General features: G+C 43.5%; 6 protein-coding genes across 7 annotated transcripts; all 6 read left to right on the top strand.

The window, feature by feature from the left end:
• The first annotated feature begins 10139 nt into the window (after positions 1 to 10139).
• On the top strand, positions 10140 to 12906 carry LOC116575722 (T-cell surface glycoprotein CD1a-like). Its single transcript, XM_032317142.1, has 5 exons — positions 10140 to 10200; positions 10799 to 11065; positions 11737 to 12015; positions 12215 to 12493; positions 12812 to 12906. The coding sequence occupies exons 1-5, from the start codon at positions 10140 to 10142 to the stop codon at positions 12904 to 12906; spliced, it is 981 nt and encodes a 326-aa protein (XP_032173033.1).
• Positions 12907 to 35002: 22096 nt separating this feature from the next.
• On the top strand, positions 35003 to 40236 carry LOC116575970 (T-cell surface glycoprotein CD1a-like). The gene is made up of 6 exons (XM_032317584.1): positions 35003 to 35101; positions 37149 to 37233; positions 37817 to 38083; positions 39248 to 39526; positions 39858 to 39948; positions 40227 to 40236. The coding sequence occupies exons 1-6, from the start codon at positions 35003 to 35005 to the stop codon at positions 40234 to 40236; spliced, it is 831 nt and encodes a 276-aa protein (XP_032173475.1).
• A 17078-nt stretch (positions 40237 to 57314) lies between these two features.
• On the top strand, positions 57315 to 60249 carry LOC116575721 (T-cell surface glycoprotein CD1a-like). Of its 2 annotated transcripts, none has more exons than XM_032317140.1 (6): positions 57315 to 57375; positions 57928 to 58194; positions 58880 to 59158; positions 59357 to 59635; positions 59966 to 60056; positions 60204 to 60249. In XM_032317140.1, exons 1-6 carry the CDS (start codon positions 57315 to 57317, stop codon positions 60247 to 60249), a joined length of 1023 nt encoding a protein of 340 aa, XP_032173031.1. The 2 variants fall into 2 exon arrangements, with proteins under 2 accessions (XP_032173031.1, XP_032173032.1); XM_032317141.1 differs by having other exon boundaries at positions 57358 to 57397.
• Positions 60250 to 76836: 16587 nt separating this feature from the next.
• On the top strand, positions 76837 to 80665 carry LOC116575713 (T-cell surface glycoprotein CD1a-like). Its single transcript, XM_032317126.1, has 6 exons — positions 76837 to 77301; positions 77887 to 78153; positions 78818 to 79096; positions 79294 to 79572; positions 79900 to 79990; positions 80137 to 80665. The coding sequence occupies exons 1-6, from the start codon at positions 77241 to 77243 to the stop codon at positions 80231 to 80233; spliced, it is 1074 nt and encodes a 357-aa protein (XP_032173017.1). The 5' UTR covers positions 76837 to 77240; the 3' UTR covers positions 80234 to 80665.
• A 14824-nt stretch (positions 80666 to 95489) lies between these two features.
• On the top strand, positions 95490 to 101168 carry LOC116575720 (T-cell surface glycoprotein CD1c-like). The gene is made up of 6 exons (XM_032317138.1): positions 95490 to 97374; positions 97844 to 98110; positions 98760 to 99038; positions 99243 to 99521; positions 99860 to 99950; positions 100094 to 101168. Exons 1-6 carry the CDS (start codon positions 97314 to 97316, stop codon positions 100113 to 100115), a joined length of 999 nt encoding a protein of 332 aa, XP_032173029.1. The 5' UTR covers positions 95490 to 97313; the 3' UTR covers positions 100116 to 101168.
• A 7039-nt stretch (positions 101169 to 108207) lies between these two features.
• Positions 108208 to 112121, top strand: LOC116575715 (T-cell surface glycoprotein CD1b-like). The gene is made up of 6 exons (XM_032317130.1): positions 108208 to 108874; positions 109068 to 109334; positions 109985 to 110263; positions 110476 to 110754; positions 111079 to 111172; positions 111831 to 112121. Exons 1-6 carry the CDS (start codon positions 108760 to 108762, stop codon positions 111850 to 111852), a joined length of 1056 nt encoding a protein of 351 aa, XP_032173021.1. The 5' UTR covers positions 108208 to 108759; the 3' UTR covers positions 111853 to 112121.
• Positions 112122 to 114758: the final 2637 nt, after the last annotated feature.

The raw sequence follows: 114758 nt of genomic DNA, 5'->3' as shown, positions 1-114758 counted from the left end.
TTGTATAGGAGCTTATGTGGGTTGATCTAGGGGAAAGGAACTTAGTTCTATTTTGTTTAGGGGCTGAGGGAGGAGACCAGGGCAGGAGAATGTTCAAAGAGACCACATGCATGGTCTCAGTCCTGTGCATGTAAGTATTTCTGGAAAAAACTTTGAAATGGGAGACTTGGCAAAAGTGAAAATAAGGGAAAGGGAAGAGCAAATCATGGGGCTTTTGTGATCTTCCTGACTGGGTCAGGCTGCTTGGCTGGTTCTATAACTTCTAGTCTTCTTGTCACACTCACAGGGCCACCATGTGGATTTTGACTGGTTGACTCCACTCTTGTGTGGCTCTTCACTCTGATCAGTCTGAGGCCATCAGGAGAGAGCATCCTTGACAATGAGATAGGCTGAAGGATAGACAGGCAAGCTGCTGTTCAGGCCAATCAGATTCCACTAATCCTCACCCAGAGTGATGGTTCAGGGCCAGGTACTTGCTCCAGGTGACACAGGTTCCACAAAGTCTGATTCTGTGGTCAGTGGAGGAGAAAGAGATGTTCTCTCTTTTCCTGGATGATAAAGTACAGGGTATAAAGATGGAAACAACTACCATCCATTTTTCAGTAACAGAGAGGCAAGCCTGAAGATGAAATCGGCATGCAAGGAGGTAGAGAAATTTTATATGTGCAATTCGCTAAGAGCATAGATCCAAAGTGTTCTTGCCACAAGAAAGATAGAGCAAAGCAAAACAAAACAAAGAAAAGAAAATGTAGAGGGTCAGGGAGGAGGAACTAATTTGGCAGAGTAGTAGGAAGACCCCAAGCTTGCCTCAACACTAGAACACAGTTAGGTAAATATCAAATCATTCCGAATACCCAAGATATTAATAGAAAAAAACTGCACAACTACAGAGAGACAAGAGGCCACATGATGGAAAGTAGGAGGTGGGGAGTCATGCTTTTGGGGAGATACAATTATGGGTTCTGTGGAGGGGACAGAGGCCTTGTCTCATACAGAGGAGGCAGAGAGACTGAGAGAGAGTGGGGAGAACCCAGGGTATCACACAAAGAAAACACTTCCCCATAGCCATTGACTGGGAAAAGAAGAGGGGTTGATTTCTTTGTGAAATTTACAATCAGTGGGACTTAAAGACTAGAGTTCTGGAGGTCCAAACAATGGCCAATGTGGAATCCAGTGGGCACTGCTGTGCTTTTGTGGAGAGGGAGGGCAGAAATCTGGGGACAGACATGACCTGAGGATCCCCTGGGACACATGGGATAAAGTGGGTCTCCTCCTATTTGGGTTCATCTGGAAGAGGTGGCAGCACCTCTCTGGGGACAAAAAAGCTGGCAGGCACCATTACCCTGCCACACACCAGAGCACTAACACTGGGACACTTGCTGCATGTGGCTAACCTAGACACTGGTTATTTGCTGCACTTTACTACAAACTCCATGCCCCTGTGCTTCAGTGTGATTGCCCTTCTGGGACAAACCTGCACCAGTCCCAGTGTGGTGAGACCCTCCCCACACAACCAGCATGGGCATCTGACATGCCAGGTTCCTAATGTTTGGAGGTTTAAAACTCAGCAAGTCCACCTGGGATAGAGAAGAGGGGCACTATGTTATTTGGTGGCCAGAAGGTCAGGGCACAGACAGGGTGAAGGCAGGGATCTGAGGGACACCTGGAGCACACAATGGGAGATTGTTTGCTCTTCTGGGAGGGCTTCCCTGAGAGCAGAAGCAAGGAATCCCTTCTCTATGCACAAGAGAGGGAGCTGATGACATTTCCCTCCCCTACCAATCAGTATTTTTAAAAAAGCCTGGAATAAACAAACCTAAAATCTGTATGGAACTAGAAAAGACTCAGCATAGCCAAAGTAATTTTGAAAAAGAAAAGCAAAGCTTGAGACATCATGATTCTGGAATTCAAGCTATATTACAAAGCTCTAGTCATCAAGACAGCATGGTACTGGGTAAAGAAACAGACACATAAAACAGTGAAACAGAATAGAGAGCCCAGAAATGGACCTATAAGCCTACGGTCAACTAATCTTTGAGAAAGCAGGAAAGAATATCCAATGGAAAAAAGAATATCTCTTCAACAGATGGTGTTGGGAAAACTGGACAGCAACATGCAAAAGAGTGAAATTGTACCAGTTTTTTACACGATATTCAAAATTAAATTCAAAACGGATGAAAGACCTAAATTTGAGACAGGAAACCATGAAAAGCCTAGAGGAAGACACAGGTGCAACCTCTTTAATATGGGTTGTCGAAATTTCTTACTAGATAGGTCTCCTGAGGAAAGGGAAAGAATAGAAAAATAAACTATTGGGACTTCATCAAGGTAAACACCTTCTGCACAGCAAAATCAACAACCAACAAAACTAAAAGGCAACCTACAGAATGGAAGAAGATATTTGAAAAATGACATATCTGATAAAGGTTTATTATCCAAAATCTATAAAAAAACTTATCAAAATCAACACTTATAAAACTAATAATCTAGTTAGGAAATGAACAGAAGCTTCTGAACAATAAAGGAAACAGTCAACAAAACAAAGAGGCAAGCCACGGAATGGGAGAAGATATTTGAAAATGACAGTACAGACAAAGGGCTGATATCCTAGATCTGTAAAGAACTCAAGCTCAACACACAGAAAACAGATCATCATGTGATATCTGGGTGGCTCAGTTGGTTAAGCGGCTGCCTTCAGCTCAGGTCATGATCCCAGCGTCCTGGGATCGAGTCCCACATTGGGCTCCTTGCTCGGCACAGAGCCTGCTTCTCCCTCTGCCTCTGCCTGCCACTCTGTCTGCCCATGCTCACTCCCTCTCTCTCCCTCTCTCTCTGACAAATAAATAAATAAAATCTTAAAAAAAAAAAACAGATAATCATGTCAAAAAAATGGGCAGAAGACATGACAAGACAATTCTCCAGAGAAGACATACAAATGGCTAACATGCACATGGCAAATGTTCATCATCACTAGCCATCAGGGAGATTCAAGTCAAAACCACATTGAGATACCACCTTACACCAGTTAGAATGGTCAAAATTAACAAGACAGGAAATGACATGTGTTGGAGAAGGGGGAACCCTCTTACACTGTTGGTGGTAATGCAAATTGATGCAGCCACATTGTTTTCATTGGAAAACAATGTGGAGATTTCTCAAGAAATTAAAAATAGAGCTTCCCTATTACCCTGCAATGGCACTATTAGGTATTTACCCCAAAGATACAGATGTAGTGAAAAGAAGGGTCATCTGTACCCCAATGTTCATAGCAGCAATGGCCACAGTCACCAAACTGTGGAAAGAACCAAGATGATCTTCAACGGACGAATGGATAAGGAAGATGTGGTCCATATACACTATGGAGTGTGATGCCTTCATCAGAAAGGATGAATACCCAACTTTTGTATCAACATGGATGAGACTGGAAGAGATTATGCTGAGTGAAATAAGTCTGGCAGAGAAAGTTAATTATCATATGGTTTCATTTATTTGTGGAACATAAAGGAATAACATGGAGGACATGGGGAGATGAATGCGAGAAGAGAGATGGGGGAAATTGGAGAGGCAGATGAACCATTGGAGACTGTAGACTCTGAGAAACAAACTGAGGGTTTTGGAGGGGAGCGGGGCAGAAGGTTGGGTGAGCCTGGTGGTGGGTTTCATGGAGGGCATGGATTGCATGGAGCACTGGGTGTGGTGCATAAACAATGAATTTTGGAACACTGAAAAGAAATAAAAAAAAAAAAAAAGAAAAAAGAAATGAGCAGAAAGCTTTTTTAAAAATTTAACTTAATTTAATTTAATTTTTTTTATTAAATGGAGTGGCCTTTCCTCTTGATCTGGGCGTTTGTACTGAAGACAGGAAACATTACATAATAACATGAGATGATGTTTCCACAGGACTTGGGGCTCAAATTTGATTTAGTTTTTAAGAATGCAGCCCAAGGTTGCATCTGCAGGAATAGAGGGTGTTTATGACATAGTTGAAAAGACCAGCTGCCAATTCCCAAAGGGCCTTCATGCCAAAGGGAAAGGAGCCCCAGTTCCTGACTCCTGGTTGTGATTTCAGTCAGGACATCCCACTGACCTCAGAAAAAACCTGACTGTATAAGAAGTGACTGACTCAACTGCAGAGTTCCCTCAAGAATAGCGTCATGGCAAATAGCAATGGCTATTCCTGGTGGGACGTCCCCTGCCACAGGGAGAGCCCGACATCAGTTGGCCGAATAGGATCAGAAAACCATGGGAGAGGACTCACCACTCAGATATGTAAGAATGTATTTTGCTACAGAAAGGAGAGTTATTTTCTTCTCTCAGGGCATGCCTCAAAGGGACAGAGATAGTTGGGGGACTCCTCCAGGAATAAAGGTGCTGTCAGGTGTCATTTCCCTCCTTCTCCCCTGAGTGTAAGCACACAGACATCTGTGGAAACCCATGTAGAGCCAACACTCACTAACTCCTTTGCTATCAGCATGCTACACAGCCATGTTTCCCTGCAGGCATACTCCCTCAGGCCAGACTTTATGCTGCAGTTCCCTTCCCACAGTATACCTGTGTAAACCTTGTTGACACTGTACATGCTGCCTCAGTACACTTCTGTGGATTTGGCTCCTCCCACCCAGATAGTACGCATCTCAGTGGGTGCAGACCACTATGACAACAAACCTGTGGAAACTTTGCTAACGCCATACCACCCCCCCCCCCCACGCTCTTCTGAGGTTCTTCCCACTCCAGTAGGATCTCAGCAGGAGCCCATCAAAGTGGCATCACAAGCCTGGTATGTTCAAGCATTCCTGATAGGGAACACTCTTCTGCAAGATGAATCTTGTCCTGGGGAAAGATAAAGGTAACTACACAGTACATTCTTACTGAGGCTAGAAGTGGGCTGGGGTGGGGGTCTGATGCAGGGCCCTTTCACCAGGGAAACTTCCCAGGGGACAACACAGAGAATGGGCCTTGCAGATCAGCGCAACTTCATCTCTGAGAAACATTTAATATGACATAACTTAAAGACAAGGAGGCTGCTGAATGGCCCACTAAGGACAGAGGCACCATACCCTAACTGCACATGCAAGGACAGCCATTACAGATTACTGGACTAAAGGAAAGAGTGGATCAGCCCCCACAGCAGATATGCAACATACATAGGGGATAACCCTGAAGTGTCAGGCTCTGGCGAACTGGGGACACTGCACTGCAGAATATTACAGAACTTCTTCATAAGGACACGACTTTCAAGAGCAGGAGATATAGCTAACTTCCCTAACATTCAGAAAGAGAACACAGACTTAAACAAAATGAAGACACAGAGGAATATGTCCCAAAGGAAAGAATAGGAAAAAATTACAGCCTGAGAGATAATGAAAAGGAGGTATAATATGGCTGATAGAGAATTTAAAGTAAATGTCATAAGTTACTCTCTAGACTTGAGAAAAGAGTAGAGGACTCCAGTGAGATCCTCAACAATGAGATAGAAATGATAAAGAACCAATCAGTGTTGAAGAACTAAATAACTGAAATTAAAAATACACTAGGTGGAATGAGTAGGAAAACAGAGGAAAAAGAGGAACAGATGAGTGGCCTGTAAGACAGGGTATGGGAAGCAATCCAGTTTAAGAGGAGAGGAGGGAAAAATATACAAAAGAAAATTAGACTTAGGGAATTCAGCAACATCTTCAAGCATAAAAATATCTGTAGCATACGTCTCAGAATGAGAGGAGAGAAAAAGGTGCAAACAATTGATTTGAAGAAATAATAGCTGAAAACTACCCCCAACAGTTGAAGGAAACAGAAATCAAGATTCAGGACACACAGATTTTGCCCCCAGCAAAATCAATGCAAGGAGGTCCACAGCACAATACATATCAGTTAAAATGGCAAAAAGTAGAGATGAGTATCTGTTTTTTGGGTGTTGAATTTGAGGAGTTCTTGGATATCAGCCCTTTGTCTGTAGTGTCATTTGGGAATATCTTCTCTCATTCAGTGGGTTGCCTCTTTGTTTTGTTGACTGTTCCCTTTGCTGTGCAGAAGGAATGAATACCCAATCTTTGTATCAACATGGACAGGACTAGAGGAGATTATGCTGAGTAAAATAAGTCAAGCAGAGGAAGTCAATTATCATGTGGTTTCGCTTACTTGTGGAGCATAAGGAATAACATGGAGGACATTAGGAGAAGGAAAGGGAAAGTGAATTGGGATAAATCGGAGGGGGAGAGGGACCATGAAAGACTGTGGACTCTGAGAAACAAACTGAGGGCTTTAGAAGGGAGGAGGGAGGAGGCATGTATGAGCCTGGTGGTGGGTATTAAGGAGGGCACGTATAGAATGGAGCACTGGGTGTGGTGCATCAACAATGGATCTTGGAACACTGAAAAAATTTTAAAAAATTTAAAAAAATAGTGATGAAGGAAATTTTTAAAACCAGTAAAAAAAAAAAAAAAAAAAGAATAAAATTACATGCAAAGGAAGCCCATAAAACTATCAGCTGATTTTTCAGCAGAAAGTTCGCAAACCAGAAGAATGATGGCATGATAAATTCAAGTACTAAAAGGAAAAACCCTAGCAAAGAATATTCTATCCAGCAAGGCTATCATTTAGAATAGCAGGAGAGATAAAGAGTCTCCCAGATAAACTAATGTGAAAGGAATTCTTGAACAATAACCCAGCACTATGAGATATGTTAAATGGAACTCTTAGTGGAAAGGAAAAGAAAGGAAAGACCAAAGAAAAGGAAGCAGAATAGCAGTAAAAATAAGAATATCTATAAAAATCAGTCAAGGAATCACAAAATAAAAGGATGCAAAATATGACATGATGTTTCAGAAACTTGGGGGTGGGGAGGAATGAGAATGATTTCAAACTCCATGACTTAACTTAATTTTGACTGCTATAGACAGAAAGAACAAATGTGGGAGAGGATGTGGAGAAAGGTAAAATCTCTTACACCGTTGGTGGGAATGCAAATTTGGAAAACAGTGAGGAGGTTACTCAAAAAATAAAAAAAAAAAAAAGAGATATCTTATGACCTGGCAATTGTATTACTGGGTATTGACCCCAAAGATACAGATGTAGTGAAGAGAAGGGCCATATCCACCCTAATGTTCATAGCAACAATGTCCACAATAGCCAAACTGTGGAAAGAGCTAAGATGCCCTTCAACAGATGAGTGGATAAAGAAGACGGGGTCCGTATATACAATGGAATATTACTCAGCCATCAGAAAGGATGAACAGGGATGGAATGAAAGAAGATTATGCTGAGTGAAGTAAGTCAAGCAGAGAAAGTCAATTATCATATGGTTTCACTTACTTGTGGAGCATAAGGAATAACATGGAGGGCATTAGGAGAAGGAAAGGAAAAGTGAAAGGGGAAGAAAATCAGAAGGGGAGAGGAAGCATGAGAAATTGTGGACTCTGGGAAACAAACTGAGGGTTTTAGAAGGGAGGGAAGTGGGGGGAATAGGTAAGCCTGATGGTGAGTATTAAGGAGGGCACATACTGCATTTAGCACCGGATGTTATACATAGACAATGAATCTTGGAACACCACGTCAAAAACTAATGAAGTCCTGTATGGTGACTAACAAAACATAATGAAAATAATAAAAAGGCAAAAACAAAAACAAAAAATCATGTTGGGAAAATTAGACAGCTACATGCAAAAGAAAAAAAAAACTGGACTACTTTCTCACATTATAAAAAAAAAAAAACAACTCAAAGTGGATTAAGGACTTAAATTTGAGTCCTGAAATCATAAAATTCCTAGGAGGGAGTAGAGGCAGTAAGGTGTTGACATCAGCCATAGCAACATCTTTCCTGATATGTCTCCTCAGCAAGGGAAACAAAAGAAAAGAAAGAAAAAGAAAACAAAAGAAAAACAAACAAACAAACAAACAGAAAAAAACTGTTGGGATTACATCAAAATAAAAACCTTCTGCAAAGCAAAGGAAATAATCAACAAAACTAAAAGACAATCAACTGAATGTAAGTAGATATTTGTTAATGGTATATGTGGTGAATGGTTAGCATGCAAAATATATAAGGAACACGTACAACTCAACAACTAAGAAAGGACATAATCCAATTAAAAAATGGGCAGAAGACATGAATAGACATTTCTCTAAAAAAGACGTTCAGAGGTCCAACACACAGTTGAAAAGATTCTCAACATAGCTCATCAATAGGAAAATTAAATCAAAACCACAATGAGATATCACCTCACAACTATCACATTGGTTAATTTACAAAAAAGAAAAAAAAAACCCACAAGAAATGAATATTATGGAAGAGGTCAAGAAAAAAGAACACATGCACACTGTTGGTAGGAATGTAAATTGGCCAGCCACTGTGGAAAAAACTATATGGAGGTTCTTCAAAGAACTAAAAACAGAATTACTATATGATCCAATAATTTACTACTGGATTTTTTTGGGGGGGGTATTATTAGGTATTTACCCAAGGAATGTGAAAACACTAAAATGAAGAGAAAAGTTGTGGTATGTACACACAATGGAATATTACGAAGACATAAAAATAACTCCCCATTTGCGACAACCTGAACAGAGCCCGAGAGCATGATGGTCAGTGATATAAGTCAGTGAGACAGAGACAAATACCATATGGTCTCATTCATATGTGGAATTTATGAAGCAAAACAAAAGAACAAAGGAAAAAGCGACAGAGGAAAAAATACACTCTTAGTCACAGGGAACACCACACTGCTGGTTCCCAGAGCGGAGGTGGGTGGAGGACGGAGGAAATAGGTGAAGGGGATTAGTATTATACTACATTCACGAGCACTGATGATGTAGAGAATTGCTCAATCACTGTACGGTACACCAAAACTAATATAACATGTTAACTACAGTGGAATTAAAAAAAAATACAAAGAAAGACTAACTCAGCATACCAAAATATGTATTTCTGGTTGATGTGTTTTTCTTCCCAAGTAAACTAAAAGCTCCTTGCATAAGGTGACTGCACTGTGAACACTGTATTTTCATGAGTGCAGCACCGTGCTTGGATCCAGGTAGGGGCTAAGTGACTGTTTGGTGAGCGAATATATGTTAATTCAAGTCAGACTGAGGGGGTTATTCTCAGATGTTTCAGTGTCTTGTGGTCTCTGTGATGGCTCCTGGTTCGTTCCTTAAGAATAATGGTAAACTGGTGGTTGCTGGTACCGTTATGCAGACAGTCATGGGGGAATCTGGACAGGAGACTAGAGCAACTGCTAAAAAAGAAACCCATGGGCCCAAAATGGTGTCTAGGACTAGGCTAAGTCCTAAACATTGCTTTATCTCTAACCTAGCTGCAGTTTTCACTCCCTCTCCCCCTCGAAATGTTCACAGTCAGTTAGGAATTCTCTGGTCTGCAGCAGTGAGGTGCTCCTCGACACGGGCCCGCTCCATCCCCCAAGGAGGGGACATCATCTGCAAGGTAAGACTCCCTGCTCTCCCAATTAAGGAAGATGACCTTCCATGAAATATGACTTTTTTTTTTCTTTTGCTAACAGTATCCTTCCTATAAAAATCCCCCATTTTTACCACTTCTTGGAGCATCCCTCTTCTTATTAGGACACTGTCCCATTCTTGAATCACTTAATAAAACCAGGTAGATATTCAAATATATCAGTTGACTTTGTTTTTTTAACACAAACAGTGAGAAGTCAGAGATGTGAATGAGCTGGGGTGGCAGTGAGATAGAGAAGAAAATAAATTGGGGGGGTGGGTCACAAGGCCAGTAGGGATAGAGGGACAGCAGGGAACAGGGCTGAGTGTTGGGAGCCATGTGTTTTCATGGGCTACTGTCTGGATGAGAAGAAAGGGCACGAGAGTGGGGGGTGACTTCTCCATGCTGCACAGGGCTGGTTCTGAAGCCACTGAATTAGGGGAGGGGCAGCAGGATGGAAGCTGGTGACAGGGAGAAGCTGGAAGCCAGAGAGGCGGGTCAGACCAGGAGGGGAACTGAGCGTCTGTGTAGCTGTCCAGGGTTGAGGGAGGAGCACATTAGCATGTCGCAGAGACGCAGGGAAGGCTGGTGTGTAGAGAAGGAAGTCAGAAGAGCAGGGCTGTGTGGGGGGGAAGATTTGTTAGAAGGACCATCAAAGACTGACTTTGTAAGAGACAGAACATCTGCAAGTACAATGCTGTTCCTGCAACTTGTGCTGCTGGTGGTTCTCCTCCCAGGTGGTGACAGTGAAGATGGTGAGAAACCTGGCCCTGCCCCGTGGGTGCACATGTGTGTGTGTGTGTGTATAGGTGCCTGTGTGCATCTCTGTGTGTGCAAGTCTGTGTATATCATGTGTGTACATGTGCTTGTCTATATGTATGTGTCTGTTTTAATATGTGTATGAGTTTGTACATGTGTATGTGTGTGTCTGTTTTTGTGTACTTGTGTACATATGTATGTGTATATTTGCTTGTTAGAGTGTAAGTTTCTGTTAGTTTGTAGGATTGTGTGTGCACGTTTGTGCTCATGTGAACTGGTGCTCTTGTGATGTGTGTGTACAAGTGTGTATTTATGTCTCTCTGTATGTGCATTAGTGATGTGTGGGTTCCCCTTCACACACCTGGGGAGGGACAGTGCCAGCCTGGTTCCTACCTGAGCTTCCCCGACTGCAAGGCTCTGTGCTCCTTCCGAAGGATCCTTATGAAGCTCAGGGTTCTGGGGCAGCACATGTCTCCTGAGACAGCTATGGCTTCTCTGTCCTCCAGATTTTGGTTCCCAACCCTGACACTTTCTTCTCCATTCTATCTCCTTCCCAATGCCCTCCTCTTTCAGTCTATCTGTTCTCATCCACAGACTTGCGGTTGCCAATCTCTATCCGAATGATCCTGACTTCATCCTTTTACAACCACTCCTGGACACAAAATCAAGGCTCAGCTTGGCTGGATGAACTGCAGACCCATGGTTGCAACAGCAAAACCGGGGCTTTCATTTTCCTGTATCCTTGGTCCAAGGGCAACTTCAGCAACAAGGAGCTCAAGGAACAGGAAAGGTCCTTGCGGATATTCTTCACTGGATTTCCTCCAATATTTCATAACCATGTCAGCCAATGGCAGCTTGAATGTGAGTTCAAGTTCCTATGGGCAGGTGGGATGAAAGTGGCAAGGGTAGGTAACCTTGAGTTCCTTCCTCCTCTAGGAAAGAAATTCCACTGGTTTCCAAAACTCACATCTCCCCATCATAAAACTGAACTGCACTAACTTGTGCCGAGGTAGAAGTTAGACCCTGATTCTTGAAATGCTTCACATCCTCTGCTACTTCCCACTCCTCTCAGTGGCCACAGGCTGTGCTCTCCTGTTTCCCGCTAGGGTCTCACATGATCACCCCTTTCCTGGCCTCCAGCCAGGTACCTCTGCTCCCTTACTCTGTGACTGACTCCTTGAACTGTACTTTTCTCCCCATTCAATTCCAGCAGCGACATCTTTCCATGGGTTCCCTGTACCCAATGCTCTCCCTTCACCCGAGAGTGATTTTACACCAGCTCTTCCACTGAGCCCTTCCTTATTCTCTGCCCACAACCTTCATGTCTTTCCTCCAACATTTATTCCCCCCTCAATCATTCACCTCTTCCTCTGTCTGCAGTGACCACTACTTCCCCTTTGTCTAAGCCTCCCCTCCAGCCAAAGTCTACTCATTCCCTCCAATCTCCCTCTGCTTCTACCAGCCTTGGCTTCCACTAATCTCATTTCATCTTTCACTCCCCCTGTCCTGTAACTCGCAATTTCTCTTCCCAGATCCCTTTCAGGTACAGGTAGTCAAAGGCTGTGAGCTGAACTTTGGGAAAGCATTAGAGTGCTACCTGAGGATTGCTTATCAAGGATTGGATCTTGTGAACTTCCAGAACATGACATGGCAGCCATCTCCAGAGGGAGGAAGTAGGGCTCAAGAGATCTGCAAACTATTCAATCAGCACCATGTGCTTAATAAAATAGCACACATTCACATCAACGACATCCTCCCTCGTTTCTTCTTGGGACTTCTTGATGCAGGGAAAGCATATCTCCAGCGACAAGGTCAGTCCTTTCCCTCCCCCCATAAGTCTTTATTCTGCAATCATGTATTTGCAATGTTTCCTTTAAATTCAGGATAAGATGGAGATGTGGAGGAGAGGGGATGGTGGTGACAGATTTCTAGAGGTAGGAAGATGTGTCAGTCTAAACTGATATGAAGCTTTACACTCTCAGTCTGTGATTATCTGTCCTGTGTCTGCAGTGAGACCAGAGGCCTGGCTGTCCACTGGCCCCAGTCCCGGTCCTGGCCGTCTCCTGCTGGTGTGCTGCGTCTCTGGGTTCTACCCAAAGCCTGTGTGGGTGATGTGGATGCGTGGTGAGCAGGAGCAGCAGGGCACCCAGCGAGGCGACGTTCTGCCCCATGCTGATGGGACGTGGTATCTTCAGGTGTCCTTGGATGTGAAATCCAGGGAGGTGGCTGGTCTGTACTGCCGGGTGAGACACAGCAGTCTAGGAGGCCAGGACACGGTCCTGTACTGGGGTGAGAAAGAGCTGGACCTGGCTGCAAAAGGGTGTGGGGATATTAGGGGAGAGCAGGCGAGTCAGATGAAAAATGGGATTCTAGGGACTCCAGACCACAAGGACTAAAATATCCACTAACCCAAGAAATGGAATAGTTGAGGGTGAGTGTCCTTAGATGTAGGAGAATGTAGCAGGTTGGCAAAGGTCCATCTCTCAGGAGGAAAAGGAGAAGAGAGGAGGGAGGGACAGTGGGTGAGGCTGAGGGTGGCTGGAGCAGAGGACCAGGGAGGTGCAGTTCAACCAGGGAAGTGACACCTTCTGTGCACCAAACCCACAGAGCAGCCCCACTCCATGGGCTGGGTCTTCCTGGCAGTGACAGCATCCCTGGTACTTCTGGCGGGTCTGGCCTTGTGGCTCTGGAAGCGCTGGTAAGTCTCTGGAGCCACCTTCCTGCTCTTTCCCATGTGTGTCCCCACCTTTCAGTTTGTCCTCAGCCCTCCTGCTCCCAGTGACCTTCCTCCCTGTAGTCCTCATGTCCACTGGCTACAGAGTGATTTCTCCTCTGTTTCTCCCAGGAAAACAGTGCAGTGTCACCCCTTGGAGTGAGATCCCCACAGCCAAGGCTCCAGTACTTACCTAAACCCAGCTCAGCGGTGATGTCCTTGTAACTGTCTGTGTGCAACTTTGTCTTTCATTTTTGCTTAATGATCAATTGACAATATAAACTAAGTATAGTTTAGCATTTTTTGTTGTCCTTTTTAAAAATTTTATTTTATTTTTTCAGTGTTCCAAGATTCCTTGTTCATGCACCACACCCAGTGCTCCATGCAATACGTGCCCTCCTTAATACCCACCGCCAGGTTCACTCAACTCCCTACCCCTTTCCCCTCCAAAACCCTCAGTTTGTGATCTGGAACCTAAATTTCAAATTTATCTCTAAATGGAATGAAGTTCCAACACCTGCATGGGTGAACAAGCATGAGATGTCACTTCCTCGAGACAGCCCTCCCTGATTCACAAGTAGAAGTCGTCTCTGCCTGTTGAGAACTTCCACTACCTTTCCCTCAACTTTCATAAAACTTATGTCTCATTTCCCACCTCTTGTCACCCCCAGTTAAGTCCCTTTTCTCTTCTAATTCTTGGGATTCTTGAGAACAAAGTTCATGTCTTTTTAATATTTGTATCCTTGGATAGGTGTCTCACCTGCAGGAAATGTGTCTTCAATAAAAATCTGTGTTACATTTATGCAACATCTATAGGTTTTTCATCTTTTACTTCCTGACATGTTTGTAGTAGTTAAGATGTTTGGTGTTTTTCTGTTAAAAGTCTTGTTACCTGGCCAAGGGAACTGACAATCCTCTGGATCTTTTCTGATGTCCCTGAGCTCCTGAGGAGAAACACAGTTTTGCCTGTGACCATTCCAGTTATTTACCTGCAGAAACCCACTGGAGTGGACCTGTAGCCTGATATTTGGGGCAGATGGTAGAGGAATGAATGCTCTCTCCGGTCCTGGGTTATAGGGTATGGGGTATAAAGCCTGAAAACAAAAACAACCCATTTTTTAGCACCAGAGAAGCAAGCCTGAGAATGAACCCTGCATGCAAGAAGGCCAAGAAATTGTGTACATGAAATTTGCCAGGAGGATACATCTGAAGCGTTCTCACCACCAGAAAGATAAAGAAAAGGACAGAAAAAGAAACAAGATGGTCCAGATGGGGGATTTAACATGGTGTAGTAGTGGGTGGACCCCAAGCTTGCTTAGACCTTCAAACACAGCCAGATAAATATCAAATTAGTCTGAATACCCAAGAAATAGATCTGAAGACTGAAAGAACAAACTACACAGCTAAAGACAGAGAAGAGGCCACATCATGGGGGGAGGAGATGCGAAGACGTGACTTGAGGGAGAAATGGTCAGGAGTTCTGTGGAGGGGTGGGAGGCATCACTGAAGACAGGGGAGAGAGAGAGAGAGAAAGAGAGAGAGAGAGAGAGAGCGAAAGTAAGTAAGTGTGGAAGGGATTATACAAGGAAAACACTTCCCCAAAGCCAGTTACCCCATTCCCTCTATGCACTTCCCTTCCAGCAACCCTCAGTTTGTTTCCTATATTTAAGAGTCTCTTATGGTTTGTCTTCATCTGTAAGATTTCTTATTTTATTTTTCCTTCCCTTATGTTCCTCTGTTTTGTTTCTTAAATTCCAACCTGAGTGAAATCATATGGTATTTGATTTTCTCTTATTTCACTTAGCGTAATACCCTCTAGTCCCATTCACATCATTGCCAAAAGCATGATTTCATTATTTTTGATGGCTGAGTAATATTCCATTGTGTATATATACCATTGTATATTGGATACACACACACAAACACACACACACACAATCTCGCTTCTTCCTTATCCATTCTTCTGTCTCTGTTGATGGACATCTGGCTTGTTCCATATTTTGGCTATTGTGGACATTGCTGCTATAAACATTGTGGTGCATGTATCCCTTTGAATCACTATGTTTGTATCCTTTGGATAAATACCTAGTAGTGCAATTGTTGGGTCATAGGTTAACTATATTTTTAACTTTTTTGAGGAACCTCCATATTGTTTCTCAGGGTGGCTATACCAATTTGCATTCACACCAACAGTGTAAAAGTGTTCCCCTTTCTCCAAATCCTCACCAACGTTTGTTGTTTCCTGACTTATTAAATTACTGGTGTGAGGTGGCATCTCATTGTGGTTTTGATTTATTTTTCACTGATGCTGAGTGGTGTTGAGCATGTTTTCATGTTTCTGTTGGGCCTTCATATGTCTTCTTTGGAGAAATGTCTGTTCATGTTTTCCACCCATTTCTTGTGAATTGTTTTTTTGAGGGTATTGAGTTTGATAAATTCTTTATGGATTTTGGATACTAGCCCTTTATCTGATAAGATATCTGCAAAGATCTCTCCCAATCTGTAGGTTGCCTTTCAGTTTTGTTGACTGTTTCCATTGCTGTACAAAAGCTTTTTATCTTGATGAAGTCCCAATAGTTCATTTTTGCTTTTGTTTTCCTTGCTTTTTGGAGATGTGTCTAGAAAGAAGTTGCTGTGGCCAAAGTCAAAGAGGTTTCTGCCTGTGTTTTTCTCCAGGATTTTGATGGATTCCTGTCTCACATTTAGGTTTTTCATGTATTTTGGGTTTTATTTGTGTATGGCGTAAGTAAGTGGTCTCGTTTCATTCTACTGCATGTGGCCATCCAATTTTCCCAACACCATTTGTTGAAGGGACAAATTTTCAGCAAAGCAGGACAGAATCTTTTAGATCCAACACAATGTCTGAGGTGATCTGTCCTAGGAGGGTATAATGGTTAGTAACTGGATGAATAGGAATGATAGCCTCGTTGATAGCTCCCAGGTCCTGTACTATTCTCTGTGAGCCATTGGACTTTTTATTGACAAGATGGGGGTATTTCAAAGCAGATTGCAGGACTTCAAAAGTTCTGTCACTAGGAATTTTTGTTTGAATGGCTATAGTCCCTGTCTGGCTTCCACATGTAAAGGTATTGACATTTTCTGGGGAAGAAATGAAGATGTATCTTTAAGTTGTATCCTTACAGTAATTGTTGATAGGAAATACCCCAGAATGAGGGTATCCCATACCTGAAGGGCATCTTTTGAAAAATAGAGACTTTGTCAATTTTTGCCATTCTAACAAATGTTGAAAAAGTTGTGGAGAAAGGGGAACCCTCTTATACTGTTGGTGGGAATGCAAATTGGTGGAGCTACTTTGGAAAACAGTGTGGAGGTTTCTCAAAAAATTAAAAATAGAGTTAACCCTATGACCCAGCAATAGTTCTACATTTATATTTGCTACAAAGATACAGATGTACTGAAAAGAAGGACCATATGCACCCCAATGTTTGTAGCAGCAATGTCCACAATAGCCAAATGTGGAAAGAGTCAAGAGGCCTTTCAGTAAAAAAATGGATAAAGAAAACCATGAGAGACTATGGACTCTGAAAAACAATCTGAGGGTTTTGAAGGGGTGGGGGGTGGGAGGTTGGGGGAACCAGGTAGTAGGTATTAGAGAGGGCACGGATTGCATGGAGCACTGGGTGTGGTGCAGAAACAATGAATACTGTTATACTGAAAAAAAAATAACAAATTTAAAAAACGGATAAAGAAGATGGAGTCCATATGCATAATGGAATATTACTCAGCCATCAGAAAGAATGAATACCCAACTTTTGCATCAACTTGGATGGGAGTGGAGGGGATTATGCTAAGTGAAATAAGTCAAATAGAGAAAGTCAATTATCATATGACTTAACTTATCTGTGGAATATAAGGAATAGCATGGAGGACATTAGGAGAAGGGAAAAATGAAGGAGGAGATATTGAAGTGGAGATAAACCATGAGAGACTATGGACCCTGGTAAAAACATAGAGAGTTTTATAAAGGAGGGGATTGGGGGGATGTGTGAGCCTGGTTATGGGTATCATAGAGGGCACAGATTGCATAGAGCACTGGGTATTATACACAAACAATGAATCATAGAACACTACATCAAAAACTAATGATGTACTGTATGGTGACTAACATAACACAATAAAAATAAATAAATAAGGTTAAAGTAAAAAAAAAAAAAGAAAAGAAAAGAAAAGTAGAGACCTTGCTGTTTGAAGGGGCAGAGGGCAGTCAGTCTCAGAAAGGCAAAGATTAGTTGTAATTTTGTTGTTATGTCCTTCCCAGAAATGGAATGGAGCAACTGGGTAAAACAGGGAAGGAATGAGTAAAGGTATTGTTACCCTCCCATACCCCCTCCAAAAAAAAAAAAAAATAATAATAAAAATGAAGTGAAAGTTCCAGTCTTTGGGTGCCTGTCTATGCCAATGAATAGGGTCTAGATTGAAAGAGGATTTCTGAGTATTTTATCAGGGTGGAAAAATGACTCCTATAACTATTAGGTATTCAGTTTGTCTCCTGCCATATCCAGGGTTACCCGAGGCTCTGCCATGAGACATGAACAGCCTCTGGGCCCCCTCAGTTAAAGGAGAGGAAATCATCTTTCCCTGCTCTGTTGGGCTCCTCATAATTGAAGTGCAGATCTAAAGGCAGCTGCAGGTTGCCTGGAGGGTCCTTGGCCTGAGGCTGTCAATTAACTGGGACAGCACCTGCTTGGGCTTTGAGGTCAGGGATGCCACTCCTGCATGTGGGAAGGAGAGGCAGTCCAATTTACAGTGCTCTGATTTTTTTCATGCCAGACAAGGCCCTGATGGGGGACACATTTGACACTCCTAGGCCAGATGCCCTGATTGGCAACAATAGAAGCAGGCTTGAGATGTTCCTAGGTTATAGAGAAGCTTAGTGGCTTATAACTTTAAGGGCTTTTGCCCCTGGGTGGACCCAGAGGAGGGCAGGGAGCCATATATTGGGCCTGCCTATTGTCTCTCTGCTCTCTTTTATTACTCGGGGCTATCTCTCAGTTACTGAGGATCTTGAAGGCCATATCCAGAAGTGCGACTACATGGGTTGTGGTCCCTGATACAGCTCCTAAAGCTTTTGTGTGATATCAAGGGAGGTCTGGCTGATAAAAATATATTGCTTTTATTGCCATGCTATCTGGGTTCTCAGGATCTAGGTTTGTGTGCTTTCTCATGGCCTTTGCTAAGAATGAAATTACATGGGATTTTCATTTTGGCTGTGGGTTACTTCTTCAAGTATTACATAATTTAAAGGTTTTATGACTGCTTTTTGTATACCTCATATAGGCAGGCTATCCTGTAGTCCTGATTAATTCTACCAGGGTCTCCTTGATAATTCAATCTAGGGTTGGCACTTGGAATTTCCTGTACCTCCACCAGAGCATAGTCATGGGTATGGGTATGGATATCATCAGTCTAGTTCTGAGACAAAGATCAGATACAGGTTTTTTCCTCATGGATGCAGCACGTGGTAAACATGCTTTGAATGTCGTGCCTGGTGATATCAAAAATAATTGTGAGACTTTTGAATTCTTTAGTGAAGTGGAAAGGGTCTTGGCTAAAGGAGCCAAGTTTTCTTTCTATCTGAGACATATCTGACATTGTAAAGAGAACAGGGACCCTAATTATCCTGGCATCCTCATTTGCTACCTCATAGGGTCATGGCGTTTTGTGGAGAAATAGAAGTCAGGTCCTTAGGATTGTAGTGAGTGCCAGATTGAATACTGAATGGGAAGAAGGGACTTTGGTAAGGAGGTGGCATTGTGGTGGCTGTGGGCACCTAGGGCATCCATAGGGTCCAGGGGAGTCTCTGGGTTGTCAGAGGGAGGGGTAAGCCAATGGGATGCCTAAAGGAAGGGTCATCTAACATGTCCAAAAAGTCATATGAACCATGAAGCTGAGGAAGACACATTCTATAGTTTTTGCAGAAGCCAGGGTTTTGGGACACTGCCATGAAAGTTTGCACATATGAGACCTCCAATCATTTGGGGGAGTTCTGGCAAAAGTGTCAAGCTGGAAAATAATATTATAAGAGTTCCAAAAAGGGGCCCTTTCTCTTGATTTTTGAGGTTGTACTGAGGTCTGGAATCATTACATAAAAAGATGAGAATTTATATTCACAGAACTTAGGGATCAAACTTACTCCAGTTTTTAAGAATGCACAAGTGTTGGAGAGGATGTGGAGAAAGGGGGACCCTCTTACACTGTTGGTGGGAATGCAAGCTGGTGCAACCACTTTGGAAAACAGTGTGGAGATTCCTTAAGAAATTAAAAATTGAACTTCCCTATGACTCTGCAATTGCACTATTGGGTATTTATCCCAAGGATACAGATGTAGTGAAAAGAAGGACCATCTGTACCCCAATGTTCATAGCTGCAATGTCCATGGTTGCCAAACTGTGGAAAGGCCAATCCATGCTCTTCAATGGGTGAATGGATAAAAAATATATGATCTATATATACTATGGAGTATGATCCCTCCATCAGAAAGGAGGAATACCCAACTTTTGTATCAACATGGATGAGACTGGAAGAGATTATGCTGAGTGAAATAAGTCAAGCAGAGATAGTCAATTATCATATGGTTTTGCTTACTTGTGGAGCATAAGGAATAACACAGAGGACATGAGGAGATGGAGAGGAGAAGTGAGATGGGGAAAATTGGAGGGGGAGATGAGCCATGAGAGACTGTGGACTCTGAGAAACAAACTGAGGGTTTCCGAGGGGAGCGGGGTGGAGAGTTGGCTGAGCCTGGTGGTGGGTATTATGGAGAGCATATATTGCATGGAGCACTGGGTGTGGTGCATAAACAGTAAATTCTGGAACACTGAAAATAAATAAAAAGACCAAAAAAAGACACATCTCCAAAGGCGAGGGAAACAAAAGCAAAAGTGAACTTTTGGGACTTCATCAAGATTAAAAAGCTTCTTCAGAGCAAAGGAAACAGTCAAGAAAACAAACACAAAATGGGAGAAGACATTTGCAAATGACATTACAGACAAAGGGCTGGTATAGAAGATCTATAAAAAACTCAAACTCAACACCCAAAAAACAAATAATCAAGTCAAAAAAATGGGCAGAAGATATGAACAGATGCTTCTCCAAAAGAGACACGTGAGTGGCTAACAGACACATAAAAAAATGTTCAACATCATTAGTGATCAGGGAAATTCAAATCAAAGCCACAATGAGATATCACCTTACCCTAGTTAGAATGGTAAAAAAATTAACAAGGCAGGAAACAACAAATATTGGAGAGGTTGCGGATAAAGGGAAACCCTCTTACACTGTTGGTGGGAATGCAAGTTGGTACAGTCACTTTGGAAAACAGTATGCAGATTCCTTAAAAAGTTAAAAATAGAGCTACCCTATGATCCAGCAATTGAACTACTGAATATTTACCACAAAAATATAGATGTAGTTAAAAAAGGGGGCACATGCACCCTAATGTTCATAGCAGCAATGTCCACAATAGCCAAACTGTGGAAGGAGCTGAGATTTCCTTCAACAGATGAATGGATAAAGAATATGGGGCCCATATATACAATGGAATATTACTCAGCCATCAGAAAGGATGAATACCCAATTTTTGCATCAACATAGATGGAATGGGAGGAGATTATGCTAAGTGAAATATGTCAAGCAGAGAAAGTCAGTTATCATATGGTTTCACTCATATGTGAAGCATAAGGAATAGCATGGAAGATATTAGGAGAAGAAAGGAAAAACTGAAGGGGGGAAATCAGAGGGGGAAAAGAACCATTAGAGACTATGAATTCTGGGAAACAAATAGAGGCTTTCAGAGGGGAGGTGTGTGGAGAGATAAGGTAGCCCAATCATGGGTATTAAGGAGGGCATGTATTGCAATGGGCACTGGGTGTTATATGCAAATAATTAATCATGGAACACTACATAAAAAACTAATGAAATATGGACAGAAGACATGAACAGACACTTCTCCAATGAAGACATACAAATCACTAACAGACACATGGAAAAATATTCATCATCACTAGCCATCAGGGAGATTCAAATCAAAACCACATTGAGACACCACTTTACAGCAGTTAGAATGGCCAAAATGAACAAGACAGTAAACAACGTGTGTTGGAGGGGATGTGGAGAAAGGGGAACCCTCTTACACTGTTGGTGGGAATGCGAGCTGGTGCAACCACTTTGGAGAACAGTGTGGAGATTCCTCAAGAAATTAAAAATAGAGCTTCCCTATGACCCTGCAATGGCACTACTGGGTATTTACCCCAAAGATACAGATGTAGTGAAAAGAAGGGCCATCTGTACCCCAATGCTCATAGCAGCAATAGCCATGGTTGCCAAACTGTGGAAAGAACTAAGATGCCCTTCAACAGGTGAATGGATAAGGAAGATGTGGTCCATAAATACTAAGGAGTATGATGCCTTCATCAGAAAGGAGGAATACCCAACTTTTGTATCAACATGGATGAGACTGGAAGAGATGATGCTGAGTGAAATAAGTCAAGCAGAGATAGTCAATTATCATATGGTTTTGCTTACTTGTGGAGCATAAGGAATAACACAGAGGACATGAGGAGATGGAGAGGAGAAGTGAGATGGGGAAAATTGGAGGGGGAGATGAGCCATGGAGACTATGGACTCTGAAAAACAATCTGAAGGTTTTGAAGGGGCGGGGGTGGGAGGTTGGGGGAACCAGGTGGTGGGTATCATGGAGGGCATGGATTGCATGGGGCACAATGAATACTGTTATGCTGAAAAGAAATAAAAAATTAAAAAAAATTAAAAATAGAGCTTCCCTATAACCCTACAATGGCACTATTGGGTATTTACCCCAAAGATACAGATGTAGTTAAAAGAAGGGCCATCTGTACCCCAATGTTCATAGCAGCAATGGCCACAGTTGCCAAACTGTGGAAAGAACCAAGACGCCCTTCAACAGATGAATGGATAAGGAAGATGTGGTCCATAAATACTATGGAGTATGATGTCTCCATCAGAAAGGATGAATACCCAACTATTGTATCAACATGGATGGGACTGGAAGAGATTATGCTGAGTGAAATAAATCAAGTAGAGAGAGTCAATCATCATATGGTTTTGCTTACTTGTGGAACATAAGAAATAACACAGAGGACATGGGGAGATGGAGAGGAGACGTGAGTTTGGGGAAATTGGAGAGGGATATGAGCCATGAGAGACTATGGACTCTGAAAAATAATCTGAGAGTTTTGCAAGGGTGGGGTGTGGGAGGTTGTGTGAGCCTGGTGGTGGGTATTATGGAGGGCACGTATTGCATGGAGCACTGGGTGTGGTGCATAAACAATGAATTCTGGAACACTGAAAAAAAATTAAAAAAATAAATAAAAATTAAAAGAAAACTAATGAAATATTGTATGATGACTAACATAACATAATGAAAAAAATAAAAGACTGAGCATGGTAGAAATACCAATTCAAAATAAATTAAATATTTATCTACATATGCCCATGCATTGGTGATATATATATTATTCATTCTATACAATAAAATTTTATTTTATTTTACTTTATTTTTTAAAAAATATTTTATTTATTTATTTGACAGACAGATCTCAGGTAGGCAGAGAGGCAGGCAGGCAGAGGGGAAGGGAAGCAGCCCCCCAGCTGAGCAGAGAGTCTGATGCCGGGCTGGATCCCAGGACCTGGGATCATGACCTGAGCCAAAGGCGGAGACTTTAACCCACTGAGCTACCCAGGAGCCCCTACAATAAAATTTTAATTGATACTTTAAAAAGAAAAAAGAATAGCATCATGGCGAACAGCAATGTCAATTCCTGGTGGGGTGCCTCTGCAACTGGGAGAGCTGGACATCAGTTCTCCAGAATGGGTTGGAAAACAAGGGGGAGGACTTAGTACTAAAACTCTAGGAATGAATTTTGCCTGTATATCAAGGTGGTGACTGGACCCATGGGAACAAAGAAATAAAGGGGTTGGAGCTGAAGAAGGCAAGGTGGCTGAGTCAGTCTAGGTCAGGAAAGGGTCCCAACTGAGTCTATAATGGGTATAGATTTGCCCTGGTTGAGCTGCAGCTGACAAGTATGCCTCACATTGGAAATGGAAACCCCAGGATAACAGAGTAGGAGAGCAGAGAAAAAGGGGTCTTTCAACCTCACAGGTGTGGGCAATCTGACCTGCTTGCTCTCAGACCCTCAGACTAACTGAAAAGCTGCACTGGCCAGAGATCTTCAGTTATCTGGGTAGTACAAAGAGTAGTCTGTTGAAAGACCAAACCAAACCAAACAAAAAACAAACAAGAAAAACAAAATGAGAGAGATGGAAGGATCCCTCTGAAGGGCAAGTGGTAAAATCCCTCATCTTTTGGAGAAAGTATGTCTGTCTGGTTCCCTCTGTAGCTTTGGATATTCACCAAGGAGTAACCTTGGGTACAGGTTGTCAGTTCTCTAAGAAGTACTAGAGTTGGTCCACTTAAGGAAAGTCTCAAGAAATACCCAGAAAATCCAGGAAGAGCCCAGAGCCAGTCAAGTCTCCACATTAGGACTGCCACATCTGTGCCAATCCAACTGGGTCAAGTCCAGAGGCTCAAGGTGTGGAAGAATGCACCAAAGCCTGAACAAATAAGATAGAATTTTATTAAATACACTGTCCAGGAGCTGTGGGCAGGACAGCAAAGGAGAGACTCTTTGGAAGAAGACAATAATGGGTGACTGTAGTTAAGGGGGGAGGTGAGCAGATACAGGAACATAGGGAATTTTCCTTTTTTGGTACCTGTGTCTGGGTGTAAGTAACCGGTTGGTCAGCTAGGGCTTATGATATTTGGGGTAGATCACCTACCCAAATACCTGTTTGTGTTTAGTTGGGGGTAGGGGTCATTATGGTTCCTTCTACCTTTTCAGGTTTCTGTTGCTCAGGTTCATGGCCTAAAATTGGCCTGTGTACATACCCTATTTGTTGGGAGGAGTATGTCCTTATCTAGATTTTGGGTTAACAAGTTACCTAGAGATTCCAGGTTTCTGATGGGTTCAGGAAAAGTGATTTTGATTATCCATCTTCCTGGTCTTAAGTATGGGAGTGGACTCTTTCTAGTTTTCTATATTCTAATTTTTACTTTCTTAAAAATTATTTCCTTTCTTTCATTGACTGTGATTATTTCTGTTTACTTATTAACCAAGAAATAACAAGACAAATAGCCCAAACATGTTTTTGCAGATGATATAAAGTACAAACAAATATTGAAGAGCCTTTAAAAACTTAAAAATACCATGAAAAAGGAAGGTCAGTTGTCCAACATAGGCCAGCTAGTGATTAGACAAGAAAGGAACATTCCAGCAGGAGCAATAAGAAAGGAATCTGGATATGTGATTCCAGAATGCTACTTAATCCACTTGGTACAAATTCTCAGTGGTTTCTTACTACAAGTAATGGGAGATTTGCAGTAGGATTCTCTGTGTGAACTTCATGTTTATCAACATATGCTTGTATCCTAAAAGAGATAGTGCCAGATTCTCATTTCCTCAAATAGAGTTACAACTAGTGTTTTCTGATCCTTAAGAAGTTTTTATGTTGAAGATCTCCATAATTTTAAGTATAATTGAATATCTAAACCAACTTATTCAATCATTCAAGAATTTTGGGCAACTTTGTGGCCTAGTTGATTGGGCATCTGACTCCTGATTTTGGCTCAGGTCATGATCTCAGGGTAATGAGATCAAGCACTGTTTTGGGCTCTGCACAGAACATAGAGCCTGTTTAAGATTCTCTCTCTCTCTCCCTTTGTCCCACTTTCCCTTTTCACAGGGGCACTTTTTCTCTCTTGCTTTTAAAAAAGAAAGATGAAAGAAAGAAAGGAAAAAAGAAAGAAAGAACAAAAGAAACAAAAAAACATACAAGAATAATCATTGAACACCTACCACTTTTCAGGCCCTCTTTTAAATGTTGGGGATCCAGTATAAGAGGGGTATATATCTAACACCCAAAGGCAACCAATGAAGTCATGATTCTGAGTGGGCAAACATTAGTTAAGTGACACCACTTCAGAAAATATTTCATACAGTGATGTTGTTGGGTAGAGTTTGTATATTATAATAAAACTTAGTACACAGAGTTCTGGGGAAGATGGTGTTGCAGAAAATCTCTAAGGTCACCTTTTGCCAACTAGATAACACCCATATCAGTGTAAATAACCCTGAAAAAATGACCCAAAGACTGGGAGAATAAACTGTCTACAGCTAAATTTAGAGAAGAGGTCACATTGAACAGGTTAAGATGAGTGAAGACCCAGTAGGGAGCTAAGGGAACCTGCACAATGGCCACAGGAAGAAGGGGTGTCATGTGGACAGGTAAGGCAAAGAAAAAGGCTCACACCAGGGAGCCTACATGAGGAAGACAAATTCCCATAACATTTGATTTTGAAAACCAGAGGGGCTTAATTTCTGGGGTTCTTACAATTCATGGGGATTATGGAACATAAAAAATCAGCAGGCTCAGCTCTGGGATAGCTAGGAGGCCAAGAGAAAGTTGAAACCTCCTGCCCTTAAAGAGCACAAAACCAAGAGCCAAGAGAGTAACAGCATAGATGCTGTGGTTTAAAATAGGCCTGGGGTTTAACAGGAGACAGAGTTATTTACTAATGTCAGAGCATGCTCCAGAGGGACAGAGATTGTTGGGGACCCCTCCAGGAAAAAAGGAGCTGGAAGGTGACATTTCCATCTTCCTTTTCTGAGTGTGAGCACACAGACAACTGTGAAAACCTGTGTTGAGCCAACACTCATTAACTCGCTTGCTATCAGCACACCACAAACTCATGTTCCCCTGCAGGCACACACCCTCCAGTCAGGTTAATGCTCAGGTGCCCTACTGCAGCAGACCTGTATAAACCTTGTCAACACCACGCATCCTCGCCCGATCCAGCCCCTCCAAACCAGCCCACCTGCATCTCACTGGCTACAGACCCTTCCAAAACCACACTTGTGCAATTCTTGCTAAGACTGTGCCTCCAGTACTAGTTCTCTTTGTCAAATGTCTCCTCTCCAATACGCTCTTGGTAAGAGTATATTCAAAACAGTACCACAATCCTGGCAATGCACATGCAGTCCTGACATGGGCCACACAACTCCAACATGAGTCTTGTGCTGGGGAGCAAGAAAGGTAGCTACACAGAACATGGTGACTGAGGCCTCAGAACCTCTTGTTCATAAGGCACCTTCTCTCAAGAACAGGAGACATATCTAACATTCCTAACACAGGGAAACAGACACAGAGACTTAGACAAAATGAGGAGACAGAGGAATACATCTCAAATGAAAGAGAACAGGACAAAAATCACAGCAAGAGTACCAAGTGAAAAGAAGAATAGTAATATGCCAGATAGAGAATTAAAAGGAATGGTCATAAAGATACTCACTAGACTTGAGAAAGGAGTAGAGGACCTCAGTAAGACCCTCAACAAAGAGATAGAAAAAATAAAGAAGAACCAACCAGTGATGAATAACTCAATAAATGAAATTAAAAATACACTGATGAAATGAATAGTAGAATAGCAGAAGCTGAAGAACAGAACAGTGACCTGGAAGACAGGGAAAGAGAAAGTGGTCAAACGGAATAGGAGAGAGAGAGGAAAAATGAATACAAAATGAATAGACTTAGGAAAGCCGTGACACCATAAAGCATAAAAATATTTCCTTTATAGATCTCAGGGGAAGAAGAGATAGAAAAGGAGCACACAATTATTGAAGAAATAATAGCTGAAAGCTTCCCAAATCTGGTAAAGTTAAGAGAAGTCAAGAATCAGGAGGCACAGAGAAGCCCCAATAAAAAATCAACTCAGGGAGGTCCACATCATATTATATTTTTAGTTAAATGGCAAAAAGTAATGATAAAGGAGAATTTTAACACCAGCAAGAGAAAAGAAGACAGTTATATATGAGGGAAACTCATAAAGCCACCAGTTGATTTTTCAGTAGAACCTTGGCAGGCCAGAAGAAAATGGCACGATATAGTCAAAAGTACTGAAGGGAAAAAACCAGCAGCCAAGAATACTCTATTCAGCAAGGCTATCATTCAAAATAGAAGGAAAAAAAAGAGTTTCCCAGAAAATAACCTGGCACTACAAGAAATTTTAAAGGGGACTCTGGATGAAAAGCAAAGACCAAAAGGAAAGGAAGCACAGAAGTAGTAAAAGTGAGGATAACATAAAGATCAGTCAAGGGACTCATAAAATAAGAGGATGTAAAATATTACACCATATACTGAAAACATAGATGGGGTGGGACAGAAGAGTAGTAAGGTTTGTGTTCAAACTTAAGTGACCTTAACTTAATATTGGCTGTTATATATAAAATATGTTCTATATAAACTGAATGATAACCAGAAATTAAAAATTAGTAATAGATATGCAAAATAAAGAGAAAGAATCTAAGTATTGCCAAAGAATGCCAATTGTCCATTGGAAAAAAGAACATGAGGAGAAAGGAACAAAACTACAAATATAAGGATAAAACAAATAACAAAATGGCAATAAGTACAGACCTATTATATTGAGTGTAAATGGATTACATGATCTAGCCAAAAGACATAGGTGATGGGATGGATAAAAAACATCAAGATGCATTTATATCCTGCATACAAGAGACTCATCTCAGAGCTAAAGGGAAACACATGCAGATTCAAAGTGAAGGGGTTGAGAAGCATTTATCAAGCAAATGGATGTGAACTGAAAGCTAAGACAGCAATATTTGTATTGGACAGGAAAGACATTAACAGAAAGACTATGATAGGAGGCCAAGAAGGACACTATATAATACTAAGGGGAGCAATCCAACAAGAAGATATAACAATTGTAAATACTTATGCACCCCCAATGGGAGCACCCAAATACATAAAGCAGCTAGTAACAAACATGAAGGAGGTAATCAGTAGTAATGCAGTAATAGTAGGGGACTTTAACACCCTACTTACACCAATGGACAGATCTTTCAAGCAGAAAATTAACAAGGAAACAGTGACATTGAAAGAACCAGATGTATCTAAGTGATATATTCAGAACATTCCATCCTAAAATAGCAGAGTACACATAATGACATTTCTATACATTAATAGTGAAGGAACATAAAGAGAAATTAAGAAAACCAAACCCTTTAAAATCACACCAAGAGTAATGCAATACATAGGAATGCACTTAACCAAAGAGGTAAAAGATCTATCCTCTGAAAACTCTAAAACATTGATGGAAAAAAAGAAGAAGGTGACACAAGGAAATAGAATAACATTCTATTTTCATGGGTTGGAAGAACAAATATTGTTAGCATCTCCATACTACATTACAAAACAATCTACAGTCTTAAAGGAATGCTTATCACAATACCAACAACATTTTTCACACAACTAGAGCAGACAATCCTAAAATTCGTAAGGAACCACAAAAGAGACTCTGAATGGCCAAAGCAATCTTAAAATATATCTTTATCTATATCTATATCTGGGGAGGTAGATCAGAAGATAAACCAGGGAGGGGAGGCAGCTTACTTAAGGAGGATTCTGGAAATTGTTATATGCAGAAGAAAGCAAAATCAGAACTTTTAGAAGTCTGCTACACTTTGGACATCCCTGGCTTAAAGATATTCAAGTGGTGGGGAGGGGCAAAATCTCAGGTGGGACAATATGGTCTCAGGATCTCTGGGGTCACAAAAAGAATGGAGGTGACTGAGGGTGGAAGGGTTTCAAGCATCAGAGCAGGAAGCTACTGAAAACAGTGAGTTAAGTGCTGCCTTTCTTCTAGGTGTTGCCATAAACCACAAACTGCTGTTTGGTTGCTTGGTAGCTCTCTGGGGAGGGGTCTAGCAAAAGGCGGAAGCTTGGTGAAAACCCCCTTTCTTCCCAAGGGGAACAGTATGGATGTGCACCGCAGGAGTCTGTAAAGTTTAGAGAACAGAAACTGAGTTGTGTGCCCAAGATAAAATCACTGATCACGGGCTGGATGAACAGAGATTGGACAGAAATCAGGGAGATGAGAGTGATTGGCTACTTTTTGTGAGGCCTCACGGAAAAGTGGGGGACAGAAACTTTCAGCTCCAGGGTTAGAGATCAGGATGCCACTATTTTCATTCCCCCCAGCAGTGCTGAAAACCTTCAGGGAGAAAAGTAGTATCATATAGTATAATCCAGAGCCACTTACACTGAGCCTGGCTCCCTGGCAAAGGGGGAACAATTCCACCAGGGCAAGGACACCTAAGAATCAGTGCAACAGGCCCCTCTGCCAGAAGACCATCAGGAACAGCTCACTAGCACCAAGCTTACTGATGATAGAGAACTGCAAAACTTCAGCTCTTGGGGAAAGCAGTGTACAGCATTCAAATTTTTATTAGTTTGTTTTATTATTCTTTAGTCTTTCAGTTTTAATTTTTTTCAGTTGTTTTCTTATTTTATCAATTCTTTTTTAAAATTCTTCTTTGATTTTTACATATATATATATTTTTTTAATTTTTTATTTTTTATAAACATATATTTTTATCCCCAGGGGTACAGGTCTGTGAATCACCAGGTTTACACACTTCACAGCACTCACCAAAGCACATACCCTCCCCAATGTCCATAATCCCACCCCCTTCTCCCAACCTCCCTCCCCCCAGCAACCCTCAGTTTGTTTTGTGAGATTAAGAGTCACTTATGGTTTGTCTCCCTCCCAATTTCATCTTGTTTCATTGATTCTTTTTCTACCCACTTAAGCCCCCATGTTGCATCACCACTTCCTCATATCAGGGAGATCATATGATAGTTGTCTTTCTCCACTTGACTTATTTCGCTAAGCATGATATGCTCTAGTTCCATCCATGTTGTTGCAAATGGCAAGATTTCATTTATTTTGATGGCTGCATAGTATTCCATTGTGTATATATACCACATTACATATATATATTTTATAATATTGCATTACTTTTGGTTTCCTTTCCTTTCATTGTATTTTATTTTATTTTTGAATGGATAAGTTTTTATTTCTTTCCTATTTTGGGATCTAGTTTCTTTTAACAACAGACCAAAATACACCCAAGATCTAGTTTATTCTTTTGTTCCATTTTACTTCTTTTTTGATTTTTCTTATTGTTTTGTTTCTGTTTTCTTCTGGTTTATTTTGTTTGTATTTTTTTGGTGGTATTGTTGCTATTTTTATCTTCTCTCTTTTTCATCTATTCTTTTCTGAACATAATAATGAGACAGAGAAATTCACCCCAGAAGAAAGAATAGGTGGCAGTACTCACTGCCAGAGATTTAATCAATATGTATATACGTAAGATGTTGGAATTAGAATTCAAAACAATGATTATAAAGGTACTAGCGGGGCTTAGAAAAAAAAAAAAAGAAAGCATAGAAGACAGTAGAGAATCCCTTACTATAGAAATAAAAGAACTTAAATCTAATCAGGCCAAAGTGAAAAATATTATCACTGAGATGCAGTAAAAAAATAAAGGCTCTAACTTCTAGGATAAATGAGGCAGAGAGTCAGTGATATAGAAGACAAAATGAGGCAGAATAAGAAATTTTAGAAAAAGTGAAAAACAACTACTGAATCCTGAGTGGAGGATTTGAGAAATCAGTGATATCACAAAGCGAAACAATAGTTGAATAATAAGGATCCTATAGGGGTTTATTTGAACAAATCATACCTGAGAACTTCCCTAATCTAGGGAAGGAAACAGGCACTGAAGTCCATGAGACACAAAGAACACACTCAAAACCAATAAAAATAGGTCAGGGAGAAATGAAGGGGGGAGGGAATTGGAATGGGAGATGAACCATGAGAGACTATGGACTCCAGGAAACAAACAGAGAGTTTTAGAAGGGAGGGGGCTGGGGAGACAGTGAGCCTGGTGATGGGTATTAAGGAGGGCATGGATTGTGTGGAGCACTGGGTGTTATACACAAACAATGAATCATGGAACGCTAGATCAAAAACTAATAATGTACTGTATAGTGACTAACATAACACAATAATAAAATAGGTCAGCACCTCTACATATATTACTATGTATGTAGAAGCCTGCAAATTTCAGAGACAATGACAAAATCCTGAAGGTAGCTCAGGACAAGAGGTCCTTAACCTACAAATGTAGAAACAGAAGGCTGGCAGCAGACCTGTCCACAGAGAGCTGGCAGGCCAGAAAGGACTGGCATGATATATTCAAGGTGCTGAATGGGAAAAATATGCAGCCAAGAATACTTTATCCAGCAAGACTGTCCTTCATAATAGAAGGAGACATAGAGAGTTTCCCAGACAAACAAAAACGAAAGGATTTAGTGAAAACTAAACCTGGCCTGCAGTAAATATTAAAGGGGATCTGTGAGTGAGGAGATAGTGCAAAAGTAACAAAAACCAGAAAGAAACAGAGACAATCTACAGAAATAGTGAGTTTATAGGTAATACAATGGTACTAAATTCATATCTTTCAATAGTTATTCTGAATGTAAATGGGCTAAATGCTCTAACCAAAAGACACAAGGAATCATACTGGATAAAAAAGTTTAAAAAAAAATCTGTTGATATGGTATCTATGAGAGACTCATTTTAGACCCAAAGATAGCTCTGGATTGAAAGTGAGGGGGTGGAGAACCGTTTATCATGCTAATGGACATCATAAGAAAGCTGAAGTAGCAATCTTACGTCAGACAAAATAGATTTTAACCCAAACACTGTAATAAGAGATGAAGAAGGACAGTATATCATAATAAAAGGGTCTATCAACAAGAAGATCTAGTAATTATAAATATTTATGCTCCTAACATGGGAGCAGCCAATTATATAAATCAAGTAATAACAAAATTTAAAAAAAACATAAAAATAACATAATAAAACATAAAAACATTTGTGAAGATAGACTTCACAAATATATTCAGAGCATTTCATTCTAAAGACACAGAATACACATTCTTCTTGTGTGCACATGGAGCATTCTTCAGAATAGATCACATACTGGGTCACAAATCATGTCTCAACCAAAACCAAAAGATTGAGATTATACCATGCATATTTTCAGACCACAATTCTTTAAAACTTGAACCCAATCACAAGAGAAAATTGTTGTTGTTGTTGTTGTTTTTTTTTTTTTTTTTTTTTTTATTCAACATTTTTTTTCCATTTTTTTTTTTAAAATATCCAGCATAACAGTATTCATTATTTTTGCACCACACCCCGTGCTCCATGCAATCCGTGCCCTCTATAATACCCAACACCTGGTACCCCAACCTCCCACCCCCCGTCCCTTCAAAACCCTCAGATTGTTTTTCAGAGTCCATAGTCTCTCATGGTTCACCTCCCCTTCATGTTGTTGTTGTTTAATTAACTTTTGGGACTTCAAGATAAAAAGCTTCTGCACAGCAAAGGGAAGAGAAAACAAAACAAAGAGGCAACCCATGGAATGAGAGAAGATATTTGCAAATGACATTACAGACAAAGGGCTGATATCCAGATCTATAAAGAACTCCTCAAACTCAACACCCAAAAAACAGATAATCATATCAAAAAATGGGCAGGAGAATAAGAGAAAATTTGGATGGAACACAACTATATGGACATTAAAGAACATCCTACTAAAGAATAAATAGGTCAACCAAGAAATTAAAGAGTAATTAAAAAAATAGATGGAAACAAATAAAAATGAAAACATGACAGTTCATAACTTTTGGAATGCAGCAAAGGCAGTCTTAGAGGGAGGTATATAGCAGTACAGACCTTTCTCAAGAAATGAAAAATGTCTCAAATATAAGACCTAACCTTGTACCTAAAGAAGCTGGAAAAAGAACAGCAAATAGAGCCTAAATGCAGCAGGAGAAGAGAAATAATAAAGACTAGAGCAGAAATCAATGACATAGAAATCAAACTAACAGTAGAACAAATCAACCAAACTAGGAACTTGTTCTCTGAAAGAATTAATAGGATCGAAAAACCCTTAGCCAAATTTATCAAAAAGAAAAGAGAAAGGACCCAGATAAATGAAATCATAAATGAAAGAGGAGAGATCATAATGAACACTGAAGAAATACAATTATAAAAGAATGTTATGAGCAATTATGTACCAATAAATTAGGCAATCTGGAAGAAATGGATGCATTCCTAGAAACATACAAACTACCAAAACCAAAGCAGAAGGAAATAGAAAACCTGAACAGACCTGTAACCAGCAAAGAAATTGAAGCAGTAATCTATACTCTCCCAACAAACAAGAGGCGATCAGGGTCAAATGGCCTCCCAGTGGAATTCTACAAACATTTAAAGAAGAATCAATACCTATTTTTCTGAAACTGTTTCAAAAAGAAATGGAAAGAAAACTTCCAAACTCATTCTATGAAGCCAGAATTACCTTGATCCCTAAACCTGGCAAAGACTCCAGCAAAAAGGAGAGTTACAGATCTATATCCCTGAAGACCATGGATGCAAACATTCTCACGAAGATACTAGCCAATAGGATCCAAAAGTACATTAAATGGATTATTCATCACGACCAAGATTTATTCCTGGACTGAAAGGATGGTTTAACATCTGCAAATTGATCAATGTGATACATCACTTACATTAAAAAAAAAAAAAAAAGGACAAGAAACATACGACTCTTTCAATGGATGCAGAAAAAGCATTTGACAAAATTCAGTATTCCTTTTTTGATAAAAACTTTCTTCAGTATAGGTAGAGGGACCATACCTCAACATCATAAAAGCCATATATGAAAAACCCACAGCAAATATCATCCTCAATGCTGAAGAAATTAGAGCTTTTCCCCTAAGGTCAGGAAAATGACGGTGATGGCTATTCTCACCACTGTTGTTCAACATAATACTGGGTATCTTAGCCTCAGCAATCACAACAAAAAGAAATAAAAAGCATCCAAATTGGTAATTTTCACTTTTCACAGATGACATGATACTCTGTGTTGAAAACCCAAAGACTCCACTCAGAAATTGCTCGAACTCATACAGGAATTCAGCAAAATGGCAGGATATAAAATCAATGCACAAAACTCAGTCACATTTCTATACACTAATGATGAGGCAGAGGAAAGAGAAATTACAAAATCAATCCCACTTACAATTGCATCAAAAACCATTAGCTACCTAGGAATAAAACTCACCATAGGGGTAAAGGACATGTACTCTGAAAACCATAGAACACTTATGAAAGAAATTGAGGGAGACACAGAGAAATGAAAAAAAAAAAAACATTCCATGCCCATGGATTGTTTATGTTGCCCAAAGAAATCTACACATTCAATGCAATCTCTATCCAAATATCACTGACATTTTTCACAGAGCTGGGACAAATTGTCCTAAAATTTGTATGGACCCAGAAAAGACACAAAATAGCCAAAGAAATGTTTTGAAAAAGAAAACCAAAGTTGGTGGCATCACAATTCCAGACTTCAAGCTGTATTACAAAGCCGTAAGCATCAAGACAGTATGGTACTGGCACAAAAACAGACACATAGATCAGTGGAACAGAATAGAGAACCCAGAAATGAACCACAACTCTATGGTCAACTAATCTTCGACAAAGGAGGAAAGAATGTCCGATGGAAAAAAGACAGTCTCTTCAACAGTGTTGGGAAAATTGGACAGGCACACATGGAAGAATGAAACTAGACCATTTTCTAACACCACACACAAAAATAAACCCCAAATGGATGAAAAACCTAAATACGAGACAAGAATCCACCAAAATTCTAGAGAACACAGGCAGCAGCTTCTTTGACCTTGACTGCAGCAACTTCTTGCTAAACACATTGCCAGAGGCAAGAGAAACAAAATAAAAAATGATTTATTGGGACTTCACCAAGATAAAAAGCTTTGGAACAGCAAAGGAAACAGTGAACAAAACTGAATGTGAGTAGATATTTCCTAATAAAATATTTATTAAAGGTTTAGTATCCAAAGTACATGAAGAACTTAGAGAACTCAACACCAAAAGAACAAATAATCTGATTAAAAAATGGGTGGAAGACATGAGTAGGCATTTCTCTAAAGAAGACATCCAGATGGCCAACAGACACAGGAAAAAATGCTCAGCATCTCTCATCATCAGGGAAATGCAAATCAAAACCACAATGAGACATCACTTCACACCTGTCACATTAGCTAAATTCAAAAACACAAGAAACAAGTGTTGTAGAGGAAGTAGAGTTAAAGGAGCTCTTGTACACTTGGTAAGAATGCAAATTGGTGCAGCCATGGTGGAAAACAGTATGAAGGTTCCTCAAAAAATTAAAAAAGAGGGGTATCTGGGTGGCTCAGTGAGTTAAGCCGCTGCCTTCAGCTCAGGTCATGGTCTCAGGGTGCTGGGATTGAGCCCCACATCAGGCTCTTTGTTCAGCGGGGAGCTTGCTTCCCCCTCTCTCTCTGCCTGCTTCTCTGCCTACCTGTGATCTTCCTCTGTCAAATAAATAAATAAATAAAAATCTTAAAAACAATTAAAAAAGAGATTTACCACATTATCCTGTAATTCTGCTATTGGATATTTATCTGAAGATTGTGAAAACACTAAAATGAAAAGACACATGCACCCCAATGTTTACTGCAGCATTATTTACAATTGTCCATGTATGGAAGAAGCCCTTGTGTCCATAGATAGAGGAATACAGAAAAAAAAGGTGTGGTATGTACCCACAGTGGAATATTACTTGGCCATAAAAGTTCCTGAAATCTTCCCATTTGCAGCAACATGGATGGAGCTAGAGTATGATGATAAGTGAAATAATCACTCAGAGAAAGACAAATACCATATGACTTCTTCATGTGTGGAATTTAAGAAACTAACAAAATGAACAAAGGAAAAGTGACCAAGATAAAAACAAGACTCTTACCTATAGAGTACACACTACTGGTTTCCAGAGGGGAGATGGATGGGACGTGGGGGAAATAGGTGAAGAGGATTAGAAATACATTTATACTGATGAGCACTGAGTAATGTATAGGATTGTAGAATCCCTATGCTCTTTCCCTGAAACTAATATAATATTGTTTGTTAACTGTACTGGAACTTAAAATAAACCAACGAAAGAAAAAATAACGCAGCACACCAAGATGTATAGTTCTTTTCTTCCCAGGTAGACCTAAAATTTCCTTGATAAAGTGACTGCACTGTGAACACTGTATTTTCATGAGTGTAGTGTGGTGCTTGGATCCAGGCAGGTGTTAAGTGACTGTTTGGTGAGTGAATATATGTTAACGTAAGTTAGATGGAGAGGGTATTCTTCACGATAAATGTCTTGTGGTCTCTGTGATGGCTCCTGGTTCCTCCCCTAAGAATAATGGCAGACTGGTGGTTGCTGGTGCTGTTACACAGATAATCATGGGGGAATCTGGACAAGCGAATAGAGCAACTGCTAAAAAAGAAATCCGTGGGCCCAAATTGGTGCCTAGGCCTAGGCTAAGTCCTTAAACCTTGCTTTATCCCTAACCTAGCTGCAGTTTTCACTGCCTCCATCAGGGAGAATTCTCTGGTCTGCAGCAGGGAGGCGCTCTTTCACGTGGACCCTCTCCATTCCCCAGGGAGGGGAGGTCATCTGCATGGCAAGACCCTCTTTGCTCTCCCAATTAAGGGAATAACCGCCGAAAGCCTTCTTTTCTTCTTTTTTCAACTTCCTTCCTATAAAATCTACCCATTTATACATCTATTCAGAGTTCCCCCCTACCTGTCAGATGGGATGCTGCTCCATTCTTGAATCACTTAATGAAAACAACTGGATATTCACATTTACCTGGCTGATTCTGTTTTTGTTTTTGTTTAACATAAGCAGTGAGAAGTCAGAGATGTGAATGAACTGTAGTGGGGAAATGGCAGGAAATAAAATACATGGGGGAGTCACAAGGGCAGTAGGGACAGAGTGACAGCAGGGCCCAGGGCTGTGTGTTGGGAGCCAAGTGTTTTCATGGGTTATTATCTGGATGAGAAGGAAAGGCCTGAGATGTGGGGTAATTTTCCATGTCACACAGGACTGGTTCTGTAGCGACTAAAGTAGGGGAGGGACAGCAGGATGGAAGCTGGTGACAGGGAGAAGCTGGAAGCCAGAGAGGAGGGTCAGACCAGGAGGGGAACTGAGAGTCTGAGTAGGCACCCAGGGTTGAGGGAGGAGCACATTTGCATTTTAGAAGAGACTCAGGGAAAGCTTGTGTGTGGAGAAGGAAGTCAGAAGAGAGGGCCTGTGTGTGGGGTAGGTTTGTTAGAACAGACATCCAAGGCTGACTTGTAAGAGAAAGGAAACATGTGCAAATACATTGCTATTTCTGCAACTTGTGTTGCTGGTGTTTCTCCTCCCAGATGGTGACAGTGAAGATGGTGAGAACTGTGGCCTTACCCATTGGGTACACATATGAGTGTGTGTGTGTGTGTGTGTGTGTGTGTGTGTGTGTACCAGTATTTGTGTGTGTAATGTGTGAACATATGCTTGTGTGCCTTTGAATATGTGTATATGTGTGTGCTGTGTAAGTATGTATAAGTATGTGTATGTTTGTGCCTATGTGCATCTCTGTGCATGTACATGTGTGTAGGTGTTTGGGTATGTGTCTGGTTTTTTGTGTGTGCATACTGTGTGCATATGTGTGCATCTGTGTATGTGGTTATGTGTGTACTTGTGTGCATTTGTGTCTCTGTGTGTGTGCACTCATGGTGTGGGTTCCTCACCATTTATCTGGGGACAGAGTGCAAGCCTGGTTCCTTCCTGAGCATTCCCACTTCTAGGACAATGTGCTCTTTTTCTGAAGGATGGGTATGAAGGTCAGAGTTCTGGGGAAGCACATGTCTCCTGAGATAACTATGGCTTCTCTGTCCTCCAGATGTTGGTTCTCCTCCCTTTACCCTCTTCTCCATTCTGTCTCCTTCCAAATGCTCTCCTATTCCTCAATCTGTTTTTTGCCCACAGCCTTCCAGAAGCCAGTCTCCTTCAGAATTATCCTGACCTCATCCTTTTATAACCCTTCCTGGACACAAAATCAAGGCTCAGCATGGCTAGATGAGCTGGAGACTCATGGCTGGAACAACAAGACTGGTGCTTTCATTTTCCTGTGGCCTTGGTCCAAGGGTAACTTCAGTAAGGAGAGGTTCATAGAACTGGAAAGAATATTCCATACAAATTCCATTAGACTTCTTCAGATAATTCATTACCATGTCAGCGAATGGCAGCTTGAATGTGAGTTCACTCCCTTCCATGGTGGGATGGAGGTGGCAGGTGGATGTGCCTCCTTGAGTTCTTTCTTCCTCTAGAATAGAAACCTCTACTGGCTTCTGAATCTCACATCTCCCCATAATAAATCTGAATAACACTAATCTAGGCAGAGGGTAGAAGCCAGACCCCAATTCTGGTAAAATTTCATGTCTTGTTCTATTTCCCACCCTTCTCATTGAGTGCAGACTGAGCTCTCCAGTCCCTCACTAGCGACTCCTGACACCACCCTCTCCCTGGCCTCCAATCAGGCACACTCTGCTCCCTCACTCTATGAATGACTCCTTGAAATGAGTTTTCTCCACATTCAGTCCCATTAGTGAACTATATTTATGTGTTCTCTGTACCCACTCTAATTCCTTCAACTTAGATTTTTTTTTTTTTACCACAGCTCTCATACTGAGCCCTTCCCTATTCTCCAGTCATACCATTCATGTCTCTCCTTCAACAATTGTTCCTTCTTCAAGCCTTCACCTCTTCCCCTGTCTGCATCAACCACCACTTCCCCTTTGTGTGAGTGTCCCCCAAAACCACACCGATCTAATCCTTCCAGACCCCTAAACTTCTCCTTCTCTTCCACCATCCTTGGCTTCCATGCATGTTATTTCATTTCTTTCCCTATCCCTGTCCTGTAACTCATAATCTCGGTTCCCAGATCCCTTTCAGGTACAGATTGCAGGAGGCTGTGATTCCCACTTTGGAGACGTATCAGTAGGCTATGCGCAGATTGCTTATCAAAGATCAGATCTCATGGGTTTCCAGAACACATCACGGTGGCCATCTCCAAAAGGAGGAAGTAGGGCTCAGTAGGTCTGCAGACTATTCAATCAGTACCATGTTTTCAATGAAATAGTACACACCCTCCTCAGTGACACCTGCCTCCGGTTCCTGTTGGGTCTTCTTAATGCTGGGAAAGCATATCTCCAGCGATAAGGTCAGTCCTGGTCCCTCCCTCAATGAATTCTCTACTCTACACTCATAAATTTGTATCTTTCCCTCAAATTCAGGTTTAGAAGGAGTCAAGAGGAGAGGGGACAATAGTGACAGATTTCTAGATGTGGAAAGATGTTTCTATAAAGTGATATGAAGGCCTACCCTCTCAGTCTGTGATTATCTGTCCTGTGTCTGCAGTGAGACCAGAGGCCTGGCTGTCCATTGGCCCCAGTCCAGGTCTTGGCCATCTCCTGCTGGTGTGCCATGTCTCTGGCTTCTATCCAAAACCTGTGTTGGTAATGTGGATGCGGCATGAGCAGGAGCAGCAGGGCACCCAGCGAAGCAATATCCTGCCCCATGCTGATGGGACATGGTATCTTCAGATGTCCTTGGATGTGAAATCCAGGGAGGCAGCTGGTCTGTACTGCCGGGTGAGACATAGCATTCTAGGAGGCCAGGACATCATCCTCTACTGGGGTAAGAAAGAGCTTGGACTCACCTGGGAAAAGGGGCTGGTATTCCTCTAACAGCAGGAGAATCATATGAAAAATAGGAAATTCTAGGGATTCCAGACCACAAAGAACCAAAAAGTCAGTAATCCAAGAAGTAGAAGACCTGAGGGTATGGGTCCTGCAGATGTGGGAGGATGTGGACGGTTGGTGAAGGTCCATATCCAAGGAGGGACGGGAGAAGTGCAAAGAGGAAGGGCAGGTGGTGAGGCAGAGGGTGACATGAGAAAAGAAGACCAGTAAGGTACAGTTCAACCCAGATAGTTGAGAAATAACCCCTCTGTGCACCAAACCCACAGAGCAGCCCCACTCCATGGGATTGGTCTTCCTCGTGGTGATAGTGCCCCTGGTGCTTCTGGCCGGTCTGGCATTGTGGCTTTGGAAGCATTGGTAAGTCTCTGGAGCCACCTTCTTGCTCTTTCCCAGGTGTCTCCCCCAATTTCAGTCTGTCCTCAGCCCTCCTGCTCCCAGTGCCCTTCCCCCTGCAATCCTCATCTTCACCTGCTGCAATTTGACTCCTCTGTTCCTCCCAGGAAGGCACACTGGAGACATCAATGCACTGGCTTCCCCTCTGACCAAGATCCCAGCAGCCCAGGCTCCAATACTTACCTAAACCCAGTTCAGCAGTGATGTGCTTGGAATTCTCTGTGTGCAATTTTGTCTTTCAGTTGTGCTTAATGATCAGTTGTCAATATAAGTTCAGTGTAGTTTAGTGGGGTTTGTTGTGTCTTGGTTCTGGAAATTAAGTTTCAAAAATTTTCTCTGAATGGAATGAAGTCCCAGCACCTCCATGAGTCATCAGGCATCATATGTCACTTCTTCCCATGAGCCCTCTCTGAATTACAAGTAGACATAGTCTCTGCCTTTTGAGAATTTCTATCACATTTTCCTGTACTTTCGTAGATCTATGCCTCACTTCCTACCTCTTTTTACCCACCCCCCGCCCCAGTTAGGACCCTTCTCCCTTCCAATTCTTAGGATTTGGGGAATAAAGTCCATGCTTTTTTAATAATTGCATGCTTGGCAAGGTGTCTCACCTGCATGGAAAATGTCTTCAATAAAAACCCGTGTTGAATTTGTGCCACATTTATAGCTTTTTTTTTTCCTTTTCCTTTTAATTTCTGACAAGTTTGTAGTAGATTAGATGTTTGATGCTCTTCTGTTAAATCTTGTCACTTGGCTAAGGGAATTCACAATCCTCTGGATCTTTTCTGATGTGCCTGAGCCTCTGAGGAGAAACAGATTTTGCCTGTGACCATTCCAGTTATTTAACTGCAGAAACTTGTTGGAGTGGACCTGTTGTCTGATTATTGGGGTTGATGGCAGGGAAATGAATGTTTTCTCTTGTCCTGGATGATAATGTGTGGGTTTTAAAGTCTCACACAAGTACAAGGCATTATTCAGCACCAGAGAAGCATGCCTGAGGATGAACCCTACATGCAAGAAGGCAGAGAAATTGTGTATATGAAATTTTCCAGGAGGATACATCTGAAGTGTTCCACCACAAGAAAGTTGAAGAAAAGAACAGAAAAAGAAACAAGAGTTTCAGGAGGGAGGAGTTAATATGGTATAGTAGTAGGAGTATCCCAAACTTGCCTGGACCCTCAAACACAGCTAGATAAATATCACATCATTCTGAATACCCAAGAAATCTGTCTGAGGACTGGCAGATCTGAGGACTGCATCAGCTAGAGGCAGAGAAGAGGCCACATCATGGAGGGTAGGAGATGCGAAGACATGACTTGGGGGAGAAATGGATCATGGGTGCTGTGGAGGGGAGGGAATCCTGATTGAAACCAGAAGAGAGAGAGAGAGAGAGAGAGAGAAGTATGGAAGAGATCCCACAAGGAAAACAAGTCCTAAAATCAATGACTGGGAAAATTAGAAGGGTTCATTTCTGAGTTTTTGCAACCAGTGGGGCTCAACAACTGGAGCTTTAGAGGTCTGAACCTGATGTGGAGTCCAGTGGGCGCTGAAGTGCTTCTGTGGTGGAGGGCAGGATACCAAACAGTATTCTGGTGTTTCTAATAAAAGGGTTGGGCATTTTTAATTCTACCTTAGGAAATCCAATGAAATGTCCTAGAATTCAGGGTGTCCAAAAACCATTAAGCTATATAAACAGTTATGCCTGGTCCCAAGGTTAACTTAGAGGCCTCTTCTACCAGCAGGGCTGTAACCCCAGTACTCAGAGGAGGAAGGCCATCCTGTGCCACAGGATCTAGATTCTTAGACAGGTGTGTGAACAGGTGTTGGGAAGGCCCCAGCATTTGGATCAAGACTCCAGGGGCCACTCCACTTCTCTCATGCACATGTAAGGAGAAGTTCTTCTAGAGGTCTGGCAGGTCCATTGCTGGTACCCCATGTAAGTACCTGATGGAGGGCCCCAAAAGCTTTTGTCATTTTAGGGTCTCACTCCAGAGACTCCTCCTCAGGTTCCTTCAGGGCCTCATAAAAAGCCTTGTTATTAATTCAAATTAGGGTATCCATATTGGACAAAACCCTATGATACCAAAAAGGAATGAAGCTGCTATTTTGTGAAGGGAGTATTCATGTTCAAATGAGACCCTTATGGTTGTCAGAGAGGCTCTTAGTCCCCGGAGTTAATAATAATTCTAGGATTTGTACCTTCTGAGAGGAAATTTGGGCCTTTCAAGGGGAGATCTTATAGTCCAGAAGGGAAGCTCTGAAGCACAAGGATGGTATTTGTGTTAGAGGTGTTGTCATCGGGGCTGCAGATAAGTAAATCATCAGCATATTGAAGTAAGACACTGCATTTGGGGAGCTGAGGTGTAGAGAAGTCCTTGGTTAGGTCCTGTCCAAATGAATGTGGACAGTTCCTAAAGCCCTGAGGGAGGAGAGTCCAAGTTAGCTGTTGAGTAACCTAGTGGAGAGGTCCTGCCACTCAAAGGTGAAGAGGATCTGGGAATCCAGGGCACTGGGATACAGAGAAAAGCAACTTTTTTTTTCTTTCTTTTTATTTTACTTTTTTATTTAAATTAAATTTAATTAACATATGTTGTATTTTTTTTCCAGTGGTAGAATTCATTATCACCAGTTGCATACAATACCCAATGCTCATTCCTTCAAGGATGCCCTCCTTAATGTCCATCACCCAGTTGCTCCATCACCCCAACCACTACCCCTCCTGCAAACCTCAGTTTGTTTCATAGAGTTAAGAATCTCTTATGGTTTATCTCCCTCTTTCATTTCCTTTTGTTTTTCCATCCCTTCCCCTAAGTTCACCTGTTTCATTTCTTAAATTCCACATGTGAATGAAATCCAGTGATATTCATCTTTCTCTGACTGACTGATTTTTCTTAGCATGATACACTCTAGTTCCATACACGTCATTGCAAATGGCATGATTTCATTCCTTTTGATGGCTGAGTAATACTCCATTATATATATATCACTTCTTTACCCATTCATCTGTTGATGGACATTGGGACTCTGCATATTTTGGCTATTGTGACATTGTTGCTATAAACATTGGAATGCATGTGCCCCTTTGAATTACTATGTTTACAACCATTGGATAACACCCAGTAGTGCAGTTGCTGGGGCTCCAGATCACTCTATTTTTAACTTTCTGAGGAATCTCCCTACTGTTTCCCAAAGTGGCTGCATCAGTTTGTATTCCCACCAAAAGTTTAAGAATGTTCCTCTTTTTCTGAATCCTCACCAGCATCTGTTGTTTCCTGACTTGTTAATTTTAGCCATTCTCACTGCTGTGAGCTGGTATCTCATTGTGGTTTCAATTGGCTTTCCATGATGCTGAGTGATGTTGAGCAGTTTCTCATGTGTCTATTGACCATTTGTATGTCTTCATTGAAGAAATGTCTGTTCATGTCTTCTGCCCATTTCTAGACTGGATTATGTGTTTTTTGGGTATTGAATTTGACAAGTTCTTTATAGATTTTGGACATTAGCCCTTTATCTGAGTAGACATTTGCAAATATCTATCCCAGGTCATAGGTTTCGTTTTAGTTGTCTTGACTGTTTCTGTTGCTGTATAAAAGCTTTTTATTTTGATGAAGTACAAATGGTTCATTTTTGCTTTTGTTACTCTTTCTTTTGGAGAGGTGTCTAGCAAGAATTTGCTGTGGCCAAAGTCAAAGATGTTGCTGCCTGTGTTCTCCTCTAAGATTTTGAGATTGTGAGACTCCTGTCTCACATTAAAATCTTTCATCCATTTAAAATTTATTTTTGTGTGGTATAAGAAAATGGTCCACTTTCACCCTTCTGCATGTGGCTGTCCAATTTCCCCACAACATTTTTTGAAGTGACTGATCTTCAACAAAGCAAGACAGAATACCCAATACTACTGTATCAAAGCCAAGTACTAAAGTTTATTTGACATTTGATATTTTCATAAAATAACAAACTCTACTAAAGGATTGGTGCATAAAAAATGAATCTTGGAACACTAAAAAAATGAAATAAAATTGAAAAAAATAAAGATTTTTACAAATGATTTACTTCAGAGTCTCAAGGTTAACAAAGCACTATGGCATCTATTTGATCTCTTGTTCTTTACAAATATTCTGTGTGGTAAGTGGCATTATCTCCAATTTACAAATGAAGAAACCCTTGTTATTTATTTATTTATTTATTTAGTCGCTCTTTCATTTATTTATATATTTTTTAATTTAGATGTTTAAAATGTGCCAATAGGCACAAAGGATAGAAATGCCAGCAATCTAGGAAGTTCAATCCTAGATTGAACAATGGTCTTCAGCTTCAAATCCTCTGCTCTGCCCTCCACATTACAACCCCCGTTCAACATATGAATCATGTTATTAAAGTAGGACAAGTCATGTGTCTCAAAAAAATAAAATAAAATAAACCTTTATATATGTATTTAAAATAATCTATGAAATCATTGTAGATCTTTTCTAGGTAAACTTTATAATGTTGGTCTTTTATCTCATTTCTCAATGTTAGAATATGGATAAATTTTAGTGTTGGCATAGTAGAGGTAATAGTTCATCTTTATGATGATTTATGCCAGAAAATGGGATTCTGTAGGTATGTAGACAGCTGGAAACTTCCAAAAATTAATGATTTTATAATGTATATTAAACAATTTATGTATTATATTCTGAGTATGCCATTACAAACTTTTTTACAAGGAAAAAAATGAAAGCATCTGTAGGTCCCACACAGTACCTGAGAAGACCTGTCCTAAGAGGGTATAATGGTTAGTAATAATTGAGCGAATAAGAATAACAGCCTTGTAAGGCTGCCTGGGTGGTTCAATTGTTAGGCATCTGCCTTTAGCTCAGGTCATGATCCCAGGATCTTGGGATCAAGCCATACATCAGGCTCCCTCCTAGGTGGGAAACCTGCTTTCCCTCTCCCCATTCCCTCTGTCCCCCTGTTTGTGTTTCTCCTCTTGCTGTCTCTCTCTATGTGTCAAATAAAAAAGTCCTCTTTTTGGAGGATTGTGCCTCCAATCCTAGTTCTCTCTGTGAAACAAACAAACAAACAAACAAACAAAACCCAGAATAACGGACTTGTTGATAGTCTTAGGCCCTGTATCATTCTACGTGAGTCATTAGACTTTTTATGGCCAACATGGAGGTATTTCAAAGAAACCTGCAGAGGTGCAAAAGTCCTGTCACTAAGAATTCTCTTATGAGGGGTACCTGGGTGGCTCAGTTGGTTGAGGGACTGTCTTTGGCTCAGGTCATGATCCTGGACTTCCAGGATTGAGTCCCGCATCAGGCTCCCAGCTCCTTGGGGAGTCTGCTTCTCCCTCTGACCTTCTCCTCTCTCATGCTCTCTCTCACTCATTCTCTCTCAAGTAAATAAATAAAATCTTTAAAAAAAAAAAAAAGAATTCTCTTATGAATTGCTGTAGTCTCTGTCTGGCTTCCGAACATAAGAGGGTACTGGCATTTTCTGGGGAAGAGATGAGGATCTTGAAGTTGTACACTTACAGGAGTTGTTGATAGAAAGCACTCTGAAATGGAGGTATCCCATACCTGAGGGGCACCTGTTGAAAAATAGAGACTTTGCTGTTTGAAGGGGCAGACAGCTCAGAAAACAAAAATGCCAGCAGGGGTGGTCAGTCTCAGGAAGGCAAAGATTAGTTTGTACGTTTGTCATCTTATCCCTTCCCAGAAATGGAATGGGATAATTGGGTAAAACAGGAAAGTAGTGGGTGAAGGTATTGTTGCCCACACAACAACTTAAAGGAGAAGTGAAATGTCCCCTCTGGGAGCCCATCTATAACAGTGAGGAGGGCCTAGACTTAAACAGGACTCCTGAGTATTTTATAAGGATGGAAAAATGACTCCCATATCTACTAGGTATTCAATTTGTCTCCTGCCATACTCAGGGTTGCTCAAGGCTCTAACATAGTGATAAAGAACATGGGAACCTGTTCTGGGGCCCTCGGTCAAAGGAGAGATCATCCTTCCCTGCTCTGTTGGGCTCCTCATAATTGAGGTACAGAGCTAAAGGCAGCAGCAGGTTGTCTGAAGTGGCCTTGGTGTGAGTCTGTTAATTACCTGGGATGGCCTGGGCTTGGGCTTTGCATTATAGGATGGCCCTTATGCTTGCGGGAAGAAGGAATTCCAATTTCCAGTGCCCTGGTTGTTTCCCCACCAGACAAGGCCCTGATGGAGGACATGTTTGACACTCCTAGGCCAGATGCCCTGATTGGCAACAAAGGAAGCAGGCTTGGGGTTTTCCTGGGACATAGGTAGTCTTAGTAGCTTATAACTTTAAAGGCTTTTGCCCCTGGGTGGACCCAGAGAAGGACAGGTTCTATACATTGAGTTTGTCCCTTGTCTCTCTTTCATTTCAACCCTCCATGTTATCTTCAGTTATCGAAGACCTTGTCTTTAATAGCATGGGGTCATAGGTCTGAGGTCCCTACTGAGCTTCTGAAGCTTTTGTCTGATGTCAGGGGAGACCTGGCTGATAAAATGCATCACTATATTGCCATGCCCTTTTGGCCTTCAGGATATATGTTGGTGTACTTTCTCAGACCTTTGCTAAGCAAGAATGAAATTACATGGGATTTTCATTTCAGCCTTGGGTTATTTATTCAAGTATTACATAATTTACAGGTTTTATGACTGCTTTTTCCATACCCTCAATTAGGCAAGTTATCCTTTAGTCCTGATTAATTCTGCCAGGGCCTCCTTCCTGATAATTCCATCTAAGGCAGGCATTTGGGACCACCTATACTCACACTAGAGCTCAGTCAAGAATCTGGATGTGGATATCATCAGCCCACCTCTGAGTCAAAGACCAGATGTGTTTTTTTTTTTCCTCATGGATGCAGCACATGGTAAATGTGGTATGAATGTCCTGCCAGGTGAGATTGAAAAACAATTGTGAGGATTTTGAATTCCTTAGTGAAGTGCAAAGGATTTTGCTTAAAGGAGCCAAGCTTTGTTTCTATCTGAGACATACTGAACATCAGAAAAAGAACAGGGACCCTAATAGTCCTGGCATCCACTTTTGCAACCTCAAGGAGGGGTATGACATTTTATGGAGAAATAGAAGTCATGTTCTTAGGCTCATAGTTAGTTCATACTTGGTATTGGATGAGGCAATGGTGATTTGGAAGGGAAGTGGCATTGTGGTGGCAATGACAAGGGCCCCTATGGTGTGAAGAGAATACAGGGAAGCTTCTGGGGTCCTCTGAAGAGAACGTGGTAAGATGATGGGATAGAGGGTGCCTGGGTGGCTCAGTGGGTTGGGCCGCTGCCTTCGGCTCAGGTCGTGATCTCGGGGTCCTGGGATCGAGTCCCGCATTGGGCTCTCTGCTTAGCAGGGAGCCTGCTTCCCTTCCTCCCTCTCTGCCTGCTTCTCTGTCTACTTGTGATCACTCTCTGTCAAATAAATAAATAAAATCTTTAAAAAAAAAAAGATGATGGGATAGAAATGAAAAAGGGTCATCTAGAATGTCCACAAGTTCAGATGGGCCATGAAACTGAGCAAGACACATTCTACAGTTTTTGCAGATGTCAGGGATTTAGAATAATGCCATCATGATTTGCACATATGAGACCTCGTATCATTTGGAGAAGTTCTGGCAGAAGTGTCAAGCTTGAAAATAGTTTTATAAGATAGAGTTCCGTGGAGTGGCCTTTTCTCTTGATCTGGGAGTGTGCACTGAGCCCAGGGAAGATGATGCTGCAGGAAACCCCTAATATTATCTTTTCCACTAGATAACACCCATATCAGTGTAAATAATGCAGAAGACAACTCAAAGACTGACAAAACTAACTCTCCACAGCTAAATATATAGAGAAGAGAAGAGAAGAGGTTGCATTGAGCAGGGTAGGATTGGTGGAGACGCAGTAAGGAGCTAAAAAATTGAGAGAGGGAGGCAGTGCAGACAGGTAAGGCATAGGCAGATTCACATCAGGGAGCCCACAGGGAGAAGACAAATTCCCATAATATTTAATTATAAAAATCAGAAAGGCTAAATTTCTGAGGTCCCTACAACCTGTGGGGGTTAATACATGGAACATAAAAAAAATCAGCAATCTCAGCTCTAGGATAGCTCAAGAGGAAACTGAAACCTCCCGCTTTGCAGGGGTGCACAACAAAGAACCAACAGAGTAACAGCATAAATGCTGTGGTTTGAAATAGGCCTGGGGTTTACAGGAGAGAGAGTTATTTACTAATGTCAGACCATGCCCCAGAGGGACAGAGATTGTTGGGGACCCCTCCAGGAATAAAGGAGCTGGCAGGTGATATTTCCATCTTCCTTTTCTGAGTGTGAGCACACAGACAACTGTGAAAACCTGTGTTGAGGCAACACTCATTAACTCACTTACCATCAACACACCAGAAACTCATGTTCCCCTGTAGGCACACACCCTCCAGTCAGGTTAATGCTCCAGGTGCCCTCCTGCAGCAGACCTGTATAAACCTTGTCAACACCATGCATCCTGCCCCAGTGCCCTCTGTGGGTCCAACCCCTCCAAACCAGACTGCATTTCACTGGCTACAGACCCTTCCAAAAACACACCTGTGCAATTCTCACTAAGACTGTGTCTCCAGTACTAGTTCTTTTTGTCAGATGTCTCCTCTCCAATACGCTCTTGGTAAGAGTATATTCAAAACAGTACCACGATCCTGGCAATGCACATGCACAGTCCTGACATGGGCCACACAACTCCAACATGAGTCTTGTGCTGGGGAGTAAGAAAGGTAGCTACACAGAACATGGTGACTGAGGCCTTAGAACCTCTTCTTCATAAGGCCACTTCTCTCAAGAACAGGAGACATATCTAACATTCCTAACACAGGGAAACAGACACAGAGACTTAGGCAAAATGAGGAGACAGAGGAATACGTCTCAAGTGAAAAAGAACAGGACAAAAATCACAGCAAGAGTACTAAATGAAAAGAAGAATAATAATATACCAGATAGAGAATTAAAAGGTATGGTCATAAAGATACTCACTAGACTTGAGAAAGGAGTAGAGGACCTCAGTGAGACCCTCAACAAAGAGATAGAAAAAATAAAGAAGAACCAACCAGTGATGAATAACTCAATAAATGAAATTAAAAATACTCTGATGAAATGAATAGTAGAGTAGCAGAAGCTGAAGAACAGAACAGTGACTTGGAAGACAGGGCAAGAGAAAGTGGTCAAGCTGAATAGGAGAGAGAAAGAGAGGGAAAAAAAAAAACAAAATGAAGAGACTTAGGAAAGCCAGTGATGCCATAAAGCATAAGAATATTTCCTTCAGGAGAAAAAGAGAGAGAAATTATTGAAGAAATAATAGCTGAAAGCTTCCCAAATCTGGTAAGGGTAAGAGAAGTCAAGAATCAGGAGACACAGAGAAGCCCCAATAAAAAAATCAACTCAAGGAGGTCCACACTATAATACTTATTAGTTAAAATGGCAAAAAGTAATGATAAAGGAGGATTTTTAACACTTGCAGGAGAAAAGAAGACAGTTACATAAAGGGAAACTCAAAAAGCCACCAGTTGATTTTTCAGGAGAAACTTTGTAGGCCAGAAGAAAATGGCATGATATATTTGAAGTACTGAAAGGAGAAAACAACAACAACAACAACAACAACAACAAAAAAAAAACGAAACAGTAACCAAGAAGACTCTTTCCAGGAAGGTCATCATTTAGAATAGAAGAGATTAAGAGTTTCCCAGGTAAGCAAATGTTAAAGGAATTTATGAGCACGAACACAGTACTACAAGAAATGTTAAGGGGAACTCTGAATGAAAAGCAAAGACCAAAAGAAAAGGAAGCACAAAAGTAATAAAAATAAAGATATCCATAAACATCAGTCAAGGGACTCACAAAATAAAGGGATGTAAATTATGACTTATTATATCGAAAGTGTAGGTGAGGGGTGGGAGAGGAATAAAGGATGTGTTCAGACTTAAGTGACCTTAACTTAATGTTGACTGCTCTATACAAAAGCTGTTCTGTACAAACTGAATGATAAGCAGAAATCAAAAATTTGTAACAGATATGCAAAATGTGAAGAGAAAGAATCCAAGTCCCTGCTAAAGAAAGCCAACTGTCCATTGGAGAAAAGAGCAAGAGGAGAAAGGAACAGAACTACAAAAACAACTAAAAAACAAGTAACAAACTGGCAATAAGTACACACCTATCAATAATCTCATTGAATATAAATGATTATATGATTAATCAAAAGATAGGGTGATGGGATGGAAAAAAAAATCAAGACCCATTTCTATGCTGCCTACAAGACACTCATCTCAGAGCTAAAGACACATGCAGATTAAGTTGAAGTAGTGGAGAGACATTTCTCAAGCAAATGAACGTGAAATGAAAGCCAAGATAGCAATACTTATACTGGACAAGATCTGTTAACAGAAAGACTATAACAAGAGGCCAAGAAGGACACCATATAATAATAAGGGGGACAAACCAACAAGAAGATATAACAATTGTAAATACTTATGCACCCCAAATGGGAGCACCCAAATACATAAAGCAGCTAGTAACAAACATAAAGGACATAATCAGTAGTACTGCAGTGATAATAGGAGACTTTAACATCCTCTTTACATCAATGAACATATCATCCAAGCAGAAAATTAACAAGGAAACAGTGACCTTGAATGCCATACTGAACCAGATAGCTCAAATGATATATTTGGGACATTCCATCCTAAAACAGCAGAGTACACATTCTGATATGTCTATACACTAGTGAAGCATCATAAAGAGAAATTAGGAAAACCATCCCATTTCAATTGCAGCAAAATAACACAATTTCTAAGAATACACTTAACCAAAGAGGTGAAAGACTTGTTCTCTGGAAACTGTAAAATATTGATAAAAAAAATAAGGGTGACACAAGGAAATGGAAAAATATTCCATGCTCATGGTTTAGAAGAATAAATATCATTAACTTGTTCCTAGTACCCAAAACAATCTACAGATTTAAGAGAATGCTTATCACAATACCAACAACATTTTTCATACAACTAGAGCAAACAATCCTAAAATTTGTAGGGAACCACAAAATACTTTGAATGGCAAAGGAATCTTGAAAAAGAAAAACAAAGCTGGATGTATCACAGTTCCAGACTTCAATTTATACTACAAAGCTGCAGTAGTCAAAATTGTACAGAAATGGCACAAAAATAGACACAGGGATCAATGGAAGAGAGCAGAAAGCCCAGAAATAAACTCATGATTTTATGGTTAATTAAACTTTGACAAAGGAGGGAAGAATATGCAATGGGAAATAGAAAGTCTCTTTAACAAATGATGTTGGGAAAATGGGACAGCACATGCAAAGTAAAGAAACTAGATGGCTTTCTTTTTTTTTTTTTAATTTTTTATTTTTTATAAACATATATTTTTATCCCCAGGGGTACAGGTCTGTGAATCACCAGGTTTACACACTTCACAGCACTCACCAAAGCACATACCCTCCCCAATGTCCATAATCCCACCCCCTTCTCCCAAACCCCCTCCCCACAGCAACCCTCAGTTTGTTTCTTGCCATTTGCGACAACATGGATGGAACTAGAGCGTATCACGCTTAGCGAAATAAGTCAAGCAGAGAAAGACAACTATCATATGATCTCCCTGATATGAGGAACTAGATGGCTTTCTTACACCATACAAAAACATAAACTCAAAGTGGATTAAGAACCAGGTGGGAGGTTGGGGGAACCAGGTGGTGGGTATTAGAGAGGGCACGGATTGCATGGAGCACTGGGTGTGGTGCAAAAACAATGAATACTGTTATGCTGAAAAAAAAAAAAAAACCCACAAAAAACCAAAAAAACAAAAAAAGAACCTAAATGTGAGACCTGAAATCATAAAAATCCTAGAAGAGAGCACAGACAATAATGACTCTGACACTGGTCACAACAACATTTTTTTCTAGATATGTCTCCAGAGGCAAAGGAAACAAAAGTGAAAATAAACTATTAGGACCCATTGCATCAAAAACTAATGATGGTATATGTAATGATATACATATACCATATATATTTTATGGTGACTAACATAACACAATAAAAAAAAAGGACTACGTCAAAATAAAATGCTTCTGTGGAGGAGTTAAGATGGTAGAGGAGAGAGGACCCTAATTCATGTGTTCCCTGGAATTCAGCTAGTTACAGAATCATTCTGAAACCTGCAAAATCAATAGGAGATCTGAGAAAAGAATTCCTGCAATTCTACAAATAGGAAAGTGACCACTTTTTGCAAGGTAAGAGGTGCAGAGAAATGAATCTGAATCTGGATCAGAATGTAAACTGCAGGTGTGGGGGGAGCATGCTTAAGGTGGCTACCCAGAAAGTATTAAAAGCAGAGGAGCACAGAATCAGAACTTTTAGAAGTCGACTGCACTGGGGATGTCCCTGGTTTAAAGGTGCTCAGGTGCTGAAGGGGGGTGGAATCTGAGGTGGGGCAGTGTGGTCTCAGGAGTCCTTAGGTCACAAAAAGGACAAGGGTGTTTGCATATGACAGAGTTCCTAAGCATCTGGGGCTGTTGAAAACTGCAAGTCTAGGCGCTGGCTTTTTGCTGGGCATTGCCATAAACTGTGAACCCCTGCTTGGTCGCATGGCCGCTTTCCAGGCAGAGGCCCACCGAAAGGCAGAAGCACGGCAAAAAAGCCTCCCTCCCCTGCGAGGAAAGGAACAGATCCAGGCCAAAGGCATCTGTAATGTTCGGAGACTGGAAACTGGGTCTCGGGCCTGAGGTAAAAATGCTTGCTCAAAAGCTGAGTGAATCCATGGATCCAACAGACACCAGGGAGACAAGAGCTGGACGGCTCTTCTCTGAGGGCTCACTGAAGAGCTGGGAGGGTGCTGAACTTCCAGCTGCTGGGCTAGGGATTGGGGCACTGTCATCTTCATCTCCCCCACTGAAAGAAGGTCCTGAAATCCTTGTGTGAAGAAAACGGCACCACGAAGTGCAATCTGGAGCCAATTACACTGAACCTGGTTCCCTGGCAAGGGATGCAATTCCACCAGGCAAAGACACCTGAGAATCAGTGCGATAGGCCCTTCTCGCAGAGGACCAGCAGGAACAACTCACTAGGACCAAGTGTACCAGTCTTCGAGAACTGCAAAACTCCGGGTCTTGGGGAAAACAGCATCCGTGGTTTTTTAAATCATTCTTTAGTCTTTTATTTTTATTTTTTCAACTATTTTCTTATTTTTATCCTTTCTTTTTAAACTTTTTAAATTTTTGTTTTGCTTATACTATACATATATATATACTATACATATACCATATATATTTATATACGATATACATGTTCATATATAAACATTTACATAAACATATAAACAATATATATTTATATATATAAACACCTATATAGAAATATATATATTATTCTCATTTTATTTTATTTTGTTTTTGTATATATATACATTTTTCTTTCTTTCTTATTTTGGTATCTAGTTGCTTTAACGAACAGACCAAAATAATTAATTTTAATTTATTGTTTTGTTCTGTTTTACTGCTTGTTTGATTTTTTTCTTTTTTCCTCTCCTTTTTCTTTCATTACGTTATGTTAGTCACCACACAGTACATCATTAGTGTTGGTGTAGCACCCACTGCTTTATGCAGTCTGTGCCCTCCTTAGTACCCATCCCCAAGCTCACCCACCCCTTCTCTCCCCTCCCCTCTAAAACCCTCAGTTTCTTTCTTATTTTGCTTTGTTTATGTTTCCTTCTGGCTTGTTTTGTTTGTATTTTGTGGTGTTATTGTTGCTATTTTTGTCTTTTCTTTCCCTTTCATCTATTCTGTTCTGGACATAATGACAAGACAGAGAAACTCGCCCCAAAAGAAAGAACAAGAGGCAGTATACATGGCCAGGGATTTAATTAATATGGTTATAAGTAAGATGTCAGAACTAGAATTCAAAGCAATATTTATAAGATAAGAGTGAGGTTTGAAAAAAGTATAGAATATAGTAGAGAATCCCTTATAGAAATAAAATAATAAAATAACTAAAATATCATCAAGCTAAAATTAAAAAATGCTATTACTGAGAAGCAGTAAAAAATGGAGGCAAAGGAAAGAAAAGCAAAAATGAAGTATTGGGACTTCATCAAGATCAAAAGCTTCTGCCCAGCAATGGAAACAGTCCGCAAAACCAAAAGACAATCTACAAAATGGGAGAAGACATTTGTAAATGTCATCTCAGATAAAGGGCTAGTATCCAAGATCTATAAAGAACTTACCAAACTCAAGACCCAAAAAACAAATAATTCAGACAAGAAACGGGCATAAGATATGAATAGACATTTCTCCAATGAAGACATATAATTGGTCAATAGACACATGAGAAAATGCTCAACATTACTCACCACCAGGCAAATACAAACCAAAACCACAATGAGACACCAGCTCACACCAGTGAGAATGGCTAAAATTAACAAGTCAGGAAACAACAGATGTTGGCAAGGATGAGGAGAAAGGGGAACCCTTTATGTTCTTGGTGGGAATGCAAATTGGTAGCCACTCTGGGAGACAATATGGTGGTTCCACAAGACATTAAAAATAGAGTTACCCTGAGACCCAACCATTGTACTACTAGGTATTTAACCAAAGGATGCAAACACAGTGATTTGGAGGGACATATGCATCCCAGGGTTTAGGGCAACAATGTCCACAATAGCCAAAATATGGAAAAAGCCAAGATGGATAAAGAAGAATATATATATTTGTATTCTTTTAATGTGAGTGTATACACACACACACACACACACATATACATCTATTTATGCATATAAGTATATATATTTGTGTGTATAGTTATGCATATGTACATTTATTTATGTGTATATATTATATATAATTATATATGTAATATAAATGTAATATATTATATTATATGTAATATATAATATATAATATTTATATAATATATAATATATAATATATAATATATAATATTTATATAATATTTATATATTAATATTATATATAATATAAATATTATATATAATATAATTATATATTATATTAATATAATATAATATAAATATATATATTATATATTATATATTTTATATATAATATATATTATATGCATATATACATATGTATTATGTATACATAATATACATATGTATTATGTATTATAATATATAATATATATATTATAATATATTATCTATAATAATTTAATCCAATTAAGAGATGGGTAGAAGACATGAGTAGACATTTCTCTAAAGAAGACTTTCAGATGGCCAATAGACACAGGAAAAAATGTTCAACATCTCTCATCATCAGGGAAATGCATATCCAAACCACAATGAGATATCATCTCACACCTGTCCCATTGACTAAATTCAAAAACATGCAAGAAACAAGTGTTGTAGAGGAAGCAAAGTAAAAGGAACTCTTGTACACTTGGTGGGAATGCAAACTGGTGCAGCCATGGTGGGAAACAGTATGGAGGTGCTTCAAAAAATTAAAAACAGATTTACCATATGATCCAGTAATGGATCCAGTATGATCCAGTAATTCCACTATTTACTCGAAGACTGTGAAAACACTAAAATGAAAAGCCACATGCACCCCAGTATTTACTGCAACATTATTTACATTAGTCATTGTATGGAGGCAACCCAAGTGTCCATAGATAGAGGATTACAGAAAAAAAAGGTGTGGTATGTACCCATAATAAAATATTACTTGGCCATAAAAGTTACCCAAATCTTCCATTTGCAGCAACATGGGTGGAGCTAGAGTATGATGGTAAGTGAAATAATCACTCAGAGAAAGACAAATGCCATATGACTTTTTCATGTGTGGAATTTAAGAAACAAACAAAATGAACAAAGAAAAAAGTGTCAAAGGAAAAAACAGCCTCTTATCTATAGAGAACACACTACTGGTTCCCAGTGGGGAGATGGATGGGTAGTGGGAGAAATAGGTGAAGGGGATTAGGATTACACCTATATTGATGAGCACTGAGTCATAACATTGTTGAATCCTTATACTACTCCCTGAAACTAATATAATATTGTATGTTAACTGTACTGGAACTTAAAAGAAACCAACCAAAGAAAAAATAACTCAGTAACTCAGCACACTAAATTGTATAGCTCTTGGTTTATATGTTTCCCTTCCCGGGTAGACTAAAAGCTCCTTGTGTAAAGTGATTGCACTGAACACTATTTTCATGAGTGCAGCACAGTGCTTGGATCCAGGCAGGTGCTGACTGAGTGTTTGGTGAGTGGATATATGTTAATGCAAGTCAGAAGGAGAGGGTTTTCTTCAGATGTTTCAGTGTCCTGTGGTCTCTATGATGGCTACTGGTTCCTCCCTGTGAAACATGGCAGACTGCTGGTTGCTGAAACTGTGACACAAGCAATCAAGGGGGAATCTGGACAAGCAAATAGAGTGACTGATAAAAAGAATCCCATTGGACCAAAATGGAACTTGAGTCCATGTCAAATTCCCAAAATTTGCCTAATCCATAACCTAACTACATTTCTCACATTCCTCAGAAATGTTCACCTGTCAGCGAGTAATCTCTACTGGGCACCAGGGAGGTATTCTGTCACATGGGCCCTCTCCATCTCCCAAGGACGGGCGGTCATCTGCATGATAACACCCCCTGCTCTCCCAGTTAAGGGAAGATGACCTTCCCTGAAACACCCATGTCTCTTCTTTTGCCAACTTCCTTTCTAAAAAGTTTACCCATTTGCATCACTCTTCAGAGCTTCCCTTTACCTCCTGATGCTGCCTGATTCTTGAATCACTGAATGAAACCAATTAGATCTTCAATTCACCTGTTTAATTTTATTTTTTTAACACAAGGAGTGATAAGTTAGAGGTGAATGAGCTGGGATGGGGGTGAGATAGGGAGGGAAATACATGGGAGGTGTCACATGGGCCTGAGAGAAAGAGTGACAGCAGGCTCCAGGGCTGGGTGCTGGGAGCCATGTGTTATCAGGATTTATTGTCTGGATGAGAAGGAAAGGTACGAGAGGTGAGGTCACTTTTCTATGCCACACAGGACTCATTCTGTAGCAACTGAATAAGGGGAGGGGCAGCAGGGTGGAAGCTGGTGACAGGGAGAAGCTGGAAGCCAGAGAGGAGGGTCAGACCAGGAGGGGAACTGACAGTCTGAGTAGGTGTCCAGGCTTGAGGGAGGAGCACATTTGCATTGTTGCAGAGACTCAGGGAAGGCTTGTGTGTGGAGAAGGAAGTCAGAAGAGCCCGGCTGTGTGTGGGGTAGGTTTGTAAGAAAAGAGGTCAAAGACTGACTTAGTAAAAGACAGAACATCTGCAAGTACAATGCTGTTCCTGCAACTTGTGTTGCTGCTGGTTCTCCTCCCAGATGGTGACAGTGAAGATGGTGAGAATTCTGGCCCTACCCAGTGGGTGCACATGTGAGCATCTGTGTGTGTCTGCCAGTCTTTGTGTGTGTGATGTGTGTACATGTAGTTATATGCATTTGAATATGTGTATGTGTGTGTATGTGTGTGTAACTATGAATATGTGTGTGTATTGATGTTTGTGTATGTCTGTTTGTGCATGTGTGTCTGTATGTCTCTGTTTGTATGTGTGTTTATGTGTGTGCACCTATGTACATCTCTGTTTATGATTTTGTGTGTATATGTGTGTATTTGTGCCTCTCTGTGTGTGCATTCATGATGTGGGTTCCTCAGCTTACACCTGGGGAGAGAGAGTGTCAACCTGGTTCATTCCCGAGAATCCCTGACTCCAGGGCCGTGTGCTCTTCTGAAGAATGGGTCTGAAACTTGGGGCACTGGGGCAGCACATGTCTCCTGAGACAACTATGGCGTCCCTGTTGTCCAGATTTAGGTTCCCCTCCCTGGCACCTTCTCCATTCTCTCTTCTTCCCAATGCCTTCCTCTTTCAAAGTCAACCTTTTCTTTTTCCACAGACTTCCGGGATCCTATCTCTTTCCGAATTATCCTGACCACATCCTTTTACAACCATTCCTGGACCCGGAATCAAGGATCAGCTTGGCTGGATGAGATACAGACTCATGCCTGGGACAGCAAGACTGGTGTTTTCATTTTCCCGCAGCCTTGGTCCAAGGGCAACTTTAGCAAGAAGGAGCTGACAGAAGTAGAAAAATTATTCTACACATACTCCATTAGATCTCCTTCAACATATCATAACCACGTCAGTCAATGGCAGCTTGAATGTGAGTTCAATTCACTTAGGGGTGGAATGGATGTGTCAGGTATGTGTGCATCTCCTTGAATTCCTTCTGCTTCTAGGAAGGAGCTTCCAGTGGCTTCTGAGTCTTATGCTTCGCCATCATATATCTGAATAACACACATCTAGACAGGAGGTAGAAGACAGACCGTGATTCTTGAAAGGCTTCATGTGTTTTACTACTGGCTCTTCCTCTCATTAACTGCATACTGCTCTCCTACTCCTGAGTAATATCCTGTGGCCACCCCTGTCCCTACTCTTCTACCAGGCACCTTCTTCTTCCTCACTCTGTGAATGAGTCCTTGAACTTTAATTTTCTCCCCCTTCAAACCCATGCTCAAACGCTGTCTGTGTTTTCCCTGTACCCCACTACACTCCCTTCACCCTAGATTTCTTTTACCCCACCTCTCCCACTGAACCCTTCCCTATCCTCTGCCCACACCATTCATATCTCTCTTCCAACATTTGTTCCTTCCTCAATCATTCACCTCTTCCTCTGTCTACATTGACCACCACTTCCCCTTTGTGTGAGTGTCCCCTCAAACCAATCTTGGGTCCAGTCCTTCCAATCCCCTGAACTTCTTCCTCTGTTTCCCCCATCCTTGGCTTCCATTCGTCTTATTTCCTTTTTCACTCCCCCTATACTGTAACTCACAGTCTCTCTTCCCCAGATCCCTTCCAGGTTCAGCTGCTGTTAGGCTGTGAATCCCACTTTGGAAAAGCATCAGTAGGCTTCATGCGGATTGCTTATCAAGGATCAGATCTCATGAGTTTCCAGAACACGTCATGGTGGCCATCTCCAAAGGGAGGAAGTAGGGCTCAGCAGGTCTGCAGAGTATTCAATCAGTACCATGTTTTCAATGAAATAGTACACAAACTCCTCAGTGACTCCTGCCCCCGGTTCCTGTTGGGTCTTCTTGATGCAGGGAAGACATATCTCCAGCGACAAGGTCAGTCCTGGTCCCTCCCTCCATGAACTCTCTACTCTTCACTTATAAATGTGCACCATTCCCTCAAATTCAGGGTGAGAACAAGCCAAGACGGAGAAGGGATGATGTTGATGGGTCTAGAGGTAGAAAGATATGTCTATCTAAAGTGATGTGAAGATCTACCCTCTCAGTCTGTGATTATCTGTCCTGTGTCTGCAGTGAGACCAGAGGCCTGGCTGTCCACTGGCCCCAGTCCCGGTCCTGGCCGTCTCCTGCTGGTGTGCCACGTCTCTGGCTTCTACCCAAAGCCTGTATGGGTGACGTGGATGCGGGGTGAGCAGGAGCAACAGGGCACCCAGCGAGGTGATGTTTTGCCCCATGCTGATGGGACGTGGTATCTTCAGATGTCCTTGGATGTGAAAGCCAGGGAAGCAGCTGGCTTGTTGTGCCGGGTGAGGCACAGCAGTCTGGGAGGCCAGGACATCATCCTCTACTGGGGTGAGAAAGAGCTGGGACCCACCTGGGAAAGGGGGCTGGTATTGTCTAACAGAGCTGGAGAACCCGATGAAAAATAGGGAATTCTAGGGATTCCAGACCACAAAGGACCAATAAGTAATCCAATAAGTGGAAGAGCTGAGGATGAAGGTCCTGAAGATCTGGGAGGATGCAGAGAGTTGGGTGAAAGGTCCATCTCTGAGGAGAAATAGGAGAAGAGAGAAGAGGAATGGGGGTTGGTGAGGCAGAAGGTGACAGAAGCACAAGACCAGGGAAGTGCTGCTCAACCCAGGCTGGATGGGAAATGACACCCTTTGTCTGCCAAACCCACAGAGCAGCCCCACTCCATGGGATTGGTCTTCCTCCTGGTGATAGTGCCCCTGGTGCTTCTGGCAGGTCTGGCACTGTGGCTCTGGAAGCACTGGTAAGTGTCTGGAGCCACCTTCCTGCTCTTTCCTACACGTCTCCCCACCTTTCAGTCTGTCCTCAGCCCCCCTGCTTCCGCTGGCCTTATTCCCTGCAGTCTTCACCTCCCCCTGCTGCAGAATGACTCTTCCTCTGTTGCTCCCAGGAAAACACACTGGAGACATCAATGCACTGGCTTCCCTTTGGAGTGAGATCCCAGCAGCCAACTCCAGTACTTCACTAAACCCAGCTCAGCGGGGATGTGCTCGCAACTCTCTGTGTGCAACTTTATTTTTCAGTTGTGCTTAATGATCATTTGTCAATATAAGCTCAGTGTAATTTAGTGGAATCTGTTGTTCTGACTTGTTTCTGGAACTTACATCTCAATATTTATATCTGAGAAATGAATTCCCAGTACATGCTGGGATCATCAGGCATCAGATAGCACTTCCTCCTGATAACCCTCCCTGATTCAGAGGCAGAAGCAGTGTACTGTTGAGAATGTTCACCACTTTTCCTGAACTTTTGCAAATCTTTGCCTCATTCCCCACACCTCCTTACCTCCAGTTAGGTCCCTCTTCCCCTCTAATTGTCAGGATTTGTAAGATCAAAGTCAGTGTCTTATTAGTATGTATATCCTTGACAATGAGTCTCACCTGTGTGAAATATGTGCTCAGTAAAAATCTGTGTTGAGTTCATGCCACATTTATAGGTTTTTCTTTTGCTTCCTGACAAGTTTGTGGTATTTGAGAGGTCTGATGCTCTTTTTCTTAAAAATCTTGACACCTGGCCAAAGGAATTCCTAATCCTCTGGATCTTTTCTGATGTTTCTAAGCCCCCGAGGAGAAACAGTTTTACCTGTGACCGTACCAGTTATTTAGCTGTAGAGACCTGTTGGAGTGGGCCTGTTGCCTGATCCTTGTGGTTGAAGGCAGGGGAATGAGATGCTCTCTCCTGTCCTGGATGATAATATCAGGGTATAAAGCCTGAGACAAGTGAAATTCATTTTTTAGCACCAGAGAAGCAAGCCTGAAGATGAAACCTGCATGGAAGGAGGCAGAGAAATTGTACACATGACATTTGCCAGGAGGATGCATCTGAAGTGTTCTCACCACAAGACAGTTGAAGAAAAGAACAGAAAAAGAAACAAAAGTTTCAGGAGGGAGGAGTAAACATGGTGGAGTAGGAGGAACCCAAGTTCACCTGGCTCCTTAATCACAGCCAGATAAATGTAAAATCATTCTGGATACCCAAGAAATCTACCTGAGGACTGGTAGATCTGAGGACTGACACAGCTAGAGGCACAGAAGAGGTCACATCATGGAAGGTAGGAGGTACAGAGACCTGATTATCTGACTTGGGGGAGAAATGGATCATGGATGTTGAGGGGGGAAAGGAGCCCTTGTCACAGACAGGAGGGGTGGGGAAGAAAGGAGTGTGGAAGGGATGACACAAGGAAAGCTCTCCTCCAAAGTCAATGATTGGGAAACTGGGAAGGACTAATTTGTGAGTTTTTGCAACCAGTGGGGCTCAACAACTGGAGCTTTAGAGGTCTGAACCTGATGTGGAGTCCAGTGGGCGCTGAAGTGCTTCTGTGGTGGAGGGCAGGATACCAAACAGTATTCTGGTGTTTCTAATAAAAGGGTTGGGCATTTTTAATTCTACCTTAGAAAATCCAATGAAATGTCCTAGAATTCAGGGTGTCCAAAAACCATTAAGCTATATAAACAGTTATGCCTGGTCCCAAGGTTAACTTAGAGGCCTCTTCTACCAGCAGGGCTGTAACCCCAGTACTCAGAGGAGGGAGGCCATCCCTGTGCCACAGGATCTAGATTCTTAGACAGGTGTGTGAACAGGTGTTGGGAAGGCCCCAGCATTTGGATCAAGACTCCAGGGTCCACTCCACTTCTCTCATGCACATGTAAGGAGAAGTGCTTCTAGAGGTCTGGCAGGTCCATTGCTGGTGCCCCTGTAAGTACCTGATGGAGGGCCCCAAAAGCTTACATCATTTTAAGGTCTCACTCCAGAGACTCCTCCTCAGGTCCCTTCAGGGCCTCATAAAAAGCCTTGTTATTAATCCAAATTAGGGTATCCATATTGGACAAAACCCTATGATATCAAAAAGGAATGAAGCTGCTATTTTGTGGAGGGAGTATTCATGTTCAAATGAGACCCTTATGGTTGTCAGAGAGGCTCTTAGTCCCCAGAGTTAATAATAATCTTAGGATTTGAACCTTCTGAGAGGAAATTTGGGCCTTTCAAGGGGAGATCTTATAGTCCAGAAGGGAAGCTCTGAAGCACCAGGATGGTTTTTGTGTCAGAGGTGTTGTCATCGGGGCTGCAGATAAGTAAATCATCAGCATATTGAAGTAAGACACTGCATTTGGGGAGCTGAGGTGTAGAGAAGTCCTTGGTTAGGTCCTGTCCAAATGAATGTGGACAGTTCCTAAAGCCCTGAGGGAGGAGAGTCCAAGTTAGCTGTTGAGTAACCTAGTGGAGGGGTCCTGCCACTCAAAGGTGAGAGGAGCTGGGAAACCAGTGCACTGGGATCCAGAAAAAGGTATCTTTTAGATCCAGCACTGTGTTTGAGGAGATCCATCCTAGGAGGCTATAATGGTTAGGAAAATAGAAATAATAAGAAATAATGGTAGCTCTTAGATATCATTCTGTATGACCCTTTGGATTTTTATTGCTGAGATGGGAGTATTACAAAGCAAATTGCAAGGATGCAAAAGTCCTGTCATTAAGAATATTTGTATGAGTGGCTGTAGTCCCTGTCTGACCTCCACAAGGGTACTGGCATTTTCTGGGGGAAGAAATGAAGATCCTTACAGTAGTTGTTAATAGGGAATGCCCTGGAAAATAGGGACCTCAATGTTTGAAGGGACAGAGGCTAAGAGGACAAAAATGTCAGCAGGTGGCAGTCAATCTCAGAAAGACTAAGATTATTTTGCACATTTGTCATTAGGTTCCTTCCCAGAAATGGAATGGGGCAATTGGGTAAAACAGGAAAGGATTGGATAAAGGTATTGTTACCCAAAGAACAAATTAAATGGGTGTCTGGCTATGTGGATGAGGAGAGTCTAGGACTGAAATGTGACTCCTGAGTATTTTATAAGGGTGGGAAAGAGACGCTGGTATGTATTAGGAATTCAGTTTGTCTCCTGCAACATCTAGGGTTACCCAAGTCTCTACCACAGTGATGGAGAAGATGGGAGCCTACACAGCCTCTGGGCCCCTTCAGTCAAAGGAGAGGAGACCGTTCACCTCTGCTCTGTTGGGCTGATCAAGTCAATCATAATCAAGTTACAGAGTTAAGGGCATCTGAGGGTTGTCTGGAGTGGCATTGGTGTGAGGCTGTTGATGATCTGGGATGGCCTGCGCTTGGGTTTTGGGGCCTGGGGGGACCCTCCTGCATATGGGAAGGAGGACAGTCCCATTTCCAGTGCCCTGATTGTTTGCTCAGCACAGGTCCTGATGGAGGATGCCTTTGACACTCTTGGGTCAGATGCCCTGACTGACAATAAGAGAACAAGCTTGTTGTGCTCCTGGGATATGGGAGGCTTGTATCTTTAATAGCTATTGCCCTTGGATGGACCCAGAAAAGGGCAGGAAGCTAGTGATAGCTGCGGTCATATATTAGGTCTGCCCCTTGTCTCTCTGTTCCCTTTTAGCACTCAGGGCTACTCTTGGTTATTGAAGACCTTGAAGGTCATATCCAGAAGTGTTGGAACATGGGTCTGAGGTCCCTGATTTAGCTGGGTAATACAATGCATTGCTTATATTGCCCTCAGGATGTAGGTTGGCGTATATTCTCAGGGCCTCTGCTAAGCAAGAATGAAATTAGATGGAATTTTCATTTGGACCTTGGGTTATTTAAGTTGTGCATAATTCAGAGTTTTCATGACTGCTTTTTGCTTACCCTGATTAGGCATAGTATCATGTAATCCTGAATAATTCTACCAGAGTCTCCTACCTGATAATTCCATCTAGGTTTGGCATTTGGGACCACCCATACCTCCACCAGAGAAGTCATGATAATGGGTCTGGGTATCATCAGCCCAGTTCTGAGACAAGACCAGATATGGGTTTTTTCCTCATGGGTACAGCACATGGTAAAGACGGTATGAATGTCCTGCCAGGTGAGATCCAAAAATAGTTGTGAGGCTTTCAAAGTCCTTAGTGAAATGGGAAAGATCTTGGCTAAAGGGCTAAGTTTTTTATCTGAGACAAATCAGACATTGAAGAGGAAACATGGACACTTATGGTCCTTGCTACCTTACAGAGGGTTACTATATTTTGTGGAAAAACAGAAGTCAGGTCCTTAAGCTTGTAGTTAGTGGCAGACTGGGTATGGGACAAGGAGAAGTGTCCTTGGTAGAGTGGTAACAAAGCGGCTGCAGTAGCAGGGACACCTAAGGCATTAGTAGGATCCAGGGGATCCTCTGAGTCCTCAGAGGGAGGGGTAAGATCATGGTATGGAATGAAAGAGAGGTGCTCTAGAATGTCCACAAGGTTAGATGGGCCATGAAACAGGAAGACACATTCCACAGTTTTTGCAGAGGCCAGGGTTTTGGGATAATGCCATGACAGATTGCACATATGAGACCTCCTCATATTTGAAGGAGTTCTGGCAAAAGTGCCAAGCTTGAAAATAATATTATAAAAACAAGTTCTATGGAGGGGTCTTTCCTCTTCATCTGAGAGTTTGTCCTGAGCCCAGGAAACACTACAGAAAAAAAAAAAAAAAAAAAAAAAAAGATGTTGCCTCTGCAGTCCTTGGGGGTCAAATTTGTTTCAGTTTTTTTTTTAAAAGCTTTTATTTATTTATTCATTTATTTGAGAATGAGAGAGTGGGAGAGAGCACAAGCCAGGGGAGGGAGAGGAACAAGCAGAATCTGCACTGAGCAGGGAGTCTACCTTGGGGCTGGGTGCCACCACCCTGAGAATGTGACCTGAACTGAAATCAAGCATCAGACCCTCAACTGACTGAGCCACCCAAGGACACTAAATTTTTAAAGAATACAGCCTAAGGGTGAGTCTGCAGGAATAGAGGGAGTTTGTGCCATAGTTGAAAAGACCAGCTGCCATTTCTCAAAGGGCCAGTATGCCAAAGGGAATGGAGCTCTGACTCCTGGATATTATTTCAGTCAGGTCATCCTACTAACTTCAAAAAGGACCGGACTCTAGATGGAGTGACTGACTCTACTGTGGAGGCCCTACAAGAAGAGTGTCATGGCAGATAACAATGGCTGTTCTTGGTGGGATGCCCCCTGCAACAGGAAGAGCCAGACCTCATTTGACCAAAAAGGATTGGAAATTGAGGGGGAGAACTCACTACTCAGACACAGATGAATGTATTTTGATTGTAGATCAAGGTTGTGATAGGGCCCGTGGGAACAAAGAAATAAAGAGGTGGGACCTGGAAGTAAGGTGACTGAGAGCCAACACCAGGAAAGGGTCCCAATATGTGTGTATTTGTGCACTTCCCTCAGTCTGTAATATGTGCATATTTGCCCTGAATGACCCACTGTTGGGAAGTGTGCCACACATTGGGAATGGAGGCCTCAGGGGCACAGAGTGGGAAAGCAGAGAGAAAGGGGTCCTTCACCCTCACAGGCATGGAGAGTCTGACGTGTTGTTCTCAGACCTTCAGACCACACTGGAAACCTGCAGTGGCCAGAGATCCTCAGTTATTTAAGTAGTACTAGACACTGAAGGTTCAAAAAGAGAAAGGAGAGGAAGGGAAGAGTCCCTCTGAATGGCATGAGTGAAAATCTCTCACCTTTTTGGCAAGAGGTGTCTGTCTATTTCCTGGAGCTATAAAACCTCAGGGAGGGGAAACCTTAGCTATAGGTCATCCGTTCCCCAAGGAGTACTAGAGTTGGTCCACTGAGGGAAAGTTCCAAGAAATTCCATGGGTATATGGGGTGACCCTGGCCCTGCAAATTCTCCAGAGTAGGGCCACCAAATGTGGGGCAACCTGATCAGGTCAATGCCAATGGTGAGAGCAATGTAAGAATCCACCAAAGGCTGGGCAAAGAAAATAGAAGTTTACTGAATACCCTGTCAGGGAGCTGTGGGCAAGACAGCAAAGGAGAGACTGTCTGGGAGGAGGAAATGGTGGGTAACTGTAGTTAAGGAGGAAGGTGAACATGTCTGGGATCATATGGAATTTTCCATTTTTGGTATATGTATCCAGGTTTAGTAATCCATTGGTCAGCTAGGGATTATGGATGTTGTAGGTAGGTCACCTAACTGGCTTGCTTGTATTCAGCCAGGGGGTAAGGGTTCACTATGGGCCCTTCTACCTTATTCAGGTTTTCGTCACTCAAGCTCATTGCCTAAAAGTGGCTTGCATACACATCCTGTTTTCTGGGAGAGTTTGTCTTTCCCTAGATTTTGTGTTAATGAGCTGCCTGGGTACTTCAGCTTTCTGATAGATTCAAGACAAGTGATTTGGTTATCCAGTTTTTCACATTCTTAAGCACAGGAGTGAGGTTTTTTTGAGCTTTCTGTGTTCTAATCTTTACTTTATATATATAAAAAATTTCCTTCCTTTCTTTAGACTGAGATTATTTCTGCTTACTGATTTACCAAGAATTAACAAGACAGGGACACCTGGGTAGCTCAGTGGGTTAAGCCTGTGCCTTTGGCTCAGGTCATGATCCCAGGGTCCTGGGATCAAGCCCCGCATCGGGCTCTCTGCTCAGTAGGGAGCCTGCTTCCCTTCTTCTCTCTCTGCCTGCCTCTCCGTCTACTTGTGATCTCTGTCTATCAGATAAATAAAATCTTAAAAAAAAAAGAATTAACAAGACAAATAGCATGAACACATATATTCAGATGAGATAAAGTACAAATACTGAAAAGCATTTAACAGTTATGAACACCATAGAAGTAGAAGGTCAGCATGTCTAGCAGAGCCAGCTCATTTTTAGACAAGCATGGAATATTCACACAAGAACAGTAAGAAGGGAATGTAGACACATGATTTCAGAACACTGTATTAACTTCACTTGTTACAAATTCTCATGGTATCTAATTAAAGTAATAGAAGATTCACAGCAGACTCTGCATGAATTTCATAAATATTAGCATATGCTTTTCTCCTAAAGGAAAGAGTATAATTTTATTTCCTCAAATAGGGTTACAATCAGTGCTTTCTCAACCTTAAGAACTTTTTGTCGAAACTCCATAATTTTAAGACTAATTGGATGCCCAAAGCAAATTATTCAACCATTCAAGAATTTGGGGCATCAGGGTGGCTCAGTCAGTTGGACACCTGACTTCTGATTTTGGCTCAGGTCATGATTTCAGGGTCATGAGATAGAGTCCCATATCAGGCCCTGTACCAAGCAAGGAGCTGGCTCAAGATTCTCTCTTTCAAGCTTCTCCTTCTGCCCCTCCACTCACCCCTATTGCATATGCTCTTATCTTGGAAATAAATAAATAAATAAATAAATAAATAAATAAATAGATAAATTTAACTAAAAAATAAAAAAATAATAATCTATGAGCACTTCCTACTTACTGAACTCTCTGTTAGATGCTGAGGATCCATTATAAGAGGGGTATGTACCTAATACCCAAATGCAACCAATGAAGTCATTATTCGGAGTGAGCAAAGATCTGTTAAGGAACACCACTTTAGAAAATTCATTTCACGCAGTCATATTGTTGGGCAGACACTGTGTATTGTAAAGAAACTCAGTTCACAGAGTTCTGGGGGAAAATTGTGCTGCAGGAAATTTCTAAGATCACCTTTTCCCAACTAGATAACAGTGTAAATAACACTGAAAATGACCCAAAGACTGGCAGAACAAACTGTCTACAGGTAAATGTAGAGAAGAAGCTGCACTGAAGAGAGTAGGATTGGGAGAGACCCAGTAGGGAGCTAAGGGGACCTGCACAATAGCCACAGGAAGAAGGGATGCCATGGGAACAGGTGAGGCATAGAAAAAGACTCACACTAGGGAGCCCACATGGGGAAGATAAATTCTGACACTATTTGATTTTGAAAACCAGAGGGGCTTAATTTCTCGTGTTATTACAATTCATGGGGTTTAATATATGGAACATAAAAAAATCAGCAGGCTCAGCTCTGGGATAGCTAGGAGGTCAAAAGAAAGTTGAAACCTCCTGCTCTTAAAGAGCACAAAACCAAGAGCCAAGAGAGTAACAGCATAGATGCTGTGGTTTGAAATAGGCCTGGATTTATGGGAGAGAGTCGTTTGCTAATGTCAGCGCATGCCCCAGAGGTACAGAGATTGTTGGGGACCCCTTCAGGAATAAAGAAGCAGGCAGGTGACATTTCCCTCCTCCTCTGAGTGTGAGCACACAGACAACTGTGAAAACCTGTGTTGAGCCTATTGGGGTCTGTTAGCAAAGGAACGAGACTGAGACAAAGTGAAAGTTATGCAAAGCCTTATTCTATGCCAAGCATTAGAGGTTAGGCTGACTGGCCAGAGGAATGAGACTGAGACCAAGTGAAAGTTATGTGAAGCTTTATTCTATGCCAAGCGTTAGAAGTCAGACTGACCGGCCAGGGCTGCCTCCGAAGAGAGCGACCCCCTCCCGATCTCACAGGCTGGTTTTATAGGGCACAACTGCTGACCCAAGGTACATGGCTTCTATTTTAAGGCATTTACTCCCAGAATCAATACCTGGAACCATACCAGGAACTACTGGGGTGTTTATTCCTGGAATGAAGTCCGTGGATGTAAACAACAATATGGCTACCTAGGCAATATGGAGTCGGTCTGGCTAAGCAGGTTTAATAGTTTAGCTGGTTTTAACATTAAATTGGCCCTAACAGAACCAACTAACTCACTTGCTATCAGCACACCACAAACCCACTTCCCTGCAGGCATACCCCTTCCAGTCAGGTTAATGCTGCAGGTGCCCTCCTGCAGCAGACCTATGTAAACCTTGTCAACACAATGCATCCTGCCCCAGAGCCCTTTGGTCGGGGTGGATCCAACCCCTTCAAACCAGCCTGCCTGCATCTCACTGACTGCAGACCCCTCCAAGAACATACCTGTGCAATTCTTACTAAGACTGTGCCTTCAGTAATAGTTTTCTTTGTCAGATGTCTCTTCTTCAATATGATCTTGATAAGACTATAAGCAAAGCAGTGCCACAATCCTGGCAATGCACATGCTGTCCTGACATGGGCCACACAACTCCAACATGCGGCTTGTGCTGGGGAGAAAGAAAGGTAGCTAAACAGAACATGGTAATTGAGGCCCCAGAACCTCTTCTTCAAAAAGCCACTTCTCTCAAGAACAGGAGACATGCCTAACATTCCTAACACACAGAAATAGACACAGAGACTTAGACAAAATGAGGAGACAGAGGAATATATCTCAAGTGAAATAGAACAGGACAAAAATCACAGCAAGAGTACTAAATGAAAAAAAAGAATAGTAATATGCCAGATAGAGAATTTAAAGGAATGGTCATAAATATACTCACTAGACTTGAGAAAAGAGTAGAGGACCTCAGTGAGACCCTCAACAAAGAGATAGAAAGCATAAAAAATAACCAATCAGTAATGAAATCAAAATATGAAATTAAAAATGCACCGAAGGAATGAATAGTAGGATAGAGGAAGCAGAAGAGCAGATCAGTGACCTGGAAAACAGGGTAATAAATAGTGGTCAAACTGAACCAGGAGAGAGAGAAAAAAAATACAAAATGAATAGACTTAGGGAAGTCAGTGACTTTATCATTTGCATTATACATCACAGAAGAAGAAATAGGAAAAGGACCAAAAATTATTTGAAGAAGTGGTGATGCAACATGGGGGCTTAAGTGGGTAGGAGAAGAATAAATGAAACAAGATGGGATCAGGAGGGAGACAAACCATAAGTGACTTTTAATCTCACAAAACAAACTGAGGGTTGCTGTGGGGAGGGGGTTTGGGAGAAGGGGGTGGGATTATGGACATTGGGGAGGGTATGTGCTTTGGTGAGTGCTGTGAAGTGTGTAAACCTGGTGATTCACAGACCTGTACCCCTGGGGACTAAAAATATATGTTTATAAAAAATAAAACATTATTAAAAAAAATTATTTGAAGAAATAATGGCTGGAAACTCCCCAAATCTGATGAAGGAAACAGAAATCAAGAAGCAGGAGGCCTAGAGAGACCCCAGTAAAAAATCAACTCAGGGAGGTCCACACCATAATACATATTAATTAAAATGGCAAAAAAAAAAAGTGGTGATAAAGGAGAATTGTAAGACCAGCAAGAAAAATGAAGGCAATTACATCCAAGGGAAACCCATAGAGTTTTGAACTGATTTTCAGCAGAAACTTTGCAGGCCAGAAGAAAATGTCATGATATATTCAAAGTATTGAAAGAAAAAATCAGCAGCCAAGAATACTGTATCCAGCAAGGCTATCATTCAGAATAGAAAGAGAGATAAAGAGTTTCCCAGGTAGGCAAATTTTAAAGGAATTCATGACCACTAACACAACACCACAAGAAATGTTAAGGGAGGCTCTGAATGAAAAGAAAGATGAAAAGGAAAGGAAGTACAATAGCAATAAAAATAGACATCTGTAAACATCAGTCAAGGGACTCACAAAATAATTAGATGTAAATTATGACTTAATATACTGAAAATGTAGGTGGGGGGTGGGAGAGGAATAAAGGATGTGTTCAGACTTAAGTGACCTTAACTTAATATTGACTGCTATATACAAAAGCTGTTCTGTACAAACTGAATGATAACCAGAAATCAAAAATCTGTAACAGCTATGCAAAATGTGAATAGAAAATCCAAGTCTTTTGCTAAAGAAAGCCAACTGTCCATTGGAGAAAAGAGCAAGAGGAGAAAGGAACAGAACTACAAATACAACCAAAAAACCAAGTAAGATATTTGCAAGTGACAGTACAGACAAAGAGCTGATATCCATGCTCTATAAAGAACTCCTCAAACTCAACACAAACAAAACAGATAATCATGTCAAAAAATGGGCAGAAGACATGAACAAACACTTCTCCAATGGAGACATAGAAAAGGTTAATAGACACATGAAAAATGTTCATTATCATTAACCATCAGGGATACTCAAATCAAAACCACATTGAGATAGCTCCTTACACCAGTAAGAATGGCCAAAATCAACAAGACAGGAAACAACATGTGTTGGAGAGGATGTGGAGAAAGGGGAACCCTCTTACACTGTGGGTGGGAATACAAGTTGGTGCAGCCACTTTGGAAAACAGTGTGGAGATTCCTCAAGAAAGTAAAAATAGAGCTTCCTTATGACCCTGCAATTACACTACTGGATATTTACCCCAGAGATACAGATGTAGTGAAAAGAAGGGCCTTCTGTACCCCAAGGTTCATAGCAGCAATGGCCATGGTCGCCAAACTGTGGAAACAACCAAGATGCCCTTCAACGGATGAATGCATAAGGAAGATGTGGTCCATATATACTATGAAGTATTATGTCTCCATCAGAAAGGATGAATACCCAACTTTTGTTATCAACATGGACAGAACTGGAAGAGACTATGCTGAGTGAAATAAGTCAAGCAGAGAGAGTCAATTGTCATATGGTCTTACTTATTTGTGGAGCATAAGGAATAACGTGGAGGACATGGGGAGCTGGAGAGAAGGGAGTTGAGAGAAATTGGAGGGGGAGATGAACCATGAGAGACTGTGGACTCTGAGAAAAAAAAAAAACTGAGGGTTTTGGAGGGGAAGGGAATGGGAGGTTGGGTGAGCCTAGTGATGGGTATTATAGAGGACACATATTACATGGAGCACTGGGTGTGGTGCATAAACAATGATTTCTGGAACACTGTAAATAAATTTTTGTAAAAAAGCTAAAAAACCCCAAGTAACAAACTGGCAGTAAGTGCATACCTATCAATAATCCCATTGAATATAAATGATTATATGATTAATCAAAGGATGGGGTAATGGGATGGAAAAAAAGAAATCAAGACCCATTTCTATGCTGCCTACAAAAGACTCATTTCAGACCTAAAAGCACATGAGATTAAAACTGAAGTAGTGGAGAAGCATTTATCAAGCAAATGGATGTGAAATGAAAGCCAAGATAGTAACGCTTGTATCAGACAAGATAAATGTTAACAGAAAGACTGTAACAAGAGGCAAAGAAGGACACTATATAATAATAAGGGGAAAAATCCAACAAGAAGATATAACAATTGTAAACACTTATGCACCCTAAATGGGAGCACCCAGATATATAAAGCAGCTAGTAACAAAGATGAAGGAGGTAATGAAAAGTAATGCAATAATAGTAGGGGACTTTAATACCCCACTTACATCAATGGACAGATGATCCAATCAGAAAACCATCAAGGAAAGAGTGACCTTGAATGACTTATTAAACCAGATGGATAAATGCTATTTCAGACCATTGCATCCTAAAATAGCAGAGTACACATTCTGACATATCTATACACTAATAGTGTTACAGCAAAAAGATAAATTAAGAAAACCACCTCATTTCAATTGCACCAAAATCATTCAATATCTAGGAATACACCTGGCCAAGGATGCAAAAGATTTATACTCTGAAATCTATAAAATACTAATGAGAAAAATTGAAGGTGATACAAAGAAATGGAAAGATATTCCTTGCTCATGGATTGGAAGAACAAATATTATTAACATGTCCATACTACCAGAAACAACTACAGATTTAATGCAATGTCTATCAAAATACCAATAGTATTTTTCACACAACTAGAGCAAACAATCCTAAAATTTGTATGGAACCAAAAAGTACTCTGAATGGCAAAATAATCTTGAAAAATAAAAACAAAGATGGATGTATCACAATTCCAGATTTCAAGTTGTTCTACAAAGCTGTAGTAATTATAACAGTATGGACCTGGCACAGATGTAGATACATATAGGTCAAGGGAACAGTACAGAAGCCCAGAAATAAACTCACAACTTTATGGTTAATTAAACTTTGACAAATGAGGCAAGAATATGCAATGGGAATAGAGAGTCTCTTCAACAAACAGTGTTAGGAAAACTGGACAGCACATACAAAAGAAAGAAACTAGGTGGCTTTCTCACACTATACACAAAAATAAATTAAAAGTGGATTAAGGACCTTAATGTGAGACCTGAAATTATAAAAATCATAGAAGAGAGCACAGGCAAATATCTTATCCAATTCTGTGGATTGTCTCTTAGTTTTGTTGACTGTTTCCTTTGCTGTGCAAAGTTTTTTTATCTTGATGACGTCCCCAAAGTTCATTTTTGCTTTTGTTTCCATTGCCTTTAGAGAAGTGTCTTGAAAGAAGTTTCTATGGCCAATGTTGAAGAGGTTACTTCCTATGTTCTCCTCTAGGATTTTGATGGACTTCTGTTTCACAATGAAGTCTTTCACCCATTTTGAGTTTATCTTTGTGTGTGGTGTAAGAGAATGGTCTAGTCGTTCTTCTGCATGTTGTTGTCCAGTTTTCCCAGCACATTGACTGAAGATACTATCTTTTTTCCATTGGATAATCTCTCCTGCTTTGTCCAAGATTAGTTGACTAGAGAGTTTCTTGAGCCTTTTCCCATTTCTTGAGCCTTTATTCTGTTCAATTGATCTACATGTCTGTTTTTGTGCCAGTACCATATTATCTTGATGACTACAGCTTTGTAATGTAGCTTGAAGTCAGTCATTGTGATGTCTCCAATTTTGGTTTTCTTTTTTAATATTCCCCTGAAGATTTGAGGTATTTTCTGGTTCCATAATAATTTTGGGATTGTTTATTTCAGCTCTGTGAAAAATATCAATGGTATTTTGATAGATATTGCCCTGAAAGTATAGGGCAGCATAGACATTTTCACATTTCAGTTAAAGGGCTGGTATCCAAGATCTATAAAGATCAATACTCAATGCTCAATGCTCAAAAACAAATAATCCAGTCAGTAAATGGGCAGAAGACATGAACAGACACTTCCCCAAAGAAGACATCTGAATAGCTAACAGACACATGAATAAATGTTCATCATCATTAGCCATCAAGGAAATACAAATCAAAACCACAGTGAGATATCACCTTACACCAGGTAGAATGGCAAAAATGAACAATACAGGAAACAACTAGTGTTGGCAAAGGTGTAGAGAAAGGAGAACTGTTGGTGGGAACGCAAGCTGGTATAGCCAGTCTGGAAAATAGTATGGAATTTCCTCAAGATGTTAAAAATAGAGCTACACTAAGACCCAAGAATTTCACTATTAGGTATTTTCCCCATAGATAACAGATGTAGTGAAAAGAAGGAGCACGTGCTCCCCAGTGTTCATAGCAACAATGTCCACAATAGCTAAATTGTGGAAGGAGCTGAGATGATTTTCAACAGATTAATGGATAAAGAAGATGTGGTCCATATATACACAATGTAATATTAGTCAGCCATCAGAAAGGATGAATCCCCACCATATGCATCGACATGGATGGAACTGGAGGAGATTATGGTGAGTGAAGTAAGTCAAGTAGAGAAAGACAATTATCATATGGTTTCACTTATATGTGGGACATAAGGAATAGCATGAAGGGACCACAGGGGAAGGGAGGGAAAACTGAACTGGAAGAAGTCAGAGAGGGAGACAAACCATGAGAATCTCTGGACTGCAGAAACAATCTGAGGGTGAGGGTTACAGTGGGGAAAGGGGTACATGGGTGGGGTAAGCGGGTGATGGGTATTAAGGTGGGCATGTGTTGCGTTAAGCACTGGGTCTTATATACAACTAATGAGTTGTTGAACACTAGATCAAAAAACTAATGATGTACTAAATGCTGACTAACTGAACATAATAAAAATAGTAAAAAATAAAAATTAAAAAAATAATATAATGTGCAAAGAGGGAGAGAGAGAGCATGGGCAGTAAAGTCTCTGACATCAGCCATAGCAACATTTTTCCAGATATGCCTCCAGAGGCAAGGGAAACAAAAACAAAACTAAACTGTTGGGAGTACATCAAATAAAGTGCTCTGTACAGCAAAGGAAAGAATCAACAAAACTGAAGGACAATCATTGAATGTGAGTGGATACTTCCTAATTACATATTTGATAAAGGGTTAGTATCCAAAATATATAAACTATTTGGGCAATTCAACAACAAATAATCAAAAAAACAAATAATCCAATTAAAAAATGGGTAGAAGACATGAGTAGACATTTCTTTCAAGAAGACACCCAGATGGCCAACAGGAAAAAAAAAATGTTCAACTTCTCTCATCATCAGGGAAATGCAAATCAAAACCACAATGAGATATCAACTCACACCTGTCACCCTGACTAAATTCAAAAACTCACAAGGAAGAAGTGCTGTAGAGGAAGTGGAGTAAAAGGAAATCTTGTATACTGTTGGTGGATGTGGGAACTGGTACAACCGTGGTGGAAAGCAGTATGCAGGTTCCTCAAAAAGTTAAAAACAGAATCATCATATGATCTAGTAATTCTACTACTGGATATTACCCAAATAATGTGAAAACACTAAAATGAAAAGAAACATGCACTCCAATGTTTACTGCGGCATTATTTACATTGGTCAATGTATAGAAACATCCCAAGTGTTCCGTAGGTAGAAGAATAAAGAAGAAAAGATCTGGTGTGTATATTCAATGGAATAAAACTCAGCCATAAAAATGACGGAAAGCTTGCAATCACAACATGGATGGAGCCAGAGTATGATGGTAAGTGAAATAAGCGGTCAGAGAAAGACAAATACCAAATGATTCCTTCGCATGTGGAATTTAAGAAACTAACAAAAGTAACAGAGAAAGAAGTGACAAAGGAAAAAACAGCCTCTGAGCTATAGAGAACACTACTGGTTCCCAGATGGCAGGTGGGTTGGCGGATGGAGAAATAGGTGGAGGAGATTGGGAAAACCCTTAAATTGATGAGCAATGAGTAATGTATGGGATTTCTGAATCTCTACCCTGTACACCTGAAAGTAATATAACATTGTATATTAACTGTCCTTAAAATAAATAAACCAAGCAAAGAAAAAACCAGGACACCAAAATTTATAGTTCTTGGTTTATGTATTTTTCTTTTCTAATATCTCCCTGAAGAAAGTGATTGCACTGTGAACACTGTATTTTCATGAGTATAGCACGGTGCTTGGATCCAGGCAGGGGCTAAGTGACTTCGGTGAGCGAATATATATTAATTCAAGTCAGACTGAGGGGTTTTCCTCAGATGTTTCAGTGTCACGTGGTTTCTGTGATGACTGCTGGTTTCCCCCTAAAGATAATGGTGGACTGGTGGTTGCTAATACCGTTAGGCATTCAGTCATGAGGGGATCCAGAGAAGCAATAAAACAACTGTTAAAAAGAAAATGTTGGGCCCAAAATGACACCTTGGGCCATGCCAAGTCCCAAAACGTTACTTAATCTCTAACTTCCCCCTAAAATGTTCACCTGTCGGTTAGGAATTCTCTGGTCAGCACCAAGGAGGTGCTCTGTCCCATGAGCCCTCTCCACCCACTAGGAGGGGAGGTCGTCTTCATGTTAATACCTCCTCCTCTCCTAATTAAGGGAGGGTGACCTTCCCTGAAACACTCTTTCTCTTCTTTGCCAACTTTCTTGCTATGAAATCTTTCCATTAGCACCACTCTTCAGAGCCCCCCTCTACCTGCCAGATGGGATGCTGGCTTATTCTTGAATCGCTTAATAAAACCAATTGTATCTCCAAATTTACCCATTTGCTTTTGTTTTTTTAGCATAAGCAGTGAGAAGTCAGAGATGTGAATGAGCTGCGCTGGGAATGAGAAGGGGAAGGAAATGCATGGGTGATGTCACATGGGCAGGAAGGACAGAGTGGCAACAGGGTCTAGGGTTGGGGAGCTGTGTGTTTTCATGGGTTACTGTCCGAATGGGAAGAAAATGTAGGAGAGCTAGGATCAGTTTCCATGCCACACAGGACTCATTATGTAGTATCTGAATGAGGGGACAGGGAGAAGAACGGAAGCTGGTGACAGGGAGAAGCTGGAAGCCAGAGAGGGGCATCAGACCAGGAGGGGAACTGAGAGTCTGAGTAGGTGTACAGGGTTGAGGGAGGAGCACATTTGCATTTTAGCAGAGACTCAGGGAAGGCTTGTGTGTGGAGAAGGAAGTCAGAAGAGAGGGGCTGTGTGTGGGGTAGGTTTGTTAGAAAAGAGGTCAAAGACCGGCTTTGTAAGAGAAAGAAAGCATCTGCGAATCCTAATGCTGTTCCTACAACTTGTGCTGTTGCTGGTTCTCCTCCCAGATGGTGACAGTGAAGATGGTGAGAAAGAACTCTGGCCCTGCCCAGTGGGTACATGTGTGTGTGTGTGTGTGTGTATGTGTACATCTGTTTATGTATCTGTATCCGTTTATGTGTGTCTGTGTGTGTTTCTGCCAGTCTGTGTGTTTGTGATGTGTGTACATGCGTTCATGTGCATTTGAGTATGTGTATAGGTATGCGTGGATAGGAGTCTTCTGCATTTCTTTGCATTTCTGTGTGTGTACATGTGTTGGTATGTGTCTGCATGTCTTGTTTGTATATGTACATACATGTGTATATACGTGTACATCTCTGTGTGTGTCTATATGTGAGCATTTGAGTCTCTGAGTATGTGCATTCATGGTGTGAGTTCCCCAACTCGTAATAGGGGAGGGAGACTGTCAGCCTGGCTCCTCCCTGAGAATTCCTGACCCTGAGGACCTGTGCTCTTCTAAAGGCTGGGTATGAAGCTGGAATGTCTGAGGAAGCACATGTCTCCTGAGATAACTACTGTTTCTCTGTCCTTCAGATTTTGGTTCCCCTCCCTGGCACGTCTCTCCTTCCCAATGCTCTCCACTCCAGAGTTTATCTGTCCTTTTCCCACAGACTTCCAGGAGCCAGTCTCCTTCCGAATCATCCTGACCACATCCTTTTACAACTCCTCCTGGACACAAAATCAAGGCTCAGCTTGGCTGGATGATTTGCAGACTCATGGATGGGACAATAAGACTGGCGCTTTCATTTACCTGCAGCCTTGGTCTAAAGGCAACTTCAGCAATGAGGAGCTGACGGAAGTAGAAAAGTTATTCTACACATACTCCATTAGATCTCCTTCAGCATATCATAACCACGTCAGCCAATGGCAGCTTGAATGTAAGTTCATTTCCCTCTGGGTTGGGTTGCACGTGGCAAGTGTGTGTGTCTCATTGAGCTCCTCCTTTCTCTAGGAAATGAACTGCACTGGCCTTTGAACTTCACCTCTCTCTATCTGAAAGTGAATCACACGAATTTGGGCAGGGGTAGAGGCCAGACCCTGATTCTTGAGAAGCTTCACGTTTTCTTCAGCTTCCCACTCCTCTCATTGACCACAGGTTGTGCTCTCCATCTCTCACTAGTGTCTCCCCTGACCACCTCTTTCCCTGGCCTCCAGCCAAGCACCCTTGCTCCCTCACTTGTGACTGACTGTGCTTTCTCTCCATTCTATCCCAGCAGTGATGTCTATGTGTTCCCTATACCCCACCGCACTCCCTTCGCCCTAGATTGTTTTTACCCCAGCTCTCCCACTGAGTCCTCCCCTATTCTCTTTCCACACCCTTCATGTCTCTCCTCCAACATTTGCTCCTTCCTCAGTCATTCACCATTGCCTCCACCTCCTGCGACCACCACTTCCCTTTAGTCTGAGCCTCCCCTCAAGTCAAACTTTCCTCCATTGCTCCAGTTCCCAACTTCACCCTTCCGCTTCTAGCATCCTTGACTTGCATTCATCTCATTTCCTTTCCTTCACTCCCCCTACTATAATTCAGTCTCTCTTCCCCAGATCCCTTCCAGGTTCAGCTGCTGTTAGGCTGTGATTCCCACTTTGGAGAAGCATCAGTAGGCTTCATGCGGATTGCTTATCAAGGATCAGATCTCATGAGTTTCCAGAACACATCATGGTGGCCATCTCCAAAGGGAGGAAGTAGGGCTCAACAAGTCTGTACAGTATTCAATCAGTACCATGTTTTCAATGAAATAGTATACAAACTCCTCACTGAGTCTTGCCCCCAGTTCCTGTTGGGTCTTCTTGAAGCAGGGAAGGCGTATCTTCAGCGACAAGGTCAGTCCTGCTCTCTTCCTCTATGAATCCTCTAGTCTGCACTCATGGTTTATAACATTCCATCTAATTCAAGGTAAGAAAGAGTCAAGAGGGAGAGGGGATGATGGTTACAGGTTTCTAGATGTGGAAAGATATCTATATAAAATGATGTGAAGATCTACCCTCTCAGTCTGCGATTATCTGTCCTGTGTCTGCAGTGAGGCCAGAAGCTTGGCTGTCCACTGGCCCCAGTCCGGGTCCTGGCCGTCTCCTGCTGGTATGCCACATCTCTGGATTCTACCCAAAGCCTGTGTGGGTGATGTGGATGCGTGGTGAGCAGGAACAACAAGGCACCCAACGAGGTGATGTTCTGCCCCATGTTGATGGGACGTGGTATCTTCAGGTGTCTTTGGATGTGAAAGCCAGGGAGGCTGCTGGCCTGTCATGCTTGGTGAGACACAGTAGTCTAGGAGGCCAAGACATCATCCTCTACTGGGGTGAGAAAGAGCTGGGGCCCAGCTGGGAAAGAGGGTGGGTGCATCTCCAGCAGAGCAGGAGAACCAGATGAAAAATTGGGGTTGCTAGAACAAAAGTGACTAAAAAAAATGGCAATCCAAGAAAGGAAGAACTGGGAGTGCAGTCCTGCAGACATGGGAGGATGCATCAATTTGGGTGAAGGGTCCATCTCTGAGGAGGGATGGGAGAAGTGAAAATGGGAAGGGGAGTGGGTGAGGCAGAGGGTGACCAGAGCAAGGAGGACCAGGGAGGTGCAGTTCAACCCAGGGCAGATGGGAAGTGACACCCTCTGTGCACCAAACCCACAGAGAAGCCCCATTCCATGGGCTTGGTCTTCCTGGTGGTGATATTGCCCCTGGTGCTTCTGGCTGGTCTGACGTTGTGGCTCTGGAAGTGCTGGTAAGTGTCTGGAGCCACCTTCCTGCTCTTTCCCATGTGTGTCCCACCTTTTAGTCTGTCCTCAGCCCTCCTGCTCCCAGTGCCCTTCTCCCCGGCAGTCCTCACCTCCCCCTGCTGCAGAATGACTCTTCCTCTGTTGCTCCCAGGAAAACACACTGGAGACATCAGTGCACTGACCTCCCTTCTGAACAAGATCCCAGCAGCCCAGGCTCCAGTACTTACCTAAACCCAACTCAGTGGTGAAGTCCTTACAACTCTCTGGGCGCAAGTTTGACTTTCAATTGTGCTTAATGATCAGTTGTCAATATAAGCTCAGTGTAATTCAGTGGGGTTTGTTGTTATGATTGGTTCTGGAACTTAACTCTCAAATTTCACTCAGTGTAAATGAAGTCCCAGCACCTCCATGGGGGACAGACATCAGATGTCACTTCTTCCAAAGAGCCCTCCCTTACTCAGAAGTGGACGCTGTCTATGTAGTGAGAATTCCCACCACCTTTCCCTGTACTTTGACAGTTCTATTCCCCATCCCTGGTGCCTGCTTTCCCCAGTTAGAACAGTTTTCCTTCTAACTCTTAGGATCCTTGAGAGCAAAGTCTATATGTTCTTCATATTTGTACACTTGGGAAGGTGTCTCACCTGCATGGAAAATGTCCTCAATAAAAACCCGTGTTGAATTTATGCTCCGTCCATAGGTTCTTCTTCTCCTCCTCCTCCATCTCCTCCTCCTCCTCCTCTTCCTCCTCCTCCTTCTTCTCCCAGACATGCTTGTATTTGTTGAGATGTTTGCTGCTCTTCTTGCTAAAAGTCTTGTCACCTGGCCAAGGGAGTGCACAGTTTCCCTGTTCTGGTGTCATCTCCGGTCTCCTAAGTAGAAACACATTTTCTGTGAAGATTTGTATTATTCAACTACACAAACCTATTGGATGAATCTGTTGCTCCAAGTATTCTAGTTTAAACAGAAATGCAGGATTCAGTTTTTTTTGTTTTGTTTTGTTTTGTTTTTATGTTTGCTGGTCTCTGAGCAGCAGCAACAGAACTGTCACCCTGAGGCTTTTTAAAATATAAGGTCTTGGCCTCAGCTGACTTCCTGAATCACAATTTGCATTTTAGCAAAATCAGCAGGGAGATTCACAGGTGCATAAATGTGATGTCTGAGAGGTAGCCGAGCCCTGGAGGGAGAGAGATGCTCCAGGAAAGAGAATGGGGTGTTGTGGTCAGGAATGAATGGAGACCCAGCAGAGACCAGGCATACAGTGCCTCCTGGCATTCATGGTTGCTGTTTACAGCTTCTAGGACTCTGAGTCAGAGATAGTGAGCCATTGATCCTGGGGGAAAAGCAGGGTTCAAGTTCTGGGGATCTTTGCTCATGACTCTTGTCACTTGTTTCATGTGTGTTTCTATTTAAAGACAGGTTCTTGGGGTGCGTGGGTGGCTCAGTCAGTTAAGCTGCTGCCTTTGGCTCTGGTATTACTCTCAAGGTCTTGGGACTGAGCTGCAGTCCAGCTCCCTGCTCAGCAGGGAGTCAGCTTCTCCCTGTCCCTCTGCCCCTCCCTCTGTTTGTGTTTTCTCTATCTCTGCCTCCTTCTCTTTCAAATAAATAAATAAAATCTTAAAAAAAGTAAAGACAGAATAAATGAAACAAGATGGGATTGGGAGGGAGACAAACCATAAGTGACTCTTAATCTCACAAAACAAACTGAGGGTTGCTGGGGGGAGGGGTTTTGGGAGAAGGGGGTGGGATTATGGACACTGGGGAGGGTATGTGCTTTGGTGAGTGCTGTGAAGTGTGTAAACCTGGCGATTCACAGACCTGTACCCCTGGGGATAAAAACATATGTTTATAAAAAAAAAAATAAAAAAAAAAAAATAAAGACAGCGGGGCACGTGGGTGGCTCGGCCAGTTGAGCATCTGTCTTCAGCTCAGGTCATGATCCTGGAGTCCAGGGATCCAGCCCCACCTCGGGCTCCTGCTCGGCGGGAAGCCTGCTTCTCCCTCTTCCAATCCCCTGCTTGTGTTCCCTCTGTCGCTGTGTCAAATAATAAATAAAATCTTAAAAAAAGAAAAAAAAAGTAAAGACAGCTTCTTTAATATATATGTATTTGTAAATAATTTTTTGTATGGAGTATTTCCCCACAATAAAACACCAGCTCAGAAGTGTGTAAATTTCCCAGCTTGGGTACTGTGATCACCAGGGTCTTTGGCTTTCAGTCCCGTGGCTATGCTGCCCAAGACAGTTTGAGAAACTAACAAAAAGAAATAGTCATTGTCTCATGAATCCAAGAACAGAGTACCTTTTCCCCTTTTTCTTGGCATCATCATGGCATCATCATAGCCTCCTAGATGTTATTTTACTATTCTCTGGTGTGGTTCCACACTGATGTCATGAATGACCTGTTCTTTTCCCTGGATTTACTGCATTGTTTACTCATTATCAGTGAGTGCAGAGCCCACAGCTCTGCATCAGGAGCCTGAGCAAGCCTTACCGACACAGGTGTTTTGTCATGGGGCACATTACACCTTTGTGTGCTTAGGACACCAGTCAACCTGAAGCTCTGGGCTTCAGGGCAATTTAAAACACTGAAGTCACCTGGAAAGACAACAGAGATGCAGAAAATGTGGCACCAAATTGATCATGAACAGGATATGTGTTTACAGTGTCAGAATTAATACAGGAAGGCAGAAAGACATTTGGTTCAAACTTGGTCTGGAACACCTGTGGTTGACTCATGTCAGGTCACTCTAGCTGTCCATGAATAGTGTTAAGCACATGTGTCTGGGGCTTACAAATCAAGGTCAGCAGGTAGGCCAATCAGCACAGACTCCATGAATAATGAAGATGGACCCTCTGTGACCAATGACCCCCATCCAGTGGGAGTGGAGTCATCCATGACTAGACTTTAATGACTCTCGGTTTCATTAATTAACTGAGCAAACCATTCTCAAGCTCTGACCACGAAGCAGGGACATTCTGGGTTTCAAGTAGTGGGGAAGAAAAGGTCTTCCCTATCTTTATACCTCGAAAATTTTGCTTTCCTGATTTGATTATGGTGTTCATTGTTGTTTCTAACCAGTTTATTAGTCAGCAATTTATGTGAGTTGAACTAGGGGACAGAGACTTAGGGTTTTTTTGGTTTTTTGTTTGTTTTGTTTTTTTAGAGCTGAGAGTGGGGCCCATGGTTGGAAAATGTCCAGAGAGAACACATGCAGGCCCCAGACCTACACATTTGGCCATTTCTGGAAAATAACGTTGAGATGGGAGAGGTGGCAAAGGTGAAAATATGGGAATGGGAAGAGCAAATCATGGGTCATCTGCAATCTTCCTGCCTGGGTCAGACTGCTTGGCTGTTTCCTTACCTTCCAGTCCACCTTGTCACACTTGCATGGATATCATATGGATTTGGGTTCGTTGACTTCACTCTTATGTGTAACCTTGGGCTCTGATCAGCCTGAGGACATCAGGAGAAAGCATCTTTGTCAAGGTGACAGGCTAAAGGATGGACAGATAACCTGCCATTCAGGTCAGTCATCAGATAGATTCCATTTGTATCACCCAAAGTGATGGTTCAAGGCCAGGCACCTGCTCTCGGTAGCACAGGTCACACACAGCCTGATTTTTAAAAATTAATTAATTAATTAATTAATTAATTAAAAATTTTCTTTTCAGTGTACCAGAATTCATTGTTTATGCACCACACTCAGTGCTCCATGCAATATGTGCCCTCCTTAATACCCACCACCAGGCTCACCCAACCTCCCACGCCCTCCCCTTCAAAACACTCAGGTTGTTTTTCAGAGTCCATAGTTTCTCATGGCTCATCTCCCCTTCCAATTTCCCTCAACTCCCTTCTCCTCTCCATCTCCCAGTGTCCTCCGTGTTATTCCTTATGCTCCACAGATAAGTGAAACCATATGATAATTGACTCTCTCTGCTTGACTTATTTCACTCAGCATAATCTCTTCCAGTTCTGTCCATGTTGATAACAAAAGTTGGGTATTCATCCTTTCTGACAGAGGCATAATACTCCATAGTGTATATGGACCACATCTTCCTTATCCATTCATCCGTTGAAGGGCATCTTGATTCTTTCCACAGTTTGGCGACCGTGGCCATTGCTGCTATGAACATTGGGGTACAGATGGCCCTTCTTTTCACTACATCTGTATCTCTGGGGTAAATACCCAGTAGTGCAATTGCAGGGTCATAGGGAAGCTCTATTTTAATTTCTTGAGGAATCTCCACACTGTTTTCCAAAGTGGCTGCACCAACCTGCATTCCCACCAACAGTGGAAGAGGGTTCCCCTTTCTCCACATCCCCTCCAACACATGTTGTTTCCTGTCTTGTTGATTTTGGCCATTCTTACTGGTGTAAGGTGGTATCTCAATGTGGTTTTAATTTGAATCTCCCTGGTCACAGCCTGATTTTTATGGAGGATGTAGGAAGAAGAAATGCTCTGTCCTGTCCTGGATGATAAGGTCAGGGTATGAAGCCTGAAATAAACACAATCCTTTTTCAGCAGCGAGAAACAAGCCTAAGGAGGAAGCCTGCAAACAACAAGGCAGGGAAATTGTATGAAATTTGCCAAGAGTGTAGATCCCAAGTGTTCTCACTACAAGAAAGAAAAATAAAAGAAAAGAAAGAGAAGGAGAAGTTCCAGATGTGAGGTGGTGACCGAGTTAACTGCCCTGGTTGTGGACCTCACATCACCATGTACACATACACCAAACTTCCAGCGGCTACTTCATTTTATGTTTTTTAAAAGAAAATGGAAAATGAAGTATTCCAACATGTGATGAATGCTACATAAAATATTAATTTTCATGATTTGCTTGAGTAGACGTTTTCTTGACAAGTTCTGCGTTTTCCTTCTGAAATGCTGCATGCCCTCACTGGAGGCACTGCAGGGAAGGATGTGGGCATTCAGCTGCAGCTCCCTGCAGGCCCCATGTGTACCAGGCTCCTGTGGATCTTCAGGCCGTCCTCTCTGGGAAGTTGTTGGAGGATTTTCCTCAGGAGGACCTTCGTTCATGTCACGTCAGAGGCTCTGCTGCCCCTGTTAGAGCCTGCGAGGGCCCACATGGCCCAGGGTGCCTCCGAACCTTCCTTCCTGGGAGGCTAGAAAGCTGCTCACTGTCCATAGGTCTAGTGTTTATTTGTCATCATACTTCAGTGATACTGAAAATAGTAACAATAACAAAACCAAAGCATCAGAAAAGTGAAGGCAGATACAGAGACCCACAGAAGGGGCTGGAGCCCCAATGACTCTGGGCTCCCCAGTTCCATCAGCCAATACATTCCCCACATGATTTCAGCCCAACAGGGTGGATTTCTAGCCTTAGTGACCAAAAGCTCCCCTCTGATGGACGTGGACGTGGCCTCATGGGGACACTGGGATAATGTCTCTCTTCATCGCAACATTCCTCCTTGCTTCCCTCTTCCCTTCCCTGGATTCTTGAAAATGTTCCTCGAGCCCTTTTCTTTGATTGCTTTTCTCTTCATGTGTCCTCATCTTGTAACACTCACCCTTTTTGCACATTTACCTGCCCTCAGAATCAATCCCTGTCCTGGGTGTTTTCAAGGATTTCTAGCAAACCTCTGTCTAGGAATTGAGGTGTTGGGTCCGCTGCTGATCAGTGACTGGCAGAAATCCCTCCTCCAGGGTTTTCATCGGACATTTCAAAGGACGAGCTGCACCAGCACATGATAAATCGGGAAGCGTCATGGTCATGGCAGTTAAAGTTTCAACATGCAAGACATTTTCTAGAATTCGTCCTGACACAATATGTCCATCTATTCATTCATTCATTGATTTTATCATGTATTGAGCTTTTCCTATTGTAATGGTAAACATACTCTCTGTGAGTGTTTCCAGGGTGTATGAGAGGCAGCTCTGCGTCCAGGTGTTTAAGATAAAATGAACAATCTCTTCCTCCAAGCTTCTCCCTTATTTATGTTTACATTTAACCACCCAGAGGCAAACTTCAGACATCTTTGCAGCTTGTCTGTCCCAGCTTTTGTCTTTGCCAAGTTGTTCTGTACAAATCTGTGAAAACCATTTTTTCCCTACCCAAGGTGGTCCTCGTGAACCTCCACATGGGGTGCTGACACAGCTTTCCTCTCTCCCTGCAAGCAACAGAGGCTCTACCTCACCACAGTGGGCTCGTACGGAAGGGATGGACGTGTCCACTGGGAGAACCTCCTCACGGAAGGTTCTAGACTGTAGTATAAGCACGAGGCCAGTTTGCGATTGAACATGGGAGAAAGGAGAAGCTGAAATGTTAACTTTCTGGATCTGGCAGTTGGAAGGGGGGGCAGTTTTGTCAGACTCCACGGGGTGACAGGAAGCAGCTGAGAGAGTGATGGCGGCCAGTCCCACTCTTCAGACATGGCAGGTCCTAAGCATTTGGTTCCCACACTGTGTCCCTCTCCTGACTGTTGGACATAAAAGTAATGTGAATGAGTTGAAAGGTGAGATATTTTAAAATGTAAAGTTGGGTTGAATAGTAAAAGCGTGTTTAGTTAGTTAGTATTTGATCTTTTCTTAATTTATTCATTAGATCCTAATTTTGTTCTAAACTTTTTTTTTTAAAGATTTTATTTATTTATTTGACAGACAGAGATCACAAGTAGGCAGAGAGGCAGGCAGAGAGAGAGAGGGGGAAGCAGGCTCCCTGCTGAGCAGAGAGCCCGATACAGGGCTCGATCCCAGGACCCTGAGATCATGACCTGAGCAGAGGCTTTAACCCACTAAGCCACCCAGGCGTCCCTGTTCTAAACTTGTTAATGGCATGTAAGAGCTAGTTTTTTTTTTTTTTTTTTTTTTTTAGGCCACCATACATGTGACTAGATCGCTACAGTCAGCTTTGTACATGAGAGAAGAGTTAACTCATCATTGTGTGATCACGTTTAGGAATCTCTACATTTACAATTTATAATAATTTCATTATGAATCATTTGATTCTTAATTATTTTAATTGTGTGTGGTCACCTAAAACATAATCCTTTTCTTATTCTCACATGAGAGGAAGTTTACGTGGCCAAGTCCACAGCAAGCTGCAAACGCCCGGGGAATTTGTCCCTTCCAGAAAGAGTAAGAGTGAGCTTGAGAGGAAGGATGAGTCCCGGCGGTGAGAAAGAAGGGAAAGGACATTTCTTCTCAGATGAGGCCTGGACATGTCCGCACACAAACCCGTGCTTCCTCATTAGCAGGAAGGAAGGAGACACCACCCGAGGGCGTGTATCAGCAGAGTTAGTAGTAGCCTTTTTTGCCATGAAATCCACTTTCTGTGTGACTTTAGTATGGAGCTAGGTGCACTCACTGGAGAATCTGATCACTGCTGTGGTCACTACCTTTCAGAATAATTTGCTTATGCTTTGTTCCCTTTTCTGCAGTGACTTGTAACTTCAGCGTCTTCAGTGTTTTTAATGAGATGCAGACCGGGATGGTGAGGAAGGTGTGTAACTGGTCTCACACCCCTCTGTTTCTGCATTTGTTCAGTTTTAAATATTCTGGGCTTTTTAAAGACTGTAGTTTTCACAGTCTCATTGACAGATATTGCTTTTACGTTGGTGAGCACATATTCTCTTTTTCTGGTTCAAAGTGATTGTGAAGTAACAAGTGTTGGGGAAATTTATAGCTTCAAAACATTTATTTGTAAATAAGATGGATTAAAAGTATATGAGTTTAGATTTTAATCAGGAAGCTAGAAAAAGGACAAAATCAGTAGAATTTAGAAGGTAGAAAATTCATTTAAAAACACTAAAAATTAAAAGAAAAAACAAAGCAAACAAAAAAAAATTGATAGAAATGACTGACAACACCAAAGATGGTCTTTTGAGAAAATTCATAAAAATATAAAACCTCTCTCTGAACTGATCGAAAGAGTAATAAACATGAGAAAGTAGACATGTTACAAGAATGGCAGGTAGATTGAAGAAGAATGTGTTGTCTATGACTTATATCAACACATTTGCTATAGATAAAATTTTATCTTAAAAAATCCTAGAAGAGGGAGAAAGTCTGAATGCACCGTGCTTGCTAAGGGATAGGGGGGAGGGTCAGAGCTCCTGCTGGTTGTGCAGGGTCCTAGGTACAAACCAGACTCCAGATGCATTGTTCCAGGTAGAGAAAGGATAGGAAAGAGTCCAGCACAAAATCCTCAGGATACCAAAGCCAGCAAGGCTTTTCCCAGAAAAAGGTAAAACAATTATTAAATGAGTGACTATCCGCTTACCTCATTTATGCATACATACAGGGAAAGTAGGTATATAGACTCAAAGTATTTGCAAACAGAAACCAGTGTCAGATGAAGTGGGATTTACCCGTAGAATACAAGGACTGTGCCATTAAGAATTTCTTAATAGAATTACTTTAACAGATTAAGAAAATAAAGTCATGTAATCCTCTCCAGAGATATAGAAAAGGCATTTGGTGCATTTACATGTCCCTTCCGATAAAACCTGAACAACCCAGACCAGAGAGAAATGTGGCTGCAAACAGCCTGTATGACCACAGTTGATTCTGAAGGTTGAAATGCTTTCTAGTGAGTGGAGGACAAGACGCCCAGCTACCGGAGTATCTGCTCTTCTGTAGAAAATACTACAAGCCCTTCTTAACCCAGGAAAGCAAGGGAAATAAGGAGGCCTGAAAATAGAAACTAAAGAAAAATCATTGTGATTTGCAGATCATATGATTGTATATAAGAAAATAGAAAGCAAAATACTGGGAGTAATAAGAGAATTTAGGAACTTATTTAGATAAAAATTGTAAAGATGTCAAGAGAATAAGAATCTTTTTTTTTTTTTTGAGATGATATAATTTCTACCTAGAAACTAGTGGAGTAAAAAGCTAACAATTAGACCTACCATTAAAATGTAACAAGTTCTTTTTTTAAGAAAATATTTTACTTATATACTTATTTGAGAGAGAGAGAGAGTGCAAGCAGGGAGAGGGGGGAAGGGAGGCAGGGGGACAAGCAAACTCTGCACTGAGCAGGGAGCCTGAATGCAGGGCTCAGTCCCAGGACCCTGAGATCATGAGCTCAGCCAAAACCAAGAGTAGGACGCTTACCCGCTGAGCGCCCAGATGCCCAAAAGCATAATAAGTTCTTTAGGCACAAAATAAATATTAAAAAAAAGACTGACCATAAACACCAAGTGCTGCAAGTGCTGTTAAAAACAACAACAACAACAATATATTTTATTGTAGAAAGCATAAAAAATATAAAATATACAGAAGAAATTAAAAATACTTGTAATTATACCACTAAGATATTAACTAAAGGATATAACTAAAGGTTTTTATGTGTATATTTATGCATGCATGTATGCATATATATATAAATTTTCATTTTGAAATAAATGTCTTACATTGAAAAAAATCAACAGCACTTTTTTATGCAAGAAATAAGAACAAGTAAGATAAAATTAGATACCATTTATAATAGCAACAAATCTATAAAATAGCTAAGAATTAGCTAAAGAAAGAATATACGAGACTTCTACAGTGAAGTTATAAAAAACTATTAAAGATCATTAAAATATTTCTAATTAACTGGAGTAGTATAGATGTAGTTATAAAAAATTATAATTCTCTTTAAATTATTCTGTAAGTTTAGTAAATTCCTAATTAAGATTCCAGTTGGATTTCTAGAGGTACATAGTAAGCTTATTTTTTATATTATATAGAAGAATAAATGACTACAAATATCTAAGTCATTTTTGAAAGAATAGAACAAAGAATTATTGACAAAGGAATGAAGTCATAAATCCAAACACAACACTACAAACTTAGTAGCATAGAACAAAGCAGAATATTTTTACGATCCATTGGTGAGGAATTATTTCTTAAACTAAGTTCCCAGAGTGGAAACTGCAGAGCCTTGGAGAGAAATGGCCTATGGTGGTTGTGCCTGCACCCTCCCTACACACACACACTCTGCTGCAGCTACAGGGGCCTGGAGCTAAGTCAGATCCTGCCAGGCAAGGGTCCTGGGCTCTCCACCCTTAGGGAGCAGGAATGGGCATGTCCAGGAGGAGCAGGGCCAACACAGACGGTTCCACTGTTTTGGACATTGTCGCTTTCGTACCACAAAATGTATAAAGTGGATGGACTTCTTGGGAAAAAATAAATAAATAAATAAATAATAAAACCTGTTGAATTTTATTTCGCAAAACTAAGGCTTTCTGATCAACCAAGTATAAACTGAGTACAGTTTAATTCATAATAATAAAATTATATAAAATTATATCAAAATAAAAAAATAAAAAATAATTAGCTGAATAAGAATTAACAGTGGAAAATTGAGAAAAGTATTTGGAATTTTAAAAATAAAATGTGTCTATACCCAGATCACTATGGGGAGGTCTTTAGAACAGTGCTCAGTGAGTTGTATTAGTAAATGAAGCACGCAGCATAATACCTTTCATGGGAATTGAAGTCGTATACATCAGAGCACCCCATTTTCTAAGAACACGTAGAAACAGAAGGATTGCGCATCCATACGGGAGAATGTGGGGAGCAGAAGGGAATGGGCGGGAACACGAGGCGGTTTACAGAGGAAGTCTGCTCAGAGCAAGGGATACCGGGGGCCACGGATGGAGGAGAAGGCTTGGTTCAAGCCCCTGCACTTGAGTCTACACAGAAAACACAGCAGAGGAAAACCAACGTCGGAAATGTTTTCAAATTCAGTTCTATAGCATAAAGAGATGGGGTTGGGATCATGGATTGCACCAGGGATAAAACACTAAGGGAAAAAATAAAAATATATACTCTTATATAAAATATTTCCATTTCTAAGCAAAGAATCAAAATACATGAAACATCCAACCCTCTGGTTGAAAACATCAGGATTTTTGTGAACACCCGAGGCTCCAGGGTGGGATAAACTTCTGTATTTTACCTCTGGGTGGCAGTGGAGATTAGAGCAAAGCTTCTGTGTCCTTGTTCCTAAGACATTAGAAGCCCCCCAAATCAAGGGGTTTGCAAACCCATGCTTAGGTTCACAGTGACTTGTTAGCTGGTCACTGACATTCCTTACAAAATTATGCGTGTAAGACTGAGCCCATCAATCATAACACCGATTGAATCCAAGGGACTACACGGCAGGTAAAAAAAGATGAGGCCAAGGATGGGATAAATGTTAGCGAGCGTCTGATGCTCTGAACACTGGCAGGATGAGGGCTGTAAATTATGAGAGGGCTCCGAGGTGACGGAAACAGGGTCTAGAAGGGTCTAGAAAGATGCAGACTGGCAGATCATTTGGGAAGAGTACTGCTCTTCCTGGTCCTCAGACCACAAAGAAATCCCTCCCGTCAATTCTTAGAAGGAAGAAGCTACGTGGTGCTATGAAAACGCTGTTGGGGAAGTTGGTTCCAACAGCTGCACGAGTTTCCTAGGTCTGCTTCAGTCTCTTAAATGAAGCAAGGTGATCCCGTCAGCCGGCGTGTAAGAGAAAGTGCCCAGCACAACAGGATCTGGCCGGGTATGCCTCGCTCCCACGCTGTGGCGAGCTCAAGGGTTGATTGGACACTCTGCAGGAATGAGCATGTTGTCTCTGTTGAACCGAGGTCATGATTTTTGGCAGCAGTGACGTTTACACTATATACTCTAACACACACCTCATGTACCACCATTGTACATTATCTCTTAAATGCGGGGCAGTAGCCCGTAATCAGCTGAGCCATGGGTGGGACTGGCAACTGGACATTTCTCACGGCATTTGGAAATCGACTCAAAGACTGTCTCTTGAATCCTAGATTTGCTCCCAGGAGGCTGACGGCATATGGGAGTACCGAGATTCTTCTGGAGGTGAAATTTTGGGGCTACTCTAAGACAGAGGCACTTGCTGGCCTAATCATGACTCCTTCCATTCCCAGGGCACAACCAACACTACTTCAGCGAGAATGCCAGGTGTGACTTTAGGCAGGAACAAGTCCGAGACCTAATTTGGGTATAACGTGTCCGGAGAAAAGCACCCATGGTCTTTGAGCCTTGAGCAGTATGATTACCCATTACCTTATTCGAGCGAAACCGCTCGCCAACCGTATACCCATGTGCCTAAGTGGGCAGATGGATTGTCAAATGGGGTTCCACGGCTGAGACCCTGGTTGTCTCCGGAATCCATTTTCTGCTTCCTCTGGAATACATCAAGTCCCATTGATGAGCTGGGCAGGATCAAGGCTGCTCCCTGAGGCCCCCTGCGAGCCGCTGTGGCTGTGTGTCTGCCGTCTGACCGTGGACGGACCACTTCAGTGATGTGGAACTGAACTGGGGGGAGATGGGTGTGCTCAGCCTCCTCCTTTCTCAAGATCGCCGGCGGGACACGGGTTGGAAGGATGGATCCCCAGCAACCTCCTCAGAGGATGGGGTGACCTTCAGAATGAGGACCAAGCATGGTAAAGACCATAATAAGACAAAACAAAGCAAAACAAAACAAAACACACACACACACACACACACACACACACCAAAAACCCAAAACAAAAGAGGAAGCTAGCCACCAAATCCCTGATACAACAGAAGGCCACAGCCCTGAATTGCTCTTTCTGGTCTTTTCAGGAGAGAGGGAGATGCGCTATCTTTTTAAAGATAGTGCTAATTTGAATCTTTTATAAAATAAAAGTCAAATATGTACTTTCAAAAATATCCTTTAAATGGATATCCTCAGCCGTAGCTCGGCACGATATTTTAGTAAAATTAATACCATAAGCAGAATGACATTAGAATCCCAGTTCAATGGACTTGATTCCTTGTACACGTCAAAGGATTAAGGGACTTTTTTTTAAAAGAAAATGAACAGATGATGTCAATAGGAAGATGGTCATTGATGCAAGCCAATTGCCATTTTAAAATTTCAACCCTACATTTTAGGGTATAAAGTCAGTCTTTGCTTTGCATGGGAGCGTGGGACTGTACAGATTGATCGTGTAAGCCTCGCTCTTACAAAAATGTCTGGCTTCTGTCTGCAAAAAAAACATATAGTGCTGTCTGTATTTAATTGCACACAGAAATGGAAGGGCCAAGTGGTGAGGCGTGGGGCTTCCAGATCTCAGCCCGGGCGGCGGCAGGCCGTTGCGTGCGTGGAGGAGGAGCAGGAGCGGGAGAGGTGATAAAGGAGCGGCGGGGGCTCCGGCTACCGAGAGAACAGTGTGGACACAAGATGGGAAAGCGAGAAGTGAGACCCAGGAAAGGGAGAGAATAAACCTCTGTCGATGGAAATGAAGGCGCACCCAGGCCAGGTCAGACAAGGCTAAAGCTGAAGCTGGGTTAGAGAACATCGGCTTCTCTCCTCAGACGCGCCCTTGCATTCTGCAGGGGTCCTTGTGGGGTCGATCCTGCCCTCAGGGCTGAGGACGGGCCGGTGGAGGACAGAGCACAGAGGCAGCGCTGCCGCTGGGAGCCAGGAAGGGGAGAGCAACGCGGAGGCGTGTGCATGAGGAAATGAAAGGACCCCAGTAAAAGCCATGTGGTTGTGGGACGCAGCGAGATTTCTCAAACAGGGAAGTAGGCAGAGCCTGAGGTTTGGCCTGGAGGGGATGGCAGAGCAGGGGTACTGAGACCATGTGAGCTGGGCTCCCAGTGGGAGCTGAGGAGAGCTCTCTCCGAGGGGCCAGCGTTTCCGTGGAGGCGAACCTGGGGGACAGGCGGGGACGAGGACTTCTGGGCACCACTGAGGCAGGCAGAGGAGCCTGGGGACGGCTGGTGCCTGAGGGCCACCCTCTGACGGCGAAGACCCCCTGGCTGCATTCCGATGGCAGATGGCCCAACCCATCTCAGACGATCCTTGTGGGACGGCACGTACCCACAGGCACTCTCGCCCCCTCCTCTGCCCATGTCGGTATGAGACGGACGCACTCAGGTGGAGTCCAGAGTGTTTCTTGTGCAAGTAGCTGAACTATTTTAAGCACAAGCCTGATATGAGCTGTTAGGGTACAGAGTCGACCACCCCTCAATGAGACAGAGAACACTCTCAATAATGCGAGTCACACAGCGAGGTTTATTTGACAAGCTTAAGCTTGGGCCCAAGTATACCCGACACAGCAGAGTAGGGACTTGGACCCCGAGGCTAGTTAAGGCAAGGGCTTTTATGGGTCATTACAAGAGGCTTGGGGCTGGGGGAGGAGGAGAAGTTTCAGACTTTTCTGCAGTAGGCTGATGAGCTGTTGCCGGGCTGGTTACAGGGTTAGGTACTTTCCTGGAAGTGTGTACGGGGTTAGGTATTCCTGTTACTAAAGCAGGGTGGGGGTCTCTGGAACCAAAGCAGGGTGGGGGTCCCTGGGACTAAAGTAAAGTACGGGAAAGTTCAGCCCTTGGGCCTGAGATGGCTGCCCAAGCTAAGATGGCTGGACTTATGCTGACCCACTCTTACAGAGCAAGTTTACATTGATTTGGCACCAAGGCAGAGTGCCCAGTAGACGTGAGGATCCTGCGGGCTGCCCGGGTCACGCTCCAGCAGATGAGGATCGTGCGGGCTGCCCGGGTCACGCTCCAGCAGATGGGAATGAGGTCAGAGGGAAGAGGCACGTGAGGGGGCGGGGACCAGGCAGGGGACAGCCCCCAGGGACGCAGGTTTCCAGCTTCTGCTCGGTGCCTGGCTGGACACAGCCCCGTCTGGGCTGAGCTCTACCTGCTGGACGAACTTCCCCACATACTTCTCCTTTCCTTCAAACTCCGTATTCTTTTCTGGGGCGATCCCGTGGATGGCATCACGGGTGAGTCCAGGAGAGAAACGGGGTCTAAACCAAGTCTCCACGCCTCCTTCCCATGCCCGCAGGGTCATCCCAGTCTCCTCCAGCCTGTGCAGACTCTGGCAGCTTAGCCCAGCCTAATCCCACAGTCACCTTCCCCAAGTCCTTGAGACTAAAGTGCAAGACAGGGGCGCCTGGGTGGCTCAGTGGGTTGAGCTGCTGCATTCGGCTCAGGTCATGATCTCAGGTCCTGGGATCGAGTCCCGCATCGGGCTCTCTGCTCAGCAGGGAGCCTGCTTCTTCCTCTCTCTCTGCCTGCCTCTCTGCCTACTTGTGATCTCTGTCTGTCAAATAAGTAAATAAAATCTTTAAATAAATAAATAATAAATAAATAAATAAATAAAGTACAAGACACTTGATTTCCAGGGAATTCTCTCTTCCTGGTTTGCAGACAGCCGCCTTCTTGATATCTCCTCACATGACCTCCCCTGGTGCCAGGGGACAGGGAGAGAGAGAGAGGCAGAGAGAAGGCTGTTTCTTCTCGTGAGGTCCCCATTAGTGTCTTGTGTAAACAGTTACTTCTTAGTGGTCCCATCTTCAGACAGAACCATACTGGGGGAGGGTTAGGCCTTCGGTGAATGAATTTTGTTGGGGGAGGGGCACAAATAATCAGTTTATAACAAGACCGCTTCATTTGGGGTTCACTGCCAGCAGAACCACTTGGGTTGCACACGTCACGGGAAGTCGCTGGAGGCTTTATCAGAAGCGAAGCTGACAATCTGATGGACGATCTTGTGCTCTGTATCTCTGCCTTGTTTGGTTCTGAGCTCGGGAGGGGGGAGAAGGCTCGTTATCTGGGTCTACAGGTTCCATGATATAACCAGTATGGACGGTTGGGTTGCAGTCAGAAGGAAGCCTGAGGATCTCAGCGGCTTGCTTTCTGACACCGGCACAGAGCACGCGGCCTCTGTCTTGGAGCCGTCATCCCAGGCAGCGGCTGTCCGAGCTCTGCAGACCAGGTGCTCCGAGGCCAGCATGGGGTCTAGGTCTGCAACACCACACATCCTGCCGGCTGGACCTCTGTGGCCCTAACCCCCCTCCGCCCCAGGAGGGAGCAGGAGGGCTGTGTGTTTCCTACGGGGGAACGTGACAACCAGACAGCATCCTGTGGGCTGTGGCCTCCTGACACCAGAGATTGCCACTGACAAGGAGGTCCAGGGGACGATGGGATCTGGGGGCCGTGCAGGATCTGGGTGCGGCTGAAATCGTGGTTGGTGGTTCTTGGAGGAGTTTGTGGCACACAGAAATCGCCCCGTATCTGTGGTTGTCATAGAAAGAGCTCGCTGACGACGACTTCCAGCCTCACTACTGATGCTGCCAAATGTGGAAGAGAAGTGGCTGCAAATGAGATTTCAGTCAGTGTTCGCTGCGCTCGGTGAGTTCTGGACGTTATTAAACGGAGCTGTGATAACGTGTGGCTTGGGTCGTTAAAAGATGGGCGCGCGTTAACCAACCGGAACCATTGACAGATCCCCTGGCACTTCTCAGTGTATCTTCAAACACTCAGACGCCACTCCTCTTTGACAATGTGTTTTCGTCGGGTCACAGTCCTTACTGTCCGTGAGAGCGTTCTCAACCTCCCCTTGCATGGGTCGCCTGGAAAGCTGCACCTCTGACCACCCCCGTCCCTCGCCGGACACATTGTCCACCACATCCTGAGGCTGGCAAGGTCAGCCCCCTCCCAAGACTTCAAATTACGGACACCCCAGTGGCCAGGAGATCAAAAGGCCTCCCTGGTTCCTGCGCCTGGGACACTAGACCCTGAAATGGCAATGATCATGATGTGCTCCGTTCCTTGGTTTAAACACGCCCGTCTATCTCAGTCTGTTCACTCGCCTCCTAAGACAGTTGGTACCCGGCATGTGCTGGGCGACTTTCTAGTGAGTGAATATATGGTCTGAACTCAAGAGGAGGGCATCTGCTTTGTATTTTTGATGGTCTTATGCTCTGGGGTGGCTGCGCTTTCCTCTCTAAGGACAGTGGAGAACCGGCTACGGCTTAGACATGCGCCTGGACAGACGGCAGAGCCTGAGAGCCCCGGTCCTCCCATTTAAAAGGAGCCAGCGAGCTTCAGGGAGGGAGACAGGTGGAGGGAAAGAGGGGGCCGTGAAGATGCTGAAAAGGGCAAGAGGACGATGGAGTGTCCGGACAGGAGGCAGGAAGGGGCACTGAAGCAGAGCTGGTGGAGAGACTGGAACTCTGATCTGTTAGGACAAGCAGGGCTCGGCGACACCGCGCTGTTCCTGTGCTTTGTTGTAGTGAGATGTGAGTCTCCGAGAGGTACAGAGACCTTCCGGCGTCGCACACAACTTCGAGGAGGGAATCAGGCAGGGGGGAGGCTGAGGACGAGGAGAGCCGCTGGAAGCCAGGCTGGAGGACAGCTTTGGTCTGAGCTGGAGGGGAATTGAGAGCCAGAGTAGGAAGCTGGAGGTTGAAGGAGCAGCAGATCGTCTTTTGTTTCAATTAGCAGTCGGTGGGGGGCACGGCTTGTTGGTGGAAAAAGGAAGTCAGAGCAGAAACACCAAGGGGCAGGGCTGCTGAGAACAGAGGGAGCTGAGAATCGCCTGCAAGGGACATGCCCTCTCTGGAGCTTGTCCTGCTGGCTGCTCTCCTCCTGGCCGGTGGCGGCGCGGAAGGTAAGAGCTCCGCCCGCTGCCCAGTCCCTGGTCCGGGTGGGGTGGGGTGGGCTCGCCTCTCCCAAGGCAGGTCACAGTTCTCAGGTCACCAGAGTGCTCAGCCCTGAGGGTTCCGGTCTCCAGGTAAGGCTAATAACTCTCTGAAAGGACGCGGTGAGTGCGGGGCACCGGGTGAGGGAAATGCTGTCACTCGCCCCGTCATAACGCGTCTCCCTTCCTCCTTCTCTAATTTCCCCCGTTTCTCCCTCTCGCTCGCTCGCTCGCTCCTTCTCCCTCTGCCTCTGACTCTCTCCTTCTCTCTCCCACCTCTCTCTGCGGCTCTTTCTCTCCTTGCCTCCCTCCCTCTCTGTCTCTCGCTCTCTCCCCAACCCCACCTCTCCCATAACTGGCTCACTTTCCATCTCCTCCTTCCTGCTCGCCCCCTCTGTCCCCTTCAGTGACCCGACCCTCTACCCTTCTCTCCCCTCAGCCACCCAGGAGCACGTCTTGTTCGGCGTCATCCAGATCTCATCCTTCGCCAACCAGTCCTGGGCACAACATCGGGGCTCAGGTTGGCTGGGTGACATGCAGAGTCACGGCTGGGACAGCGAGGCTGGCACCATCGTTTTCCTACACAGCTGGTCTAAGGGCAACTTCAGCGATGAGGAGATGATAGATTTGGAGCTGCTGTTCCGTGTCTACTTCATTGGATTCACTCGGGAGACGCAAGAATATGCCGGTCAAATGCACTTTGGATGTGAGTTCAATCCAGTCCATGAAGGAAAGCCCTCAGGAAGTTCTTCTATTTCTGGGCAACATCCTCATGCCCTTCGGGACCACTGTTCTGTATTCCTGTCCTGCCATAAACATCTCCACGCATACACTTCTTGGGAGTCATTGCGTATGTGGACGCCTCAACATGTCCTGGACTCTTGCTTCTTCTGACTCCTTTTTTCCTTGTGTATTTTCATCTTTCCCCAGTGGTTGCCCTTCTGTGGTAAAACACAGAGACACACAGTTGTCCTCCTGCCTTAAACTGTGGTCTATTCCTCCATTCAGTACCTTCCAAGGTCTACGTCCACAACCCAACCCCCATTATGGCCCTGTCATGTGCCCCGGAGAGCTGTACCTGCGGCTCCTTCACATGGGCTCCTGCCCCCACCTTCACCCGCTGACCTGCAGCTCACCAGCATTTCCCTGACTTCTTTGAGTCAAAGTCTGAATTCTTGGCATGTATCCTTTACAGCCCCTTCCCCATCCCCCCAGTTCTCTTCCCTGTTCCTGACCGAACACATCCTTGGCCAATGCCCACACCCTATAGTCTTCTTGCTCCATTTTTTAATAAAGTTCTTATACTGCTTCTCTCACCCCCCCCCAATCTGTTTGTCTTTCTTCCTTCTTCCCAGATCCTATTGAAGTACAGGTGAGAGCTGGCTGTGAGCTACATCCCAATGACACTGTGGAAAGCTTCTTACAGGCAGCTTATGGTGGATCGCATTTCCTGAGTTTCCGAGACATGTCATGGGTGCCAGCTCCAGAGGGTGATAGCAGAGCCCAGAGTGTCTGTGACCTCCTGAACCAGTATGAAGGCATCAGGGAAACAGTGCATAAGCTCCTCACGCACACCTGCCCCCGATTTGCCTTGGGTCTCTTCGATGCAGCGAAGGTGGATTACGAGAGGCAAGGTTCGTACAGCCCTTTCCTCAAAGACTTTCCCATACGAGACTTGCCCCTTTCTATCATCCCTTTCAAAGTTGGAGCAAGGAAGAACTCAAGACAGATAGGGTTGCTGGGTACAAGTTTCCTAATCTTGTGCACACTGATGTGGCTAAAGACCCCTAAGCTGCATGTTAGAGACCCCATCTGAATACCTCTCATGCCTTCTCCAGTGAAGCCAGAGGCATGGCTGTCCGCCGGCCGCCCTCCCGGTCCCAGCCGTCTGCTGCTGGTGTGTCACGTCTCCGGCTTCCACCCGAAGCCCGTGTGGGTGACGTGGATGCGGGGTGAGCAGGAGCAGCAGGGCAGCCAGCGAGGCGACGTCCTGCCCCACGCGGACGGGACGTGGTATCTCCGAGTGACCCTGGATGTGGCGGCCCGGGAGGCGGCCGGTCTGTCCTGCCGAGTGAGACACAGCAGTCTGGGAAACCAGGACATTGTCCTCCACTGGGGTGAGAAAGAGCTGGGGTCTGCAGGTGTGCAAAGGTGGTTTTTGAGCATAGAGCTTAGGACAGAGGAAGGTCTCATGATGCCAGACGAGGTGGGAGCAGTATCAGGACGGAATGAATGAGAGTGACTTCAGGAGTGTAGGGACGGACGGGTGGAGCACGAGGGGCGCAGATGTGATGGACTTAGGCAGAGATGAGCGGGTGTGAGAGCACAGGGACAAGGCCGGTGGAAGACGGCGCTCGTACCCAGGGCACATGTTGACGTGGGGGGAAATCAGGGGGCAGAGCAGAAATGGCAGTGGGTGGAGCACGACATTGGTGTGTCTCTGCAATCCCCACAGAGCAGCACCTTTCCGTGTATTTGATCCTGTTGGCCGTGACAGTGCCCCTCATGCTTCTGGTAGCCCTCGTGTTGTGGTTTAAGAAGCGCTGGTGAGTCCTCTCTGTTTCTTCCTCTCCTCCCTGTGTCTTCATTCACACCCCATTCCTACCTCTCCTAGCTCTGTCTCCCAACACCCCTTCACCCTCCCTTGCCGCCTCCAACGCACCCAATAGCTCCCGTTTCTCTTTCTCAGCTCCTATCAAGACATCCCGTGAGCTGCCTCGCCATGCCTGCCCTGGGGGCCCCGGAGCCTAGGACCACAGAGGGATGGTGCTGTTCCTTCCATCCTCCATTTAATTTTTTTCTCTGTTTCTGCTTTATAGTCACTTGTTCACATGAACAAGTTTTGTTCTGTACCTGTGTGGAATGTCTTCCTTGTCTTCTCCATCTGTTCATAGTCCTCCTCTTTGGAGGCCCGTTCGGATTCCATCCTGCAAGGTGTTCCCTGACCTGCAGGTGGGGAGCCCTTCGACTCTGCTACAGGTGCACCTCATTTCTACGCTGCCTGCGGTCACTTAGCTTCCAGGGTGCAGGCTCCTGTGGGACACGGTCACGACGAAGGTTCATTTCCTGTGTGTAGTACACGCTCCGTGAAAATCAGACCCAAACAAACGGAACCCACGTTCGAGTCCGTGTCGTGCTGGTGGACTTTCTTCGTGATGTTCCTCCCTCCTATGGCTGTAGCATCGGAAGGGCTGACACTTCCTTCTTGTCCCGGTGTTTCGGAGTTGGTCCAGAAATCCCACATTCCTTTTGCTCCTTCATCTTCTCCCTAACTCTTAAGGAAAAATGCAGGTTACAAATCTTTTCCTGGCTTCTCCTTTGTCTGTGCAAAACTGCATGTCTGGCCACGGATAAGCAGAAAACTGTGACCGGCTTTGCTCTCTCCTTGGTATGTGTGCAACGTTCCACACCTCCAGGAATAGGCAAGAGCTCGAAGTCCACCACGGCAGACTCATTTTCCTGACGTCTGTGAAGCTTCAGTGGGTCCAGTTTTTGTGTCAGCTGGAATCGCAGCCGTAGGCAACAGTCGCGTTGACCTTTGATTCCTGCCACCGACTGCTGTGTTTCCTACAAACTCCCCGGGCTCGGGCCTCCTCTGTGGAGCTCCAAATTTGGTCTTCCCTTTTGGTGGCAGCAAGACTGCAGGTCCTCAGCCTCTGGGATCACTGTGCGGGGGGCGAGGGCGGGAGCAGTTCTGGGCTGGGTCACCCTGTTTGCTGCCCATGAGGGCACAGCAGTTTCTGAATAAAGTACTTCTCAATCTGCTGCGTGCTTTTGGCCATTTTGCGGAATTCTGAAATGGTTTATTCAGAATTTTATGTCCAGTATTATCACTTACCCAGCCATTTGGGGTGTCCTGCTCCCCATAGACACTTTGTAGCATTATAAATCAAACGAGAGTTTCAGTTCCTTCCCATTGAAAGCAAAACGCAGCCGTACGCAGAACCCTTTATCGAGCTGGTGACAAACCACAAGTCAGGAACTATTTCAAGAGACTTTAAAGCATAACAGCTTACTTCTTTCCAGGGATATACCCCACGGACAGAAGATAAAACTTACATTGTTTTCAATGACCGTATCGCTCATGATAGTGTTGGGGTTGTCCTAAGCCCTCTCACATGCATGGTCCAGCGGGATATAGGGTAGAGTGGGGGATGGGTGACTATGTAACTATATCGATCTACCAGCAACCAGGATTTTCTGTAGGGGGAGAAGAAGTTGTGAGATAAATGAGTAAAACTCTGTGCTTCTAGATGCGAGTTGAAAGTATAAATATGAACTCATTACAGTATTCTTTTTTCCCCTCTGTGTCAATCTTCTAATGTACCGATGTTAAAAAAGGACAAAACAGAAAGAGTTTTACATTGACCTCGTAGAGATCATCCATTCCATGCAGCCGTGTTCGCAAACCCTGTGGCCAGACACAAAGTCAGGGCAGGTCCTGGGGCACCTGGGTGGCTCAGTCGGTTAAGCTTCTGCCTTCAGCTCAGGTCAGGATCCCAGTGTCCTGGGCTCGAGCCCTGCGTGTGGCTCTCTGCTCAGCAGGGAGCCTGCTTCCTCCTCTCTCTCTGCCTGCCTCTCTGCTTTCTTGTGATCTCTGTCTGTCAAATAAATAAATAAAAATTAAAACAAACAAACAAACAAACAAAAACAAAGTCAGGGCCGGTCCTGCTCAGTCCTAACCTCCAGGCTGAGCCGTCCTGCCCGTTCATGTAGGATCAGGGCATTCAGTGAGCAAAGCCAGGCTTCTTGGACCTCCGCTTTCCCTCTTGCTTCTGAACCAAGAGGTGAGAGAAGAGCCAGCGAAGGTCATGGCATCACCCAGAAGGAGATGGTAGGAGCAGGACTGGCAGCTTTCTTTACTCCTCGGGGCTCGGTGCCCACAGACTGACTTTAAGAGGCCCCCTCGCACAGATGTGATTGGCTCCAAGTGCGGCTATTTCGGTCTGAACCGTGAGGGTCACAGCAGACACAGAGTGGGTGAGTGGGAGGGAATGACTAGAGAACATGTCACAAATGTTATGTCTTCAGAGAAATAAGGTAAGTCCTGCTGCTCCCAAACACCGTGAGGCAAGGAGTGGCTCAAGCCAGGGTTTCGCAAAAATAGAATCTGTGTGCTGAGGGGCCACCCCTTCCCATGAAAGCCAAAGGCCCTGGAACAGAACGGTGGAGAGCCTTTTTTTAATCTCCCGCATTAAAATGATGGCTAAGTTCATTTTGGGGAAAAACAGAAACACTAACCCCTCCCTTCAAGCTTTAGTAGTCAGCAGAAATCTGGGCTCTGAAGAGTCACAGACACCCCAGCCCCTCCAGGTTATTTACGGTAGTGGCCGCTGGATAAATGTGATATCGTGGGAAATGCGGGAGCAATGATGTGTGTGGTGCTCCCTGTGGGCAGCTTACGGCAGGAGTGGCGCCCAGCGTTGCAGCCCCCACGTGGGACCGTCAAGCACAGGACCCGGGGTGAGGGTGCTGGGGGCGGGCGATTCCGTGTTCCATGGATAACAGCAGGAAGGAAAGGCAGAACGGTAAGGTGTAGGCACCGCATTGGGAAACATCCCCTCCAGACATTGTGCTAATAATACCTTAAGAGCCTGCGAGCCTGGAAGGATTGAGAAATTCTAAAGAAGTAAGCAAAAACAAGCAAAAAGAGAGGGTGGAAGGTGTCGAAGATGCGAGAGCTCCTTGTGGGTGTCGACGGGTCCTCTCTGTCCCCAAGGGCATCTTCCCACTTACGTGGACTGGAAAGGCCTGTGTCAAGGACAAGAGCGTCTCGTGGTCCTTCCTAGCACCAACACTCAGCAGCTCCTGGGGTCACAGATGTCACAAACGCAGAGATCCCTGGGCAGCCTGACAAGGTGGTTTCGGGGGTCCAACTGGGTTGTCAAGGAGTCTACAGCCATCTTGCAACTCACACCAGTGCCCAACCTGCCAACATGAACTGAGAGCCTGCCTGGGCCTTGCTGACCCCATGATCCTCCTCGATAAAGACATGGTCTCCAGTACGTAAAGGAGGAACAAGGCGCCTTTGCTTAATTTCTGGAGAGGTGGCCTTGTGACAGCAGACTTTTCCGGACACAGTGAGGCCAGTCCTTGCACCTGCCACATTCCCTCAGGGTGACAGCCACTCATCACAATGGTCTTGCTGGTCTGGTTTCCACATGACGCTGATGGGTGACTGGGCCCCCAGATGCTGCCCTCTGTGCTCAGACTTGCCCTGGAGCCACTCGCGCAGCCCCGTGGCCACCAACTTCTCTCTGCAGCCTTGTTGAAGTTGGCTGGCCTCTCCGTCTACCTGGGATTCTGCACAGTATTTATTCTTTAAAAAAAAAAGTTCACTGCTTAAAAAGCCCAGAAACCAAGACTAAGCTGGGTCTTTACTTTCCCATTACAAGGGACCAGAAAGCCGTGGGGAGATGACTGATTCTAGTTTGGGGCAGGGAGCTTCTGATGAAGTTCTAGAACATAGGTGAGGTTCAGTGGGACAAGGTCTGGAGCCTATGGCTAAGAAAGAATTCTTAAGACATCTCTGGTGCAAAAAAGTGGTTTATTAAAGCGTGGGGACAGGGCCCATGGGCAGGAAGAGCTCCTGCCCCAGGGATGTGAGGGATGGTCTATTACATACTTGTAAGTTGGGAGGGGGTTAAGGATGGCGTAAACCTCTAAGGAATTTTTTGGAAGCAAGGTTTCTAAGACCTGGAGGGGCTAGCTATTGTTTGGGAAAAATGTTATTTATTATCAGTAATAAAATCTCGTGACATCCTTTAAATGTCTATCAGTGGGTCATATGCTTGGGAATGATTGTCGACACTTTCTTGGAGGTTTAGAGATCAAGTTTCCTAAAGGAATTGTTCAAGTAGACTTACAGGGTCCTGGTTGGGGGTAGGGGTAGGCCAGGCTAGGATTGCCCTTTGCCCTTAGAAAAGCCTTAAGGTGGGGGTAGTTGAGTCCCTAGAGGAGAGTCACTCTGCCTGTTTTAAGGGCTTGTCTGTAGGTGAGGAAATTTAATTTTTCTTCTGCCTCTGTTTCCCTCATCACTCTTACTGGAGTCTGGAACAGCTCTGCTGCCCCACAAACGGATGGAGAGCTCAGCGAGGAAGGGGTGTTGTGAATTCAGAAGCAGGCTGACTTAGAAAGGATCCCTTATGCTCCACAAGTAAGCAAAACCATATGATAATTGACTTTCTCTGTTTGACTAATTTCACTCAGCATCATCTCCTCTAGTCCCGTCCATGAAGGACATTAAGAGAAGGAAAGAAAAGTGAATTAGGGGAAATCAAAAAGGGAGAGGAGCCATGAGAGACTGTGGACTCTGAGAAACAAACTGAGGGTTTTGGAGAGGAAGGCATGGGGAGGTGGGTGAGCCCGGTGGTGGTACTAAGGAGGGCACGTATTGCATGAAGCACAGGGTGTGGTGCATAAACAATGGATTTTGGAACACTAAAAAAAAAAAAAATAAAATTAAGATGTTAAAAAATAAAAATAAGTAGCACCTGGGTGGCTCAGTGAGTTAAAGCCTCTGCCTTCCGCTCAGGTCATGGTCTCAGGGTCCTGGGATGGAGCCCTGCATCAGGCTCTCTGCTCAGTGGGGAGCCTGCTTCCCTCTCTCTCTCTGCCTGCCTCTCTGCCTGCTTGTGATCTCTCTTTCTGTCAAATAAATAAATAAAATATTTTAAAAAATAAAAAATAAATTAAAATAACTGATAACATTATATCAGGGCATATCAGGGGTTAAAAAAAAAAGGAAACGATCCCAAATCAAGATGGGACAATTAGAGCCTCAGCAGAAGCATGGCTAGGATACAGCCAAGCATTTCAAATACACCGACATCCCTGCACGTGCTGCAGGAAAAGTAATTCATTGGTCACCCGGAAAGCTAAGCAAACAGTTCGTTCTCTTGAAGACTGGCAAATAAACGGAAAAGACCAAGCATTTATTCTGTCTTTGGCTAGCTCAGCATAACGAGACAGTTATTTAGGAGAATATATCCTTTTAGAAATACTTTAACTAATAAAGAAGGTGGAATACCTTTGCGTATCCCCTGGAGAAATACCAGATGTAGGCCAGGTGGTATCAAGGTGTACCGGGGAGCTCCTGACCCCCGCCCAGAGGCTCCATGAGTTCAAGACCATTCTTATGACAATACCACGACGATGGGTCAGTGTGTGTTGTTCTCCAGAGACTGTAGGCATGTCATATGGCATCAGACGGTATTTGGAAGCAGTTATGAAAATATAGCTGCCTTCTAGCAAGTCAAATATTAAAGAGAATGGCAGCTGCAAAGCCGCTATTATCACTATTTTTTTAAATTTATTTTTTATTTATTCTCAGCATAACAGTATTCATTACTTTTTCAGCACACCCAGTGCTCCATGCAATACGTGCCCTCTATAATACCCACCACCTGGTACCCCAACCTCCCACACCCCCACCACCACTTCAAACCCCTCAGATTGTTTTTCAGAGTCCATAGTCTCTCATGGTTCACCTCCCCTTCCGATTTCCCCCAACTATATTTTTTAAAATACACATTCAGTTTATTTTCATTTTAAGTTAGTAAATAAACACACATTTTATTTTATTTTATTTTAAGATTTTATTTATTTATTTGACAGAGAGAGAGAGAGAGATCACAAATAGGCAGAGAGGCAGGCAGGGTGGAGGGGAAGCAGGCTCCCTGCTGAGCAGAGAACCCAGTGCGGGGCTCAATCCCAGGACCCTGAGACTTTTGGGGCCAATTCCACGTTAAAACCTGTTAAACCCCTAGGGCCTGCCCGGGCCTACTTAACCATAGGAACTCCATGTTGCCTAGGTAGCCATTTTGTTGTTTGATAAACGCCTCAGCAGTTACTGATAACGGTTCTGGGTAACCGTTACTAAAACACACACCCAAAACAAGGCCAGATGGTGGAAACATCCAATCAGCCACAGCCACATACGTAGAGGTCTGCGGTTGTGCCCTATAAAACTAGCTTGTAAGACCGAGGGGTCGCCACTCTCTTTGGAGGCGGGCCTGGCCGGTCAGTCTGACTTCTAATGCTTGGCATAAAATAAAGCTTTGCATGACTTTCACTTTGTCTCATTCTCGTTCCTTTGATAACGGACCCAACAAGACCACGACCGGAGCCGAAGGCCCAGGCTTAACCCACTGAGCCACCCAAATGCCCCAGTAAATAAACACATAATTTAAAAATGTATTTGTTTTTTCCTTCTAATACAGTGACTGCGGAAATCTCACGTTTGGCTCCAAGATGCTTCTCTTCTTTGCTTTGGGGGTAGAATTTGAGGGTTAGTTATATTTCTATTGTGGGGATCTTGGAGGACTCAGAGGTAAGTTTTCACCTGTTAATACTGTTCTCTCTCCTTTTCACCAGCAAAGGCAGGACCCTGTCATCTGAGCTTCCTGACTGGAGGACACTGGGTGTCCAGAGATCCATGTCCCCTCAGGCTTTTGTTTGGGAGCCACGGGCCATTTGGGGAGGAGAATTTATAGCCCAAGTGTGGAGAAGCTGTGTCACAGCCAAGCTCTGTGTGTACCTCTTGCAGGGACGCCTGAGGTCTGGTTTGCATGGAGCAGGGGTGGTGGGGGTGAGAGGGGCAGCATACAGTGGGGAGGAGAGAGGGGTGGCAGAAGCACCTGTTAGGTGCCTGGCCCTGGAATGAGGCTGAAGTTCTCAGGCTCCCCGTGAGTGTGCACCAGGATGCTGAGGGCAGGCGCTCACGGGATGCAGCAGCATCCTTTCCCAGCCCAGCTGCCCTGCCTCCCCGTGCTGCCCCGTGGCTCTCAGGGGAGGATCTGTCCTGCGGGAGAATCCGTCTGCTCACTGTGCTCACACACCACTAAGTTTTAACACCTGTGCATGCCAGCGAACCAACAGCACACCCAGCAGAGTCTTGGGTGCTCTACTCAAGCTCAAGGCTCGCAGAGAAAAGAAAAATGACAATGTCGACGGTAAATAATATTAAGTCTCTGCTGTCACTGGCTGTGACCCAAAAAGCGAATGAGCTTATAAGAGGAATTGGATTCCCGGAATATTGTCCTGGCTCACATATGTTGCGATCAGTCTTGGATAAAGGCCACTCTTAATATCGTGAACCATTCATTTCCAGGCATAGAGATCGTTAAAATCCTCATTTTGCATTTTTTATCTACGTAAATGGATCATCTTGGTGAAGGCCCCTGTGCTTGGATGTTACTACCACCTTCTGCTAGATGATATGTAGATCTATGCAAATTTGTCATTTCTTCCCGATTGGAGAAAATCCAGGGATTCTCTTTACAGCTAGCATTGATTAGGGACCTAATAGTGCACTCAGCAATGCTCTATATATTGTTACAACGTGCCAAGGGCATTCTCAGAGAAGACAGGACGGCATCTTAGGACAAACACCTCTAAACTTTTGGTGAGAAGTGACAAGCTCCTTGGTCACCTCGGGATCTTTCATTTGGTGTCAGAAAGGCCAAAATGCAGATCGAGGTTGGAGAGAGACTCTATTGCTTGTGAACCTTCTAGAGAAATCTATCTTTGACTCCCTAGGTTCTCCGGGCCTCAAAAAGATTTGTTACTCCAAGCTCCAAAGCTAGAGAGCTACTGAAAAGAAGACCATATGCCAGTAGAAAATGTCACTTTCACTGTCACAAATGACTGTGGTAGAAGCTCAGTTTTGTTGCAGTGTACACGGCAGTGTTGATCCTATTTGATTTGGGGTTTGGATCTGTAGCACGGCAGTCGGGGTGGTGTCTGCAACACCTTGCCTTCCTGTGAGTGACGGTCAACATACACACCCCCACCATGAGAACGTGGATGAGAGGGATGAGGCAGGGGGATGACATGAGCAACAGGGACAACAGGGACCCTGAGGACACGGGGACTGGGGACGACAGAGGGCCAGTGCGGAGAGACTGGGAAAAGTCTGAGCTGGATGGATAAACCTAAACTTCCTTCCGGGTCAGCGTGAGCTCCGGGAGCTGCCGACGTGACCCTCTTCTTTCAGGGTGTGGAAGGACAGGAGTGGGCTGCTGACATGGCCTGTCAGTGACGTGGCCTGTCAGTGTCGCCGCGGCGCTTCCAAGATAGTAAGTGCGAAGGAACTGAGGGTGGGGAAGCAGCTGAAGGCCAGGGAGATAAAAATGTCAGAGTTAGTCGGGCTGGAGTGGAAACGAGAGGCGAGTGGGAGGCCCGGGGCTGTTGGAGTGCAGCCCTCCTCCCCTGGCTGGCGTGTGTATAGCTTGCTTCGCTCAAAGCCCAAATCTCAGACCTGGAGACCTGCCAGCTGAAGAGGAAGTCCCTGTCGAGCTCTGAGCCGAGCTGCTGAAGCCTGAGACCAGCAGCGGCTCCGAGAGTCTCCGGGAGATGCTGCTCCTGCTGCTGGTGCTGCCTGCGGTTCTCTGCCCGGGCCGTGGCGGTGAGGAAAGTGGGCAACAGGCCACACCAGCACGGGGACGGGGTCCAGATAAAGCCCCGGAAGGTCAGGCTTCGCCAGCCCGGCCCACCACCCTCCAGACCGGGGGAGGGGGCCTGAGGCCCTGGGGACCAATGTCTTGGGCTCTGTTGCTCTTCAGACCTTGGGTCCCTTTTCTCTGGATCTTCCCAGTGTCCGTCATCTCATCGTCTCCCGCTTCCCTTTCTCCTCACGTTTCTCACCCTTCCATTCCCCACAGCCTTTCAGGGGCCCACTTCTTACCAGGCCATCCAGATCTCGTCCTTCGCCAACAGCAGCTGGGCCCAGACCCAGGGCTCCGGCTGGGTGGGCGACGTGCAGATTCACGGCTGGGACAGCGCCGCGGACAGGGCCATCTTCCTGAAGTCCTGGTCCAAGGGGAACTTCAGTGATGAAGAGGTGGCGGAGGTGGAGGAGATCATCCAGGTCTACCTCAGCGGGTTCGTCCTGGAAGTGCAGGACCACGCCTCCGAGTTCCAGATGCAGTGTGAGTCCAGTCCCCTGACACGGGGGCTCTCACGGACTTTCCTCTCCCCTGCTTCAGGCTACGACTCCCTCTGATCCCCCCTCTCCCCCGCCTCCCACCGACACACACACTTCCTGCATCACCCAGCTGCACGCACACACTTCTCTGAAGTTGTACCCCTGACCCCACACCCCCACGGAGCATTCCAGGCTGGTCCTGCTGCTCACCCTCTGCTCTGCTAGGTGAAGGTGACCCTTTGTCACAGCTCCGGGTTGGCTCTTGGGTAACTTGCTTCTCTCAAACCCCAAGCAAGAAGCCCCACTTGTCTTCCCCAATGCCTGCAATCCCTCTCTTGGAGCCTCCTGCCTGACCCTCTTTCCAGTGCATCTCTCTTACTGACCCTGGATGGCTGGCCCCCAGCCTGCACACCCAGCCCCGTCTCCCCTCTGACCTCATACATCATCTCATCTCCTTCTCTATCATTAGTGACCTGCACGTGTGCCTCTCCCTGGTTCTCAGCTTCCTGAAAACTCTCAGATTGCTGTGATGAGATTTGGGCTCATCATGTCATGCCTCAGACCTTTTGCGTCACCCAAATCCCAAATCCCAGGTTTTTCCCTCATCTCTTTCTTCCTTGCTTCTTAGTAACTGTCCACTTTCCTTGTGCCCAGACCCCTTTGAGATCCAGGGCATAGCCGGCTGTCAGCTGCACCCCGGCGGGGGCACCGAGAGCTTCGTGCGGGGGGCTCTGGGAGGACTGGACTTCGTGAGCCTCAAGAATTACTCCTGTGTGCCCGCCCCAGAGGGTGGCAGCAGGGCACAGCGCATCTGTGAGCTCGTTAGTCAGTACAAAGGCATCCGGGACATTGGCGAGAAGCTCCTCTTTGAAACATGCCCTCGGTATCTCCTGGGCGTCCTCGATGCAGGGAAGACAGAACTGCAGAGAAAAGGTTAGTCCCATTCCCCCCTAAGGCTTTTCCCTTTCACTTCCCACCACGTTCCTTAAATTGAAGAGGAGGTACCTATGAAGAGAGGGACTTAATCAATACTCTGGTTTCCAAAGGAGGAGAAGGGGTCACTGTCCAGACTTCTGAGTTTCCAAATCCCTGTCCTCTAGAGTGGAGTCATAATCTGATAATCTCCCTGCTCCTTTCTGCCTCAGTGAAGCCGGAGGCCTGGCTGTCCGCCGGCCGCCCTCCCGGTCCCGGCCGTCTGCTGCTGGTGTGTCACGTCTCCGGCTTCTACCCGAAGCCCGTGTGGGTGACGTGGATGCGGGGTGAGCAGGAGCAGCGGGGCACCCGGCGAGGCGACGTCCTGCCCCACGCGGATGGGACGTGGTATCTCCGAGTGACCCTGGACGTGGCGGCCCGGGAGGCGGCCGGTCTGTCCTGCCGAGTGAGACACAGCAGTCTGGGAGGCCAGGACATCGTCCTCCACTGGGGTGAGAAAGAGCTGGGGCCCACCTGGGCATGGGGGAGATGGTCCTCAAGCATAGAAGGAGACACTGGCCACAGGTGGGCTTGACTCATGAGAGGGGGCTGGGGAGGGACAAGAGGAGGGATAGAGGGAAGGGAGAAGGATGGAGGAATGAGGGGGAGGGGGAGAGAGAAAACGGGGGGAAGGGGAGAGGGGAGGAGGGCTAGACAGGGGTGGAGGGACAGAGGGGCATACTCAAGAGTAGGTGACCATCAGGTAGGAAAAGGAAGGCCAGAAGATTCAGAGAATGGGTTTTGAAGTGACATCCTGTGTCCTTCCCAATTTTCAGGAAACCCCATCTCCATTGGCTTGATATCATTGGCAATAGTAGTGCCCCTCCTGATCCTTTTGATTGGTTTTCTCTGTGGGTTTTTGAGACGCTGGTGAGTTTTTGTTTCTCATCTTTTTCGTCTGCCTATCGGCTCCTTCAACCATTGCATCAATCACAGCACCTTAGCCTCGGTCTCTCCGCCAGACTCTCCCTTTCTTCCCAGTCCCATCTTCCTTACATAAATCTATCATTTAAATTGTGGTAAACCTATCCTCATAAAACATAAAACCTACCATCTTCACATGCATAGGTTAGAAGTATGATGTACACTCACATTTTGTGCAACCGATTTCTAGAGCTCTTTTCATCTTGAAAAACTAAAAGTCTATACACATTGAACAACGCCTCCACCGTCCCTGCTCCCCAGGCCCCAGCACCCACCATGCTATGCTCTGTCTCTAGGAATTTGATGACTCTGGAGACTTCATATAATTGAAACCTTTAGGAGTTGTCTTTTTTGACTGGCTTACTTCTCTCAGCACAAAGTCCTCGTGGTTCATCCATGTTGTCCCACGTGTCACAATTTCCTTCCTTCTCAAGGCTGAGTAATGACATTCCTTTACACCAAAACAACACACTGTTTATCATTCATCCATTGATGGATGTCTGGGTTAATTCCGTGTTTTGGCTCTTTGTGAAAAATGTCACTGTGAACATGGCACCATAAGTGTCTATTCTGTAGAGATATTTTTTGCTTGTGTTCTTCACAGGTCATATCAGAGTATCTCATGAACCCTTGTCATGACTCCTCTTCCATCTGGAAGAAGCACCCAGAAGCCTAGAAGCTCAAGCCATCAGCCTCCTTTTTCATCAAACAATCCTGCTATTTGATCACGTCGAGCTCCCATAGGATGCAAGATAAATCACTACTTACAACTAGCAGAAAAGTAATAGAAAACCGTCCATTTATTATGAGATAGTATCAATAGTATGGTTGCCCTGATCTACATGTGAGATGTGGAAAAGAATGTGTCTTAGAATAAATGGAATATGGTATACAACTTGCGGGTGACGTCTCTTTGGTTTTCTGTTTTAAAGCTTTTTTTGTTCTGCTTCTGCTGAAATGTCCTTTGTCAAAGTAAGCTAGCGATAATCATGCCGCGATGGTTGTATTTGCAGAGCTGCCAAGCATGCTTGCCACAATGTCTCTGTCTCTGCCTCAATGACTTTCTAACCCTGGAGGCACAGCTGAGATGCTTCTTCCCCCAGGAAGCCTTCCTTAGTGCTACAGTGGAAGTGTGGCATCACGCAGAGATTCTACTTCACTCTGTACCCATGGCGTTGAGCTACTTCTGACTTTCTCCCTTTACTTGTGAGTTCCTTGAGAGAAGAGCTTGGCCCAGGTGGATCTCTGGCAAGAGCTCTTCTGTGCATGAGCATTTGCTCACTGAAAATGGTCTGAGTTGATGTAATTGCCATGTTGATGGGCTTTTTTTTCAAAGTTTATAACTTTTCTTCTCCCCAACCCCGTAGTTGATATTCTCAATTTCCCTCTTTCTAGGATATTTCTCAATTATCAAAAAATACCATGCTCTACTCCTTTCTGCCCTGAAGCCTCCTAGAGAAAATCTCTCGAGTCCTCACTGTGACCGCAGTCCAGCTGCCAAGTTTCTTCTGGATGGGCCCCTGCTCCCCATGTTCCAGTTAGGAGGAGAAGCAGGGTGGAGGAGGGCCGGTAACAAAGCAGGGGGTTAAATACTCCTGTGAAAGACTCAAGAAGGATTTAAAAAAATATATCTGTGGGATTTAAAAAATATATCTCCTTTTTAGGAGCCCCATTAAAAAAAAATTCAAACTCATTTTTATTAAAACAGCAGGAGGAGGAAGAAGGGAGAAACTTTGAGTGTATTTTTTATAGAAATTTGGGAAGGGAGGTCAGTATAAGCAGAAACTTTGGGGAAGCCAAAGTATTGGAAGCAATTTTCCCATTCTAGGAGAATGTGAACTTTAGGATTGGAGAAGGTTTGGAGAAATATGTTGCTTCCTCTCTTCTCCGTTAGCACAGCTGGTCACTCTCAGGACGCATTACACTGCACCTTACCTTAGAGCAAGGCACCCTTAGCTATCACCTGGGGCCCCAGTGAGTGTGTTTTTTGGAGTGTGGACGATGAATTAGCAGCAGGAATAGTACCTATAAGCTTGCTAGCAACAGAAGTCTTCAGGCCTACCCTAGACCTCTTGAATCAGGAAATGCAGGAATGGGAACCAGAAATCTGTATTTTAAGAAACCTTTCTGCTCGTTCTGATGTACAAATAAGTTTGAGAAACGCTTCTCTAAAGATTTCTCAGCATTGTACTATTGACAATTTGGGCCGGAAACTTCTCTGTTAAGGAGGGTTGTCCTGTGTGCTATAGGATTTTGAGCAGCATCTCTGGCCTCTACCCACTAGATGCCAGTAACACTTCCCCAGTTCTAACAACCAAATGCGTCTTCAGACATTGTCAAATGTCTCCTATGGGGCAAAATGGACTCCAGATGAGAATCATGGTCTAAGATAATGAACATAATTTAATCCCTCTGCTTAGTTAGAATAACTGGTTCATAGTGTGTATGTGACCTAATTTGGTCCAATCCAGCTAAAGCCTGAGTTTCCATTTGGTGGTTGAGGAAGGAGGGGCTCTCTTTTTGGATGGCATCATATGCCTTCAAAATTCAAAACTTTGCTATAGAGTTTTGTTCCAAAAGCAAAGCTGACCCAGGAATGGAGTTCACAAATAAAACAGAATGATGGAATACAGGGCCAAAGGTCAGATCAAGCTATATCTGCAGACTGTCCTCTTCTGAGTATCTTAGTTATTGGAATCTAACAAGTTTCATTTTTCCTTTTGAATCAATGGGGCTGGAACTTTAGTTGCTTAGAAAAGAGGCAACCCATGGAATGGGAGAAGATATTTGCAAATGACAGTACAGACAAAAGGTTGATATCCAGGATCTATAATGAACTCCTCAAACTCAACACACACAAAACAGGCAAACATATCAAAAAATGGGCAGAAGATATGAACAGACACTTCTCCAATAAAGACATACAAATGGCTATCACACATGAAAAAATGTTCATCATCACTAGCCCTTAGGGAGATTCGAATTAAAACCACATTGAGATATCACCTGACACCAGTTAGAATGGCCAAAATTAACAAAACAGGAAACAATATGTGTTGGAGAGGATGTGGAGAAAGGGGAACCCTCTTACACTGTTGGTGGGAATGCAAGTTTGTGCAGCCTCTTTGGAGAACAGTGTGGAGATTCCTCAAGAAATTAAAAATAGAACTTCCCTATGACCCTGCAATTGCACTCCTGGGTATCTACCCCAAAGATACAGATGTCGTGAAAAGAAGGTCCATCTGTACCCCAATGTTTATAGCAGCAATGGCCACGGTCGCCACACTATGGAAAGAACCAAGATGCCCTTCAACGGACGAATGGATAAGGAAGATGTGGTGCATATATACTATGGAGTATTATGCCTCCATCAGAAAGGATGAATACCCAACTTTTGTAGCAACATGGATGGGACTGGAAGAGATTATGCTGAGTGAAATAAGTCAAGCAAAGAGAGTCAATTATCATATGGTTTCACTTATTTGTGGAGCATAACAAATGTCATGGAGGACAAGGGGTGTTAGAGAGGAGA

This window comes from Mustela erminea, chromosome 17, assembly GCF_009829155.1.
Source record: "Mustela erminea isolate mMusErm1 chromosome 17, mMusErm1.Pri, whole genome shotgun sequence".
Taxonomy (NCBI): domain Eukaryota; kingdom Metazoa; phylum Chordata; class Mammalia; order Carnivora; family Mustelidae; genus Mustela; species Mustela erminea.
This window is presented reverse-complemented; position numbering and strand designations above follow the sequence as displayed.

Coding starts and splice junctions, on each gene's coding strand:
- LOC116575970 (XM_032317584.1), top strand. CDS start 35,003: ATGAGACATCACTTCACACCTGTCACATTAGCTAAATTCAAAAACACA. Junction 35,102..37,148: donor AAGGAGCTCTTGTACACTTG/GTAAGAATGCAA, acceptor CTGACTTGTAAG/AGAAAGGAAACATGTGCAAA. Junction 37,234..37,816: donor AGATGGTGACAGTGAAGATG/GTGAGAACTGTG, acceptor TTTTGCCCACAG/CCTTCCAGAAGCCAGTCTCC.
- LOC116575713 (XM_032317126.1), top strand. CDS start 77,241: ATGCTGTTCCTACAACTTGTGCTGTTGCTGGTTCTCCTCCCAGATGGT. Junction 78,154..78,817: donor CAGCCAATGGCAGCTTGAAT/GTAAGTTCATTT, acceptor TCTCTTCCCCAG/ATCCCTTCCAGGTTCAGCTG. Junction 79,573..79,899: donor AGACATCATCCTCTACTGGG/GTGAGAAAGAGC, acceptor CCAAACCCACAG/AGAAGCCCCATTCCATGGGC.
- LOC116575721 (XM_032317140.1), top strand. CDS start 57,315: ATGCTGTTCCTGCAACTTGTGTTGCTGCTGGTTCTCCTCCCAGATGGT. Junction 59,159..59,356: donor GACATATCTCCAGCGACAAG/GTCAGTCCTGGT, acceptor CTGTGTCTGCAG/TGAGACCAGAGGCCTGGCTG. Junction 60,057..60,203: donor CTGTGGCTCTGGAAGCACTG/GTAAGTGTCTGG, acceptor TGTTGCTCCCAG/GAAAACACACTGGAGACATC.
- LOC116575720 (XM_032317138.1), top strand. CDS start 97,314: ATGCCCTCTCTGGAGCTTGTCCTGCTGGCTGCTCTCCTCCTGGCCGGT. Junction 99,039..99,242: donor GGTGGATTACGAGAGGCAAG/GTTCGTACAGCC, acceptor TGCCTTCTCCAG/TGAAGCCAGAGGCATGGCTG. Junction 99,522..99,859: donor GGACATTGTCCTCCACTGGG/GTGAGAAAGAGC, acceptor CAATCCCCACAG/AGCAGCACCTTTCCGTGTAT.
- LOC116575715 (XM_032317130.1), top strand. CDS start 108,760: ATGCTGCTCCTGCTGCTGGTGCTGCCTGCGGTTCTCTGCCCGGGCCGT. Junction 108,875..109,067: donor TCCAGATAAAGCCCCGGAAG/GTCAGGCTTCGC, acceptor CATTCCCCACAG/CCTTTCAGGGGCCCACTTCT. Junction 110,264..110,475: donor GACAGAACTGCAGAGAAAAG/GTTAGTCCCATT, acceptor TTTCTGCCTCAG/TGAAGCCGGAGGCCTGGCTG.
- LOC116575722 (XM_032317142.1), top strand. CDS start 10,140: ATGCTGTTCCTGCAACTTGTGCTGCTGGTGGTTCTCCTCCCAGGTGGT. Junction 10,201..10,798: donor AGGTGGTGACAGTGAAGATG/GTGAGAAACCTG, acceptor TCTCATCCACAG/ACTTGCGGTTGCCAATCTCT. Junction 12,494..12,811: donor GGACACGGTCCTGTACTGGG/GTGAGAAAGAGC, acceptor CCAAACCCACAG/AGCAGCCCCACTCCATGGGC.